Source organism: Denticeps clupeoides, chromosome 5 (assembly GCF_900700375.1).
Source record: "Denticeps clupeoides chromosome 5, fDenClu1.1, whole genome shotgun sequence".
In the NCBI taxonomy this organism is placed as follows: Eukaryota; Metazoa; Chordata; class Actinopteri; order Clupeiformes; family Denticipitidae; genus Denticeps; species Denticeps clupeoides.
The window spans coordinates 22,728,973-22,873,151 of NC_041711.1; the positions used below are offsets into that span (position 1 = coordinate 22,728,973).

The window sequence follows — 144,179 nt, forward strand, 5'->3', positions numbered from 1 at the left end:
AGTAAAGCTTTCTATAATGCATATTTGAAACTGACATAGAAAATTTGGGAAAGAGGCTCAGATGGGGAGATGATCTGCAGACTCTGATGGTAAATACAATTGAGTATGTTAGACAATTATTATTTTTATAAAGAGCACATTTAGATGATGTGGCCAAAAAGAGACATCCATATGCAGGCACGTCGTAGACACACCGCAAGTGCATTGCCAAATCATGGCAGCCATGTGTCTCCATTAGAACAGATTTTTTTCGTCTCCATTTTTAATATTTACATGCAAAGCATGCATCATCTGAATCCTAAAACTGCCTCAATGTCCATCTCCATCTTTATGTGGGAGTAGCCTCTGGCTAGGATGTATTCAGCATTAGTGTCCCAGGACAGACCCTCACGGGATGGAACTGTAGCTTGGTGCTAGTAACTACTGATTGTAAGTTGCTCTGGAGAAGGGCATCTGCAAAATGACATGAATGTAAATGCTGTAATTTAATGCATTGCATGTTCAGAAATGAATTGCAATGTCTATACCTCAAGAATTTAAATGATCTGAAGAACCTCTCATGCCTTTCCTGAAACTCTGGCCTATCTCTTTTTCTGCCAAGAGTCTTTGACAAAGTGAGGGAATATGGTTGCACCAGGTTGTCAAGCGTTTTTGAGATTAGTGTCATTTTCACTTGTAAATAAGGAAGGGTTTGTTGGAATATGAGCATATTTCTGTCTGGTAAGATAGCTGACAGCCATTTCCATGGTGTACTCTCAGTTTAAAGAAGGAGAGGCGAATGTCAAGGCAGCGCCTCCCACGGGAGAGAAACATCACATGACTTCTGACCGTAACACGTTTCTGACATTCATGACAGCAGCATTAACAAGACAAAATACCTGTCACAGATAACACTTCTGGTAACACATTGGACAGTTTCCACGGCAGCACTGCTGGTATCCAGAATCCCGTCCCACGTGACATAACATAAATTGTGCTGTCTGACTTACAGCCGCCTACCGCTTTTCCTGGAAGATAACATTTTTTTCCTTTCTCATCAGTTGTTCAAACTCCATCTCTGTGTGTTTAACATGACTTTAGCACAAGATGCTGCTTGAAGGGCATTCAGTCAAAATTGTTTCATGATCACAATCTGCACAAAGTCAGGTACAAAAAGGACTAATTCCTTCATGTTGGGAATACACATCAGGCATTGTGATACCAATAAGAAAACCATTAATGTACGGATTGCTGTAGTAATCTGTGTCCATGTATGGGCTAATTATCACATGAATCCTGAACTGCCAAGGCTGCTCCCCGGGCGCCTGTCATGGCTGCCCACTGCTCACCAAGGGTGATGGTTAAAAGCAGAGGACTCATTTCATTGTGTGCACCGTGTGCTGTGCTTGCTGTGTATCACGATGATAATCACTTTCACTTGTATGATGTCTGATGCATACACAAGCATGTAATGGATGAGATGTGCTGGACCAGGATGAAAACAAAGCTGTGCAGCAACAGAGACCTTCAGGAAATAAGTTTAAGATACCTTTTGCAAATGTTCAGAATATTTTTGACACCTGCTAGTATTCAACATTTATCTAGCACATATGATAACACACATAAAGTGATGAACATGAAATGTGTTATGTCTATGGATGAGAACTAATGAATTTAAGGATGAATTTGTGTTTTTTCATGCTGCTTTACTGGAAGTATGTGTGTTATAAATGCTCGTTCCATTTGTGCCAAAAACTTAGTTTAATGATCATGCTCAGACCTTGAGGGTGCAGATTTTACATGCCCTATTCGCATCAGTGTGTGTTTCCTCTGGGTTCTCCAGTTTCCTTATATGAGTGTTGGTTGTTTGCTTTGTTATCTTCAAAGGTAGGTAAGGATATAAACCTTAACAGACACCAAAACATTTCACACACCTACACACTTTATCCCTGAGCTGGGGCTCGTGTCTTTTCCATGTTCAGCTGGTGAAAGTTTTATAGAAAGATGTGTTTTGTGTACTGCAGCTTTGTTTCACTGGTTGGGTGTTTTTTCTGTGTACGAGAAAAGGGAATGTTGGATGAAAATCCAGCAGCACCTCTCCCTTGAGCACCGCCGAAAATCGTGACTTATGAACCCCCACTCACTGACCCTTCACAAACTCAGCAAAACCTGTCAGTACGTAGAGCGTGTCTTTCAATACTGACACAACAGAGGGCAAGTGCCTACAGAGCAGACAGCAGCACAGTGTGGGCCTCTTTTGCATCAATAAATCCCACGTTAATATTCTTAGTGCGTTACATATGATGATTATGATGGATGCGAAGTGACAGCTGAGGTCTGCGGTGTCGTATGTAATTGGCCATTGTGTAAGGATGTTTTTTTTGCTGCTGGATCCTACAAGAACACTAATCAGATACCAGAGGAATCATAATGATCAAGCCCACCTACAGCACAAAGAGTGCTTGAGAATTCGGTGACTTCCTATTCATCTGGCAGCAAGTCGCCTCTGAATCTTTGAATTCATTCGGCCCATCCTTGACTCTGCTGTAAAGCATATTAAATTTTAACACCAGGGAGTTGAAAATCGGATCTCAGGAATATATTAGAATAAACACTGCTGTAATCATATTAGGATAATGTCAACAGGAAAGGAGCACAATGAATCCATCTCAAAGTATAGCTTGACATATTTTGAACTATACACAATTGACAATTCCCACTGTAAAGTAATGTAATGTTCAGATGTGTATGATCATCCTTTTTTTTAAATGAATTAATCATGATTAAACACAAAAACAATGTGAACCATATCAGTTGATCATGTATGTTTTTAAAATGTTATCTGCTCTTGCATCTTTCTCTGCAAACCTAAAAATGTCCGGACACGCATACACCGCAAGAGTATTGCTCCGGTGATTGAACGCCTCAGCAGCCATGTGAATCTGCCCTAAAACTCACCGCCTGTCTCCATCTTTATTTAGGGATTGTCTAGGTTGAATTTAGCATCAGTCAGACCCACACAGGAAGTAAACAAATGCAGCTGTGCTAATATTTATCATTTTTACATGTCACATGTTAATCATTGCTTAACATATACTTATAAATATGTTAATTTTGACTGCCCTAGCCTTTATTCAAAAAGGAAACATATTATTTTGTCACACAGTGCAGGTGGCAGAGTATGGCCCAAGCCAGATATTTTGCGCTTATTTAGCATGCCGTTATCCACCAAATGTCCACCAGACACATGTAAACATGGCAGTAAAATTTTATTCTCATGGTGCAGTCAGTGTCTAGAAAAACTCTCCGATAATAATTTTTCATTTTTTTTTTCAGATGTAACATACTTGCTCAATGGGTCAAAAGTGGCAGTTTATTTTAAATAATTGATATAATTTGTATCTTTGTCATACATCTTGTGCGTAATACAAGAAAGTACCTGGAAGCCATGCTGTCCAATATGAAAATATAACACCGACCCATTCACCCATTCCTAAAAAAACTTTTTGCTTGGCACAGCAGAAAAAAGTATTAATACAGCATTACCCCATTTATTCCCAGTATGACTTAAATATCTTAAACTATAGTCTATTCAATAGTCTAAAAGGGTGGTAGTAGTCTAGTGTGTAACACACTTGCCTATAATCCAGAAGACCCAGGTTCAAACCCCACTTGCTGCTATTGTGTCACTGAGCGAGACACTTATCACACTGTTTGCATGGTGGATGCATTCTATCAGAGGTGACACTAAGAAAGTAAATGTAACTATTAGTTTTTTCATATGTCTGCATATGTATAACTTTTTGATTTAACTCCACTGTGTTCAGATATCTTACTTTATGCAAAGGAAATCTACAAATCTGTTCTTTTAAGTTGGCTTGACATATCTTCTCTACACTTTCTTGTCTTGTGATCCCCCCAGCAACACTTCCAGTATATTATCTTTTTTCTTACATGTATCCTGATTCTGCTGCTGATGTATTTATTTGCTGAGGCTGCAGTCTGTTGAATTAATCTGGGCTTTATTACAAATCCCAGTTCTCTGTGTTTGTATGTGTGCATAGGACATTTTAGAGGTCCAATATAATCCTGACATTTTCTTTAATTATAATAAGCACATTTATTCATTTAATGCTATTAAATGTCTATATATATATATGCTATTAAATGTAAATATATATATATAGAGTCTTATAGTCTTCAGTCGAAAAGGAGGACTTTTACTTTTACTGGAGTAAAAAGGATTGTGTGCATCGTTCACCACTGGTAACTGCAGTGGTATTCCTTGGCTCACTGCTTGGGGGGATGGTCCAACCAGCTTCTTAATCATTTTTCCCTGCAGTGCTGACTGAAGAATCTGGTCTTGTTTTCTCCCCCTATTGTGCTGATAAATTCCCTGTCCTCGTATGTATCCATTTAAGTTTCATTTGCGCCTACTCAGTACATTTTGGCATTGTATTACATGTCAGTGACGCTCATCTGCATAATACGACAAGAGTCCACTTGAACGCCAGTGCCCATGCAAGGCATAGATGAAAGCTTGGTGAAATTGCTGTGCTGAAAGGCACTCATGCAAAAAATGTATCTCCACACAGAAAGTGTAATAGATTAAAGGTGCCTCTCAGCAGGATGGCCTTCTTCCACACTGAGATCAATAGGACAATCAGGATTCAGGCAGAGGCTTTCCGAGTTCCTCTGATTAAAATGCTAGGGGGAGGGTGTCTGTGGTTTGCAGATGTGACTGGGCGTGACCTCAAAGACCCAGACATATGCTGGCCACATAAACCACCCCTCCGTGTATGATTCGGCGGGACACCACACATTTACATTTACAGCATTTATTAGACCTACAGTCAGTAGTTACAGGGACAGTCCCCCTGGAGCAACTCAGGGTTATGTGTCTTACTCAGTAGCACAATGGTAGTATGTGGGGTTTAAACCTGGATCGTCTGGTTCCTAAGCTCAGTGCACCACTTCATCAGTGTGTGTGTGTTTTCTTGGCGATTCAGTGGTAAATTAATTTGTGCATAATATAATCAAAGTTATCATTTATTCGCCTTTGTGCGTAAATAGCTTTTGCTGTGCAGAAAATCACCCTTATCACTACATGTTTCCATGCTACAAAGTGTTCAGGGGTTTCCAATGTTGGCAAAATATACATAATATATTGATGTATTTAAAGCATGTACTTTGTTTCTTCAGCCAATATTTTTCACACAATATTGTGTTATGTCTGCATTTGAGATGTAATTTAATGGCATAGTTTGACAATTTGAACATTTCTAGATTCTGCTGCAGATTCCTGCAGCATGCTGTATACATTTATGATGTTCTATTCAACATCATAGCATTGACTGTTCACACCTTCCTTTTTAGTTATTTTTAGAAATATGTGACAACCACACAAACCTCCCACAGGCTCGTCAATCTGAAATGTGTTTTCTGAAGTATGTTGAGCTAGGGGCAGGTATAAACTGCTATGTTTTGCAGGATGTCACATGATGTAGGGTGTTATTAGCCTAGTGGGTGAGACACTCGCCTATGAATCAGAAGACCCAGGTTCAAACCACACTTACTACCATTGTGTCCCTGAGTAAGACACTTAACCCTGAGTTGCTCCAGGGGGTGACTGACCCTGTTACTACTGATTGTAAGTCACTCTGGATAAGGGCGTCTGATAAATGCTATAAATGTGAAATGTAAAATGATGGGACGTGGAATGGCACGTGCCTGTAAAACCAGTTACTGGTGTTTGGAACCTATGATAAGTGGTTTTGTTTAAGCAGTGCAAGAGAAGGGGAATCCTTCAGTGTAATTCTTCTGCCTCTTTATTGTATCTATGTTGACTCCAAGTTTGGAGGCTCAGGATGTGTTGGGGGGATTCTGGGGGGACAAGTTATTTTCTATAAAGTGGCAGTCATGTGGCCACTGGGTGGCGTTGTGGCCTCTGTGACCTGAGCCAGGGTACTAAGAAGATTCTTTTGGAATTGAGACCTAACCCTTGATGACTTTGAAACATTTAAACTTGATACGGCCTCTTTCTTCAAACAACCATCATTCCAGGCAGGGTGATGGCGCCATTGCAGACAGAGGAGGCTTTGTGGTAAAAGTGTCCTGGGATCATTCTGCTCCTTTTGGAAATCCCCTCCATCTCCATGGCACAGTGAAATTGCCAGGATTATGACAGTAATGGAATCCTAAATGCCAGTGCCTCCACAGGAAGACTATATGAATCGAAGGGCTTTTCTTGATGACAACATTTTATCCTCTCTTTGTCTTGTTCTCTTTATCATCTCATAGATTTTATTCACACTGTTACATTCATCTCAAGTCTATTTTTCTAAGTTCTACGCACTTTTAATTGGTTTATGAAATGGACATGATTTTGAGGATTTGGGGTTTGTCAGGTTTTAAGTATACATCCAATTGAGACCCTTTTACTAAACAACTGGGTTTGTTTAAACATAAACTAAAAAGAAAATCAATATGCATTTACCTTACTGCTAAATGGTACTATGTTGCCTATAAGGGAAAATGCCTATAAGGGAAAATGTTCAAATCCATATTAAATTTCACTTAGCTTTAGCATTTTCTTTCACTTCAAAGGTATAATTTACAAAAATTCAGTATGAATTGTCCAATAAAATATTGGCCTCAATATACGTGCATGCATGAGAATCACAGATCAGTTTATTATGATCAGGGCTTGTGTCACGATTGGGTGAAGCTGGAGAAGCACCTGGCACCAGTCTGCATGACAGCAGGGCAGTTATAAGGAACTTCTGAGCAGCCAATCGAGGCTGCAACATTTAATGCGGACCGTACAACTTGTGTGTACAGTTGTTGAAGCATAACAGATTAGCCACCATTGTGCAATTACATCAAGCTGTGAGATCAAATCTCTCCATCAGATGACCTCATTTGTGTGAAAATCCTGAATAAATTAACCACCAAACTCAGACAAGTCATCAGTGCAATGGGTTTAGTGCGATGAGAAATGGGTTCATCTTTAAGTTGGGGTCATATTTTATTTACCAGATATTTCCCCAGGATATTGAATGTGTGTACGTGAGGAAATATAGAAAACTGAAATATCCTAAACACGGGAAAATAAGGATGACTAGAGCCATAAAAAGCCAGCAAACAGGAAATCAGGAACGACATGTTACAACCATGCCACGTCTGAAGAAGGGCGAAGCACAAACGTTGTGTGACGTAGGGTTTCCCCTGGTACGAAGACCATCAATGGAGTGTGACACAGACTAACACTTAAATGGTCCTAACCAGCAGAGTCTTAACAGGCATCACATGTAGGTAATTAAGACATCGAATGCTGCCGTCACGGTTATACGTCTGAATACAAGAGGGTAGTCATAGTAACCTGACAGAACAAGACAGAAGAAATGTATTATTCAAAACCTACGCTGTTTTCAAAACCACATGCTGTTACAAAAAAAAAAAGCCAACAACGTCATAAGTGAAAATATAAAATGTTATAAAATATAAAGGTGGACTGGTCTTTTAAGTTATGATGGTGACTTGGTGGGAGAAGATGGCAAGTCGGAGGAGGGAGTATGATGCCTTGGGCAATTTTCTCAGCCAGAACCTGAAGCTCCTGCATTCATGTGGATATTACTTTGACACGTACCACCTACCTGAAGATTTTTGCAGACCGCAGCAGCAACGATATTCCCTGATGGTGGTGACTTCTTATAGCACCCAAGCACATGGCAAAAAGGTCTTCTCAGCCTGATCTGTAGATTCTGTAGATAATATCCTGGAAAAACAAAAAAACAAATCAAGAGTGACCACAAGAATCCCAGGGCTGTCAGTCCACAGACAGGGATGACAATGACAATGGCAGTGTCTCACATGTACTCTTTTTTTTTTTTTTTTTTCTCTCACTCTCTTACAAACATGCGCACACATACACACACTCCAGTCTCTGCAGTGGTGGCCTAGTGGTTAAGGAAGCGGCCCCATAATCAGAAGGATGCCGGTTCGCCTGTCATGGCTGCCCACTGCTCACTCAGGGTGATGGGTTAAATGCAGAGGACAAATTTCACTGTGTGCACCGTGTGCTGTGCTGCTGTGTATCACATGTGACAATCACTTCACTTTATATTACTGTGGACATTCACTGAAGAAAATGTCCAGCACTGCTTTAAATAGAGTTACTAAACATAGTAAACCATAAATTCTTTTTTATCAAATATATCATTTATCAAGTAAATTTTATTGATAATATAGACAGCAACTAATGAAAATATTCCATCCTCACTTCAACAATCTGTGTGTGTGTGTGTGTGTGTGTGTGTTTATTGTAGGTGTGCTTCCAGGAACACTGTACCCTGTCAGTCCTTTAGAATCAGTGACGACGTTGGAAGAGATCAGCAGGGATCAGCAAGGATCAGACAGGGAGCTCTCTGGCTTAAACACACTTCAGCAAGATTTATGGGCCTCTTCGGCGATTAGCTGTGCGAGCTTTTCCTCTCATCCGCCATCTCAGGACCGCTGGGACACCTGCACACACAGAGTCTTTACATACTGTGGTCTTTATTTACACACAAAAATGCAGTTTTTAACAAAACTGCATTATTCAGGGTCTGTGCTCACCAGCAAATAGGTCCTGAGGTGGCAAAGTAAAATGCTCCAGGTATTGTCCTTGACAAAAGACAAAAGTCCTTTTTTACTCAAAAAAACTATTCCAAAAGGTGATGTACTGAAATTTAAAGACTCTGGGCACTATTTTCGACCTGACTGTATGAGCAATGCTGGGGCTTGTTTGCCAGTGTGAGGTCAATGGTGTCCTCAGAATTTAAACAAATAGACAAAACAAGAAAGTGTTTCGTAGTTATCTGGATCTTGAAGAAGAGAACTAACTACTATTTTTGTTGTTGTTTTAATTATGTCATTCACTTGCTTTGATCATGTGCATTACTTTTTCTGTTTGACTTAAATCCATCAATATGTCGCACACACAAATATCTTTAAATGTCAGGGCTGGATGCTGGGGCCGCATTCGCAGACATACAGTGCCCACATGATCATCGCGAGAGTTAAATAACAGCTGTAACTGTTACGTGGGGGGAGAGTCAGGGCCAGGCCCGAAATCGACAGTGCAGTCCGTTCAGATGTAGCCGTGCAGTGAGAGCAGTGGTCGGTAGTGGTCGGTAATCAAAAAAACCAATCCAGCAAACTGGGGTAATCCACAAAGCGAAGTCCGGAGATGACCAGGGTCATGAAAAAAAAGACAGCAGTAACAAAACTCCGCATTGGTAGTTTTTATTTACTCTTCCTATTGAGCTTATGGTTGCTCCCCCTGGCAGGCGTCCCCTGCTGAAGCGATGGAACAGCTGGCACAGTGACATTAAAGATTGTGATTCGTTATTGTTTTATCTATTTATGGGGCAGTGGTGGCCCAGCCAGTAAGGAAACGGACCGAAATGTTCAAATCCCGAAACTCCAAGGTGCACTGAGTTTTCATTGAGGAAGGTACGGTGCCTATGCACTGCTCCCGGGGCGCCTCTCATGGATGCCCGCTGCTGACATGGGGATGGAGTAATTGCAGAGCATCACAATGACAAAAAAAATAATCATTTTCACTTATTTATATAAATCTGAAGGATGACCATGACCTTACACTTATTGTAGAGTGCCAGTCTGAAAAACTGCCCTGTATTGTTGTTGATGCTGCAGGCTGGACCCTTTACATGCTTGAATTAACTGCCATAATATCACAGTTAAAGCATGCTGTGCAGTGGTGGCAGTTTCTTGCAGCTTGTCTCTTCATAGGAGATGATTCTGCCTGCAGGTCTTCTTGGCTGCACCTGCTTGCTGAAATATTCAGGAATGTCCTGATGAAACGTTTGAGGGCAGAAGTTGGAGTTTTAACCAGTGCGCTGGGCACCAGCTGGAAGAGCAGGGCGCGATGTGAGGGTGTGCAAGATTGCCTTTTGTTCTCCAGATAATGGGCTTGAATCTCAGCCTAGACCCCGAACACATAATTCGATTAACGGCCACTTTCCAATAATCAGCCATGGCAAAGAACAGCAGAGTGGTTTCCAGCCAGTAAACGACAGGATTCATAACTTTAGCACAGACATAGACAACAGCTTGCCAGGCCTGCATTATTATGGGTCTTAGATGGGCCTTTCCATTACCAACTACAAAAGGTAAAATTAAAGAATTATGAGTTAAATATTAAGAATTAATATTACAGCGTATGATGTGAAGCATAATAAGTGTTTGTAGGTTATTGTAAATTTAAACCGTCATTACAGGATTACACACATGCAGTGAAAAAATCTTTTAATATTGTTGACATTAAATATTTCCACACTGATTTATGAATCACCAGGGCTCGATGGATGGGATTATGGGGAATCAGGGATCTTCTTCTGTTGTGCTCACCATGTTTATCTGTGGATTGAGAAGTGGTCCAATCATTGCATCAGTTCCCTTGGTGATCTTTGAGCTGTCATATCAAGGCCATTTTATAAGAAATAGGGAACACATTTGTAGCATCGTTCAACATAATCACCAGTGGTCCATTTTTAGAAGTACCCATTACCACCTTGCGCCTCTTTTTTGTGACAAAATATGACACGATGGGACTTTTCTACCTCGGTGAATCAGCATAATATGCAGAGTCAATCCCTTTGCTTTAGTGACCTCCAGATTCTCTCTATGCATTCTTTAATTTCCTCAAGAGCACTTTGCTGCGTGATAAAGCTGTACCTCAGCCATTTGCCGTTGTTTTCTATTAACCAGACCCTCAGGGAAGGGAATTTAGCTGAGGCACACTCATTCTCTCTGGGGTCATGAACCTTTTGAGCCCTGCAGCCTCCATTTTTCGGCATAAGACAACAGAAGTGATCTTTCTACAGAGCATTTTGACCAGTTCTCCTGCAATAACTGAACTGAGTAATCCTTTATTTGTCCTATTAGCCCTAATTCTTTGTGTCCTGCAGATTTCATCTGGCCTTATGCTTAAAAACCCTTTACTTCAAACCCTGAAAGATGGAAATGTGCTGATATCAAGAGTTTCTGTTCAAACATTATTAATACAGTTTACCGCCATAGGTGTTAAAGTCAGTAATAAACATTGCTTCATCAACAAAGTTTGAATATATTGAATAGATTTCATCTCCCATTTTTTAAAGCTTAGGAATTTGTAAAATAGGGTTGTAGTAGCCTAGTGTGTAACAGACTCGCCTATGAACTAGGTTCAAACCCCATTTACTGCCATTCCCACTAAATATTAGACATCTTATGGATGAGCATATCATGACTATATTGCATCTGTCTCTTTTACACAATGTGAAAACTATTTTGATGTCTAAGGGTGGTTACAGCCTAGTGGATAACAGACTCGCCTAAAAGGACCCGGGTTCAAATCCCACTTACTACCATTGTGTCCCTGAGCAAGACTCTTAGCCCTAATTTGCTCCAGGGTCTGTCCCTGTAACTATGTATATATTGAAATATTGAATTACAAGTATTAAATTCAAATGTTATTCTGAATTCACTTAGCCATAAATGACAACATACAGAACAAGGTTAATTCTAACATTCTACATTTAATTTTGCATATTCTGTGATAAAACCATGAGTGTCTCCAGGGGGACAGTGTTGGCCTAGCAGGGCCGTGGTGGCCTAGCGGTTAAGGAAGCGGCCCTGTAATCAGAAGGTTGCCGGTTTGAATGCCGATCTGCCAATGTTCCACTGAGCAAAGCACTGTCCCCACACACTGCTCCCCGGGCGCCTGTCATGGCTGCCCACTGACAATCACTTTACTTTCTTCTTCTTTTTTTCTTTATTAATGCATGCAAATCTATTTGGAGGTTTGTGTTTAAAATCCCTCATCAGCAGGTTGTATTTCAATTAATTACAGAGATGCAGTTTTGACTAAACATCTGGCCAGGTGCTGAAGAGGTAAAGCTGGGAAGTGAATAGGCCTCATGTGATTGTTGTCTGTCCTTGGGCCATGTTTTATTCATGACCTTCTGCTCAATCATCCCACTTCTTCTGAACCATTAAAAAGGTTTATGGAGAGTTTTTGCATTTAATAAATAATCATGCTTACTTCACTGCAGCTGACCCATGCAACGTGTCATAACAATGATCAGAGATAAAGTACAGGTTGTCAGGTTTTGTTGTGCCACTCGACATGCTACGTATTGTCTTTGACCTGATCTGTTCATACTGGCCTTGATCAAGCCTAAATAAGTTATAGGTTGTCCTGATGTGCTGGCTCTCCTGAGATGTCTCCCCAGAATACTTTGCGCTGCCTTACAGGGAAGGGAATGTTACATGAAAATAACTTTGTTTAAAATTTCATGTGCATTAAGCCTGGACCAAATTATTAAAAACATGTCTGACAGGGCAGCCATGGAGAATTCTTTGATGCACCTTAACATCAGTGACAAGTACAAAGGCCAGGGCCCCATAAGATTAAAATCTACCTCAGATTGAGGGGAGCTGAAAAATATCGCTGTAAAACCAGCATCCCACTTCTGCCTTCCACATGGTCAACTTGATATATTATTCCCCACATACAGTTTTAAATATTAGGTTACAGACACATTAATTATATTTACAAATACAAGTAAAAAGCAATAAAATCATAACCTTTAATATGGCTATAGAGAGGAATGTTGAACCTAAAAGTTTAGAAACATGCAATATTCAACATTGATTGATTAATTATTGTAGACAGTTTTTATTTAACTACAAATCAGCTAGAAAAAAAAGGTCATAAATTGTATGGTAAGATGGGTAATAGATGCCATTAATCAGTGATTGGTCCCTGTGTTCTGATGGAAAATAATTTCTCATCTTCATAGTGCTTCACGAATTCCCCCTGCCTGCTCAAGGTCATGATACTGTGTTTACTTAATTGCCGATACACTTGATTATCTTCAAAATATTGAGTATGAAAATGCAGCATTCTGCCTTGCATTTTAAGAAGCCCGTCTTGTTTAGCATTCACATCAAGCTTGTGTGGTGGTGCTACCTTTTGTAAAGGTTACTGGTGTTTTTTTCCATTATTTTAGAGGAGCATTAGTATATATTCAGATGAAGCCACTTCCACATTATATTTCAAAATATGATTAAAAAAAATCTCTCAGAAGTAAACATATTTTTGCTCGGTTTTTATTTTGTCTTAGTTCACCTGCCAGTAACATATTTGCTTTTATCCTTGAGGGACAGTACTGTGGGCCAACATTTTCACCACAATTGTGCTATCTGGATAATTTGAATGATCAATTTGAAAAATGCTTTTGAGCAATATTTGCTGTGAAGCTATTGTTTGTAAAATGGTAAGCAGATCTCTAGTTGCCCACTATGAATATTTAAGATATTTGCTGTCACTTTCAATAAATGTACTCTGTGAACTCCAAAACACCACCCAATATTTATAAAGCTTGATCTGATCAAATAGAGACACACCCAAACAGCCTGACATTCAGACACAGACCTGACATTTCCGTCATCCCCTCAGAGCAAACACTTGAGTTAAGACAAAACCATGTGAGAAAATCAATTCTCTCTGGCTTTGAGAGATCAAATGAGAAAACAGATTTTTTTGTATAGTCAATTGTCCTGTATCTTCATTCAGTGTCCTTAAAAGTTTGTAGTCATTTTACTGAAATTGTGTTTCTATGGTTAAAACAACACCAGACGTCTACTAACTGTATGTCAGCTGAGGAATGATGAAACAGTTCAACATGGTTGTTTTTTAAATTATTGTAACTGAGCTATATGAGCTATGACACAGATTTGAAATTCATCCCAACCAGAGACTATTAGTAATTGTGCAATATATATACACAGGGTTGGTGTACCTATAATGTCACCTCAATAGGTTTCTCTTATTATTCAAACATGAATATATCATTCAATCATATCTCATGAAAAATGCCCATAGACTCCAGTCTCCCATGTTTCATTGTTTAATTTAAAGACACTGATACATTAGAATAGTGCTCATTATTAGCTAAAATATCTGCTATTGTCAGCATTTTTGATGTACCCATCCACTGATCTTCTGGGTTCTGTGATGCAGCTGCTGTATTTGTTCAGATGCCACAGTTCTTAGCTTTACTCTTACAGGTGAGCCGGTGGCTGTCAAGCTGAAATCCAGGGCCTTACACCAGAGTCTGTCAGCATATCCATCTTGTCCTCAGGGCGCAGAATGGCCCTCTGCTGTTCCAGTGCCTGCAGCACATGATGCACATTCTTCTTGAACATCAAAACCATCTGCACCGAGCCATATGGAGGCAGCAATAACTGTAAAAACGAAACATGCACAGGGGCACTTTTGAGAAAGAGAAGAAATAAAATGAGGGGAAACTCTTCAAAATCATATTACATCATGTTGAAATGTTGGAGAGGACTGTGGAGAAGTCTGGAAATTTTCTATTTCATTTGAAGTGATCTTTTATTACTGCTGTCCACCCCATGCTTTCCATCTCATCTGCAAGTGACACTGTTCAATTCAGTGAAACGCTCTACATGGCAGACAGTGGATTAACAAAGCTGCAGCGTAACACGTGACCCAGAGTGCGCTTCTTTAATTTATTCTCATGGTTGTGATCGTGACTTTAATTAGACTGGCCTGGCATAAGGCATAGCCTGGAAGCAAGTAGCGTACTAGTATCAGCTGGCAGCTGGCCACAGTCTTGCTAGTGCAGTTGGAAATGATTATCCAGCAGTGCTGTGCTGGCAGCCTAAACTCAACAAGCTACACAAAGCAGCGTACTTTCACTGCTGACCTAAAGGTTGCTGCGTTTGGAGTAATTTGTAGTTTAAGGTGGAAAGGAACCCCCCCCCCCCCCCCCTAAGACTGCTTAGCTGCCTGCCTGTATGACGCTGACCCCACATTTGTTTTGTGCAAAGTCTATCCATTATAAAATATAATGGCACTTATTGCAGACATCTGTGCGTAATGACATTTTAAAAGCATTACAAAAAGCTGCAGAGTGAGGGCATGAAGTAAACAAATGAATAAATTAAACTAAAAAAATGATATATATTTATAAAAATGTTAGGTTCTAGGTGCTGCTGGTACGTTCAGCTCGTTTTGTGCCGAAACAGAAAGTAACGGGAAGCGTGTGCCCTGTATTTCCCCACAGCCCTGTGCAGTGCGTGTGGGCTGGCTGATTAAGTCGAGCGCGTAGCCATCTGTTTTGGGCTGTGGCCAGTCACTTGGGCCCAGCAGCACAGTGTAGAGCAGATGTACGGGTCCTCCAGCATGGACCACCGACAGCTCAGAGCTTCAGACTGAAGAGAACGGAACAAAGGCATCTCCGTCAGAGGAGAGCATGTCGGCACCCAGGAAATGACTTATTGTGTCCAAATACCCTCACAGCTCGAGCAGCTTACCGTCTGGTTCCGTCTGCTTGAAGTCCTGATCTAAACAAAAGTGGTTAAGTAGGACAAGTTTAAAAATTCTTAACAAACACTCAGATATTCCCACTACTTATATAGACACTGATAGTGATACTTAGGCAAAAGCAAAGGCTTTGCTTTATGGATTTAAATCAATATCGCAAACGATCTGACCATGGTGGTCAGATTTTCTTTCTTTGTTTTATAAGATATTTGACAGACTTACATGCATTTGTTAGGAAACCGCATGAATAATTGATGGAAGAGTTAAGAGAAAGTGGGGACAAAAATGTGATTTTATTATTATTACAGCTACGTAGCTGTGTTAGTAGAAAACAAGGAGAATATTGTTGTGGAAAATAAGGATTTCCAAACTCTCAACTTGGTGATGCAGAATTTATTGAGGGTTATGCCATCGCCAAAGCCATTGCAAAATCCCTAGCAGGTGAACTGTATAGACTTTCTTTATACTGTTGTCTCCACTCAGCAGGATGAAGTGAAGCTGTTTATACTTTAAGCTGTTCATAGGACTCCTCAGGCTGAGAGTCACATCCCATGATTGAACTGTCAAGGACAAAATGTACAGAAAATAAGAACATGTGCTTCTCATAACTTTGCACATATATTTAATCTATCCAAAGAACACAAGCAAAGCACCGTCCTTTCATGGCTGCCCACTGCTCACTAAGGGTGATGGGTAAAAGCAGAGAAGACATTTTGTTGTGTGCACCGTGTGCTGTGCTGTGTATCACAATGACAACAACAACAATTGTTTCTTAAATTGGCCAAAATCACATACAGTAAGTCGCAATGGGCTTTGACAGGCCCTACAGTTCACTTGACCCTTCTGCACACAAGGAAAAACTCTAGGAGAGAGAAAAAAGAAAGGAAGAAACCTTGGGAAGGAGTGATACAGAGAGGGACGCCCTTCAAGGGTAGAGTGAGCCTGCAGGTGGTGTCAGTGCAGGTTTTGTGATGGTTTGTCCAATAAGAGAAAACTAACTAGGACAGCCTAACTAAGGTGAATTTAACACTGTCTGTGCTTAACAGGGTGACTGTGTGATAAAGTGGACTTAATAAGTGACACTGTGTCTGGGACTTTAACAGAAGACCAGAGAAAACAGATGTCTTTTTAGTTTATATTTAAACACTGAGACTGAGACGGAGTCTGAGTCCCGAACACTGACCGGTAAGCCATTCCACAACTGCGGAGCTCTATAGGAGAAGGATCTGCTCCCAGCTGTGACCCTAATCCTAACCCTGCTTTGGGTAACAGTAGTGACCCCGCACTCGTTGATCGCAGGGTGTCTGGCGGATGGTTAATAACTAAGAGTTCACTCAGGTAAGGTGGAGCAAGACCATTTAGAGCTTTATAGGTCAAAAGTAGGATAGTCAATCCTAAATTTGATGGGTAGCCAGTGCAGTGTTTGTAAGACTGGGGTGATGTGGTCAAATTTCCTAGTTCTAGTTAGAAATATATATTTCAAGACTGTATTTATTAAGGCTCCAGCAAACATTTCTTTACCAATTTTTTATATTTATGCAGATAATTATTTTTTAACACAGCAGCATTTTTATTTTGATAAACAATCAGTGAAATACTGCAACATTAACTTTAATGCAGGATTGTGGTTGGTCAAGTGCACTGTTCATTGCTACCTATGGGCGTTCAGAGGGGTGCAAGTATAAAACTGATATAAATCTGGAGCTGGACCTTCAAAGATGATAAGCAGACACTTTATTTCCACTCTATACACATACATAGAGGTTCAACAAAATAAACACAGAAAAGGAAGTTCTTCAATGCAGGTCTTTATTAGTGCACCTATGGAGTGTGGATGATGTCCTGTAACACTAGAGAGATAATACATATCTAAATGAATAAATAAGGCAACAAGTAATATTTTTAATTGGCAAATAAATGGATTTGTCACTGAGTTTATTTAAATGATCACTTTACATTTACTGCTTCAAATTTCCTTCAAATCGTACACACTGATAATTTTATGGCACTTGCTGTCCTGCATAGAGGCACCTTTAGGGAAAAAAAGAACATAGAAACTGACTATGCTGACAAATTTTTTCTTTCTTTTGTGTACTAACTCTTCAACCCATTCCATTTGCACCTGGCACATTCATCTATATGCATTTTCATAAAGATTTGGGATTTACATTCATCCCATTTAGCGGACACTCTCAACTGCTGTTTAACACAAAGGGATTTCTGAACTAGTGCATTTTCTAAAAGATTGGGGATTTTTGAATCAAGTGATTTAGATGAGGTGTTGTCATCACCTTGTGAATGGTTTGATGAGCTTCAACTGGGTGAATTTTGTGAAATTAATTCATAATTTTGAGGGACTAAATGACTAATATACAGCATGCAAAATTTAACACATCATCAATTGGTTTCAAATTGGTTTCTAATGGTGCTATTGAATCATCAGATGTCAGGAACAACCCATCCAATCCACATAAGCAAATAAATGAATCCATACATATTCATAAATTAAGTTATGTGTAATAACGATAATAATAATGGAACAACGCAGGGGGAAAAGTATTGAACACACTTACTGAAATGTATTTATTTTTTCCCCTACACAAACAGTCTTCAAATCCTGAAGGTTCCTTGGCTGTATGTTTTGGATCATTGTCTTGCTGAAATGTCCACTCTTATTTTATCTTTATCATTCTTTATCAAGAATGCCTATGTACATTTTTCCATTTATCCTTTCTTCACCATGCCACAATGTTCGCGCCTCTTTTAAGGGTGACATGCAGTGCCCCTTGACCTCCAAAAAGGGTTTTGCCTCTAAACAAGAGTCTTATCTGACCAGACTTTATTCTCCCAGTATTTCACAGGCATGTCAAACTGTTGTTCAGCAAACTTTAAATGTGCATGAGCCTGTTGATTCTTCAGTTAATGTGAAGTAATTGTCATTGTGAAACATTGCAGCGCAGCACACACAACGAAATGTGTCCTGCATTTAACCCGTCACCCTTGGTGAGCAGTGGGCAGCCATAAAAGGCATCCGGGTAGCAGAGTGTGGGGACAGTGCTTTGCTCAGTGGCACCTCGTGGTCCAGGATTTGAATTGGCAACCTTCCAATTACAGATCATGGCTCCAACAGTGCTTACTGGAACCTTCAGTGGTTTAGAAATTCTTCTTTTTTGAAACAATAAGAATGGGACACCATGATAATGAGACACATTAGTACAGGCCATCAGTGGGGACTGAGCCAGCTGATATTAATTTGCACTAAGTGGCTGGGTTGCTTTCTAATTATTCATAGATTTTGGATATATTGATAGATTTCGTTTTTTTCATGTGTTCTATACATTCCCCGTCATTCAATTTTATTACACATAACTTAATTTATGAACATCTATGTTTGATTTCTTTGCATGTTTAAATGTATTTTCAATAGCACAAAAATAGCATTGGAATATATTTACTTGGTGACTTGTTTTTTTCAATACTTATTTTACCTGCTGTATATTGTGAATTATTGAATTAGCAAGACTGATTCTACTGATTCGTTCTTAATCTGAATTAGGGGGTGAAACATGGAAAGATCTAATATAGGCAGGGCTGATGCCCTGCAGTACAAAGGTTGGTAGCCCTTGCACTAGAGGTTGCTGGTCTTTCGAGGAGACAGACCCGCAGAGTGCAGTTTGGTCAGTCAGCCAACAGTATGGTTTTACACAGAATCCTTGACTTGGTTAAATTGTGCTGTTGCAGATAATTGCACATCATCACACCTCAGCTTTTATATAAATAAACGGTCTGGTCAATAACATTAAGATGTCTGCTAGGAATAAAAACGGGGAGGTTGGGAAATGTTATTAATCAGCCTTAAGATTAGCTCTTTAGTCATATAGCAGGAATCTGTCACAAACCATTTTCTTACACATTAGCATAAAGGCCTATTAAGCAGCTTATTCTGCACAGAGCACTAATAACTAATGTGTTATGAATTTTTAAATGTTAAAAAATATGTCCAAGTATATCCGCATAGCTCCTCACTTCAAATACTCCTTGAAATGTACTATTTAAACAGATTTTTCTTTGCCTGAGCAGGGAGTTTATATATCACCATCACTGGAAACCTCACAGTCACAGTCAAATTCCACTGTCCTGTTGACGAGTCACACCATCATATCCAACACGGCCATATAAAGAAGAAACACAATGAAGCACAATATAAATTTCACACATATTTCAGACTGTTCATTTCAATTTCACATAATCACACAATTATTTTTTTACATGGGTTACTACAAGATTTGAAAAGCCCACCACTACTCTGTGCTTGAAAGGTTTAAACCTGTACATGTATCACCGTGCTGGTTTATACACACACTGGCTGAACTTTCCTGACAAGACGACTTTTAAACTAACTTTGAATTTGGAAAAAAAAAAATCTGTCTTTGCATTTAAAGGAGCTATGTGTAATACCACAATACCACAAACATATTTGGTCATTTTTTAAATCTCCTTGTCCTTGTGTACTCCACCCTCACTGTGCCTTTCCAGCTCATCTTGTTGGATTACAGAGATCACTACAGTGCCACAGTCTGCTATGAGACAACAAATAATGAAGCAAAATAATAAAGCAAATGTATTGACCATAACAAATGTATTGACCATAACACTGCTCCACTGAACAGAGGGTTTCATGTCTTGGGTCATGGATTTCTGAGCAAATGGAATGGAAAAAGAGCAGTGATCCTCAACTCCGGTCCTGGGCACCCACAGGTAATAGCTGCACAACACTCTTGTGTTGAGGCAGTGAAGAGTAAATCACTCAGAATGGATGTTGACTAACCTTGACTTACTTAACTTTTTTTTTACAATTCTAACCATCTTCAATGGTTTCATAATTGAGCAATGTTGCATACTGAGTTAACATAAATAAGAAGTAGCAACTGATTTGTGGAAACGTGACGTGACAAACAATGTACACACCACGTTAGAAAACCTCTCATGTGCAATCAATAATCCAGGGGCCTTTATTGGGGGCTGGTCCAAACCAGCCAGTAATGCTATTCTTTCATCTGCATGGGCTCCCAGTAAAACTACAGCTGCCTTTTTGTTTGAGACTGGCACTTAATGTGAATTTCCTCATGCCTTTTACAGCCAGTATTTTTATCTATTACTCTAAAAATGCATAGATGTTTCGTGCTGATTAGAGGTCAGATTGAACAATTATATGTACCATGTTTTTATCGTTCTGTTTAAGAATAGTCAGGCAGTCGTTCGCTTTTTGTGAAGATGTAAAAAGTACCTGTAGACATACAGACCTCAGACCTTCTTCTGCCACTCAGCAGAATTACAGATGTGAAGCAGTTCCAGTGATACATATAGCTCCATTAATGCAAAATGTTCTTTCCATATATTAGAGAATGAAAAGGAAGGTGATTATTATAAAGGATTGGTACATCTTTAAAGGATATTTACAATTAGACAGTATCACATCTTAGTAACAGAACCGTGTTAAATTACTGATATCTATGTACAAAATGTAAAAATTAAAAACAATAAAACAAAACATCAAATCGATTTTTCTTTTTGTCCTTCTCAATGCCACCTTCAAGAGCTGTGAAACAAGTACCCATTTCTGAGGGTTTAATGCATAATGCACCATGGCTCTTAAAGTCTCCAGGCTCAGGGAGGCATTGCTCTCGTCAGCGTCACTAGATAATTCCAGCTCACACGGGGGTCAGCGGTTGTCGGTCATATGAAATGCTCCTTTTGGCTTTCGCTCAGTACATAGTTGGGGTCGCTGTTGAAAGGGAACTCGGGACTTTCCTCAGGCTTACTTTCCTTCGGTTCCTGTGTTCCAAACGTCCCTTTCCGTCGATAGATAAATCTTCCTATTACGGCCAATGCAGACAGGATGACGAATATCACCACGGCGATGACACCTAGCAAAAATACATACCGTGCATTACAAAAGGGCTCTTTTGAGCAGATGAGATGAAACAATTTTCATCTCAAAAGTTCAAGTGATTGTCTCAATTGCATTTCTGCACTTTCCTTCAAATATGTCTGTGATACGTCTGTTATGGATGTAAGGATAAATACTGAGTGGTGTATAAATTTCCATTCTGCATCCAAGATAGTTTTGTCCTCTATCAGTGGCACATTTCATTACTAAGGCTAAAAAGAACAAACAGTTCTCCACTCAATTTAATGCCACATTACTCTGGTGTTTAAAAGGACAACGTATTTGGAAATTGCAGCAAACGTTTCGGAATCTGCAAATCTTTTCTTTAAACATTTAATTACTTTTGGTGTCCTTTTATGTGTGAGAACTTTTTTTTTTTTAACCAAAGAACTCTGAAGCGAGCCATTCATTTTTAAATGAATGGCGCCTTGCATTTTCACAAGAAGGTCGCAGAAAAGGGAAGGAACTACAACGGGGCAAGTCGAGAAGCAGGCATGCAGATGTGGAATGAAGAGGGAGAAGGTGATTAAGTTTGTGCGAGTGAATCAGCTGGTGAATGTGGCAAGGAAGGCTTTTCATTCCGTGGGTGTTTTACACCTGGGCTATTAAAAGGTGACACGACATGTTACGGACTCTGGTTTCCCTGTTTACCAATTAAAGCAAGTGTGACGAATCGGGAAAGTGAATTCGCTTCCTGTTACCTCCAATCAAAGCCGAGCCATTGCTGATTGTATTGACCATTGGCTCGCCAGTACCTACTGTGCCAGAGTGATCTAGAATAGAGAGAGGAAAGATGAAAAAGAAAGATAGGGAGAGAGTCTCAGTAAGAGCTGAAGAGCCAGTCACCCGGGATGAAGAGGTGACACTTTCTCAGCTCCATTGGCAGTCCGTGAAAATGCAATAATATGCAGAAGCGGAAAAGCCCAGGACAGAAGGATTATGCAAATACATCACTTCACACAGATTAATAAACTGATCTGCCACATTAGGATAATTAATTTAATTAATGAGAAGAGTGCCGCCTTTGATAAAGTTTTGCAACCGCTGCTCATGAATTATTCTTTCAGAAGAGTCTATTCATTTGGAGGAAATTCGAACAAAGAGGATAAATACGAAAACCAGACGTCTGTCTAGCGTTTCTTCAGAATGTTAGTGAAGCCGCATCACCTGTGAGGGAATGGGTGGTCTCAGAGGCATATGGATTGGTCGCTAATGACATGCCACAGTTGGACTCCTCGAGAGGACCGGAGACGATGACTGGACTGGACCCGGGATACAGGAGCGCGGCCTTCAGTGGGGCGATGGAGTTGAACTGGACCACAGACATGCAGCCAGTGAAGCCCAGAGAGTTGAGCCGGGCGATTTCAGGGTCCAGCTCACCAAACTCTATGTGTAAAGTCAGAGCACAAGTCTTTTAGAATGTGATTTTTTTTACCATTGTGCACCTCAAGAGGTGATAGTGAGCACTACTTTAGTTCTACATGGCACTGCACATGGTAGTCAGTGTTTACACTTTTATTTCTACAACAAAAAAATACCTTCATTCTTTTTTTTTTTTTTACTGCCCGCTTCGTAATCACTGTCTGATTTGATATTATAATGATGTTCTGCGGTTACTGTGGCTTTTTTTAGGTTAACAATGCCAAAGGAAGTAGGTCATGCAAGGCAAAGCAAAATATAAATGATACGGACAGCACGTGATATGATGCACAACGACTGTGTTTGCAAAAAACATAGCAGCCCGACTGCACTAACAACCTTTAGTCCCTCAGACATAATGATGCCGCACAGCATGAAGCAGAATGTAGACTAAAAGTCTCACTTATCATATTTTGTAGGCTGCACCATGCCATGTGCTTCTCAAGGCAGATTTAATATTTGTGTTTAATATAAAAATCTCTCTGTAGACAGTATATATGGAATATTTCTGCAACAAATACTCCAGCGAAGGGCTGAACCGCCCGCTAAAGGCTAAATCCTCACCCACCTTGAACTTTTCCAATCACCAGAGATTTGATGGCATTGAATTCGGTGTCGGACGTCACGTTGAAGTCCACGCTGTCGTGATGGTCAACCTGAGAGAGGCGGGACCAGTGGTTGAGGGCACACAGAGAGCTAAAAACACTGAAACTTTCATGTTTCAAATGATCACAGGCGCATTCTTCCGAGAAGCGTTTTAATTAAACCTCACCCATCAAAGTGTTTTAAACACATCATTGCTTTGCTCTTGACTCTTTGCATTCAGCTGGAATCCTAGCTGATTTCCTGGCTGAGCTGACGTGTTCCGCAAAAACCATGAAAGCCTGGACTAATTGGTGAGCTTTGCATCTCTACATTGGTCTAACAAAGGTTTGCCTGAGTTAAACAGAGAATGTTATCTGTTGCCAACATATTGTGACACGGGGCTGGTGACAATTTTCATACAGGGTCCTTTTCTTTTTGGATTTAAAGTTGCAAGCACACAACTCTGTCCATGAAATGTTCCCATTGTTGTGCCTGAATCCTTTATCCTTTTTTTTTTTTACCATTTCACAAACAACAGCAGTCAAACTAGCCAACAAGCAATATTCTGGATGCTGTCCCACATTTTCATTTCATGCCGAGGTACCCTCCTCCATCGCGTCTCCATGTAAGACATGGCCATTTCATTAAGCAGCACATTGTTTTAGTGCGCTGCTGCAAAACTGGGCATTGTGGTCACAGGCATCTTCTGCTTCCTTATCAGTGGCGAACACATGTGAATGTGAAACAGGGCTACCAGGCCCTTAAAGTGAAATGTTCTGGTGGGTGCTGGCAGAAGCTACCTGAACGTGGAGAGTCTCCGACGCTCTTCTGAGTGACACCCTGTGCAGCTGTCCATTGGCCAGGTTCCTGCTGCTACTCTTGAACACCTCAGCATCTTTGGCACTCTGAAGCTTGTATTTGATGTCCAGTTGTCCTTCAGGGAAACAAAGAGAGGTGAGCACAGCTACAAGAAGGGGAGAGGCAATTTTTACTTATGTAAAAATGCATTTGTTTACAAAGCTGCCTGAATAAATTACTGATCAAAATTATGCTCCTTTGGCATATTGAGTTTAGGGTAAGTTGATCATAGGTTTTAACATCAACAACTTTTCATTCGAAGTTTTGTTTTTATGACAAATAAACAATTATGTCCAAAGTGACAGAACAGTTTAATAACTCCTACTCAATTTTCCAATACAAGAGGTATTCCAGGGTATACATTTACATTTATGGCACCCTTATCCAGAGCATGATAATGCTTTCATGTTACCAGGGTTTCTGGGAAATCTGAACTGAAATTCAGACTGATTTACACAGTTTAATGTACCATAAAAGCATCAGCAACATCTACAGCATTATAGGATACATTTTGACAAAATTTGCTTAGGCATACCAGTCATTATATCTGACATGGATAACTTTGACAAGCATACAACAGCGATGCAACAAAATACATAACACTTCTCATGTATGCTTTTTTCCACACCAGCAATGATAAGTGTTTGACTAAACACACTCTCAGTTGCTATACCCTATGCAAGACTTCAGATTTTTGTGGGATGTACTTTTGGAATTGATAGTGGAGATGACTAATGTTTAATCACCTCATGAACAAAGACACGCCCCTGTCTGTGGACAACACAAAAATTCTCATTTATAAACAGATCTGAAACTATTGACTCTAGTTGAGCACTTGCCATCATGCACAAAGCAGCTGGCTGTCGAGGGAACACCACGGCTCAAGGACCTGTCACATGGGCTTCAGTACCTTTTAATTGGACCATTAGGCATTAGGACTCTGCACTGAAGATGAACAGCGCCATTCCCTGCTCATCAATCATAGAGCTGTCCACATTTGTTCTCCGCTCTGCTGTCCATTTTTAAGGCAAAAGTGACAGACCTTATCAAAATAAAGTGCCAATATAATGATTATTTAAGAGCCCCTTTCAGAGACTATGCATTTTTCATGCTTGGAAAATTTGTACTTAAATGCTTAAATGAATGGCGTTTTATCAAACCTGAAAATTTATATTTGCAATTTTACATATGCCAAGAACACATTTTTCACAAAGTGGTGGACAGTTAAGATGCACTTATACACTTACATATGGTACTTTCATAGTTTTGTGTTCATGTCCACTGCAGGAAAGTTCAACCCCTCTTTATACATTTAATGTTTCAAGTTTGGAGATGGGTTGAATGGTGCTGTGTTTAACCCATTGTGTTTAGAGTGCTGAAATATACATATAATGAAACTGGAAAAGGTGTTATTTTGGTGCAATTTCCATATAACTGCTTGTTGAGACTTAGTGGAGTTACCAACCATTCCGATTGAGCAGGATGGCGAGGTACTCTCTGTAGTAGGAGCTGATGTACAGTAGAAGAGCTGGGGCCTGTGTGGTTCTGAAGCTTAAGGTGATGTTCTCGTCTCTCAGTGTCAGGTCGGAGTGGATGGAGGAGACATGGGCACTGCTGTTCTTGCTCAGCTCAAACGGCTCCCTGAACGTGTAGGTGATGGATGTATCAGGTCGGAAAAAGGCAGAAACCTCTAAAGAGTATAATGGGCACAGTGAAAAGAATTGATTAGAGGTTTTTTACATATGTTATGTAATGTATTGTGTATTCCTTGTGTATGATTCTGATGAAGAAAAAAGTCATTTTGAGATCATGTTAAAGTGGAATAAATAAAAAAAAGACAGAAATTGTTGTATTTTTAATAATTTTCTCGCCGAAGGTTTTAGCCAATGCAAATTCACTGAACTGGCAGTCAAATGATAATTACCTAGAACTCATCATTTCAATTTGATGCAACCTTTCAGCTGTTTTTAAATTGTTGCTGTAGAATGACTGATATCTCTGCAGTCTCTGGACCTGGCAGCGATACCTTTCTGGCAGAACGCTCCGATGTAAGCCGATAAGCCGCAGTCACAGGAGAAGCCGTTGTATCTCTCCGCGCACCGCCCGTGGTTCTGGCACAGGGTGCCGTAACTGCTGCAGTGGCCTGGGCACCCGGGCCTCACCCCGGGGGTGATTTTAGCTCTCTCCTCCAGATCCAGCGTCTTCCCGTTCAGCTGCAGTGAGCGAATGCACCCCAGGAATCCCTTCTGCCTTGAGGCGGTGCCTCCTGAACACAACCGAAATGAGAAATGTGCGTTTATTGTTTCTTCGGGTTATATTGTTTTTTTTTTTTGTCCTCTGCTGTCTCCATCTCCCAGGATTTTTTATGCTTGTCACCAAGTCACCCTCTTGGAAGAACTTACAACTGTCAGCTATTTTAGAGACAGTGAAGGCATTTAAAAACAAGACAAAGGAAACAAAGTTGTGGGTGGGAAGACGCAAAGAACACTTTTATCAGACACCTGTCTCCCACCTTCGGCTATATCGGCCTCACCTCCCTGCTTTCCGCTGCGGTAAAGGTTTAGTGCTGCCAGGCTCAGATCGTGTTCCGGCGCTCCTTGCAGAACAAATGAACAATGCTGCTTTCCTCAACTCTTTCAAGCTGAATTCCCTGATGCTCTCGCAACAATCACAGACACGCAACGTTTTGGCCATTTTACTTGGAAAGTGAAGGAAAAAAGTGTTCCCTCTGTTAATTGTTAGCAGGATGTGTGACGACAGCCCCTGTGAACACTGCGCTGTCTAAGATTTGCATGAGGCCAACATCCTTACAGATGCAGATGAAACACCACAGTGTTCCTGGGAGCATCGGATTTCAAACCAGAAAGTGCTGCAGGGACTCTGACCTGGTTTCTCCTCCCACAATCTTGTTTGCTAAGAGTCATGTGATTGGTCTGTGTGAGACTGCAGAGCCCGGCTAAAGTATGTTTGGGGATGCATGATATTCAACCATCTCTGAAAAGACACAGGAGATACAGTATCCTGCTGCAGCGAGAAAATCCAAAATATTGGCCGAAATATAAACCACAAGGGTGAGTCCAACGCAGTAACTGGACACATCTAATGATGAGTGTCACTAAAGAGAAAAATTGGAAAAAAGTGATTGATCCAGGAATGGCATTTGAGACTGTTGCTTACAAAGATGTATACATATAGGTAAGAGAAGAGTGAATATATGATGGGGAAAAATCTGTATTTTGCTGGAAAATTTAGGATGTACCATTCCATTGGAGGGAAGGATTCGCTACGATCCTGCCAACTTCCAGAGGACTGAATCACTGAATGGCTGATATGAATATGACAGCAGTGTAAATCACATTATATTGACTTTAGCCACCAGCTTTCAACCCAACAAATCTCCTATGGGTGCTTCTGGAGTGACATCTTTGAGAGCACCAACATCCATTGAAGTACCAAAAAAGGGAAAATCGATTTGGCAGAATACTCTCCATCCCTTCATTAAAGTAACAAGGAGCAAAGCTATTCTAGTGGCTAAGAATGCACAACATATTGCAGAGAGGTTGTGTGGCAAAAATAATTACATGCCATCAAAAAGGGGCAGTGGTGGCCTAGCGGTTAAGGAAGCGGCCCCGTAATCAGAAGGTTGCCGGTTCGAATCCCGATCCGCCAAGGTACCACTGAGGTGCCACTGAGCAAAGCACCGTCCCCACACACTGCTCCCCGGGCGCCGGTCATGGCTGCCCACTGCTCACTCAGGGTGATGGGTTAAATGCAGAGGACAAATTTCACTGTGTGCACCGTGTGCTGTGCTGCTGTGTATCACATGTGACAATCACTTCACTTTATATATTATTATAAAAAGGGTAGTTAGTGTCTCTACTTCAAGACAGATAACATCCAAGCAGTTCTTTTTATTCCTGTAAATCTGGAGACAAGTATCTTTGACAAGCATATGTCATCATATTTGCTGTTATGTCCCTGGGAGTAGTAATGGGGATCTCTGCTTGCCATTCTGTGTGTTTGTGTGTGTGTCTGCCCATGGTGGCTAATCTGCGAGGCCAGAAACAGGAAGTCGACGGCTTAGGGCTTATGGGGGAGTTTGGAGAGGAGAGAGACAGATTGTTGGAGTTGGGGTTGATCATTGTTCTTGTATCTAGTGTTGCCTTCTATGTGTACCCTCCTCTGCCTGTGTGTGTGTATTTGTATGTGCATGGATTCCCTCTCTGTTTAAGTCTTTGGCTTGGTGCCAGTGTTGTATATAGTTGTGTGTGTTTGGTTTATGGTGGTGTACATAGCACTAATTGGTTTTGTTGTATATATCACGTCCCACACTGTTAATGGTTTGGCCCGTGTTATCCTCCTTGTCCCCATCCACCCCGGCTCCTTCCCCCTAGATGGGCACGTGATATGGCCAACAAAAAAGCAAAAAGTGAAGTGTATAAAAGGGAAACACAACGTGGACATATGGCAAACAATAGTGGACACAGGAACAGTGGCACTGTGCATTGCACTTGGGGTATTGTATGAAGTTGCAAATAATGTTAAAGTGGTGCAGGACATGTATGAGGGCATTGTGACAGTGCTGAGGTCAGCAGTAGGCGTGACAGATTTGTGGAGATGGGTTTACACCAAGATCAGCTCAGAGTCCTTTCTCGTTTGCTATGGACAGTAGCATAGTGAGACCTGGCAAAGATTCTTGGTTGATGTGAAGTTTAAAAGAGAGGGAGGAATGGGTGGGAGTGATTTGTGACAGATGGGTACCAGCAAGAGTGAAAGTGAAGGTTTACAAGACAGTAGAGAAACTCAAAATTTCTCCAAATTATACACTCCTCCAAAACTAATAAAAAAGAAAAATGCCAAGAGTCAAACAGCAACAGTCATTTTCAACATATGTCTGGAATATGGGGTAGGGTTGAAAACACAAAGAGTCAAGATGCTAAAGGGTGTGCACACTTACGCAACCAGATAGCCGTTATTTCTTTTCATGTTTTTTTTGTATTATTGCCCCATTATTGTGTTTTTTTTCAATTGTTTTGTACAGTTCTGAAATTATCACAAAAACCTGGCATTTTAACAGGAGTGTGTATACTTTTCATATCCACTGAATTAAATCTCACAACCCACAACATATCAACTACTGCAGAAATGAAGAGATAGAAGTACAGAAACAGACCATTTGTCATTTTTAATTATTTTGGAATGACATAAAATGCAATTCTTTTAGAATAGTTTAAGCAGTGAGGATCTCACAGGAGCATTAATTATGTCTCTCAGTTCCTACTTCCAATATGATTCTAGGCTCGGATTCTTCATTCTCAACTTCCCTTCATTCCCTCATTCTCAACTTCTAGACGATTTCTGTAAGTACATCTCACAACCATGTGTAGCACACCATCATATCATCTCTCTTTCATTCTTGTAACGCAACAAAATTTTGACTGCACTCGACTGTTTTCGTATCTGACCAAAGAGGAATAGACTCTATATTAAAAGGTTGAGTTGGAGCAGGGATGTCAACAAGGCAGATGTTAACATTACAGGAGAACAACCTTTTCAGCAGGAGCCACAGAGCCGTCCTGAACTCTGCCTCATCAATTCTTACGGTCAAAATCACCTGTTTTCAGTATGAATGTGAGAGGGGATGTCAAACAACAAAATGCACCGCAGTGCTGAGTCAAGCCTGCACATCCCCACAGGATGTCAAACAGAGATGGCTGCTGTCACAGACAGGATGAACAAGGAGTCTCTGCTGCCAAATAAACTCCCGCTAAGAAATAAAGACGATTATCTTTGAACGACCACTACAATACAACCGGTGTGCTCCAAGAAAGTCACTACACTTCAAAAAAGGTCATCTTAACCCAGAAAACATTCTGAATAACAGAACAGGAAATGAAGCTGAAAAAGCCATTATGTTCCATTATGTTCCCTCACCCTTCCAGTCGTCAGCATACTTTTAATGAAGCTTCATCAGACCCCGTCTGACCAGGGTAAATGTGGTGACTTTTTCTACAATTCCAGACTTTTAGACAGGAACTTCAGGCCAATTAGCAAGTTCTTTTAGCTTTAAAGCAGATATTCAACATGGTTCAGAGTATGAATGACAATCAACAAAGCACAAAACTTTTTACATGATCAAATATGGCAGTGGAAGAGAACCTACAGAAATACAGTAATGTGCAAATGTCTTGGGCACCAATACAAGCCAGTGAAGACAAAACCCCTGTTTATCCAAGTTTTATTAACATAATGAAAAACATTAATCAGAATTAATCAGTTAGGACCAATTCTTTATGCAGATATCTACATAGCTACAGTTTTTCTGAATCATATTTTAAGTAATTATTATTTATGTGTTTTACACTTTTAGATATTCCCCTCTTTCTGTTGGAGACATGGAAACCCTTACATTTGTTTCACTACTGCCTGAAATCTTTGCACAGCCTATATAAAATGAAACTAAAATAACATATTCTATTCTGAGACACAAAGGCATTTGGGAGATTCTGCTGGCATGACTGATTAAAGATTATTAATGTACAGGGTCCAGAGTTTTGTGCTAGATCCAGGCACAAAAAAATGTTAACAATACTTCCACCTCTGGTTATTTCATAATGTCACTAAAGGTAAGTAGGAAGGGAGAAACACCGGAGAGTATGGTAACCCTGAAGGTGAAGTGATTGTCATTGTGAAATGCAGCACAGCACACGGTGCACACAACAAAATGTGTGCTCTGCATTTAATCAATCACCCTTAGTGAGCAGTGGGCAGCCGTGAATGCTTGTGTGGGGACGGTACTTTGCTCAGGGGCACCTCCGTGGCACCTTGGTGGTTCGGGATTCGGCAACCTTTTGATTATACGGGCCTGTTCCCTTACCTGCTAGGCCAGCACTACCCCAGACACCAAAATTTTCCCTTTGTTCAAAATGAAGAGGAATGGAACTTCAGAGCTCCTCTGAATGATGGTCAGAGGATAACCTTGCTGTAGCCAATCGGAAGCACAGTTGCCTGGAGCAGATGACAGAGATAATGTGGGTTACATTTGGGCGAGCAATGATTCCTCTAAATCTGAGGGAAATTTCTCTAGGGAGCTCAATTACACCACTCATTCTGCTAAATCCTTAGCGAAATAACAGGGACTCAGAGGCGTTTAATAAGCTATCACATGGTGGTCATTCATTCTCAGGGCAATAATGATCCAGGATCTTCTGAGAACGGTTCATCAAATCAGCATTCATCCCTTCTCTCTCCGATATGACTGTGACCTTTGTCTTTTTACCAGCACAATTCATTTAAGTGCTGTGCTTAACAGATAGGCGTGATGCTTGCAGCCGTGCCTTTATCACATAGAGCTGATTTCCTGCGGCTTTATTTGCCTTTGTCTATACAAATGCTGACGTCTGCTGCAGAAGACAGGGAGGGGGACATGAAGATTGAGGCGTTTGCAGCAGACTAATGGAAATGTTGTAGAGAGAACAGGGCAGAGCAAGGGTATTATCCAAAGCCTGTCAAAAAACAATCTTCCACGCTGAAATTTATGCCTGAGGTAGAGGATAATGTAATGGAATATACACTACAGACTGGGACACATGAAGCCAAATCCATGTTCACAATGTAGAAAATATGAACGCGCACTCACTCCAGCCCTTCAGCCATTAATTTTGGTTGTCTGTTATTGTGCAGGTGTTTTGAAGAAGACCAGAAGAGGTTCATTACTGGAACAGGCTAAAGAAAACCAGAGTAATGACATTTAGCCGAAGAGTCATGGGCGGTTGCCCCCGATGTGCTGCACAGATTCAATCGGACTCTGGGGACGAGGATGTTTTAAAGCAATCAGAATGCTTCCTAAAATGTACTCAGAAGAAAAAGAAATCTCACACAATCAAACAAAATTGGACCGTATTCCACGAGGACTTGCCTATTTTAGGAAACATAGTTTGATTGAGCAATCCCAGTACAGATGAGTTATGCTCTTAAAATTGCTCTCCTCTCCTCCAGGAGCAGAGACATAAAGGGTGAAATCACAGCATTCACACAGCAGAAGAAAGACATTTATCCAGCACAGACTATGAACATCCCAGTGGTGTTAAGGTTAGATGGGAGATTGAAAGTATTGTAGCTTCTGCAGATTTCACAGTGCCAAGCACAAGGAACATTTTCCTACCGACAAATAACTGGCTGTTGAGCTGCAGGCGAACGTGTCCGTCAGGAGGAGCCTTGATAGAGACGGCGGGCAGCTGGTCCATGTGCAAGGAGGCCTCCTTCACGTTGCGCTCCGCCCGTACCTTGTGCCACCTATCATCGTTCAGCGGGGTTGGGGACACCACCCTCACCTCAGCTGGGCCGTTTCCAACGTCATATGAAAAGACCACCTCAAACGGGGCTGAAAGACAGTAGATCCTTTTTCTTAAGCAATCCCACATCCCACATGAAATATAATCTCATTTAACCCGAAAATCACAGCTTTGACTTTTTTCTATATTCAAAAATGAGAATAAATTCAGTAAAAGTGTTCAGGTTAATTTATTCATGTTTTCCAGTGTTATGATTTTTATTATTATAGCTGTCAACATTAACACATTAATCAGTGGGATTAATTTCTAACCATGTTAAAGTAAATTAATGAAGCTAACGTGAACCTTAACCCTATTATCTACAGCTTTCACAAGTTTGAAAGTACAGGATGTACATGGATTTACACATAGTAGTTTTACCCCAAGCTACAAGGCACTATATTAATATATATTCAATAATAATTCCCTGTCTTTCCATTCGGGGCTTTAGTTTGAATCATTGCAAATTGGAAGAGAATAGCTGTATAAGAAAAGTGGAGATTTTTAGGTTTGGAAATGGATTGGAAATGCAGTTGATTTCCAATCCAATTGATTTACAGTTGGAATTTGCTGGGTGTTTTTTTAAATACTAAAAATGACCAGATAATCACCCGTCACCCCTGCCTGAGCCTCTTGTGTCTGTCATATTTTAAAATATTTTAATGCAACTGTACATCATAGTTTTTAAAATGAAAATAAACAAATTGTAGAAAGTGTTAAATGTGTGGTTATTTTGTAATTTGACAATTTCACTTTGTGACATTATTTAACATCAACACAAGTCCCCCAAGTCTGTCTATGGTGCTGCAGTGATTAGTAATGGCAATAGGTGTAAAGAGTTTTGGCTATTCAACAGCTCAGATGGCCAGATCTGGAATTTGTCTCCTTATGTCATCACAATTCTAGAAAAACTGCAAAACTATGGAAAAACGCCATGACACAACTTCCTATCTGCACCAAACATTGTTGTTGGTGAATGGTGTTAATGAAGTCAGTTCCGTGAATGCCCCCACAAATTCTATAGGCCATTCTCCTCCTCGTCCCACCCCTGTCCTCCTCATTAGCATTTAAAGCTACAGACACCGAAACGGCGCTTCTCATTGTGTGGCTGGCTCAAAGTGTCAGTAATTCTACAGATAAAGTATTAGGGGACCACTAAGACCTATATAAACGCAAAAAAGATTACATGTTAAGGGACCTTTAATTAAATTGACTACATGATTATAGCTATATAATAATTATTATTTAATTTATATTGATTTTAGATTTGTATTAATTTTATATTCCATTACATATTAAATCTTACGTATTAAAACTACCATCAAGATATAATATAAACAGAAATAGTACCAAATGTACATATCACATTGAAGTAATCCAAAAGCATATCCCTTATTAAGCATATTCAAAAAAGCCTTGCTGTGCATTTGATAGCCTATCTGTGGCTGGAAACTTTACTAACAGTTAAAAGAAAATGACTTGTCTGACATGAAAGAGACTTCTGTTTTGAAATCACAGCTTGTGAAAAATGCTGATTGTGTGTTCTGATGGTATCAGCATTCAGAGTGTGCAGCCCCCAAACTTACAGGGGACAAGCAGAGGGATGGAAAACCCCACAGACTCCTTGCCATTCAGGTGCAGACAAGCAACATAAAGGAAGAAAAGATATACTAGTATTCATTAAGGGGTCTGCATGCTGCAGTGGTATTCTGATTTCTATGACAATGAATGGCAGAAAGTCATTAACCTCATTTTATGGAGATGGGATATTTAATCTCTGAGAGGTCAGGGATTGCCAGTAAATGCCAGTGACCATTCCACATCACAATGGTTTCTAAATTAAAAAAGAACACTTTCAAGCGTTTACAGAGTGCTGATACAGACCAGAACTAACTAGCATATCACAGGGGTTATGGGTGTCTGGACCGGTTGCCATGACACCAGCTGTATTTCAGTGACAGACGGCAGATGAAACAACATAAAAGAGATGAAAGTGTTTTGGAAATCAGACACAGCCCAGTAGAGCTGAAGTGGCCTTTGGAGCAGAGTGGAGCAGAACGGCACCACATCTATAATGATGTCGCTGTGCTAATATCCCCAGAAACCACATGGAAGAGTCATTTAAAGAGCCACTTCATCCGGCCTTTAAAAGGAATCTCCCGGAACCCAGGTTTCAAACTATTATAGGCAGTTAGTGACGTAGCCTCGCACCAAAGTTCTGAGTTACAATCCCGGCTCTGACATTGTATGCGCAGAGTTCGCAAGCTCTCCCCTTGTTAGTGTGAGTTATCTGGTTTCATCCCACAGTCCAAAGGCATGCGCACTAGGAGACTTGGCCACTTTGAATGTTTTCATTGGTGTGACTGTGTGAGTGAAAGGTGTGTGTGTGTGTGTGTGTGTCTGTGTGCAGGGCTGGTCTGGTACTGATTTGGTTGTCAAAAAAAGTAAATTAGTGCAATGGACACTATTTTCAAACTGGTGCTAAGCGCACTGCTATGTCCAGCAGAGATTGTGATATCTGCTGATAGCATCATATACAGGAGGTATTACCAGTGGCAGATTTAAGTATGAGCGTCAATGTGAAGTGTGAAGGGCTAGGAATGGCATGGGCGACTTTACTTCATCGGTTAATCTCTTGATTCTGAACATGACAATTCATTTATTGATTTACCTACATGATATATTCATATCAAAGTGCTGCTCAAAAAAATAAAGTCAGAATAGCATCATGAATGTGGAGTTATGCCCTTAGTGCTGTATAGTATGGTATATGGTAGAATATGTGTGGAGTTAATATGAGTGGAGCAATATAAAAAAAAGGAAAATATTAATTTACGTCTCCAACAGAACAGAACTAGAGAACTCTCCCTCTTACAGCAGGTGTGGAAAATCATATTCGAGTACATTCAACGTGCAAAATAATGGGATGATGGCACAAGGCTTGCATAAAAGCAGTCATTTAACAATCTGCAGTTTCATTTTAAATGTTTCACTGCAAATGTTCATACCAAAGCAATCTTATACTCACAGTTCAACTCAATTCTTATAAAATCCTTAATTCCAAGGTTTTCCAGAAACACCCCAGCGGAGCCGCTGGTTTTGAATAGGAATGAAATGTCTGCACTGAGTTCCCCATGGAACGTTGGGAAGTGCAGATATGATGTTTCCTTACTGAAATAGGCTGCATTCCAGAAGTTGGCTGTAAAAATTAAATATTTGCACAGGTTAAAAGACACACACATATTAATGCAGCCTATGATGCCTTGAGCTGATGAGCAATGAACATTGCCACGTTTTGTATTACCAGAAATGCACAAATTCAAGAGCCAGATGCCTGATTGTTATACTACAACCAGCTTCGGATAAGTGTTTTTCTTCAGATCTGCATGATTGCATGAGAACATATTGGGATTTGGAGGCTGTGTACGCACTGTCGCCGTAGCACTGCAGAGGACCCACTTGATAAGCCGCCTCAGAGCCCGGCCGGTTAACATCACCGATGGCGATCACTCTCACCGGTAAATGGTCCTTGTGTGAAAGGAGGCCGCTGTCATTAGCCCTGCGGTTATACAACAGAAGAGAGACTCACTCATTCAAGCACTGCAGAGCCCAGGAACTCTAGAAATACGGGATGAAGCAGGAAATAAAGTATTCGCTCTACGTAATAAAAAATTCAAAGGCAGGCCAATCACTGGCTGTAAAAATAGAAGCATTTCTCAGGCACTGAAAATGGGCAGAGTACCAGTCTTTGTGGTCGGCATCACAGTTGCAGAAGTGCTCTGGGTGGATGCAGTTTTCCTGTAGGCCACACCTACACTGCTGGCTCCCTGGTGTGGCTCCACCCCAGTAAGTGTGTACCTCTCCTGACCCTCCCACCCACCAGGTGAAAGGGGCTCCAACTGCAAATCAGACCAACAGAATAAAAATATTCATGGTCCATTATAGATACTGAGCAAAAAATGTATGCATTAACAGAAAATAATTCTTCTCAGAACACTGTAGGACTTCTCTCTGGCAATCACCTGATTGCTGAATCTTGTTTGGATGACGTGGGAGAGACTGGCAACATTGATTCTCTGTCTGCCAGCCTGCATTCGTACGTCTATACTTGTCTGTCTTGCTTTAATGCAAACAGGCATCAAACTGGCACTCATTATTCTTCATTTGGTATTTTCAGGCATTATTTATTTACATTTGACATTGCGTTCCTCTGTTCTCCGCAGGACTGGAATTAATGAGACACCTAATTGGCAGCAATTAAATAGTGAAGCTGTATGTTTCCCAGTTTCATGTTCTATTTTTTTTTTTTAGTTTAGGGTAAAACATTGTCATTAATGCTCCCTATCAAAGAGAATTATGGAACATAAACGTGCAACAAATGCCTGATACGTTAAACCAGAGTAACATTCACCATGCAGCCCAGTACAGTGAATTAGTTAAGCCATATCAGTTAATCACAAAGAGCATAATTATCAATTTATCTTGTCCGTTAAAGCATTGGAAAGTCATGGTGCTCATGCAGGATGGAGCCAGGATTTAACAAGCCCGACCTTTATGGGAGAGGGAATCAATATCCTTAATAAAAGGGCTTACCTGGTGTGTTTAAGAGGCGTGACTTTTTGCAGTGGTAGGACAGTTCCTGTTCGCAGTGCTCAGACTGGGTAATTATAGCCTGGAGCTGCTCTGCGTTGGCAGAATAGTTAAAGTAGGCTAAATGCTGATTTATCCCCAAGGACGCTTTTAATTTGGTTAGCTCTGTATTGTTGTGTTGAATCACCATCCATGTTTTTTCTGGAAAGGAGAGCATAGGAATGACAAAATTACTCAAACTCTCCCAAACATAGTGACAAAATGCACAATTGGGTGTTTCTAATAAAAAAAGATCCCTTCAGCCAGCATTAGGACAAAGTTAATGAGCTGAAGCGCCTGACACGTCTCTATCTGAGTTGTGCCGAGGGAAATCTTTTATAATGTACTGTGCACTTGGGACACGCTTCATTTAATTTTACTTTGGTATCTTAACCTATACAACAAGAATAAACTAAAAAAAAACAGCTTGGTCATGTCGCAGATAATTATCTAGAACGGGGTGGCCGAGTACAGTCTTGGAAAGGCGTCTGTCAGGAGGCTTCATTGGCTCATTAATAGTCATTTACATCACATTTCCAGGTACCAGGTGAAGGATTTTTCTAATTTTAGAGGGCTGGAAAATGTGGTCTGTGTCTTCCCACCACTGAATTTAGCCGGTACTGCTAAAAAGCAATAACGGCTTACAGCATGGGTTTCCACAATTATCCCGAAAGGACAATGGCGTATGAGAATTTTGGCAGAAACTCTGTAATGTGTTTACTAAATTAAATACCAGGGTGCAAAATGCTGAATACAAAAGACTGGATGTGGCTTTTTTAGGGAGTGTAATGTTTTTTTGTTAAAGTTATATGTAATGCTTACCTGTCATGTTGCAGTAGACACGGTGAGGAACGAGTGGGCCACTTCCATCTATGTCTATGTAATAATAGCCAGAGGTGTTTCCCTTGTGCTTATATGCTTCACAAGACTGATCATAAATGGCTGGTGAAAGAGCAATAAAATTGCGAAGGACAAGTATTATTAAAGATTCCATGGAATGCATGTAGTCAGCATTTTAATGACTCTGCTGATGCTTACATATAATGTATATGACACTGCCCACATGTAGTGTCACAATCGACAATTTACAAACCTATGATTTCGAGCCCTGAAACAAGCTGATTTAGCGTTTCTTTTATTGTACTGATTGGTTGAGTTCTCTTCCGTGGTCACAGCAGACCAAGATTTGATGCTGGACTGAATACTTGTTAGGTTTTTTTTTGGTAATATCCTTAAATTCAGTGGGATATTTCTTATGAAATTAGCTGTAGCATGAGCTCTCTTTATCCTGAGGGTACAGTGCGGGACGTAAATGTTAATGAGTCACGACTGTTACAAAACAGCTTAGATTTTGGATTCTCTTTGCCTATGTTGGATTTGCTAAAGAGACAACTATGTTTAAGACTCACAGAATTTTGTGTACCCAGCTTTTATGTAGTTATTTTGAATTGAATAGTTTTCCCTTCTATTGCACATTTGATGATTAGTAGAGATGATGCTGGTGTGTGGAGTGCATTTCTGCATTTTTGTACTCATGAGTCAGGCAATCTTTACAACTAATAATCTACTCATTGTTTACATAAGTTCTCTCGTCATCATTTTTATTGTTCTTTCATAGGTCAGTCTTTAACATATCATGGATGATTTTACAATTCACACGCAACAAAATCTGTGTCTTATTCTTTTAAACAAAGACACTTTTGGACAGGAAATAGGACAGAAAATAATCTTCAGAAAGTGTGGTTGCATATTGCTGAATCAGGCTGCACTGCTGTGTCTGTTCAGCAATGTACTGAGATTTTACATTTTCCAGATAATCAGAGACTGGGGTGCAGAATTAGTTGAATCAGATTCCTCTTAGAACCTTAAAGATAACTTTATCACATCAAAATTCTACCAATGGAGTCTCATGAGAGCTTCTCATCAACCATTTCGGGTTCTGTGAACGATCTCAAGAGATTTCTTATCATAGTGGCAGAGTGCTGGGTTGCACATTGAAGCACCTGCTGTCTTTATTTTTTCTATTTCATTTCCATTAAATTTCATAGCATGGGGTCCAGCCACTTCCTTCTGTTTCAAAGGCAATAAGGTCTCATCTTCTAGACACTGCAGCCAATTATTCTCTTAAATCTTCTACAGTAATTACATCCCTGACTTTGTTTAAAAAGAGAGTCCATTAGTGAAATCAAGTTTTGTGGAGGACAGACTGAAAAGCTGCAGTCATGCGAGGTTTGAGGGCCAGAACACAATTTAGCAAGAAATGTTCCCCCCATGTTTCCTACCAGTGTGAAGATGATCATCTTTAAGATGAAAAAAGCTGTTGTACCAGCGCTGGTTTTCAAGGCCAATGCAGGCCAGCTGAGTAAGCACATCTCTGAGCTAGGTTGCATTCAACACCATTGTCTAGTTCTGGAAGGTCAGCCAAAAAGAAAAGGAACCAATTCATGGAAAACTAGTTCATTTTTTTAAATATTAATTGTCTCTCAACGTTGGGAAGATGCCTGAGTTTATTTAATCAGGAATAACACTGCAATATCATCTTAATAACAAGATATTAATCATGATCTGTTAAAACAGTGGCTCTCAAACTATGGAGCCTTGCTTCTCCTCCAATCAATATTCAGACATTTCTGATCTTAGCGCTTAGGTCGTGTGTCATCAATCTGTGTCATCAGCCAAGCTATGCCAATAATAATAATAACAACGATAATAACAACAGAGTAGAGTAATATATCTGTCTATCTATTTATGCAGATGCACATGCATGCCTGCTTGGGGACAGTTGTTTATGCAGGACCCTGCAGCCCCAAAACCTGACATGACTGGTTTATAGGCTAAATAAGTTTGAGAAATGCTGTGTTAGAACATGCTTTTGTGTGTGGATTTTGCACCGCATGGTCCAGGAAGATTATATTTAGTCTCTCCTGTGAGCTGTACTGTGGCAGAGATGACAAGTTTTAAGCACTCCTTCAACAGAAACCTCCATCCCATCTCTTTTAACAAGGAATATTGTTTTCATTGGATGTACTTAATGCAAGAAGCACTTTAAAAACCTTTCAGAGGTTTTTTTTAAGGGAACCACAGCTTTGGGAGTTTTGGAGCACAATATGATTACATGATAGATTCAAACATATCCATTATGTAGACATTCTTGTGCAGCAGTGGGAGAACCTTGATTAAAACAAATTCACAGAAACCCTGAACCCGCTGCCAGTGGAAATACATGTTCATTGTCTATTTTTTTTGCAAAAGTATTTTGTGTTTTCAGAGATTACAGTGCTGACAGCATATTTGCGTCTTTTCATTTAACACCTCCTTTCCCTCCCTCCAGACTTTTCACTCCTCATTTACTCTTCCTTTCCAACTTTCCAATTTGACAAAACAAGTGCGTGAAAACTGAATGATATGCTAAACATAGATACATAGATCATTGTGCTGAATTTTTTTTCCCCATAACCAGACTAATACTCAATTCCTGCATAATTTAGATAATCACACATCTCCCCCACCAATTAAAAGCTCCTTGCATAAAAGAAATAGCAGGGCGTGCTTTGTAATATTCCCACTTTCAAGCCATTCAAGTGTGAAAGTGTTAAATGGTGAAGTGATTAGACTTGACTGGCAAGAGCTTCGTTTTCACGTGAACATGTTTCCGACAACTACTGATGAGAGGGGACTCAGACAGTCTTTCGCCCGTTAATAAAGACTCCCTCTTAATCCCCTTCAACTTTGAGGCTTTGTCAACTGGCTCTGCTCTGGCAGCTGTTGAAGAAACAAATGCTTGACCTTGAATCTATTTTTTCTTGGTGCCAGGCAGAAACACTTTTGTCTCAGTCTTCCTTTGTTGCAATTCATTTTGGACTGCTGAAAATTGAGTCTCCTGGTACTTACAGGTATGGCATGTTGCTCCTGTGTAGCCGGTGTGGGAACAGTTGCAGTGGAATGTAGCCCAGGACTGGGTGCACCTCCCTCCATGTTCGCAGTAACTGGATGAACATCTGATCACGAGAGATCCATCGTTATTAAATATTAAAAGAAGGTGAGCAAATGAAAAATGATGGTTCCTTTATGGTGATGACATAGGATGCGTCCTTTCCTTTTGAATCACATCATAACATCAGAGGAGAAGAACTAAATCAGATGGGTTTTGCACATTTCAATGAAATATGTGGGCTGTTTGCATTTCAGCATTAATTTAGCATTAAGAAAGATACACGGCTATCTTTACATACACCCACGGCACTTCAAAAGTGAAGTTTAATTACCGTGATATAATAAATTTGCTAGCATAGAACAAACTAAGTTCTGACAGTAAATGTCAGTACTGGCCACATATGGAAAAAGCTCAAATTTCCTTTTGAATTGATTAGATTTTATTTCCTCAAATAGTTATTAATAATACAAAGGACATGGAAATAGTTATATTACTTTACAAAGGTAGGCTGGACCCTTAACAGAGCATTATTCCAAATGCTCTAATAACTGCGAAACAGCAGGAAATACTGGCTCCTTTTAAACCCATGCCCATTTCATGAAGCCCTGGGCTGAGTTCTAAGGGTGACTATTAAACAGTTTCTGAGCAGATCTGAAACTGACGCTCAGAATGCAGGGTATGAATCATACATTTTTATCTGGATGTTGCCTTTGTTCATTTGATACAAGTGTCTTTCTTTTTAACAAACTCATCAGTTATTGAAAATGCACAGATCCATTTGTGTGGTGCAAGGGGAGTGATCACTTATGTCACAGAGAAAAAAATGGGAGGAGCAATCTGGGATGACTGACATCTTTCACCCACTCTACTCTACAAGCTCTACTCTCCTCACTAGGAGTCTTTTAATCTAATCTAAAATTATGACCAAAAGTCTGACCAGACAATAGGAAGAAATTATTGAAAGCCAAACATATTCACAATGAGCGTATGTGTCAGGATTGATGGCACCTGGACATGTCACCTGTGCCCAATCCGGACAGCCATTAAAAGCTTGTGACACCGCCCCTCTAGAGGCCATTGCACCTTGTTTATTTGTGTTTCTTGATAAAATCCCTTTCCCAGAATGTCCCGTCTCTGCGCTTCCTTCCCCCATCAGCTTGCAGTAGTGACAGTATGTCACTTACTGTTTTGCATATATTAAGCTTGCATATATTAAGTGTCCATAGTTGATTTAAAGATTGGGCGTCACCTTGAAGAAAAACCTTCTGTCTGGAGAGTGAATTGTGTCTGGGTCTTTAATTTAAACCCTCCACTGACAGAGGAGGTGTTCACAGAGACGCTGGGAAAATGAGTAAGAAAAGAACAGGAATGAGGTTGCATCTGAGTCATCCTGGTGTGCAGGAGCAGAATCTCAAATTCATAAATTCCTGGCCCAACAGGCTGAAGATATTCTGGAGAGGAGAGCTTCACTGCTGGCGCAGATTCCAGCTGATATGCTGAAGTACATCACGGGAAACAAGACCTGACTCACCACCCGTATAGAAACCTGCAGCTCAGACAGTGAGCACTCCTTTATGTTAATGTGCCTCCAGGGGTTGCACGTACTCTCTCTCTCTCTCTCTCTCTCTCTCTCTCTCTCTCTCACACACACACACACACACACACACTCTCACACTGTTCACCGCTGTAGAACTGAATGTGACTGGTGACGGTACTGGTCTAATGCTGATTGTGTGGGTACTGACAGAAGTCAGTCGTCATTGGGGAGTAAACATTAAGCAAATGTGGCAGTCACTGAGCTGGGTCTGCAGACAGGGCACGGAGTTTATATCATATTAAACCTTTTCAACTAACCCTGACAACGAACTTTCACGTAATACAGAAATCAAGTACCGTAGATGCTGCTTTAATGACACTGATGGAGCTGCGGGTTAACGATGTGACCAGGAGTGGTTCTAACAGCAGAAATGCCTTTATAGGAACCTGATGTGTACTGAAGGAATGAGTGCGGGCTAAACAGACTGCTTCATACAGACAACAGGGCTGCGCAAGGAATGCAGGACAGCTACACACACACGGACACACACACACACACACATAAATATAAATCCAGGTTAACAGCATGACAATACCTAAAAAAAACTTCATATCCAGTGTGTGGAGCGAAGCATGTGCACCTGTTCTCAGCACCCAGGCGGGGCTTGACAGCAGCCTGAGGTGAAGATGACAAGCTAGTGTCAGCGCTCCCCTACACCCCAGCAACCCTGGTGCACACACACCACCATTCTGTTGCCAAGCAGGCTGACCCCAATCACAGAGAGGTGACAGATATAGCTGCATCATGGCAGTACAGTCTTTGGCTGAGAGACAGCAGGTGAAGCCACAGCCTCATGGCTGCTTCTCCCTCTCCTCTTTATTTAGCAGTGCTGTCGGCAGGTTTGTTTGGAAGTGACACCGATCGGAAGGGAGAGATGTCCCCTTCTCCAGCTGGGAGATCAAAGGTGAATCGCTGGAAATAAAGGAAGGCAGCCCTGATGCCATAAGCAGGCCCTCGGTGAGGCCTTTACCAGGGCCAGGTGGCTTAGGGATGTGGAAAAGTCAAACGATGAGGTGCAACACTGAATACAGTAAAAAGCACAAACATCCTGTTCCATGATCAATATTCATGATCTGAAGCAAAAGGCAGCTCTACTACTTGCTTAGATTATTTGTTGCAATTTGTTGCATATGGTCTAGAATTTAGACCTTTTAGACCAATACGATAAATGGTTGATTTAGGTGCAGTCTTAGTACCAGCAACATCCTTTTTATGCAACACAGCGATGACTGCATGGGTTTCCTTGCAGGAAACCATAGTTAACAGTGGAAGATCAATGATTCCAAGCATCATCCTCCTTCAAGTGTCCAGTCTGCTATTCTAACTCAATCAGCATGACAGAATGATCTCCAGCCTTGTGCTTGTGAACACTCTCACTTGTGTGAACAAGAGGATCATTGAAATGATCTCAGCAGGGCTTAAATAAAGTGGGATTATGTTCATTTTCATGGCAAAGAGGGACTTTGCAATTCTTCTGACCACTCTTCATAACATTCTGGAGTATATGCAAGTTGCCATAATAAAAATGGCAGCACTACAAACTTCTGTGAACCTTAAAAATGGCCATGATTAAAAGGAATCCCTCAGGGCCTTATTCTACTGATATGAATTTCATGGTCTAAATCATATTCATATTAATACATCAGTTCACCTTGAATTTTTGATGAGGCCAAAAATCTGAAACTTTATTAATCCTGAAGGAAATTGCTCAAAATTGCCAATACAAGGTTCAAGGTGGCTTCCAAATTCTCCAGATCTCAATACCTTGAAAGGTAGTGCTTGGAAGTGCTTGGAAAACCAGTTTGATCCATGAATGCCCCAAGCTACCCAACAAATTATAAGATCTTTGGCAATGGAGTCCATGCACAGGAGTGTGAAATTAGAGCTAAAAATATCGACCCAAAAAAACAAAGACATACATCTTTTTAAGCGAGACTACACAACACTTAGCTTTTTCAAGTGTAAAGAAAGGTGTGAGCCGCGTGAGAAACATGAGGCAGCTGCCAGTCTGTAGGCAAAGTACACAACAGATAACTGCAGAAGGTGCATTGGGGGGGAGTGGAGAGACATAAGTGACACCATGTTCAGTCTTTTGTCTTTGTTACATGTATATGTGATAGCCTTGTGCACTATTTGTTATTCACTAAGGTATCCTGTGTATGAGTAAGGCGTCACCAAACATACACTTGGCCTAGTGGGTAAGGAATCTGACCCGTAATCAGAAGATTCGAATCCTGAGCCCCTGAGCAAAGCTCCCACTGCTCGCCAAGGATGATGGTTTAAAAGCAGAGTACATTTTTCATTGTATTCACCACATGCTGTGCTTGCTGTGCTTCACAATGAAAACCACTTCGCTTTCACTACTGAACAAGCCCCACACTTTTAACAAGATTGAAAATATTGGCCAATAACTAAAACACAAGGGTTTAGTTATGCAGAGATAAAGACATTAAGTGTGGACAGGAGTGTCCAGAGGAGTAAGCGGTTACAGGAACAGAAAGCAGAGGTTAAGTAATGTCCTGACTCCAATCAATAAGCATTAAAAATCAACTCCCCGTTCATTAGTTGAAACCTTCTCTGGCAGCTGCCACATTATGTTCACCACATCTGTCGCGTGTTGAGGTAATGGAGTGTGTGTGGGACCTGCCCTGTTGATCGTATTTCAAACACTCTGCCATTTACACACATCCATTCATCACAGGGAGTGTGTAGCCTGACATTGACATCTCACACAACTGAGACAATGCGAGCAAAAAGTCTCCCCTCCCTCTCTCTCCTGACACCTCCCCATGGGACAGAGGCCTTTAATGTATGACTTTCTTCATCATGTGTGACACCTACTGCACAACTCCAGCACAATAAATAAAAAAATATTATTTAGTCAGAAAGATTGACGTTACATAACCACCGGAAGACTTACATCCGCATAGATGTCTGAGATGGGAGAAAAATGAGCACCGTGCAGAATTCCTTTCCTCCTTCAGACTATTCACCTTCGCCATACCACACAGTCAGCAAAAATATTTGTCCACTGCTCACTTTTTCCAAGGAATGTAATGAATGTATGCATGCTTTAGAGCCTTTACATTAACCTTGGATATGAAATGTACTGGCATGTGAGCGTATTATCTTAAAGACAGCATACACGCAAATAAAAACATAAATCTGCTCTTTTCTCTTCCAGGTAAAGCGGGCACACTTATCTCACGCCTGGCATGTTATTGGCTGAGCGGGGCGAACACACGCGCGTCTCCGCCCGTTATTATGTATTTCAGGCGGGGGGATAAAAATGCGCTGCTTGATCAGATGTGCAGGTTTGATCAGCAGAAGGTTTATCTGCTGCGACAGGAATGCTCCCGGCTTTGTTATCAGTGCTGTTGTTACTCTGGCAGAATTGTGGCCGTCTCGGAGAGGTAATAACTCCCCCCCCCCATAGAATCATGGGTACTGCAGAGGGGGGAGGAGGGATACCTTCTTCAAATTTCAAACACACACCTGCAGACTCAATATCCTCCCCTGCTTTAATGGAGCCAGTAAGGAGATTTTCATCCTCATCCTTTTTGGGCTCTCAGAATGCAATAATGGCTGTGAAAAGTGAAACGCCTGCCTCTGGACTCAGCCTGATGGTCTAACGGCGCTTCTTCATTCCTCGGGTCAAAATGGTGATAGCAGCACAGACACCGGGAGGCTTTGCTGCGCTCAAAAGAAATTAACTCCTCTTACAAACATGCTGACGGCTGCACTGTTGCGCTGGGCCGCTACCCTGATTGCCCTTGCAGAGCGTGCCGGTGTCATTACCGCGTATTCATGAGATCAGGCGAAGAACACGAGGGCGCGGCGCGCGAGGCTGGATGGGCAACGCCGGTAAAGGGATTATTCATTAGCGCGCCGGCGAAGCTAAAAAAAACCTCATCTCTCCCCTGATTACACGCGAGGCCGTTTGCTGAGGCGGCGTATGGCCGGAGAAGTTGATAATTGTCAGATTAATTGTGCTTCTATCTGAGCGTGGAGGGGAGGCAGAAATCAATTTGTTTTGCAGCTCATGAGTGGAATTGACTGATGCACAATCACACTGACGGCGGTGAAACAAACACCGCCGATAATGGTGGTTATTTTAATAAGGACGAGGGAGACACAGGGCAACAGGGATTGTGCAGGGAATGTTGTGTTGATGCTATCCTAAAAGTATTCTGTCAATTATAATGATCAGGAGAAGAAGTTAGGACCCTAAAAGTTAAGGACAGACACCAGCTATTATACAGACTCTTGTTGAATGTCACTGTCAGAGTGGGCGAACAACATGGTGGCCCCACAGACCTGACAGGGAATGTTAAATTAGCCAGGAACTGAACGAAGCAACACAGCCACTGACAACTGGGACAACACGTGGAATAAATACAGTACATATAAATAAGTTCACACCGAAAGAATCCTGGTATCACCTATGCATTTTGATTCATTTGTTTGATGATGAGGGGTGGTAGTAGCCTAGTGGGCAGTACGGTCGCCTATAAACCAGAAGACCCCAGGTTCAAATCCCTCTTACTACTACTGTGCCCCTGAGCAAGACACTTGGTTCGGTCCCTGCTTGTACGTCGCTCTGGATAAGGGCAAATGACAAGTTTATAGCAATATTTATTTTTTACTCTTTTCTTTTTAATTATTGTGTAATAGTCTCATCCTTCTTTTCCCAGGCTGGGAAGGACTCTACTGATGAATCCACAGAGGTTCAAACTGTCTGGTAATTTAGAGTGATTCTTTTTTTCAGACCATGTCTGCTGCCGCAAAGGAAATGTTAGCTGAGGAAAACACTTAAAAATCATTTAGATAAGAGGGACTTAATGCTACAATAAATGCTCTGTAAATGCCCTTCATGATGCAACAGTTACATCTGAAGATGCTGTAATTATCCCTAGGCTACACAATCTTCTTAAATAGCATGCAGAGTCTGCAGCCTTCAAAAATGTGAATCTGCAAATGATTGAGACATAACCAGAAAGGCAGGCATGAAGTCCACCAACCAGAAAGGCAGAAATAACAGTTCTGCCTCAGTTCACAGGTCTAAATCTGACAGAAATGGTAGGATAGAATGCACAGGCATGATGCCCCATCCTACCAACACCTCCCTGTCATCCCCAACACCCACTGGCCTTCACCATCCTACACCTGCCTTCCAGTCACAAAGGCCCTACTGCACCATGTCCCACTCGCAGTCATTTTTTGATTCTGCCTACGGGATGCTTTGAAATGTGGTCCTTTCACACTGTTGCCCTGTGGCCTATGCTACACTTTATATACATGAGGTCTGGGTGTACCTGAATGTCAGAAGTAATGGCACAAGAGCATAATGTCCTTCTCAGACCTGACTTCACTGCACATATTCTATTTCATTAACCACAAAAAAGAAGCAATTCGATCCTAAATTACTTTATTCTTATGACAGTGACCATTTAAAATGTTATCACATTTTCATTATTATTACATCGCTAAAATGATCTCTAAATGTTGTCCTGTTCTTCACTATTCAAAAATTCTGTGCATATAAATCAGCACAATACACACCCCTATATATTTACATTTACATTTACAGCATTTATCAGACGCCCTTATCCAGAGCGACTTACAATCAGTAGTTACAGGGACAGTCCCCCCCTGGAGCAACTTAAGTGTCTGAAGTGTCTATCTCAGGGACACAATGGTAGTAAGTGGGTCTTCTGGTTCATAGGCGAGTGTGTTACCCACTAGGCTACTACCACCCAATATATTTTTCTTAAGTGACTTCCCACGCTGCAGCACATAACAGCGGCCCCTACAAAATAGCAGGATATTGACGACAGATAAAATATGCAAACTTAAAATTATTCAACAGCCTCAGAAGTCAGTAAATGAAGAAAGGTTCAAACACAGAGGGGGATCTAGACACTGCTGCACAGTGAAAAGCAGCAAAATCTAATTCTGCTGGGAGTGTCACAGCTGCCGGCTCCCAAATATGTCCTCCGTTGCACAATAAGTTCAAATTTTACAGACGACACAGAGGGCACCCGTAGCCGATTCTCACAATGAATGTCTTTACCAACGTCATCCGTTCTGCTCTAATCAGGACACATGGAAAACAAAGGCATACATCTTTACAGAAACAAATCTCTGCCTTAATAACGATGGAACAGAAAGCGTCTGTATACGCAGCCGGGTGACAGATCTGTGCTGCCACATTAGAGGAATGAGCGGCAGGCTGGCAGCCGAGTAAGTTCGGCTGAAATGGAGAGCCCGGTTGAAATTGAAATTGCATGTTCAATTTTAAAACCGGGCCAGCCAATAGTCTTTTTTTTATTGATTGACCCCAAAACTAATGTGTTTAATTAAGAATGGCCTGCTTTCTTCTGTGCTGGGTCCAAACTCATTGGATGCAGTTTTCAGTGAAACCCATTTTTCCACAGCAAAGACTGAAAATAATTTGGAGAGTCTGGACTGGGCTCACCTATCAGTAATTCCACAGACGTCCATCTGCAGGTCGCTGAAATTCCCCAGTGAGGTCTGCTGAACCATAACCAGGTCCACTTCACTGTTGTCGATGGATATGTGTCTCATGCATCCTTGGAAAACGTTGAATGGGTTCCTGCATCCATGACTGGCAGTGTTGTCTTTGTCTGGGCAACCTGTGGGCCAAAAGAGATGTTCTGTTTACTATGTCTATGAATACTCATGTGATGGGTATTATTAAACTAAATCAAAGTTACTTGTTGTTAAGTGCAAAGGGAGTCTGGATTTGAAAACCTAGATCATTTGCTTGATAGGCAAGTAAAGGTCAGGAAAGATTGACATTGAGGAGGCAATAGAGGAAAAAGTGACAGTAGAGCTTCCATGGCTGGTAATGGACAACATGAGACAATGAAAACAAAAAATCTCCAGAGACAAAGAGACCACATGCAAACTTTGCACACACAAGCCATGAAAATATTTGTGTATCATTTTGGAATTGTCAAACCAGTCAGTATTGTCAAAGAGTCTGACTAACCTCCAAAATACAGATGGTCATCAGGGACAACAGGGAATGAGGGACTGGCCTGTGCAGTGGACCTGTCCTCTTTATCCACCTGGACACTTAGGCGACCTCGCCTGGCATTCACGGCTACAGAATGCCACTGACCATCATTCAGACCAGATCCTGTCAACACAGTAGAAGCTTTGCCTGTTAATCCTTCTGAGTCCTTGTTTGACTTGAACGTTCAGCTGAAATCACCAGTGGCAAGGTCACCCGTGACAAAACAGCACATTGCGAAAGGGGGTGGGGAGGTTTACAGCCAGTGGAACTCTGACCTGCTGCAATGTCCACCAAGATCCTTCCAGATTTATGAATCTGAAGTCTGGCTTTTGATTCACTCAGGAAAAGCCACACGCTCCCAGCCTGCTGTTGCAGGTCGAAGGTCAGTAGCAGGCCTGCCTTGTTCCAAGTTCGAAACTGCAGACTGACTGACAGGCCATCTCTGTGCTCTGCCAGTGGGATCTGAAGGAAGCTCTCTGCACTGGCAAAAGTGACCGGGACATCAGCAGGCTCCATACAAACAAAAGTCAAATTTCCCTAAAGAGAGGGAAAATAAATGACACTCATAAAAATGGAATTTGAAAATGAGCCATGCGTATTAATCTAAAAAAAAAAAAGAAGTTGTCGCAATAACCATAAAATAATTGCATTTTTCCGTGGGTGCTATAAACTGTATGTGTGTGTGTGTGTGTGTGTGTGTGTGTGTGTGTGTGTGTGTATATATATATATATATATATATATATATATATACTAGGATATATATTCAAATAATTACTCTATATAACAACGCAGTAATTAGGAGAGTTTATATGTCCAATTACAAAGAATGAATTACCAGTGTTGCCTTGTACTCTATTAAACTGTGAGTTCTTTATGGGAACAACAAATTAGTTTCTTGCAATTAATGTATTAGGCGGAATTATGCTTCAGTAAATGACTGACATGATTGTCTTTTGGAGAGTAGTAATGAAGCTGTACAAGGCGTATGCACCTGTAACAGGGTACGGTAACACTACGCTGGGAAATGAAACACTCGAGTATGCCAGCGTGAACACAGTCGGTTTTCAGTCTGATGTGGTCAATAATTTGCCTTCATGTTTCCACCACTACTATTATATCAAAGAGCGGCCCTGATCTCCAGATGGATGCTCTTTGGCTCCGTGGTCTCGTGCGGTTTACACGCCACTCTGACATCACCACAAACCAAGTATGGCACTGATGAACGCAACGGTTAATTGCTTTAACCCCTATTTTACCCGAAGCACAGAATGACTAATCCTAAAGAGAAAAAGGCGTCTTGTATGACACTCACTGTTTTATCTCATCGGGATTTCATTACAGCTCACAGCATCTCACTGCTGTTGTGATGGTTATGGGATTGAAAAAGTAAACATCCAGGCATTTTGACTGAGAAAAATTCCTGATGTTTCCATGAAGCCCCTGTTTTTTTCACATGACAATTCTCCATTGACCAGAACCCTTTTAAATTGTGACTGATAGAACAGTTGCATCTGCTTCAGGCACTATATACAGTACATAATACGTTCATAGAGACAGATGCTTTATGGTGTGAGATACCTGGTCACAGACCATTCCAATAGTCAAAAGGTGGCCTGAAATCCTGCTGGTCAGAGGGCAACAAAAGGACAGCAGTAGTGAAACATCCCGAAAAAACAAATTTCAGATATGGAGGTTTATGAGAAAAAGGTATTAAAGCAGTGAAAGGGGGCTATTTCATAGCAGTACCACTTGAGGGTGATGAAAGTCTGGCGTTATAAAAGGTTAACAGTGTTGTGTGCTTTCTCTCGTCCCACCCCCTGTACTTTTTTATTGAGTTTCACCTTTGATTAACTTCTTCTGTTCTCTCTCTAGCCTTCATTCTTATTTGTTATGTTATATTCATATTGCAATTTTGCAATATTGTAGTTGTTCTTGCCATAATCACCTATAATTGCCATTATTAACTTTTATATTACATGTTTATGACCCTGCTGTCTCATAATTGGTCAGATAAGTATCCCTGGTGTCCTTGTTGCATTTACAGGCGTGCAGACTCCATCAAACCCACGAAAAACATTTTGTATCAGGCAAATGTGATCGTACCGTGATGGAGACTTGGCGGTTCTCTTTGGTGAGTGTGATGATGTTCACGTCGTTGTGAATAACGTTCTCCAGGCACCCATGAAAGTTCTTCTTGAAGAGACCTGACACACCACCGACATTAATCTTGTAAAAAATAAACATTGTTTACTGTTAAATTATCAAAATTTATCCTTTTATCCTTATGACTTTGAGTTAAAGTTAAGGATGAGACGACATGCAAATTCAGACAGACGTCAGCTCTTGTTAAAAAAAAACAGTCTATGAAATATTTATGAAAAAGCCTTTGGGTGAAATCAGTTATTAATTTGCAAAAGACATGTGCCCTTTAATTTGTTGCCATGGAGATATGATAATAATGACTTGTTGACTAAGAGAATCTGTCATTTCTGGCTGCTGGAGCTCAGAGGGAGACGTAGGGCTGACGTTGTGCTCGCTCGTCCCCTGTGGCGCACTGGTTGGAAAGGGGTAGAAATGAGAAATCGGCGCACCTCCTTAATGTCCGAGAGTCTCAGGTGGCTGGGGACCTGGATCTGCTGTGTGCTCTTGTCCACCGTGAGGTTAATGTTCTGCCCAATGTGCTCCACAGCAACCAGGTGCCAGTGCTGGTCATCCAGAAGACTTCCGAGGGACACAGAGGCACTGAACTCTGAAGACGTTCGCTTGCCTACAAAACACGCAGGTGTAGGTGAATGCATGGTTATTACAGATTAATAATTGTTTAAGCATCTCTGTTAAGTTATCTGCTGGTTTTAGCAGCAGATCGATACAAATAAATACCAGTGGACCTTTTCCAAAACAGCCAGTGGTTATTCAGAAAATGACTCATTTTGCTTGCAGTGGCTTTTTGGCTGTAAAACATTTCAAGACAGAAGCGGCACAAAAAGCCTTAGGGCAACATTAAAAGCATACATGAAAATCAAACCCAGTTCTCCTTACTGGAATTGAGTCAGAAGCAAAAATTGGCATTGAGTATTCGAATCACGACTTGTTTTTCATCAACTGGTTTATTTAATTCATTAGTGTCTATTAGTGGATTATACGAAATACAACCCTGTATATCTTCATGTAAAACAGCATAAATTTGAACAAACCCAATAACACAGAATTTCACAGTACACAATAGCAATCAGAATCACATTGAAAATGGAATACATCTAGAAGTCTCTATGGTCCAGGCACCCATTCCATGTCTTTGCTCTGTCTAGTGCATTACCAATATATAGATACTGAAAAATGAAAAAACCTGTGGTGCTGATTCCTGAAGTGTTGATGGACTCTTACTTTTTTATCAAAAGGGGAAAATGTTTCAGTGACATGACGAGTTGCATGAACCCAGAAGTCCATTCCTTTTAATGACTCAAAACTCATAAGTGTAAAGTGCACTGAACGCCACATTATTACCCCCCACCCACAGTGTTGAGTCATCTGTGAGATGAACTAATTTGTGCTTGTCGGTTTGTGACCCTCCCTGAATGGAAAGTGTGTGACTTTCACACACTTTCACATAGAGATTTCAGAATTAAGCTGTCGTGGATGTGTGGAGGTAAATCTGGCCAAAGTAAATATCACCATCCCCTTCTCTGCGGTACAATATAAGTGAGCGCATGGGGAGGGGGGGGGGGGGGGGGGGGGGGGGGGGGGGGGCGCAACCTTACCTATACACTCACACAGCGTGTGAAGCAATGACCATCTAAGCAACAATGCACATATAAATTGAGGGTAAGACCCAAAAGGGCAATGACATACCTTCAGCATTTGTGACGATTTATTATTAACTGGTATATTATCTGGTTATTATTATCTGGTGTGAGCAGGTTAAACTGTAGAACAATTAATTCTCATCATTAGAACAAATATAGGGGTTTAATCTCCTTGAGACTAATTCACTATTATTTATCTTGTCGAGAATCACCAACACAATGTCAGCTGACAAGCTGGAGACAACAGCTTTATAAAACACCATGATAATTTCACAATATTTGTCATGATATACGCTATTGTGCGAAATCGCTCTGCAGACACTGCAGCATAATTGCTGGTGGGAACCTTTCTGGGAATAATGAGCTAAACCGTTCCAACGAGTGACTGGTGTAATGGCCCTAAGGGCTCACTCTGGACTTCATTGATTGCAGGGACAATATATCAAAACTTTGCTTGCATTGTATGTACATACATGGTGTAACGGAATATTGTGAATGTAGAGTATAATATGGTAAAATATAGAATATACTGTGAATGTTTATAGCACAAAGAATGCATGTTTTAAGTGGATTACAAAGAATTGGTCTATAAGTTTTTGGTGTATACAAGAAACTTTGTCTACCAGCACACAGCCAAAGCCGCTCTCTTTTACTGTTTCGCTCTTTGACCCCCAAAAGTCAGCGTACTGCTGATTTTCAAAGAGGGGTCTGAGGGAAACATGCACGATTGTCTGTCCCACATTTAACGCCCACCACACTACGCTTTCAGCGCTAAAAGCAGAGACATTTGACATTTGAATGTTTTTGCATTTGACATTTGGATGTATGGAAGAGATGAGTTATATAGTTATAAAGGTTAGAAGAGAGATGTCGAAGCAGAGCAGGCTGTGAATTGATGATTCTGACACCTCAAGGAAGATTTACGTAACTAACTTGTAATAGTTCTAAAGTAAGATACTATAGAAGTACTAGTACTTAGAAGTACTAAGTACTATTGTTCATTTACGTTTTACTTGCCACCACAACAACAAAGCAGCCTGCTCATGTCTGTTTGCAGTTGTTTACGTCTGTATTGGCCCACTTTCTGGAATGCTTTGTAGCATGAGATCATGGTTAGAGAGGGAATTAGTAAGACTTCTTTGATCTTTAAGAAACTTGTCTCTTCTGAGTCCATGTGAAACGGGCATGATGGAAAACTCATTAGCACATCCATTAAAATCCAAAAAAATAGTCTGTCACATATAACATCTCACATTCAACACGCACAAGGCATTTAATGCAGGAAATTTCTGATGTAAGTGTCAGCCAAGCTGCTGCAAGATTTTTTTTATGTGACGAGTAACAGGTACAGAGGCAGCCCATTTCTGCTGATGTGAAAAGCACATTAATATTTGTCACGATGGAAATCAGAACACAGGAACAGCTAATAAAGTATGCAATGTGATGAAATTATTCGGATATATTTTGCCATTACATGCATCAGGAAGTAAGTCTATGATATGGTGATGGAACTCAGGGCATTATGCAGGAAATGCACAAGAGACATCTAACATTCCTGAACATTTTTTGCAATGCTTTCATTAAAATTTGAAACATAACTCTACATAATTAGATGTGAGCTTTTTATAAATATATCCTGTAATCTCCAATATAAATTTGGTAGGGGTGGGGGGGTGCTGGGGGGTTTGGTTGGTTATAAAACCCTAGGGTACAATTCAATTTGAAGTATTAGTGCAGTGTCCAAATAAATGTAGATCTGACAAGCTTTGCTGCCATGCACCGGCCTACATTCAGCAGGTCACAATCGCCAATGTACTGATCACCCACCTCACCCCCGGAGTCTCGCCCGTGCACCAATCGCCACAACCTCTCACCTTCACCAAGTCATTGTGTTTTCAGATTGGTCATTTGCAACTTTGCCTGTTATTCACACCAAACCTAATCTTGTTTATTGTGTTTTGTTAAATAATGATGGCATTGCTCTTCTGCACATGGGTCCTCCACTGCATCACGTATTAAACTTGAACTTAACAGATTTTTTGCAGTAAGATATTTTCTCTAATTGAATTAAGCTCCTCCTCTCCCAGCTCCTGCTCACCAGAAAATAACTCAGATGAACACAGGTTCATCCTGCTCTTTATTGCTAAGAGAAGCCCTCTCTGACACTTCAACTCATTATCTCATCTCACTGACGGTAATGGGAACATTCCAGATAGCAGCAGACAACAATTTCGCACAATCTTTCTTACCAGGTGTTTGCCTGGTGAAGCTTTAAATTGCTTCAGTTCTGAGTGCAGGGAGAAGAAATATCTACAGAAGGCATCATTACATTTTGCTGCATTTACACTCACATACAGGTGAATATTAAAAAAATGTTAACTGTATTCAGTGTATGCCATGTAGAAAATGTAGAAACTATGCATGCTAACCTTCTGTATGTGCAACATATGTGGGTGTGGTGTTGCACTGTAAAATCAAAGTATGACCCAATGTATTTTAAATACATCATTCATTAATATATCATTAATAGATATATGCTGATATTCATGCATATAAAAGTGAAAGTGACATGATTGTCATTGTGATACCCTGCAGGACAGCACACGGTGACACTCTGCCTTTATCCATCACCCTTGGTGAGCAGTGGGCAGCCATGACAGGCGCCCGAGGAGTTTGCATACTATCTGACTGCAGTGCTCATTTTAATGGCAAAAGTCTAATGACATCCTAATTATGCACAATTGATAATAAACAAGTCATTAAGTGCTGTAACGAAATTAATTACTCTCCTTTTTGTAGAATTGTGCCAATTACTCAAAGGTCATATAGATCAGATGACAGCTCAGCCAATACTTTAGTGTACCTGGGAACTCGGCAGGTAAAAACATACAGAACCTAATCTATCATTCAAAATGAATACATTTCTGCTTTTGTTGAACAGCAAACATTTTTTGGGGATTGTCTGATTTATTGGTGGTAAGTGACACATATGACACCGAACACAGAAATAGGCCAAAAATGTAACTCTGTCATAAAAGATAATGACTGCATGAGGACATGACACAACCAGGATATATTTATATGAACAGTTTACAACAATCAGGGTAATAAGACACAGCACAGGGTAACACGAAATGAAAGTACGAAGAAGGATTGAGACAGAATCCTCAGTGACCCCACCCCCACAGCAGCATGACCTCTGCATATTTGTAGCCCCTGAACGATACTGTGACAGTAAAGAATTGGGCCAAACTCTGAGTCACTGAGGCACAATACAAACAGACATTTTGATGAATGCAAACTACAGGAGAAATGAAATGGTTTTGTATTCCAGGCATAAATCTTCATGAAGCAGCGTGTTTAATTCATATTTTTTTGGCAGTACAATGGAGGTGACTCCCAACAATGAGCATCTGTCTGTAGTATGAATGTGAATTAAGGAGGAACAAGCAGTCTGGCCAATCCCTGTTTCCTCTGCTTTTTGAACACCATGCATTTTCTTCACCGTGGGTGAGATTTGTGGCCTTGTTTTTGTTTGCATTAATGGATTTCTTGATAAGAAAAAAATGAATTATTTTCATACATAAAATAAACAAAATCTAAACATCACTTGCCAAAAAAGTACTGTTACATTTCTCTCTGCCTCTGTCTGGTATTGCACATTTCTACGCAAGCAAGGTTAGCAGGGCAATGCCCATGTCACTATTTCTATGTATGAGTGTGTGTGTGTGCGTGTGTTTGTGTGTGTCAAAATCCTGAGGCATGGTGGAGAAAATCTTTGAAGTGCTGTTCCCTCAGCAGTGCTGTAAATCTCTGCCTTCCATATAGCTGTGTAACAGAGGAACAATGGACAACCCTCAGCGCCCCAGGAAACCCCTGATCTTTGCAGCAGGTGAAGATGCTGACACAGCGCAGCCAATGCTAAAAAGGCTTGGAGATGAGGGAATAAGTTCTAGTCATACCTCTAAATTCACCATCACTATATGAAATGCTGAAATGCTTAGAGGCAACAAACAGCATCTTGGTGAAAGAGTGGAAACTGCAACTTCGTTTCCATGAACTTTTAAGTAATTGTGAAATGCACACATGAATTTTTTTAATATACTGTGTGTACTTATATACTATTGAAATCAGTGTTTTGAGGAGATATTTGATTGTAGCTTTGTTTTACCTAAGTGAACAATATGAACAAGTACAATAAACATTAATTTTTTCAGAATTAAAAAAAAATTTACTTGTTGAATGCTAAAGTGATCTTTGCTCAGGGACACAATGATAGTAAGTGGGATTTGAACCTGGGTCTTCTGATTTATAGGCAAGTGTGTTACCTGCTAGGCGACTACCATTCTTGGCTGCCCACTGCTCACTAAGGGTGATAGGTTAAATGTGGAGGACACATTTTATTGTGTCACTGTGTGCTGTTTATTACAATGACAAAAACAATCCCTTTCATCACTTTCATTTTTAAAAGAAATGTTCTCATCATTCTCATCAGCTCATTATTCTTTTCACTATCATCTCAACATTTTGCAAATAACACTACCTTTAACCTTCAAACTATACACTCTAATCCTGCACAATTGTCCAGCCAAATCTGGAAACTGACCTCACAATAAACTGAAGCCTGGTGTGGAGTGGGAGAAAAGAAAATTTATATTTTTCATCCATCAGCAGATAAAAAATATGAGTTCAGTACTGATCAAACTGCATGTAAATACGCTTAAGCACGTTGGTTTGAGGTTTATTTTTGAGGTTTATTTGCCTTTCCAGACAGCAAATATTCCAACTAGGATTTTTCCATGAGACCATGAAAATCCCTTTTATAACCTTTTCAATTGAAAAGGTGGAAGCATGTTCAGGAGACTTTGGGTTGTACTATAGTTGTACTATAGAATCAGAAACACAACCTGCTCAGTGTCATAGAGTCAAATCATGACTGATTAAATCAGTGGGCAAGGGAGACACTCAGATGAATGGAGGGTGAAATGAGGTAAGAAATGACACGTGAGGGTATGAACTGGCCACTTTGATAGAGGCAATGGTGGCCTAGCGGTTAAGGAAGCGGCCCCGTAATCAGAAGGTTGCCGGTTCGAATCCCAATCTGCCAAGGTGCCACTGAGGTGCCACTGAGCAAAGCACCGTCCCCACACACTGCTCCCCGGGCGCCGGTCATGGCTGCCCACTGCTCACCAAGGGTGATGGGTTAAATGCAGAGGACAAATTTCACTGTGTGCACCGTGTGCTGTACTGCTGTGTATCCCAAGTGACAATCACTTCACTTTACCACTTTAGCTCTTTCAGCATTCATCCAATATCAGAATGAGCCAAACCGCAAACAATATCTCACCCATGTAAAGAAATGATAGTTTTAATTTTCCCCCAACAGGTTCTCAATTACTTTAATGGGAAATTGTCTTCAAAAGATAAGTGTCTGTGCCCATATGCAGTTGGTCTCAGCACAACAACGCTGCGGCCTCGTTATTTTTGGGGAACACAGTCGTAATGATGCAACCCAGCACACTGGTGAAGTTTCAAGGTTGTAATGGCGAGCGGGAACTACACCATTACCATTCTCCATCATTTTCAGAGTTCCATCACCAACAAAATGGCACAAATAAATAAAAGGACAAATAATCGCTGTCGTTTAGCCAGTATTTTCCCCATGCCAAGGTGTTCTCAGCTGTCTAAATGATGCCATTAGTATCATATCACATTTCCATCATGCCCTGACTGCTCAAAATCCATGATAAGCAGTGAGGAGCGCTCCCACGAGACAGAGCTGGCACAGGCTTCAGCCGGCAGCATGCCACTGCTGAGAGATGCAGTCATAAGCCTGCGCCTACAAGAGCCGAATCCCTGATGACACCTGAGCTTCCTCTCCCCACTCAATCCTGGCGCAGGCAAAGGCGAAGCTGCAGCTTCGCATCATTAACGCAGCAGATAATCCTGCACAGGCACTTCCCATGGCTCCGAGGCGCCTCCTAACCCACCCAGAGAGACCGTTCCTGCTGAAGACGTCATTATCAGGTCAGTAATATGAGGCGCCGTTAATTTAAAAGTGCTCCCCAAATCACTTGTTAATAACACAGTGCTCTATTTCTGATGTTAATTAACGAGCAAGCCGGGCCACGCCAGCGGTGGCGCGGCGCGGCGCTTTGTTAGATCAGCATGTGCCACCTGCATGACATTTCACACCGATCCTTCCCCTTCCCTGTCACCAGCCTCTCCGCAAATTAATGAATTATGGATAAATGTATGTGATTATGAAAATGAACATGCTCATTTCCCGTGTCGGTTTCAGCGTGTTAACTCGTTTTTTTCCCCCCCCCCACAGAAAAACAACATCCAGACTTCCAGCCCGGAGAGTTCCTACTTCCCTTCTGTGTAACTACAGAATACACGGTGCTGATCCCTGGTCTTAAAGGAGTTAGATAAGCTGAGCAGAAGACTGCTGCAATAAAATGCCAGGGTAATAAAAAGTACAGAAATAACTTCCTGCAGACACACTGGGATACGCCGAGAAAACAAGCACCACCTTGTTTCTCAGGTCTGAGGGCTTACAGTGGAGAAGTGGAAATCTGTGCCAAACTATATCTATGTCCATGACTATGTCTAACTAAACTCATCAGCCTAGGCTTAACCTTGCCGTATTCTCCTTTTGCTTTTATCGAATTGTACTTTATTTATTGTGACTTAATGAACTTCCATCCAGGGATTAATAAATGCATAAACTTGTCTGTATCTGTCTGACCTTTGAGTAGAAGGAACGCACATATAGACTTAAGGAGGGTTTTACCTCTCCGCACGTGAAACAGCATCTTCCCTTTGAACAGCTCCACTGACAGGCTTAGTCCGTGATCCCCCTCCATGTGGATCAGAGCTCCTGAGTTCTCTAGCGTCTTGAACTTCAGGTGCAGAACATCTTCCCCCGCTCGGCTCAAGTTGGGGTTTGGCCGGTACAGCAAGGAGCTGCGGCCATCGAAACTCAGCACATCAGACTCTGTAAAAGGAAAGAAAGACATCAGAGAGTCACACCTGGGTGAGTGGTGAAGCGAAATTAATTATTAGACTAATTTGCAGTGAAACATGCCATTTTTATGCGGTGTTAAAAGGTTAAGTGTTGTCTGCATATTTAAGGGTTTCCTTAAATATGAGTGTGTGTAAAACACAACATTATTCTATTAACAAGAACAGAGGAATGTCAAATGAAGAAAGGTAAAAGTACAGCATGGAGAATTACAGTAGAAAAGCACTGATGGCAGCCTGGTTGAACAGAAGGCAACCTCTCTCAAGTGGCTTCTAACAATGTCGGTTCCTCTCTTCGCTTCATGTAAAATTCATACAAGTCATAACTTTAACATTTCAAATTTCAATGAATCTACACAAACAGGCTTTTGAAATGCCAAAAAAACCGACAGCATGTCCATTTTAGATTCAGTTTGTTTTCATTGTCATTGGATGAGTGAGTCTCGAGTATCAGTGAGTTAAAGATTTCTTAGCGCAGAAGTGCTGCATCTAGAAACTGGTCAGACTTGCCCTGTTTAATTGTGCGTTAATCCCCGAAACAGAAATGTGCATAGATACAGAGCAGTGCGTGTCTGGAATGTTAATATCCCACTAGCACCATGTATTTACCATTCAGGGCCCAGCGCAACACATCATATCTGTCCCGTTCAATTTATCCTATCATGCATCTCCGTTTGCGGGAACCATTAAAAAAATAATTGTGTATTTGTGTAAAGCAATTCATAAATCATTCTAGCAGATTCTGGACATACCGGACTGAAGCGGGCCGAGTGTAGTTGGTTTATTTATTTATTTTTATAAATTTTTATTTCAAATTTTATTCTGAGACAAACTGGTTGACAGCTGCAAAAGTGCATCAGAGATGTGTAAATAATAGAAATTGCATGAGATTCTGATTGTACCAGACTAGGGCCTGCACTGTTCTTTTAGACACTTACTGACAGATTCATGTGGTCCAATTCTAACATATTTATCAGAATCAGAACCTAGAGGAGGAACATTTTTAAATAAACCTGCTGAAGGATTATAGTATAGTTGAAAGAGGACTTGGTCTGTTCCTCATGAACAGCAGGCATCCACCTCATATCCAGGTCACTTATTAAGACATATAAGAGTCTTATGGGCAAAGGAGACCTTTTGTCAACAAAGGAAATAAGATTTCAATTCTCCAAATAATGAGTGTTGTTTGTATAGCTCTTTTCAATGATGTCCCTCAGACTCTTTTTATCTGTAACCTTGGTTTGTAAATGGACTGATTTTATGATACTGATTTATTCAGTCAAAGCATTGCATGACTCCGTTGTCAGCAAAATTGTTTCATCCTAAAATCTGAAGCATTTAAGCCTTGTGCTAAGAATGCCAAACCCAGTAGAAATACTCACTGTACAGGCACCCGTAGGCCTCCAGTCTCAAGCCAACTCGTCCTTTAGGGTTCCAACTCATCGGCAGGATTCTGAGGAACCGTGCAAACACAGGCTGATGCAGCTTGAACAGGACCACGCTGTCTGCATTTGTGTTTCCGGACAACACCTACAATATGGACAACAGAGTAACAATTTTGGTGACTTAACTGAGCAACACTAAGAAAATGTGTTTCTTTCTTTCCTTGGCAGTCTTTCATTGCAGAGCCAGTGACCCCATTCCCTGAACCCTCAGAGCCCCCGCACATATTGTGTTCCGGTACGTTTGCTGATTATACATTATACCCTAACTTTTAAACACTAAAGCAAAAGTGACTGCATAGCAGTGGGGCTGCTGGTGTAGTTTGGTGAAGGAGACTATGCAGCGACTGGAAAGACTCAACTGCTGAATGCCGGTGGACAGAAATCAATAAGGCGGGCGCTTATTCAGAGCCTGACACAAGCCTTTCTCCCACGAACAGTGGGCCCTACATCCCCGATCACCTGACAGCTTTAAGTGAAATCAATATAGGTCCCTCTTACAGAGGAAAAAGTGGTGTGTGTGTGCGTGAGTGTGTGTATATACGCTAACATCACACACACCTTTTTTAAAATGATACATTAAAAGCAGGATGGAATACCAGGGATTTTTGGAAGTTTTCATTCATTTCTAACATCTATTAGGAGGGACTGCATAAAAAATGCTTTCTTAGTGTGGCATAATTTGATGTTGAGTGGCGTTCTTGGTACCTTTGAAGGGATCAGGGGTTTGCTGAAGTGAAGCATTAAGCCGTACAAATTGCACTGTTTCCTGCTGAGGAAGCCCAAGAAGTGCATCTCATTTGCTTTAAAGTGCCCTTTGAAATATGCCAGGAGTCAAGGTGCAAATCCGGCAACATTAGGCGTGACAGGTCCTCAGTCCGGGGCACAGGAGGGACACTCATCCCCCCTGAACTGGAAATACCCAAGTCGTGATGCAACAAAAGCCGAGTGGCTCATGAGTCATAAAACTGCTGCATTCACAAGCTCTGTTTGCTGAGAAGGAACGGATATGGTGACGGGTGTGTGTGTCTTGTGGTTCAACACGGTCCAAATTCACCTCTCTAATACACTGTTTTTTTATGGATTCCTGCTAGGTTGTGCCACGCCATTATTTGAATCCAGAAGCTTTAATACTTTCATCCTTGAGAGGATTATGACCAGAAATGGTTACTTTTTTTTTTAATACAGCGCGAGTCTGGATTTTGAATTTTTTTTTTAAACAAGATAGCTCTTCTTAAATTTAGAAGCGTTCATGTTTCGTTAATGGCGTGGTTTGTTTTTATCCCCAGTCAGCATTTCATGGTCAAGAGTCTTTAATCTCTCTTCAAATCTCCACCATTCGCACTACATTTACCAGGTCTGCAGTGGCCGGCGGAGTATACTCACTCCAATGCTGTCCTCCTGTCGGTACTGCTTCCAGTTGTGGCCTGTGTCACTGAACATGAGCAGGTAGCGGGCGACCCAGTCGGAGCTGCCGTACCTGCCTTGCGTGGCGATGGCTGTAATTTCGGTCCTCTCCCTCAGGTCAATCTCCAGCCACTGGTATTTATTGAACTCCAGAGGGGACCAGCCTCCAGCACCTTCACACAAATTGGTAGAGTAAAAAGAACTGAAGGGTACAAATGGCGGGAAGTTTGATCCGTCAGGCAGACTGAATTTAATGTGAGATTTGATCACCTTCACCTGACACATTCCGTTTTATTTGTAATTAAGATCTGAGTTTTTTTTTTTCTAGCAATGTTAGGAAAAAGGTATCTAGACATACAGTAGAACACACGCAGGATGGTGGAATTGATCATAAGCATGCACAGCTCCTCCCTCTCCAACAAAGTTCCACAGCAATTAAGGACCTCACGCCAATGACACTCTGACCAAGGATGCCCTTTCCCAAACAACTCTAATGGACCCAAGGATCGGAAACCATCTCCACTGACAAGAAAAAGCACAGATGGCAGTCAGGCTGCCCCAAACCCAGCATACCTCTGTGCATCAATAGTCTTTGAGCTAGCTGGTTGATGCAGGATAATTTTGTGCTTTTTATTACTCTGGTCTCCCTCCACAGCAAGTGGGCCGTACCCAAAAGGATTCAGACTGCTAAAATATTTGCAGGGTACACACACACACACACACAACAAATTCATTCAAACACTCACACCTGCCAATGTGAAGCTCTAATATGCTAATGTCAGTGTTACTTTCATGCTAATGCATAATTTTACAGAATGCATACGTTTGTGATGATGGATGATCATCTTTCTGCCAATATCCAGTTTTCACAATTATTGCCGTTTGCAGTTTATAGCGTGATTGCTTTAAGAAGGTCTAATATCCTTGTTTATGCTTGGAGGGCTTGGCGGGAAGACAGAACAAGGACAAGACACAGCAAGCATAAATTTATACTAATACTAACAGATCGGAGCAAACAAGGTAAATCGAGGAAACGCTAAACTCTGGTCAGGAATATGTTGTCAAAAGCGGCTGGATTTTTTTTTTACATAAGTGATGTCACGCAAACTCCACAGATTGTTATCTTTATGAAACATCATTGTTTTTATGTGTGTGATGAAATATTTCTTTTCAGAAACAACTCCTCTACCTTTCACCACCACACACAAAAGGGCCACATTACAGTGTGCCCAAGGCATAGTGATTAGTGTATCCATTGGGTAAGTGGCCCACTTAAATATTCATGAGAGCAGAGATTTCATTTAGCCAACCTCAGTTATTGGCCCCTGGTCCGTTGTCACCCTGGGTAATGTTTGATTGAAGTAAACTTTGTTTAATAAACTTTTCATCACAAACCCAGTATTAATGCCTGTTCATTGATGATGCAGAGCTCCACAGCTAATCTACAGTTACAGCTCAGTCTTGTGTACAACAATTACCTGCCATGGGACCTCTGTACGGGCTGGCACAGTTCAATTCAATCACACTGGAAATGCATGCATTTCTCGAATGGTTCGCACACACCTCCCTGGAAGCATTTTAATTGGACATTATTTTACAGAAAAAGGCCGTGTTACTACCTGATAAAGAATTTTTTTAGAATGCCATGTCTGAAAAAAATTCTGCCATCAGGGAACAAATCTATCTTTGCCCAATTGTGTGACATCTGGCCATTCATCCAACATAATGCTTTATCTGTTGTCAAAATGATAATAGAGTGTTGTTGCTACCAGAGACGACACATTTCAACGAGCATATGGCAATGAATTAGGCTTTATGAGAAGTTAATTCATTATTCACTTGGTGTTTTCTGCCCCTCACAAGGTGAAGGCAATAAGTAAAGACATCCCTTATTATGACATCGCATTGTAAGCGCAAGTGAGTGTTTCTCTTGTGAAACCAAATTTTTTTTTATTACAAAGCAGGCCAGCAGTGCACAAGTTTTATAACTTTATATTATTGATGTCGTAACTCTAAGGCATATGAAATGTGTTGTTTTCCAATGAGTTATCTGAAGCAGGAACCTCAAGGGCTATTTTCACCATGGAAAATGCAATGACCTACATGAGGAACTACAGCATCACATTTGGCAAAATCACAAGGGCGTGGCCAAGTTACACATGCTCCTTTCTTTTCAGGAACATTTATAAGGTTATATGCTCTAGAGGAATGTAAAATGTCAGATATCGTCAAAACGTACTGTCTTCTCATTTCACTTATTCTGAACTGGGCATGAATCACTTAATGACTTACACCAGATTTGTGTGGTATTGCATATGTAACTTTTTGGTTTTTCTTATCTTAATGTATGAAGCTTTTTAAAATGTATTTGTTTCTCTTAATGTTGCTATTCACTCTTCTAAAATAGTAAAATTCTAAATAGTAGTAATAGTAAAATAGTAAAAATAAAATGAAATACTATGATATAATTAGAAAAAATGTGTTATTTATTATTAAATGTTTTCTATTCACAGTGCATCACGTCTCGGCTGACAGGAGTGGTGAGTTCTGATCACCCCAGGTACCGACAGTTAGGAACTGGTGATGAAGACTCTTTATATTCAAAACCACCAAGACTCTTCCAAGAGCTGGCTAGCCACCTAAACTAAGCAATCAAGGGGAGAAGGACTCCAGAGGTCTTCTATGGACAGATGAGAAACTTCTAGAAGGACAATAATCTCTGTAGCAATACACCAATCAGGCCTGTATGGTAGAGTGGCCAGATGGAAGCCACTCATTAGTAATATGCAAATCGAATCTGAAGGACTCTCAGACTATGAGAAACAAAATGCTCTGGTCTGATGAGACAAAGATTGATCTCTTTGGTGAGAATGCCAGATGACCTGTGCCAGATGACCAGGGGTCAGGGTCTGAGCTGAGAGGGACTCGAGCAGGGCTTGGAGAAGAAGCAGGGTAACTGCAAGCTGCATGACATGGGCACTGGGAGAGTAGTCAGGATAGAGGGAAAGATGACTGCAGCAATGTACAGACACCTGCTCCATAGAGTCTTGAACGGTTCATCTGTCGGCAGGACAACAACTTAGAGTCCTTCAGTGGCCCAGCCAGGGCCCAGCCTTGAATCCAATTGAACATCTCTGGAGAGATCTCAAAATGGCTGCGCATGGACGCTTCCCATCCAACCTGATGGAGCTTGAGAGGTGCTGCAAAGAGGAATGAGCAAAACTGGCCAAAGTAAGGTGTGCCAAGATTGTAGCATCATATTCAAAAAGACTTGAAGCTGTAATTGCTGGCAAAGGTGCATCAAAGTATTGAGCAAAGGCTGTGAATACTTATGTACATGTCATTTATCAGTTTTTTATTTTTAAGAAGTTTGTTAAAACCAAGTAAACTTCAAAAGTTTGTTAAAGAAGTTTGTTAAAGCCAACTAAACTTCACATTGTAATGATGGGGTTGTGTGTAGAATACTAAGAAAAAATGCATTTAGTGTATTTTGAATACGTCTGTAACATAGCAAAATGTGGAAACAATTATGTTCTCTGAATACTTTTCTGAAATACTGTAAATACCCCTACCTTCTGCTGTGAGTACTAAATCTAATGGTGATCATCAGATGCCAGTAACTAAGCTATAGGTGGATGAAAGGTGCTCTCTGGACAAGAACCAGCATTTATTGTTTCCAATCTGGGTTCCTATAGAAACTTGTTGGCACAACCTGATGAATTTGGTGGGACATGAAATCACAATGATTTTCAAAACACAATTCTAAACACTAAATTCCATCTAATTCAATTCTACATGTGGTTAGGTAGGTTACTATATAATACATAGGTTACAGAATGTGAAGTAACATACACTGCATCACAGCACATGGTGCACACAATGAAATGTGCCCTTTGTATTTAACAATCACCCTTAGCGAACAGTGGACAGCCATGAAAGGCACCCGGGGAGCAGTGTGTGGGGACGGTACTTTGCTCAGTGGCACCTTGGCGGATCTGGAATTGAACCAGCAAACTTCTGATTAGGGGTCCGCTTCCTTAACTGCTAGGCCACCACTGCCACATTTATACATTTACATAACATTTTATTCTTTTTAAAAGTGGAAATAACGCTTCTAAATATAGACCAAAAAGCTTTGGTTGTGAATGGAGATAAGTCAACAGATTTAAATACAGGCATAGTGCAGTGACCTGGGAAATGGATTTAATAAAGCAATCCACTCAAATGTGCATTACCCTGTAGCAGGAATGAACAGAGAAAGTGCTGTTCTGTCAAGGTGGCATTGAAAAGCCCTGACACCATGGCAGAATGTGAGCTCTCTCTCTCTCTCTCTCTCTGTGTGTGTGTGTGTGTGTGTGTGTGCGTGTGCGTGTGCGTGTGCGTGTGCGTGTGCGGCAGAGGAAGTGAAAATGCTGAATCTGTCCAGTAAGACACCTCTGAGCCCAAACGCCATATGGCCAAAGCCGGTCAATCGACATGAATGGCGGAGACTCCAGCAGGGCAAACACAAAGAAGCACATATGGCTAAGCCCCACCTAACATGAATACAAATGCAGCCATTTGGAGCATGCCTCTGCAAAATGTGGAGCATAATAACTAAGCTCAGCCTTGAGAATCACATATTCAGTAAATCAGACAGTAAATCACTGATAACATTTCTCAACAAATACCGATTTTGTATGTTGCTCATGAGCTAAGCATCAACGCAAGGGTATTATCTGGGTCAGGTGACCCATGTGCAGTAATTGAGTTCATCTTATCGTGAGCAGTAAGGAACTGCTCTGCTGCACTCTTCCCCCTCCATTTGCTGCTCAAGCTCAAAATCCACGTGTCCCTTCCTGATCTGAGTCACCAAATCAATTACTTCTTAGTACAAAGATTCACTAAACGTAATTTCAGACGGCAGGAAAACAGTTTGAGACAGCAAGAAAGTTATGTATTATTATATAGTAACCTATGTACTAATAAGGTATGCATTAGTACATAGTAACACACTTTCCTTTACATTCCTGCCTAAACAGTATGTTCCAATTTAAAGTGTGCCGCATATAGAAACTGAACTGTTCTGTGTGAGCTTCACTTAGCGTAATTGGCAAATTGCTGATTGCTCTCACCCAAACTGCTAGTTAGCAGGAGCATAAGCAATGCCACATCAATATCAGCCTTGGAACAGAAATGTTTTTCACGGTCATTAAATTCCCTCATTATGTTCACCATTTTTTGAACAGGTGATTGTGAAAAGAACAGCTCTAAACATTATTAGAAGCAACTCTGCAAGGCATTAAAATGTACATTTTTAATGCACCATGCAGCTTACGCTGTCTGTTGACCATACCATACCGTATTTTATCAACCTGTTTATTCAAATGTCCATATGCCGCATGTTAATGAAATATTCATCAATCTTTCCTCTAACGTCTCATTGCGACCATTCTCCTCAATATATTGCCCTCATGTCTTCAGCTTCCTTTTTCCATCCAGCAAATCCTCCAGTAATAATGTCACAAATGTCACAGATGTACTGAGCATTTTGCTTCTTCATATTTTTCATAATATTTCATTTTGATTAATCTTCATCAATGGTGCCCTATGTTCATCATTAAGAAAATGCACTGATCAGCCACCTGACAGAGATTATGCATCATCGGCATGGTGACCAGTGCGGCGTGGACATGAACAATGCAATCACCTGACTTCTAAACACAGAAACAAGATTTATACGTTTAACCACATGTGCAAACACACAGGAATTTGGGGAACTCAGTTCACAGTGATCTCTGGTCTGGATGCAGATCTCTAGCACCGCACAATGCCAGTCCATGACCATCACGATTCTGAAATCATTCTCATTCAACTCTTCTTGAGGTCTGTGGAATTTGGGGAATAAGTCAGCCCTAAATAATTGCACATTGTGGCAGGACGCATTATTGTGCAGACAGACTCTACTGCCATCAGAGAATATTTTTGCCATAATGGTTTGTAGGTGGTCTGCAATGATTCCAATGATTCCTGTAAGGATTCTATCTCATACTAAATTGTGCTGCCATTGTAGGCAATTATTGTACATTTATGTGCCTCTGCAGCCTATGTGAAGTCTGACCTTTTACACAGTTATAAAGGTGAACCCAAAACACCTGCAGCCTTGGAGTGCAGCCTGGGTGTTGTGGGAGAACTAAGAGAAGACTACCAGGGAAAGTAAATGATGGGGACACATTCGGGGTGTCCCCAATAATGCCCAACTGTCACAGCTGGCTGAAGAACACCTGGTTGTGCACCGTTCGAAGAAAACCATCAGTAAAAACTGTGTCTCTTACCTCACCACACTGCCATGCAAGACAGGAGATCCTGTCTCCCTCTAGTTCTAGTTCAGGATCATTCCCTCATCATAAATCGTTTTCGAGCTATGAATGGCCAGCCATTATCTTTTGAGTTTGCAATTAAGTTTTTCTTCGAACAGTCCACAACCAGGTATTCTTCATCCAGCTCTGACAGTTGGACATCCCAAGCATCCCCATCATTTACTTTCCCACTTATTAGACTTTACTGTGCCCTGGAAGGTGGCTTGCAGAATCAGAGCAGACAGGGACTGAGAAGAAGAATTGTCAGGAGCCAAGCAAAAGTCCAAAAACTTCGGGGCCAACCATGAGACAAATAGGGCAAATCTAAAAGACTCGGCAAGAAAGAAAAGCAACTAGCAACACACCTAGGATGAGGAACTATTGTTTTGGCTGGAAGTTTATAGCAGTTGTCTTCTTCGTCCTCGTCTGCTTCCGGGTGGTCTGATCCCGGCATTGAACATGAATCTTAAGGCAAGCACATTTTAATTAGCCTTACAAATGGAACACACCATTCAGGTCCATATGTGTTGATGACACATGACCACAGATAAGAGCAATATATTAAAATGAAGGCCCATTTTGGTTCAGAGCAGTTCCGACGACTAGCTGGCTGTTCCTGGGACACCTTTAAAAAAGTACTGACCACTGCAAGTCAGGAACATTCCACAGACATCTAGAATCAATATTTGGCCCCATAAAATCACCCAGATCCCTTCCGAGCACCAATACAAAACATGTTGATATTGGTAGAAACCGTAATTCCCTCAAGGTCTTGTAAATGATGCAACCCATTCTTACAGAGGCAATTCTCTGAGATTGTCAGGACCCTGGGTTCAAAATTCAAAAGCTTAACAGCAACATTCGGGTGCCAGCATCCTTGTGTGGTGTGCCTTCTTCTTCATCTGGGTTTGGTTGCACCTTCTGTGTTTTTCAATGTGTTATGTCCCGTGGTCATGTGATGTGCTGTCTGTGTTCGCTGTCTTGTTTGTGTTTTCCTTTTTGTAGGAGGAGCCTGTAATTTACGTAACTCCTCCCATACCTGACTCTTATTTGCGCTCCCGTCGGACCTAGACCAGGACGTAACACAAAGGCTGTCGGCATTTGAGTGAAAGCATACATTTTTGCAATAATATCTATTCTAGATTATACACTTAACAAACACTCTTAAAACTGGTGGAAATTTTCGTATGTGATGTTTGCACAGTAGCAATTTAAAAGAAACACATTCTTGGAAAAATGAAAAAGTAAAAGTGGGGGAAAAAGGGATATTTTTATCATTTTAGGACATTTGCATTTACATGGAACCACCCTACATGATTTATTCACCACATAATTCACCTATTCAACTGCCCACCTGCCACACAATGTCCATTTTACACCTCAATACCATGGTTTTACCTTGGTTTTAAGGTCCAAGGCTTCCACATTTACTGGGTCTTCGTCTCTTTTCATTTCTCCATTCAAAGATGGAGAGTCATTTTCCAGCAAAGATGAACAGGGTAAGCTTTTATTCAGCAATTCCTGATCTATTTATTCTATTTTACAAATTTTGCATGTTAGGTATATTCATCATTGGATATTTATGTGGCCAATTATTAGAAAATCAGAGAACCTGACTGTCAATCTCCCTCTGTCTAGATCTCACCTTGTGGAGTGTCATAAAAAAAGTGTGGCGTAAGCTCAGCGACACATTATTAACAAACTATGCAATCATGGACAAAACCCCTGTTGCACCCACAAGGTCCCCCTGCTTAAGTACTTTCTTGTATGAACTCAACTTGCTGTGTTTGGAGGAAGAAGAAGGATGAGTACAATCCCAAAAGTACCATCCCAACCATGAAGCATGGGGGTGGAAACACTGAGGGGACAGGATGACTGCACCGTATAGACCAAAACACGGACCTAAAAAAGGTTACTTTTCGAGTTGCCTGACTGTGCGTTAATAAATGTTGTCGCTCAGCTCCTCCAGCCCAGCTCCAGTTACAACATTGCAAGAGTTTAATGGAATGTCTAATTAGCCTTTACGTGCTACTTGGGGGGATGGTAATTTTTTTGTGTCCGCAAGCGCAAAATTATTTTTTGTATTTATTTCTAAGCATTTAAGAAGAATGTCTAAGACAAAGCTATTGAGAATACCTACACTAGCAGTGGAATTTACTCTGATGCAATGGGGTGCCACCTAAAGTCTTGCTCAGGGCTCAAAATTTGTTAAGATGGGAAATTCCATAGCATTTTGTGCTTTTGTCTTTCATGAAGGTCCCCCACCTTTATCTTTGTCAAGCTGTGACACCCCCCAAACAGGAGGTGTCGGAGGCTTGAGGTATCACAACGAGAAAGACAATGCAGAGACTTCAAAGGACAATTCCTGATTGGACTGTGGGAACTTTTTGGGAGTAAAATGTATCAAAGAATTTTCTCTTGGGGGCTGAAGCTCTTCGCTTCTCTCTTCCCCCTCCATCGGGAGTTGGGGGTCCTTCCCCCAGTTTCTGAGTCTTGTTTTCTCTCCCTGTTTCTCGACAGCCAAGCTGCCGCTCTTCAGCTTATTTTCTGTCCTTTTTTCTCACTTCCTATATCCCTTTTAAATTTACAGCATTTATTTTACATTTACATTTACAGCATTTATCAGACGCCCTTATCCAGAGCGACTTACAATCAGTAGTTACAGGGACAGTCTCCCTGGAGCAACTTAGGGTTAAGTGTCTTGTTAAGTGTCTACCACCCATTATTTATCCCATTATTTATCAGACACCCTTATACAGAGCGACTTACAATCGGTAGTTACAGGGACAGTCCCCCCCTTGGAGCAACTTAGGGTTAAGTGTCTCAGGAACACAATGATAGTAAGTGGGATTTGAACCTGGGTCTTCTGGCGAGTGTGTTACCCCTAGGCTACTACCACCCGGTGGTAGAAATTACAAACTGTTCATTCTTTTACCATCTATTTTGCCATGCCTCTTTCATGCCAGGTAACATGAGATGAGTGTTTAATACAGAATGTGTGTCTCTCTATTTCTTTACATTAGGTGCCGGCCCAGGCTGCACACGTAGTGCATACCTGGTGTAAGATTACGCATTTAAGAACCTGTTCAAAATATGATGATCTTATGACAGAAGTGCCAAATAGTGAGCATCTGAATATAGAGAAACTTCTACTTTAATATATCCAAAAACGTTTCACAACACTGGTCAAGTCTGTTGTCTGACCTCTTTACCATTTAAGGTTTCTTTAGCAAATATTGTATTGTGTAAAGTATAATGATAAGTGGGTGGTAGTAGCCTAGTGGGAAACACACTGGCCTATGAACCAGAAGACCCAGGTATTTAAAAACCATACCATGTGTTTTTTTTACATTATGTCTCTCACAATTGAATATTACAGTTCTCTCCATTATTTGTAAGTGGGAAAAGTTTAAACATTTGCACTTTATAGGTCACTGTATTTGTCTGATAAAAAGTTTTTATTTATTTATTTGTTTATTTTTTAATTTACATAAATGCATCTCCACTAATGCAGTTGTCAAATTTTGCAAACAAATAACAAATCACTGCTTATTGTTGTTGCCTCCTCCGCACACCCTCCAGCACACCTTTCCTGGACAGCTTCCAGTCCTGTGCCACCATTAGCACCCCAGAGTCTGCTTATCTACTCGGCCATGATGAGCTTAATCAGACACACTACTGCTACACCAGCGGCCTGAAAGGCTTGAACCACTCCTCGAATGGCTTTTATCACTTCCGTCCTAATGTACAACAACCAGCTGCCAGTACACTCATTCTTGCTCCACTTGGCTCAGCCTGGAAGAGGAATTTGTCGTGCTGACAGCCCTTCAGAGTTCCTTCTGTCTATATAAAAAGTCAGTAATGTTTTTAAGCTGCAAGCTAGAAATAATAAATCACATTATATGTATAGAGAAGTCACAGGGAGAAATGCTTCTGATTTATCTAGCTCAAAAAAAAAAAAAAGAAAAATTAGAGAATTTATACAATATGGTATTCCATTCCTTTTTCCTTGCTTGAATGACATGACTTTAGTTGTTTGGACTCAATAATATTTTGCATATGTGGGTGTTTTTTTTATGGTGATAAACTATTGTCCTAACTCTGTAAATTACTAAATAATTAGTTTTTAATAAACAAACCAGAATGGATAATCACTATACCTTTAAAAGTTAGGGGTGCAAGATCTAAAGCAGATTGATATTATGATAGCGTTTACCTGAGAAAGCAGATCAGTTTTCAGCCGAGAAAACATACCTGCTCATGTCTGCAGTGAAAATGCATGAGCACATCATGCACAACTGTAAATTGGGGAATAAAGTAAACTTGCATATATAATTTTTATGTTTTTATAACAAAACATAAAATGCTCTGAAATAAATTTTGCCAAAATAAAGCCCACAGTTGCTCATGGTTTAAACTGTTGTTATTTACAGGACCATTACAGGGCTCTTGTAGCATCTAAGGAATGTGCAAAAAGCTGCAGTTCTGTCCACTTCCAGTTCTGACATAGCCATTGATGCTGCAATGGATGCCAGCAAACATATTGACCTTTGTTCATTACTTGGAGGCGAATCAAAGAGCAGCAAACAGCTGAAGAGAGAAGTCAGACAATGCACTTCATCCACGAATGGAAAAGCAGCACGCATGCAGAGTGGAGTGGGTGAATTAACAGGATCTGACTGGTCGTTTAGACATGGGCAAAATGCCCCTTCAGTGAGTTGGCACTGCATTCTGTATTGCAGTGTAGAACAGATGGATGCATGTCTAATGAAAAAAGCATTTTCTCATCAATAATTTACAGTTTTTCCACCTGCCAGTAACAAAGGGACCGCAGGCCATTTTAGCAGCAGGGATATCCAGCGTAATCAATATTTAAAAACTTGTACAGCATGCACATTTATCTGGACGAACTTAGGAGTGGTATGTAGCAATAATGCCAAAGTAATTTGCTCGAACACAGGGTTTGCTTTCATGTGATTGGTTTGATATATAACTCTTAAACAACGTTTTTTTTTTGTTTAATATTGTATAATTAACAGCACATTTTATTACTACTAATGTCAGGTAACATGCAATATAAAAAAAAATTCAAGAATTTTATAGAGAATGTTTGGACCATTAATGGTATTTATGTACAAATGGTACATAAATGGTACAACATTTTACCATTAATGTTTTATGATGTCACAAGTGTTTCTGAAAAAGTGCTTTAAAATATGTAACTCATGCAAATTCATTACTATTATGAAACAAACATGCAGTACAGTATTTTTCTTATAATAATAATAATGCATTTAGCAGCTTTGGCCATTATGTAAAATATGTAGTCCTAAGGCATTTCTGGGTGACATTTAGATAGAGAGTAAGAAATCTCCCCATAAACATCTTTTTTTTTTGTTGCATAAAACAACATACCATAGTTCCTGCGGATAAAAGCCCTGGCCTCCTCCCATAAGAACAATAAAATTTCAACCCCAAAGCCAGGCTACACAGCACTAAACAAAACGGGGTCCAAATTAATTCATACTGGTGCAGATCATTAATTATTTTACAGTTTAGGAGCTTTTGCATCCATTGTTTAGCTGTTCATTGTTTTTCTCCACAGTTCAAACATAAAACTTCCGGGGATTCTGTGTCGCAGCTGCACCATTTTTTTTTTTTGTTTCAGTGTGCTCATGTGGTTATATGTGCATTTAAGTGTTATGAATCTGTCCAACATCAAAAGAATGATCTGTAGTTTGCATCATTGTGATGTGTAATATGGGAAGATGACTATACTTCACATTTTCATCTTATAAATCTGGAAAAAAAAAATGACTAGTCACTATTACATACTTTTTTTTCCGAAGTGAAACTTGCATTAGGATGATTGGTTTTTGCATTTTATTTCTAAAAGATCCTGTCATGACACAGAAAGGGGGAAGAGGACCCAGGCACAGAGAGTTAACACTTTAATTTTACGCAGGACCAACCTACATATAGCTCTGTACTTTGAGAAAGGGGGAGTGGAAACAGGAAAAGGTTCACAATCTCATGGGGACACTACACACACACACATTATCTGAAAAGCAAACACAAGACCATCACGTACAATATCCCACTCATACACAAGACGGGAGTCTAACTGGCTCCACTCCTGACCATGACCCTGAACCAAAACCAAGACTGTGACCATAAATCCAAACAAACACCATGAAAATACCATGAAAAAATGAGTGGCTGAGAGCACACAGCTTCTCCTTTCACTCATCAACAGACATACATAAAAGAGGGTCATCTGGCTAGACTTCAGACCTCTCTATTGACCTCTTCCCTGGAGGTTAAGCCAGAGAGATGGCAATTAGACACTCTAGCACATCTGTCATGCATGCCATGGCCTGCAGGGAGCTGGCCTCATCGCTGAAGGTATTGGAAGGGCATGTGTGCGGAGCTGGTACTGGTGGCTGCTGGGAAAAGTGGACGCTCTCTGCAGTGGGCCCAGGCGCTGTTGCTGCGCTGCCGCCCTGCCGGGGAACGTACAGGCAGAGGATTGGTAAGTCCGCAACTGCAGCTTGAGAAGTGGGTGCAACTCTCTTCAGTCACTCTCTTCTGCCAGCTTACCCCCGCACAGTCTTCTTCCTCCTCCTTACTGTCCACCTCTCTCTCATTATACTCAAATGAATAAACAGGTCCAAATTTCCATGAGACGTAAAGTTCGGCTCTCATTCATGAATGCCAGGTTTGCTAGATTGTAAACTGGAATTCATGATTTAAATTCATGATTTAGCAGTGGTGACCTAGTGGTTAAGGAAACTGACTCGTAATCAGAAGGTTGCTGATTCGAATCCCTCACCGCCAAGGTGCCACTGGGCAAAGTACCATCCCCACACACTGCTCCCTGGGCACCTGTCATGGCTGCCCACTGCTCACTAAGGGTGATGGTTAAAAGCAGAGGACACATTTCGTTGTGTGCACGTGTGTAGTGTTTCGCAATGACAATCACTTCACTTTCATTTTGTTAAAGGCTATGAACCTGAAGGCATCTGAGAAGGAAAGAAAGACCTTACAAAGCCATTAGACTATAAGCATTTGAGAAGATGTTAATGACAAGATCCTTGATCCTTGGGTTAGTGAATAATGCGGCACATAAAAAGAATTTTCAGAATCCGGTCTGGAAGGGGATACTCCGGGATCAGGGTTCGTCCTGTGTTACTATGATTCCTGATTGTTTTCACCTCGGTATGCCTATATAAAGCTGCTCTGTTTGTGTTGGTTTGCCATTGGTTTGTTGTTGGATGATGTTTCCCCAATGTTTGTTTAATAAAACCGCTGTCATTGTGCTATGTGTCCTCTTTCCCTCGCCATGTCCGACAACCGTAACAAGATTCTATGTTTAGTTTTCACACTGCTGTGAACGAAAATGTTACCCAGATAAATAAGTCAGCCAGAGGTACAATTTTCTGCAAGGTTAATTTGCTAAAATGTGACTCATAATGGCAGACAATACATTACCATATTTTTGGATGGAGACAGTGTTGTTTGCATGTCATTAGCATAATTGGAATTGCTTATATTCGTCTTCTGCTCTGGGTTTCTATGTTGACTATCAGACACAAGTGATCTCACTGACTTCTATAAAATGAGTAATTGCTGGCAGTTTGACACTGGCAGTGGGACAGCTTGCACACATGAATTCTGCCCACATGGCATCCAAAGTGGCAAGAAAAGCAAAAGAATAAAAAGAAAAGTGAGTGTTTTTTCGTTCTCTTTTACAACATTACTGCTGTTGCCTGAAAAAAGGCATTACGGTTCATACACCACACTGAACTCAAACTGACTGCAAAATTTCAAGCCCTTATAATAACAAAATATATGAATAAATAAATAAAATCACACAAATTCTTAAACGGAAAAAAAAATTCCCAGTACTGAAACAAAAAAGCTTGTCAGATGACTTGTGTTGACAGTATGAAAACAAGGCAGGGCTCTTACCATCCCTCCTATTGAGTTTAGCGAAGCCTGGTCCATGGCTGTTGGACAGTTGGGATGAACTCCTGAATGCTGACTGGGGTAGCTGTGATACCAGGGGTGCGTCGCAAGTTTCTGTCAGAAACAGAGGGAACAACCTCAGTTAAAATGGACAGGGGTCTACACAAGTTCACCCTGAAGTGCATAAATATGCATAAAGAAACAGACATCACAGCGCGTGCACTATTCTCATTATTAAAAAGCAGGTACGTACTCACGCTGGGAAACTATTTTCTTTCTGTTCTAGCCTTTATCTTATCATCTGTAAATTCCTTTTATTGTTGTTTTTGCATTAGCAGTAGTGATTGAATAGTAGCCTTGATGGGAAGCTGGCGTGTATGAAGTATGAACCAATCAGCTTTTTGTATCTCACTGGTTAAAAAAATAAATAAATAAAACACACATCTCTCTCTAACTTATTAAGTACCTTCTCTACAAAAACCTAAATCCACAATGGGGTTTTTCCAGTGTTGCAAAAGACAAATAAATTCATTTTTCACTAGTCTAACAGGTGCTCATGATGATTTACCAAGGTAAAGACATTATGTCATGGTTGACTTCAAGTAAATTCAAATTATATTCAGCTTTTAGTAATTTGTGAAAATTACCACTATAAATTCAGGAACGTGATAGAGAATGTTTATTACAGCAGAAAAAGCAAAAATCAATGCAATTGCAAGGGTGTTGCTCAAACTTGAAGCTTCTGCCTAAAAAAATGAAACATTAAAATAAACACAGTACATTTTAATTCTTAGAAGATCACTTTTGGTTTGGGGATATGCAGCATCTAAACCATATAAGAGTTCAAAAAAGACCAAGGAAGAGGCAGGCTAATTTGCTAGCTCAAGCATACTAATTAAGATGTAATGTAGGTACAGAAATGAAATGAATTGAGAATCACACATGAAATTGCATAATTATACTCTCTGAATAAAGGTGACTAAAGCAATTGCCATCACAGTAAAACCGATCTTCCCATTACATATTTACCTACATTATCATACTGAGGATGAAAGGGCTTCATGCTCAGTCATGCCCAAGTCAGGAAGGGTAATGAACACATTAAGCACAAATGAGTCTTGGGGAAGGTCAATTTATGAATAAAATCTAAGACATCTGAGAGAAGCTAGCAATTGTCATAACGTAAGGGGCATTGTCATAACATTAGGGTTAGTCGTGGCCTAGCGGGTAAGGTGCCACTGAGCAAAGTACCGTCCCCACACATGGCTGCCTATGGCTGCCATGGCTGCCCACTGCTCACTGGGTGATGGCTAAAAGCAGAGGACACATTTCGTTGTGTCACTGTGTGCTGCGCTGTGTTTCACAATGACAATCACTTCGCTATCGACATACATTTTGTCCGTTTGCCCTGTCAGATGCCCATGTTAAAATATCTTAAAAATGGTTGTTCAATTGTTTTAGTAATATAGATTTCACTGCTCCAAGACTCATTATCCTCTAAAATAAATCACTTATCTCTCTTTACAAATCAATAGCTGTACAAGGACGTTTAAAAAAGCAAATTAAATGTAAGCTAATGTGCTCTCATGCAGGGATCAACTCATGGAAGTTGTTTCACCATTTTAAGAGTTTTATAAACTGATTGCATGCAAACTTTTTAAAAAAGCATTAAAAAAGTAACAAAAAAACGTCCAATATAGTCAAGATTGATAATTCAAACATCAACCACAGAATGGATAAGTTTGTCAACAGCACCTGCAGAGGATCCAAAGCGTACACATTACTGACATGATAACAGCATTTAGCGTTAAATGCAATTTAGCCTTAATGCATAATCCTAGATCAACGTTAAAAAGTGTTTAAAGGTGACCAGGTAGGCGCCACTGTGGATTATTTACACATGGTGGACTATGTTGAGTGCTTTTAAATGGGCCATTTAATGCACAATATGCAGAATAGACACACTGCCTGCAAAAAAAATTATCAACCAATAAATAAGAGTACCTGTTTTGGATGTGGGGGATAAGGCACCTAGGCACAAATTGTGTTTCTTTTTTTCTTATGCATAGTCATAATCTCTTTAGAACATTTAGAACATTTTATGGGGGTCACAGTGATTGAGGCATTCTAGTGCCTCCAATCTGCTGAATCTGGAGATGTATTTAGTATGTAACTTTTTAACTGTGAGACATTTTTGGTGTGTAAAAAGTGGTATTAATTATGCAGTGATTATTAATGCAATTTACACATATTGGATTTTCTACACCCCATTGGCCATCTTCTACACAGCACATTAAAAAACCATGGGAGTGTGTGCTAAAACAGGATCTCATGCAGGAAGTCTGCAAAAGAAAAAAAACTTGGTGCACATCTCAGAACCAAATGCAAGGCCTTCTAAGTCCTTCTTATCTCAAGAAGGGTTGTCTGTATATGCTAGTTTTGATGTATTTTAAGGACAATTCTAGCCAATTCATTTAGAATGTTTTAGAGTAGGGTAATGTGAACTTGCATTACCACTTGTGTAAAGTCACACTCATTCTAAAAGATCTAACATGTCATATTATGGTGATGAGTTTGTGACTTTCCAGATGGTGCCTCTTGTCTTCATGGCATCAAATCAATGATTCCATCTAAATTTCATATATTCCTGTTTTTGTGGTTATTTCTGTTCACTCACCATTTTCTCTCTGTAATCCTCTCAGATCTCCATATTCGCATTGTCTGTGTCCTAATCCAGTTCATAGCTATCACCTGCATTATCACCAAGTTCAGGGCAGTAGCGCTAATCTAGCCTATATTTCCCCATGTCAGAAAGGAGTCTATGCAGTTGAAGGGTTTGTTGACTCCCTTAGACAAGAACAGGCTGTGACTGTGTTGATTCCCCACTGAGTGAAATTTTGTGGAATCAACAATTCCATGTTCATTACTCAGGCCAGTGATGTTGAATTGACATAAATTTCTGTTGGTTTTGCAAAAAGATCTTCGGTTTAGTACTACAACACAATCTCGGCCACTTCAATTTTGAAAAGTTATGGCTGAGTGGGCCAAGTACCAGAAAAAAAAATATATAGATATTGATTTGCCAAGAGGAGATTCTTTATGGCATACTGCTCTCACTTTACATTATTACATGGTGATCGTTCACAGACTTATAACTGACATTACGGACTCTGGCTCCATACCAAAACGTGGCAGCTTCGTTAAATAAACCCCTCAATCATTCACAGGCGGTAGAATGGCCCGTAATGGTCTGATAGTGATAAGAGCTTCTGGGTCTAGACATTAGGCAGTGTAGTTTGCTCACTTCCTCAATTTTCTATCTGCAGTCACTGACAGGCTTGGAGTCCAAGTGACAGAAGGAGAAAATTAATACTAATGAAGATGGCTGATGACTGCTAACATATCACATGAGAGATGTTCCGAGTGTATTTCACAACATCTGAGCCAAAACCTTTCCCTACCAACAACCCATCAGGCAGTGTTTCTTTCATTTTGAGCCAAAATCACAAACAATCTCCGAACATGGCACCATTTAATCGTAGAAGACAGACCCCCACAGGAATCAGTACTTCACCCAGTCAGTCGGTCCTTACACCATAGAAGGAAACCGGAGTGCCCAGAGGAAACTTGTGTGATAATGACTGGGACTGAAGCCCAGATCTCCTTGTTGCAATTCAGCACCACTGTGCCACCATTGATTCATTGATTAATGTTCATTTGGGCACATTGGCTCACATGTCTGCAGTCACTTATTTGCCCGATACTGTAATACATTGGCTAAAACATTCAGCTAATGAAATCAAGATCAGCACAAACCAAAATGAGCTTTACCAAAATGAGCTTGAATCTGAACTGGTTCAATTATATTTGCTAATCAATAGTGCGGAGGCTGAAGGGCATTTTTTCAGAGATGTGTTGATTGGTTCTAGACCACTCATTGATGGTAGTTCATCACACCAAAATCAGAAGAGGTCTTGCAGTGGACGGAACTGTTAATGCATCACTGTTTTCACTTTTTTTTATTCAATTCATTTTATGAGAGTATTTTCTGTTGCAAATTAAACTATTTGTTTGTGACTACAACACATTAACAGTTTATGATTATTCCCTGTTTTTCATATGTTTTGTTTGGGGGGAAGGGGAGGGTTGTTTACAAGTCTCATGATATTTTATTCCCTGCACAGCTTATGAGACTCTGAAAATGAACCAAATAAAAGCATGCAAAATCGAGTCAACATCATTCAAACATAAATCAGGACTGAACCTGGGCTTCTGCGGTCTGGGGTATACAACAATTGTTAATCCTCTAAGAACACATTATTGTAAAAAATATGCTATTATAGTTGTGTATCATTATTCATTTCAAGTGTGTAATCACTAAAATATATATCATACACGAAGAAGCAAATTCTGCAATAAATGTAGTGCTGCAAACATGCTGTAGCTATATGAGGTAGATATGCAGGCCATGCTTTTGAATTGAAAGTGAAGTGATTGCCATTGTGAAACACTGCAGCACAGTACACGGTGCACACAACGAAATGGGTCTTCCGCTTTTAACTCACCCAGCAGTCTGTGCTCAGTGGCAACTCAGTTCAGGATTTGAACCCACAACCTTCTGATTACGGGTCTGCTCCCTTACCGGCTAGGCCACCACTGCCCCAGACAAATTGTCTGTGAGCTTTGAATGGTTTTCTTTTGTCATATCAGTCTCATTAATCTTGTTTCGTCTTTTTAAAGTCATGTGGTGCATGTCTGTGGTGCATGGTGTGTTGACTTCACTTGACATCAGTTCTCCTTGATTGTAATCCAAGTGAGCGTCTGCCAACTGCAGACTGGAAACACGCAACAAGAGCTGCGGTTTTGGAGATGCTGTCTGCCATCATAAGATGCCATCATAATTTGGTCCTCGTCCAAATCAGTCAAATATTTACACTCCCCAACATTTATGGGTGCGTAAACGGTTTTGAAGAATCACTTCATAAATATTACATTTCTATATATGACTATAAAAATAATGATTCCCATGCATGCCTTTTAATTGCGTCCAACAACGTATTTTAGTAGTAGTAAGACACATGCTCCTATTAAACTATTCCGCAGGGCCTTGTGTAAAAAAGCAGCCCCAGCTTCCTCTTATTTTGTCTGCTGGAGCCGAAAGTGCAGACCACACAGCATGTTGTCAAATTTAAGGTAAAGTGACTGCTTGTTTGCAAGCAGTCAAATGGCCAGTACCCCTGGCGTGGAAACAGAGATCAAAAAGAAAGACTTTAAATGCACTTATGACACACATTTGTGTCTTTGTCATGATCTGGGGTACTCCGGATCCACGTCTGGACCGGAGTTTACTGTGGACTGTCTTCCCTTTATTCCTGAATGTGTGCACCTGTTATCTGTATAAAACTACCCTGTTTGTGTCATGTCTTTGTCAGGTCATTGTATGCGGTATGTCTTGTCTTCTGTTGCTCTGCATTTTCTGGTCCATGTTTTGTGAATAAACCCCCCTTTTATGTACAAGTCGTGTGAATGCACCCTCAACCATTTTCGCCAGTGCCAGGTTTGTGACAGGTTTTGATTGATTCCTGTACTTCCGGTTGTAGTGTCTTCGTTATCAAGACAGCTATCAAATCATCTGACAACCTCTACAATGCTCCTATTTCTGAGATTCATGATGAGGCCTCTCGTCCAGCCTTCAGGGATTCGTCTCCCAGACATTTTGGAACAGATCTGCAGATGCATTTGCTGCAGTGTCAGGCTCAGCTGTTGGCTCTTTTAGCACAGATGCTGTCACCATTTGTCTCCATGAGAACCCTTTAGTGGTTTCTGTATACAGTACAGTATGTGTTGGTATAGAAGAATTGAAAATTGTTCCAGATGGAACTATAAAGATGCTTCTGGAATACAGATTCCTGAGTTCTGTTAAAAGTGCATTTTGCCATAATAACTACAGACAAGGATAGTTTCAAATCCCATTTTGAGTATGTGAAGGGCAAATAGTTTGACTCTAGCAGCATGATTTTAATGTACTGTCAGTGTCTCAGTGGGCTCTTGATTAGAGATGCTTTTAAGTGAAGGTTACTTCCTTTTACTTCTGCCTTGCAAACATGGATATGTTAACAGAATTTAGACTGATGAGCCCACGTTTAAACTGTGAAATGTCGATTAATCTATTAAGCCCCTAAAAACCAAGAATCAGCTCAACAGATATTGTTCATTAAATAGGTTTTATTCATAGTTATTTTTTTTACTCTTACTCACACAACCAGTTGCAATCAGTTCAATATTCAGCAACGATACATATGGTAATAATATTCATGTCATACCTACAACAGTAAAAAAAAATGAATCCATAAATTACAGGCCAAGTTACCATTACCCAGCTAAAAACATGAGCTAAGCATTTCTTAAAACTACTAAGGTATTTCTTTTTCAGCTCAAAATACCCCCTACTAAGTGGTTAGCGGTGTGGAAAGCCTCTACATTGTCTCTATAATGAATTAATGTGTTTGGGCTTGAGATATGAGTGCCCTACAGTGTTCTGTCAGTGTTTATGTTCTTGATATAGGAGCACTGCATAGCAAAACTATTTTCTGCAGATGATAAGCACTGTATGTGTTTCCATTTTCTGGTGTTTGCTGTGCTCTCTAAGGGGCCATAGGCCGAAGCCTTAAAAAAGATCCATCAACAGCAGAGCTCTTGACTGTGACAATGGAGCAGCATAAAACTAGTACGCATTCTTTTCTTAATCCACACTCACAACCTGTAAGAAGCATTAGAAGTTTTGCACACAGTACTTAAAAATATTATTCCTGCTTTTGCTTGTTAGAGCACGTCAGGTGACAATCGATTAGAATTAATTATATTTATTTACTCATGTCAACTATGATAACACTGAGGCCAATGACCACAGCTCTGAATCGTAACGGAAAAAAATTATTAACATATTACACTCCAGGGATCAGCACCATGGACAGCCCCTTTCATTATTCAGCAATGGTATTAATGAGGCAGCTATACTGAATAAATATCGGAAATCCTTCTGTTGCCAAGGTTAAAGCAAATGATCATTCAAATGACAAAACGTTTGAGGATTGATTATTTATTATATCAACTTCATTAGCCCATATTAGCTACAATAGGGTGGTTGTAGCCTAATGGGTAACACACTGATCTGGGACAGTGGTGGCCTACAGGGTAAGGAAGCAGACCAGAAGGTTGCCAGTTCAAATCCCAAACTGAGTGCCACTGAGCAAGGTAAGGTCCCCGGGCGCCTGTCATGGCTGCCCACTGCTCACCAAGGTGATAAATGTGTTCTGCAGTGTTTCACAATGACAACCACATCACTTTTTCACTTCACAATCATCTATGAACCAGAAGACACAGATTCAAACCCACTCGTGTCCCTGATCAAGTTAATACAGAGGGACTGTCCCGGTAAATACTGATTGTAATTTGCTCTGGAGAAGATAAATGCTGCCAATGTAAATATACAATCCACCTTAATGTATGTGGGGGCTTAGGTCATGTATTGAGTGTATTTTTCCAGTGTATATGCATGTCAGTTTATATCTTCTGGGACATTTTGAGTGCTCATATTACATCTGTATTGGGTGACAGTTTACAGCCGAGGCATTTTAATTTATGAAGTATGATGCCTGTCTCCTTTTCATAGAATTGTGTTTTTTTAGTCCTGCAGTAGGATATTAAAATATCCAGTGCTGGTATAGACACAAATCTAAATGTATTCTGTCAGTCAGGAAAAATTAGCCTGTGTCACTGTCACAGTCCTGCACTGTTACCAGAGCGGCAAAAGCCGAAATGACTCACAGAGAAAATAAATAAAAATAAAAACATATTTCTATATAATTATTCCATTTATGAAATGTTGTTACTGAATAATAAATAGGAGTTGTCTATAGTGATGATTCCTGACGCCTGAGGGGTAAAACTAATAATAATAAATTGGATTTGTACAACGAGTATGTGCAATAAGAAAATTAACTGACGCCGACAACAGAAAATAAAAAGATTCAGCACACACAGTGCGTGAATGTCTGAAGTGTCCAGTCTGTTCGTACAGCATACAGGAGTAATAAGGAGACATTATTAAGCCGCACTCTGTTCCAGCGACGTCCATCTCATCAGCACACCCTCAGTTTGTTCCTTCAATTTCTCAGCCAATTTGCTCAGCTGCCCTCTGCAGTACAGAACACTGAGACGAAGGCTTCGCTACAGTAATGCAGAAATATTAAATGCGATTCTGCGGGAATTGACTGCGGCAGTGAACGAGCACATCTCTGCATGCCTTTCAAATGTACCCTTTGTAGCAAATTCTAGCAAAAACATAGAAAAATTCCTTAAGTACGCAGACTGGGCAGAGAGTCTACCTGGTTGATGGATCTGGAACTCGACAGTGCAGTGGCAGCGCACAGAAAAAGCTATAAACACACATCGTGAACGGTGTTGGGCTAACCACTGCACCCGGAATGAAGCCGAAAAGCAGGTCTCAGGAGTCATTAAGAACCAGACTGTCCAATTTAGTGGCAATTAACAGTTTGTTTCATCTGCTTAAGCAGCAAGCTTAATAAGGACAACTTTCTCATTAAAAGGCCTTTGCGAGCATGAAAACCTGCGACCTCGTGTTATGAAAGCTGACTATTGCACTAACAAAAGCAATATGGAAGCCCCACGGGAATCCTGGCCTAGGAGCACGACCTGGGGTCTATAAGCCAAAAGCCACTAAACCCATTTAGTGCGGGCTTGTAGTAATAAGCATCAGCTCGGTGTTGATTATTCTCAAAAGTGGACATGCTGTAATGCGCCAGAGGGCCGACTTGGAAAACTCCTGCCAACTCCCACCTGACCCAGTTTGGTACCTGGTCACTCGGCGTACCTGACCTCCCCACAGGCAAACCCACTGGAGAGTGAAATGGGTTACGAGTCCTGAATACCACAGCGTGTCTGAGCGCGGCTGCAGCTCCGGCTCTGGCCACATCTGATTTCTGGCCCAGCGCCGTCGGACACGGGCTCGGCGTCGCCTGGCAGCGTGCTGTTATTCCGCGGTGATGCAGTCATGCGCTTGTGAGACTTGTGAATGGACTAATACTGACCCAGGAAAATCGGGTAAAGCTCCGCTGACTGGACCTGGGCTTTGCAGCCGTGAACGAATTAAACTTTCAGAGCGAACTTTCAGGTTAATGGAATCAGTTCCTGCCCTAAACGGCTCGTGCAAATCAATCCACAATAAAAAAAAAAAACCCACAGCAGTTTATATCGGCAGCAGCCTGTTGAAGTCCCGTTTTCTTGGGTATCCGATTGAAAAACAACGCACGTTTGGCCACCTATTCGCATGCATGATGATTCTCGTGAGGCATTTTCACAACAGTAATAGATATTCCAGGCAGAATATCCATCCAGGAGATGAATTCACGTCCCACTAACACCTATCTCGGGTGGCACAGGCGCAAGACAAATGTGTCTGTTCTTGGGCGCTGAGATCTTTTGAAGAGTTTGGCCTTGAGCACACACAGGGCCGTGTGAGTCACTGACAGATGGAGTGTCATTTTCGGACAGTTTTACGCTTAAACACTCCGGTCCACATTAATGGGCCGAGATTCAAGTCTCATGATGACATTTTTTTTTTTTTTTTTTAACCTTGACGTTGAAAATACTCCAGGTCCTGCTTCGCTTTTTAATAAAAGGCAAAGAAAGACATATGAGGGGGAGCTATTACACTGCATTCCTCTCCCCTGGTCCCAGCAATTTATGATGCTATTTTCTCATGAATCATAATTGGGAAGGTCATTTACAGGCGTATAAATACACATTTGTAATATACTGAATGCTGGCTTTCTGTAGGCTTGATGAGGCCTAAAATGCCTCGATTTAGTGAACGTGAAAGTGAAAATCGTATAGGGTATTAGTAGCCTAACGTAGGGTGGTAGTAGCCTAGTGGGTAAGACACTCGCCTATGAACCAGAAGACCAAGGTTAAAATCCCACTTACTACCATTGTGTCCCTGAGCAGGACACTTAACCCTAAATTGCTCCGGGGGGGACTGTCCCTGTAACTACTGATTGTAAGTCGCTCTGGATAAGGGCGTCTGATAAATGCTGTAAATGTAAATGTATTGTCCGTCTCTTTCTTTCTGTATAATTTACTAAAAGGCGACTTGTTGCCGTGAGGATATAAACAGTGTATTTAAGCGCTTTGCTGTTAAATGTCAGACATTCATGTCACACATGTGGCTGCCACCTCTGTGTGAACATGCATGCAGTGCCGTTCGGTTTATACTGAATTCAGGGTGGCTGCTTACATGTACCAAAATCGTGAAATCCCAGACCGACATGTTCCTTCCTGCACATTTATCAAAGCAAGGATCAGGCACAAGAAACTGCTTACTATTCCGTTCAGCGGAGGGTAACTTTATTTTGTCTCTTGCGCACACAAGAGACTCAAATATGATGCTAATTTAACACGGAAACCAGCAATCCACACCTAATTAATCCGGATTTCTGCAAACTAACTAGCGTCCCACTGAGGCATCCATCTGAGAACTTAAGTTCTGCTCGGCAGCGGCGACCCCAGCCTTCTCTTCCGGAGGATCGGGCAGAATGCAGAGCGGCTTTGATGTGCAGCTCTCTACCCCGACCCTCTGCGGATGACTGCTACAGAGCTGCAGTACTTCAACATCGTCCACGCGATGTCCACGTGGGCGTCCGTCGCACAGAGGATCCGATCCGGTCACAGTTGACAGGTTAGAGGAGGGTCAGGCTCGGCGTCTGTACGCTGAATTACTGAGTCGAACTAATGACGGCCCCAATTGCCCCTCGTGGATGGACGTGAAATCACTCAGCAACGACATTTGGATCATTATAGACGGCGTGCCTTCTATAATTTTTTTACGGTGACTGAGCTTCAGGCTGGAGGGATCTTCGACTGACGATGACTGGGGGTGACTTCTGTTCGCCACGGGGCCAGGGGGCCACGCCGAGTTCAGGTCCATCTGCTTCAATTACAACCCAGATGCATCTCATTAACAGCCCAGCCCACCCGGACCAGGGAGGTCACATTTAGACACCTTACTCATGGCTCTCTGCTCATGACATCTGCAAACGGCTGGTGCAAAATAGCAGCGTTTGAGTTGAGCGCTGCATTCAGCGTAGCTGGGGAAATCAGGGAAGAGGGGGGTGGGGGATCATTTAAAGTCCATATGGGATCAGGGTCTGTCGCATCTGTGCAGACCACCAGGCCAATTTCAGCGCAGCCCCGTAAAAAAAAAAGGGTCACGGGCTTCCAGGAGAAATCCTGCGCGTAACGAGACACGCACCCAAGGCGCCGTGCATTACGCACGAAACAGCGGACAGTATCGACACGAGTCCCAATCGAATGAAATAAAACACACACACACACACACACACACACGACGCCACTTGCCAGGACCGCTTTGCTATAAATAATTCGGGATAAAAACTGGGGAGGCGAAGAGCGCGTGTCTTCCGGCCGAGGACACGACGAACCGCGGCGGGGAATCGTTGCAACGACCCTCACTAGCGGCGGAACTTTTAAGGGAACTTAGGACGATGTTCTGCGGGGAAACACGCGAACGACACGCGAACGACACTTTACTACATAATGGGGCTGATAATGGCATTTCAAAAGTGCGCAGAGGGACCGGGTCCTCCCGCCCTCACCTTTGCTTGCTGTCCCGCGGACGCAGCAGAAGAGCAGGAGCGGCAGCAGGAGCGTCCTGGAGCCCAGAGCCATGGCGGGGAAGGCGGGAGACTCCACCGATTCCAGCGGGAATTCTGCCGAAACCCCTTCCAGACCCACGCACACACTCACACACTCACACACACTCACACACACACACACACCAGGTGTCCAAAGTCGCGCGCTCGGTCCACAAAACTAGAATCCCAAAGCGTCCAGGGACGAAGCCCGGTGTCTGCGGCGTGCTCGGTCCTCTGCTGAGATGCAGGGGGGTGTGTAGAGATCGCAGGCGAATAGAACGGCCTGGACACACACACACACACACACACACACACACTCTCTCTCTCTCTCTCTCTCTCTCTCTCTCTCTCTCTGGCTCTCTCTCTCTCATCCTGTCGTGCACCTGTGTGTATTGTAAAGGATATGGCCATCTTAGTTCTGGATCTGTAACTCTCTGTGTGTGTGTAAGTGTGTGTGTTTAGTAACCAGGCATTCACGTGAGGAAAACAGCACCACAGAAGATTAATTACCAGAATAGGCGACATTATCGATGTATTAATGGTTTGATCCGCAACGGCACTATTTCAGTGCAGTCTCAAATCTCAGGTTTATTTCCTCCAAGGCTTAAAGGTTCAATTCTTTTTTTTCTTTTTTTTTGTTAAAAGTTTTGTTTCGTCAGATTCATATTTTTTTTTTTACATGACTTGCTGAGGACAGCCATGTACAAATGCAAGATCTAGAGAAAGTACAGTCCACACAATGTGTGTGACACCTTTGTTCAACGTTACAGCCAGAACGGATACTTGTTTATAGCAGGAGATGATCCAGACCCTGTGCACGGCCACATAACACGTACGGCGTATCATAAAAAAAAAAAAACACATAATGAATCTGGTGTGCTACTAAACCTGAAATATGTCATGCAATGCATCGCTCTGGTCTTCCTGCTGAGGAACAGGTAGGCGGGATGGTAGCAGATCGCCGATGTTGTGGGTCTGCTCTGCTGCTGCTGCGCCCTGTGGCCCTTATTAAGATCAGTGGCATCATGAAGTCTCTGGACGTTTCAGACAGACCCCTGCTTGCTCCTGCCATGGGCCTGCAGCCTAGATGCTGCTGGACCTCCCTGCATGACAACATCCGCAGAAGCTCCCTGAGACCGTTAATGAGTGTCTGCCTCGGCCATCAGACCTGAAGTCAGGACTCTAGATGGCAGCCCAAGAAAATCAGCCAAAGCATTATGGAGCTTTAAAAATAATCTCTTAAGTGTCGTCTAATGCACATGGAGATTCAGCTATAGTTCTCTTGCCTTAATAATTGAACATGAGCTTTTATGAACACAAGGTAAAATTAACAGCATTTATTATCAGCACGGTTACAAAGGCTTGTGGAAGCAGACGAACAGTCAATCAGAACTGAAGCATGGAGCACTGGAACAAAGAAATCCTCATGAATCTCAAATTATTATAGATCCTGTGAGCATGTGTGTTTAATAAAAACCGTGTATTGTTTAATGAGGGAAGTGGGGGCTCCCAGATGCACTATGGGAAAAGGGGAGCCAGGAAATCAATGTTCTGCTGGGGAACCTTGAGTCTTGGCATTCCTGCGTACGTATAACACCTGCAGATTAGAAACAGAATCCGATTTCCTCCTCGCGGCATCCGCAAGCTCTTTCAGCAGGAATATTTGCCCTAGCATGCTGCATAAATTGTTCATGAATGGTTTCAGGAACACGACAAGGAGGTCCGCAGGTCTGTGGGAAGTCTGATCCATGAAGTCCCCACCTAGCAACTTGCAGGACTCACGGTGTCTGCTGCTAATGTATTGCTTCCAGACACAGCAGGATACCTTCAGAGGCCTTTAACAGATCAGACCTACTTTGGTGGCACCAGGACCACCAACACATTGTACGTCTGGCATTGGTAAACACAGTCATTTTCCAATCTGCACGCTGTAAAAAAAAACTTTGTTTATCCCTGAAGTGAAAAAAGATCCGATTGCAAAACGATCCAATTTCAGTGAAGTCATTGGCAAGAAAAACAGCCACGGAGAAACTACTAATACGTAGACTGGCCCCACACACAGCTTCCAGGTACACGACCTGTATACTTGCTGCTCTCGCCACCGTTACGCCGGTCGATACGAGGCAAGACAAAAAAATCACAATCACAAAAAGCCTCAGTGTTGATGAAACACAAACATTTTTATTCTGACACATGGCAAGAGAATCATCGTAGGTCATGATAGGATTTGCAGAAGACAAGACTGTTGAAGAGCAACACAAGATTCACGAAGAACACATTTAAAAAGAAATAAATATATACGTATAAATATATAAACAAATGGAATTATTGTCCAAGTGTATTGGGTTGCCAGAGCTGTCAAGGTGATACCCAGGTTTAAGTACTCAAGCACACAATGTTCTGGGGTCTTAAGTACAACTTTATTTTATTTGTCATATGCAGCTTAGGCTGGTCATCGAAACCCAGGGAAATGCATGAACAGATGGGAATCGTCAGCAGCTTTCTACTGTTGCCTCTTTCCGGGTCGGTGGGATTTCACACGCTCCCCTACCCTCCACACTCCGCTGCCTACTGACAGCCTGCACTTACTGGAACCACTGGATGGGTTAATGGACGTATCAAATGTCCTCGCAGGCCACCCTGCTTTCCCCAATAAAACAAAGAAGAATTTGAATGGCAGATGTAAAGTGTGCGTAAACACGCACTCACATGAATGGCCTACATTTTGAAGTTTCTGGTTGAGGCTGTGGCATGAATAAAAAAAAAAGACTCTGCGTTGATCTGCCAGTCCTATAATGAAATAATTACAGCCTTATGAAACGTTTTCAGACAGTATTCTAAACTTAAACAGAATCCTAAGTGCACATCAGTGTTTACTGAATCCCATCACTGACAGTGATGGCATTGCTAAGTCAACTCACATATAAATCCAAGCTTATACCCCCTTTAGAGAAAGCAACAACTTGGGGAAATGGAGCGAGTTAAGTTCTCGTCACATTGGAGAAAAGCTGTTCTAAGATGCCTTGATAAGCCTCCTCTCTGTGCACACACTGCTGCCTGATGGACATGCAGCCTGCATGATGGAAAAGAAAATTGCTTGTATGTCTACCAGGTTTTAAGGTGCACCTGGTTCCTTTGGTTGGGCCTCAAGATTCAGCAAAAACAAAAGAGTCATGTTGGATTTGCACATAATAGTATTTTCCTTTGATCTTTTTTCTCTTTGTGTGTTGATGTGAACTTGAAGTTGAGTTTTCAGGATATCAGTGCATCATTTGACAGAGTGACAGGAATGAAAGCCAGCAGGAAAAGGCACATATTTTTTTTATCAGTTTATAACCAGCCCTGCTGCATGTAAAAACTGTGTTTGCCCGGGTAATATTATCAATACACTGAAGCATGTGTTCCTTCAGACCACAGTTATGGGTCATTTGTTGCCTTTTATCAAAAAATGTATTATTTTTTTATATATTGTTTATTTTCAATTTGTTAGTGTTGCCAGATTAGGCAAATGTACCATATTCTTTACTCTATTTTGGGTAGAATCTATTTTTTAGACAGATGTTTAGGCAGATTTAATAAACTACATATGCGACATGCTGCAGTTTTGAAGACTAAGAAAATGAGGTGATGAGTCAGGGACTGAACCTTGCAATCCTTTCCCACACCCTTTTTACTTGCCCATTGAGACAAACTGTATGTGATTTTGGGCTATATACACACAATCTTAATCTTTACAATCTTTACGGCTTTTATGCATCGTCAGAATAGGCCACAGGTGATGAGCCCAGCTGCAGTCCATCCTGACACGTTACAGGAATCACTGCTGTTGTTTTCTCTTTCAGACGACTATTTCCCATGGTAACATCCTATCCTACAAAAAAAAAAAGAGCTGGTGGAAAGATTTTTAAATCAACTACAATAAATAACAGAAACGTGATGGGAAATGACGATGAGCAGGGAGGGGAAAGGTAAGGCATTAGTCCATTGGATAATCCCCAGTCTGCTTTAAAACCATGAGCTGTAGGTGCCTGTGCAGTGGACAGGGGGCTGCAGGGCACACACCGCAACAGAGATAAGTAAATCGGAAGAGAAGCGGCATGCTATACCTCAAAAACGGAATATGCATATTTTCTCTTCTTTTCTGCACCTACTACTGACAACCTCGTTTGAATTTCAGACACTCGGATAATAGCACAGCATCGGGCACAGCGTCCATATCAGTATGAAAAAATTAGCCACTCCCTCCCGACTTCTTTTAAGCCCTCCATCATGCCTTTCACTTTAAATTCACGTCACCACTGGTATCACAGAGTAATCATGGGGAGGCCTGCATTGTGCCAATATGACAATTCATGCACAGCACAGCTCCAGGGAACCATTTTATCTTTTCTCCAACCCACAATTCGTTTTACTTTTTTTGACTGAGCCATATTCTTCCGATATACCCTACTTACATTTAGCCACTCATATCCATCAGTTTTTTTGGAATTCTGCACTCTATTGAGAAGAGACAAAATTCACAGTGCTGAAGGTGGCTGTGTTGTTGGAGACAGAGCTGAGATGAGAATATGGACATCTGCCATGTCATAGGGGATGAATGACCTAGGTGTCTTGACTTGCTGATGACAAGTACCATTTGATGCAGGGATGTCACAGGCATAGCCTTCCACAAAGAACTAATGCGGTCTTCCATGAACACTTGGACATGACAGTTGGTGTTCTTGCCTCTTGTGGCATTGAGAAGGACAGTAGCCCCCACAGGACAGTAGCCCCCATTAACTTTAGCACCTAGTTCAGGTATTTTTCTTCCACCTTGTTTTCATATTCGGTTTGAATAGACATACCTCATTTAGACTCCATCTTTTTCTTTGTTGCATTTTTCATGTTTGGGGACATGAAGTCACACGTTCATGTCATACTTCATTCAAGAATATGAGTCAAAAAACAGGTTAAATCAAACCATTCAGTTTATATTTAAACTCAACAAACACAAGTGGTTAGAAGGCCAGACCTTTTCTTACATTCTTCAGGTTGTCTCAGACTTAAATGTCAAAAGTCTTAAACCCGCATCATCCTGCTCATCAAAATCCATTAATCTCTTTCTCTGTTATCATTTCTTTTAATCTCTCCTTCCCCCATTTATCTTCATTTCAGAGACTTCCTACAGCTAGTCTGCAGCATTATGGACAATTATCACATCTTTTAAATTCTATCAATTAGTTGAGCTTTTTATGCATTGTTCTTTTATGCTTTGCTTTTCTTGTATCATTCAATAAAAAAAAAATAATTATCCCAATCTGTGACGACAACATTCAGCATTTTTTTGCTTTGTTCTCATTAATGAAACAGAGCTACTATTGATTACTAGTCCTGTAACATTATCATGCTGAACAACACAGAGGGACACAGGCAAGAGCTTCCACCATCAGCAATGTGGGTGTTTTATTTCATGTCTAACTTCCCATTACCCTCCTGTAACAAACCCTGCACACGGTGTGTTGAGAGCATCATGTAAAACTGGCTTAATCTTCCCTTGCTAGGCATCACAAATCGTCTTGGTTGTAGACTGAACCTCTGTTTTCTCTCTGCGATTTTACATACAGTGCATTTAAATTTCTGGCATTTATCAGACGCGCTTATCGAAAGTGACCTTCGAACAGTAGTTACAGGGACAGTTCCCCTGGAGGAACTCAGGGCTAAGGGTCTTACTCGGGGGTAGTAAGTGGGGTTTGAACCTGTGACTTTGTGGTCTTCTGGCTTGTAGGTGAGAGTGTTACGTCCCAGCTGCTACTGCCACCCCGAAGTACAGTGGTTAATAGTCTGTACATGGAATTTTATTTTATTATGTTTGATTGAATGTGTGCCAACTTGCTGCCACTTAAATAGCTATTTATCTTCTCCTGCACACTGAAACGTAAGACAGGACACAAGCATGACCTCTGGGTAGACAAGTGAAAGGCGTAACACAGACCCATGTCAAGGGTATTAAAGTATTTATCTCCATGCTATCTCGGTCTATTTCAGAATTAAATAATAATAAAAAAAAACCCTGCTGATATCTTTTTTCTTTCCTTTCCTAGCTCCTCCCATTTTAAAAACGTATCATAAAATATGTTTTATAAAAAGATAGTGTTCTGGGTGACAGAAATAACAATACACCAACAAAAATGGTATTTAACTTCTGTTCTTTAAAATACAGGTAACTACCAAGCTTATCTTATTGTTTCACTTTAGCACATAATGCCAGTTTCTAAACAGAACCCCTTACATTGTACAGTTCTATAATCTGCAATAACAAATGTAAATGTAATGTACAACATACAATACAGTTAAATGCATTCGATAATAAAAAAAAATAACAAAACCTTTTGGAATGCAAATTACAGTGCTGGTTGTAGCTGAGATGCAAGTGTTGCTCAGTGGTTTAGGTTCACAGTGTTTTTTTGAGCCCCTGAGAGATGGCACTCAGTGTGCTGGCCCACAGGTTTATTTTAAAAGGGGGACAGAGATCAAGGTGTTTCCAGACACTGGCTGCGTGTGAAACAATGGAGAGTAAATCACAGTGCCGAAAGAGGGACGATTGTGAAGCAGCCCTGTAAATTAGCTCCTTCACTGTAGCACAGAGGCCACCGCACTCTGACATGACACTAGGGCTGAGAACCATAAAATGCACAGCATGCTAAATTTGTAGACCAACTCAGTGTGTCCTTTCACAGTCTTAATAAATTCATGGGTCACAATTTACAGAATATGGGTAGGGAGCATAAAGCATGGAGGCCTGGTGTTTAATTTATTGACTCACCATTCCACTCAAGGATAGAGAGGGTGAGAAAACTCCCACGTTGCTGAGACTAAAAGAAGATGCTAATGACCGCTAAAAGTTAATAAGAACAATGCTTTAAATGAAATTCTACCAATAGACAAAGCAAGGAATTGAGTGACATTTAAATTCAATAAATTCCATCAGTGAATTTATTTATACTTGACCTTTATGCCACAATGTCCTCCTTACTTGCATAAACACACTGGATCTCCATGTTACAGTTATGCAGATTAAAATCATGATGTAAATCGACCAACAGGATAATAGGGCTGGGTTGTGACCTTCACTCAAAAAGCATTCATTTTACTGAATATGTTTTATTATGAAATTTTTTTCAGCATTGAACAAATAATGTCATCCACCCTCCTTTTCCCTTACCATGAGCGGGTTTTAAAATTGCTGTTTAAAAATGGAATGAAACATTATTACATTGCTGCAGAATTAGGTCTGATTTTAAGATGCTTTCACTGCCACGGGATAAAAGAGTGTGGGGTGGAGAGTATCGTGCATAATTTATACACTCCCGCTATTAAAAGGTGCCCATACATGCAATGCAGAATAACACAAGGCATCGGGACACAGACTGAAAAGTTATTTTTATCATTATAATGCAATTTACCAATTTAACAACAGATTCCTGTGACCCCTGACTCAACAGCAATGAACCATGGGAGACAAGAGACAGGACACCCAAGACAGGGAGTTATAATGCAGTAAATACTGTGCTTTTTTAATTAAAGCCATTTAAAAAAAAATAAATAAGAAGCTATTGTTGGAGCTGTCCAATGCTCAGGAAATAAAAAAAAAAAAGAACAGACGCTCACACCCCCCACCCGTTAACCGGTACAGACTGTGCCTGCACGAGGTTGTGCTTCAGCCTGATGTTCAGTTAAACGACAGGCTGCCATTAATCTCATTACCCGCCTGGCCCCGTCGCAATTATAACTGTGCCGGTGTATCTAACAACACACCTAATGTCATCTCGGGGAAGGAAACATTTCTACAGCCTTGCACTTGTTTGTGTAATGAAAACAGAGCGCCCCGCACCCGCCGCCAGCGAGGCGTCATCGCCAGCGCGGCTATCAGCCGACGGGGGGGGGCGCGTGCTTGACTCTTTGTTGTAATTTTTTGCAGTAAATGGGCCCAGGACATTAAGCGCTGTTCATGTGTGATTTGTGAGTTAAATAGATCAGTCATGATCAAACACTAAATGAGAAAGGGGTTTGCCACCCTGGAGATTGTCCCTGCCACAGTCACTCAAGCGTTTCACTTCTGGAATTGTCTGCTGTCACAGTGGGACTAAAATTTGGAAATAAAAACAAACTGAGCTCTTCACATCTAAAATGGGTACATGGTCAGGGGAGTGATTTTTTTTTTTAACACTGAAGGTCTGTAAAGGTGAACTGAAGTGAAGTGATTGTCATTGTGAAACACTGCAGCACGGCATGGGGATTTTAACCATCACCCTGAGTGAGCAGTGGGCAGCCATGACAGGCCCCCGGGGAGCAGTGTGTGGGGACGGTGCTTTGCTCAGTGGCACCTCAGTGGCACCTTGGCAGATCGGGATTCAAACCGGCAACCTTCTGATTACGGGGCCGCTTCCTTAACCGCTAGGCCACCACAGCCCTAAAGTAGATTTATTAGATGAAAATAACAGATATTATGTATTTTGCCAAGCAATGTCATGTGACAAAGAAAATGTAAGCAAAATGAGGAAGAAGAGGACAGCAACAGAATTAAATCCAGAGGGAAAATGGAAAGAAAGTATTGAACACACAAAACTTTCAATTTTTATATCTCCAGTCTCATTATTACAGAACAAAATAGGCAAAGACTTCATGGTCTCTGTGGGATGGCTGGAGGACGGTATTCATGAACTGTGGGTGTGTTACACTCATATTCGAACATTAAACACATTCTTATTAACTAGTCACTTTATCAGTTGAGTTGTTACTATATGAGTAACACTAAAAGAACCACTAACGGAAGAGATTAAATAATAAAATATGAGGTGAAATGTTGATTTTGGCATTTATGTCCTGTGGTAGCATGACACAGGGCCAAAGGTTAAGAGGCCTAAATAAACCCTTGGTGCCAGAAATGTCACAGTATTGAGTGTATAATTGTGATAACACCAAACATTACTCTCTATTTATTATATTGGTTAATGTCTGGTGCGTTCTTCTGGATGTCTCCACAGAGCTACATATCTCATCTAATTTATACTTGTTCTCCCAGGAACATTTTCATGTTCCCTACTGTGCCGCATTACTACAGGTATTTAAAAACTAATTTGCTGAAAGACATGTTAATTCATATTCATCCCCAGATTCATTAGCAATGTGATTCTCACTTTCAATTTGCAGAGTAATTAATTGCTTGGCTTTGGCAGATGGAAAATGACAGTTAACATTCATTTTCTGAATTATTTATAAAGTTGAACTACACAGATGAGAAAGATATTTTTTAATTTCAACTGCAGATAAAAACATTACTGAAAATGTGACCAAAAAGGAAAACAATAAAATTGTTGAAATTGGAAAATTAATTGTCATGACACACCCCACTGTATACAAAACTCTGACACTCAAGATTCTAGATTCAAAACCAGCACAGCCATACCTCCCTAAAAACCTTTTTTACAAAACTATGTAATGCTTACCATCAATATGTAATATTTTCTGTTTATTACTCATGAATAAAGGGTATTCTTTTCATTCCCACAATAGACTCAAAGCTTTCCATGAAGAAACAAAGAAAGCAAACCTAGAAACCCACTGGATACAAGCGGAGCAGATATGATTATATGCCTGTGAGGATATCCTGGGGAGGTTGCAGGAACAACAGAAGGAGTGGGAGTGTCTTTGAAGAACACTCAGGCAGTAAAGGAACTAAAACCCGACCTAAACAAACAGAGGAACTGAGCAGAAAGCAGCAGCAGAGAACATCTCTGCAGAGTCAGGGTGAGGAGCAGAAGCCCAGCCGGCAATAAGGGATCTGCAAACTACTTTAGAAACAGAAGAAGAGGCAGCAGTGACAAAGAGGAACATGAAACGGCTCTACAACATCACACAGATACTAGCTGGGAAGCTTCAGCCACACAAGAAACCAATTAGAGATAAAGGTAAAAAAATATATAAATAAAGCTACACAGGGCATTCGGCTGAAACAAGGAGCACAGCGGGAACTCCTGTTACCCCAGACTGCACACCACTTCCTCACAGAAGATGCACACCTACAGGTGAACAGCAAGGGAGGCGTCAAAACTATTTCTGAGTCGTAAACGTCCCCACCCAGAAGAGACCTGAAGCTGAAACTCTACCATACCTTTTAAAATTATACAGCTAGATGGGGACAAAAATTTATGGAAAATGGAAATGAACAATAGCAACAATCCAAAGCCAGACTGGAAGTAACGTGTCTATGAAAAACAATACCGGTTTGAATGGAAAGAAAAGAACTTGATGTCTTACGCTGCCCCGAGTGCAAATAATTAATGAGTTTTTTTTCCAACGAGGCTGCATTGTTGCCTGTAAATTGCGTCCATCAACCTGATCAGCAATGCTTGTTAATGTTATTCCACAGTTAGTGGTGCTTTACTAACCTGAAAATAATCTCCCAGTATCAGCATTTTCACCAGTAATTATTTGACATGGCTTATGACTGTTGATTATTCATGAATAAAAACTGCTATCACATTCCTAATGCCGCTTTGGTGTTGTTAGCACGGCATGTGCAATGTTACAATAAAACAATGAACCCATGTAAAGTAATATGTGTTTCGATTCCAAGCCGCCATGATACATAAAATGCGTGGGTGATTTATGTCCTCAGGACTTAAATCAATACATCATTGCTAGTTATCTGTACCTTGAACACAAGATACTAACAACCATTTTTGGGGGTAATTATTTATGCCACTCAACTCAACAAAGTTTAGAAATAGGAGAAGGCCATGCTGATGATTGACAGCTCTGATGCACCCTACTTTCTCATTCAGGGTGATTTAACACGGGCAGTGTTTCCATATACCTGACTGTTTCAGCCCAAATTGTCCAATTTCAGCCAAAATATATCAAGACACTCACAAAATGACTGAACGTATATGAGAAGCATTTAATCTCCATAACTACATAAAATCCTTTTTTGGTTTCCAAACAAAACAAAATAATAAAAAGCCGCCCAAATCTGGCAACATCAACCTCAAGATCCTGCCTTCTCTGTTTTACCTCCATTTTCAGTTCTCATGCTTAAATATCCTCAATGGTAGCTGGTCAATCTGATATTGTGATGTCTTAAATAACACCTTGAAAATATCTGAATTTTTATTCTGAACTGAATCTTCTGTGGCCTAATGGTTTACAAGCATTAGGCCACAGGACACTCAGATGCCCACTGATGAGTGCACTGGGGCTTTGTAGTGTGTTGATTAGAGTGTTGACAGGTGTGTTGGGTGCAGTGGGTGTGGCGAGAGATTATTGAGTGATCAGAACTTGTGAGATTGTGATCGTGTGTGAGTGGTTCTAAGGTCTGCAGCAGCAGTGCAATTGCCATCACCTATTATATATTACTATTTATTTTCAGTGTTTAATATTTAAGGTGAAACCTGTCAAATATTAAGAGGATGTTCTATTCCTAACATGAGAATAAAATGTGGTAAATGCGTGAATATTATCTCCGTAAAAAGTGAAGATGTAAGGTACACTGCCCAGTTCTCACACAGCACTGAAGCAGATGCAGGGTGAGACCGCTTTACTGCTGATTTGCTGTTTGAAATTGAGCTGTGCTGTAAACTATACCGAACTGAACTGGGATTTTTCTTTTCCCAAAATGAAGAGAATGAAACATCAAAAATACAGCTGACCTCAGACCCTTCCAGGCCAGAAGACATTTCTGATGCATCCAAGTAATATGAAACTGAATCTTTGCACTTTTTACTTTACTGCTTTTTTTTTATGGCTCTTTTCTTTAAACATTGTGTTTCACTCATTTGCACGCCTTCACCCTACCAGTTACACATATTTTATGTAAAAGACGTAAAAGTGTAATATTTGGTTATGTTTGCAATATTTGCATATTGGTTGATTGTATACTTGCAGCATTTGCAATACTGTGGTCTGTAACAGTCGCAAAAAGCATTTCACTGCATATCATACCGTGTATGACTGTGTATGTGACAAATAAAATTTGAATTTGAATTTGATTTGAAGATTTCATAAAGTCCCAGAAACCCAGATTGGATGTTTTCAAATGGGGGACAGGTTCAGTAACAAAAAACAACCATCCTTGTGCTAAATACACGTTTGTCAGTGATCGACCACTCTGTGTGTGTGTGTGTGTGTGTGTGTGTTTATGTACGTAGGTTAATTTAAATGAGACAATCAGAACTGTTTTTTTTTTTTATTGTGCCTTTCATGTTTCTAGAATTCACTTTATCTGGACTCCTGTGTTCCGCAGTTTAGCACATGTGAAAGTCTGGCTTTTGTTCTGTAAGTGTCTGGGAGAAAGCAGAATTGGAGATTACACCACCTGAAAGCATTATGAATGCCTCAGTTCGCATCAGTGTACTCGCTGAGCTCCGCTTCCTGGCCAATTATTTCAGGACATTTACAGACAGCCTTTTATTTCCTTAAAGAGACAAAATCCCTGGACTGACTCGGACTCAAAATGCAAATCCTTCTACCCTTGCTTTGGATGACAAATCATTAACAAATGTCCTATTTTTACCTCTCCCAATTGTGATTTGTGATAAGATATCTACATCCGTAATTAGACACTTGGTTAGCGGTGCCGCAGGCCCGTAATTCAGCAGAGCCTGTCGCTGCTCGGCGGGAAAGCGCTCAGGGAATTTGGATGCTGTGCAGCGGCTGGTCCCACTGATGGGACGGTAGCCCATGCAAACACAAAAGTCTCCTCGGCGCCCAACCAAGTATGCCCGGCACAAAAGAGTCAATGTGCTTCGGCTGCTTGGAGAGTGAGGGGGAGAAAGAAAAAAAAAAAAACGCATTTCAAGTGCTATTAATTCCACTCAGGCAGAATATCGCTTTAGCAAAGAGGAGAAAGGAGCCTTTCAGGCTCTGTACGGATATAATGTTTCATTAGCCCAGAACTGGCAACCTCCAGAAGTGGACATATAGCTTAATCCTGGTTTACCACTCAGCGCTGAGATTAAAGGCTGCGTTTGTGATTTGGGGGATGTCGCTGTCAGCTTCAGCGCTGGCCTGCTGGTCAGCCCTGTTTGCCGCTGCTTCACAACACGGCAGTGTTCGCATTGTGAATGTCCTGCAAGTGGCTCGCAGAAATAAAAGGGAAATGAGGTTTCACATTTTAGCAGGAGGTCAATACGCTGTGGCTGCACACTCTTGGTGGTTATTCACTGCATGAATGGTAGCCTTCAGGGATTTTTTAGCCACATAATCCAGAGTGACTCCTCCATTCTTCTTGCCTGATAAGCGAAAAGGCCAGGTTGAAAATGCCCTTTGTGTTTGCTCTCAAAGAGCCTGATAGCAGTGGGAATACGGGCACATATCAGAGATACTGTATATCTGACAAGCCATCTCTGCAATCACCCTAACAAGGTAATTAGACTGAATTCCAATGGAGGAACTCAAATGGGAAATCTCATTTCATAAATAAGATGTTTATATTTGATATGAATTAATAAATATTTGCATGCTACACAGTTGATCTGGAAAGGAATGTGATCATTCAGTAATTACAGTCAGTCCAAAATATGAATTTGAAATATTACATTTGAATGTAGCTGTTTTTGAAAGGGTAACAGGTGTCCATAGCAAAGGCACTGCAGCAGGAAGATACATCAACATATAGCTGTATACCAGATAAAACGATATCTGGGCAATTCTACTGAAAGTGGACTTTGTCACACCCATAGGGCCAATGAAATACCAGGTATTTGTATGATCTGAGTAATTATATAAAACGTTAGGATTTTCTGTATTCAGCTGTAGGGTTTACTTTAAAAATAGCCAGAAAATATTTAAATAACACTATGTTTGTTCATATTTTATCATGCAGTCCTTCCAGGGTTTTATTCTGTGATTGCACAGGGCACCAAACAGGCTAGGACCGGCCTGGTCATTTCCATGCACACTGTCTGTACCCAATCTCTCAATTGATTTTGTGCATGTGGTAGTCCGGATTTGGCACCAGCACACACGCTGCACTTAGCGAAAGGTAAATGCATAGCGACCGACGAGTTTCTGACAAGCCGAAGGCTTGTTTTCATTTCATTTATTCTATTTTATAAACCTTTAATCTCGAAACTTAACAATTACTAGTCATTTTAAATTATATTTAAGACCTTTCAGGGTTTTTTTGGAAACTCAAATTTAGGACTTTTTAAAGATTTGAGGAAACCCTGCCATGTGCTCTGTGCTCTCACCCAAATCTAACTTTTTATGTTGTAAGTAGGTGTGGTTTCGCACAAGGCTATTGCACCTATTGGCCTATTGGTAACAACACTGTGACCTCTAGTACAATGCAGTCAAGGATGAAAATGTTAAAAAAATAATTTTAGTAAGCAGACCATTACGTGTATTCTTGTACTTTTCTAAATTTGTCACTTGTTATGTTTCTCCATGTTTCTTGGACACGTTGAAATTCTAAACAGGGGCATTTGGTACCTGGCCCAGCTTTTAAATATTTCTTCTTTTTTCACTCAACCTTTACTTTTTTCTCGATCTTTTTTCTTCTTTAATCAAAACCCCAGAAAAATACATACAAATACATGATTATTCCTCAGCATGAAATTGATGTTTATCTGGCCTTTGAAGAAGACCGCTGATTTCATCTCCCCCGTTTCTGAGGAAATGTGTGATTTGGGAGAATAACAACCCCAGCACACCCCATCATCTACTGTCCATCAGTTAAAGAGAATTACTGAATGCTTTGCATTATATCTTCTCAACATCTTGACAACTTGACAAGTCAAAAGAGATGTTTCGAATTGAGTAAGCTATTTGTCTACTGCCACATGGGACCGGAGGTGCACCACTGCAGTGGAGCTGATGAGCTGCTCTTCACCATTTGACTTTAAGCATGTGGAGGTAAAGACATTTGATATTCTTCCTGAGGGGTTTAGCTCAGTTTTGTCATTTTTAGGTCATGAGAAAAGGGGTCTTTGATGTGCTCCCTGATTCCTGGTGCATTTATGGCATTGCTGACCTTTCCTCTGAGTGTACTTTTTAAGGATGAAAATAATTATGAAATAAGGTGTAGAAAGAGAGACAGAAACAAAAAGCATGAACCCCCCCCTTTCTCCACTCAAGGACCACCTACCTCTCACAGTGACATCAGGAGACAAGTCTGTTGAGATGAAGTCACAGTTCTTCCAGTTTGAAAAGCAATGAGGGACTGCTTGAAGCCATTGTGAGATAAACAATCAGTGACCCCCAAATTGGTGTTTTTCAGACCTATGTGGATTGAAAGCTAACATGTGGCTCTTACTCAAACTTAAAGATAAAGCAGACATATTTAATCCAAACCGAGCCCAGTGGACATTTATTGGTGGAAATTCAATTTCATAGTGCTGTCACGTCTCAGGGTTGGATGGAGGCACAAAAGTGGGACCTTTTAGGAACAAAAAGATTTTATTTTAAACAGAAAAAGAAAAAAATGGCACGAGAGCCCAAAAGGAAGTAGAAAAGGAGTAAAGTGCAGGGATCTTCATGTTCCTTAGAGAAAATTAAAAGAAACCATTTTGTGTAATGTTTACTAGGAAGGAGAAAATAATAATAATATAAATAAAAATAATAAGATGAAGTTGTGTTATTATCTTCAACTTTTTGCAGTGTAAGAAGGTTTCTGCTCTGTCCTTTATGCTCTGATTAACTCACACTCATATCTATTCATTCATTCATTCAAATTTTATTTGTCATGTACAAAGTCATACACAGTATGACATGCAGTGAAATGCTTGTGTGACTGCTGTTGACCTCAATATTAGTATTATGTATATTAAGTATTGCAAATATTACAAACATAAACAGATATTGCAAATGTATGTTTTAAACATAAATAAGATGTAATGAGTAAGAAATATTTTTAGTATAGTGAAGATTTGCAAATGTGTAAAGTGAAGCTGTGTAGATGACTTCAAAATTTAGTGGTCTGAAGAGGTGCAAATGTTCTATATGTGAGGCCAGAAGTTGTTTGAAAGTGCAGGAGTGTATTAGTGTTCTGCGCTATGTAGTGTTGTGTAGAGAAGCTGCCGGGCCTTTTTCACCCCAGTGTTGCTGTGAGATCTGGGTGGAGTCTTTGGAGATTTCTACAATCTGTTGCTTTTTTCAGAAATAATAATCCAGAACTATCAAGGAATGGGAATTATGCTATCTCATTTTAGAGGTGGCAGTAGCCAAGTGAGCTCTTGTTAATATTTATGTTATATTGTTTATATTTATGTTAAATGCCATAAATATAAATGTGAAAACAAATTCTAACCATGTTTTCAATGAACTATAACAGAAAAAGTGCTTGAGTAATACTAATGTCATATTAAGTATGACATCATGAAGGAATAAGATTTACAGTTTTACATTACTTTTACAGCATTTTGCAGATGCTTTACATACTCAGCCTTCTTTATTTGTGTGCCATTATTTGCGTAAAAGAGATGATTAAGGAAATGAATGATGTTGTTAAAAACAACACAAACTTGTTATAAAGTGTAAATTGGGAGATGCCCATAGTGATGACTGACAGATAGCAAACAATCTGCAAGCAAAAGTATTTAACTGCAGCAACTATATAAGAATTGTATGACTTAAAACCTATTCTTTACAAACCAGGTTTCCTGAAATATTTTACATTTAACCATGTCCACCAGCAACATTAGCAGCACTATTGTGATTGTCAATAGTTAATTATAGGTTATGTGAATGTCCCTAAAGCCCTACGTCATACATATCATGGTCTACCTCTATGCACCATACGACCCCTACAACTATGCAGCAGCACGACTCTTCTTCAACCTTCCCAAATTCTCCCACACCGCCCCTCTGCTACGCTCCCTCCACTGGGTCCCAGTAGCTGCACGCATCAGGTTCAAAATACTGATGCTGGCCTACAAAGCAAAACATGGAGCAGCACCATCCTACCTCACAGCCCTTATTACACCTCGCACTGCACCTCATATACTCCGAGCCTCCAGTACTGCTCGCCTGGTCCCTCCATCGCTAAAGGTAAAAGGAAGACATTAATCTAGACTCTTCTCTGGCATGGCCCCTCTGTGGTGGAATGAACTTCTCCTTGAGGTCAGAACAGCTCAGTCACTGAGCACTTTCAAACGGCATCTCAAGACCTTCCTCTTTAGAGAATATTTAGATTAATTGTAACTTTCTTATTTTCTGATTTATGTATAGAAACTACAACATAGTGAATAAAAAGATTGTATTCACAGTTGGGGGTCCTAGTGATCCAGAATTGATCACTTCATTGATTGTAACATGAAAGCACGTTACAATCAATGAAGTCAGGATAAGGGCGTCTGCCAAATGCCTTAAATGTAAATGTAAATATCATGACAAAAATATGGCCCTGAATGAGATTCTGTGGAAGGAAAATTTAGTAGGCCCAGACACTCCATGAAATTTAGTAGGCCCGAACACTCCACGAAATTTAGTAGGCCCGAACACTCCACATGTTTCACCTTTGGTCATACAACTGTGTATTTTAGGTGTTCTCTTGTGGGTCCCCCCGTGCGCGATAGAATAAACTTGGATAATCAATTCAGTGGACTTCCTTTATTGCAGCTCCCCAGACAGCACATGTTTAGACAGTTTAATTCCTTACTTAAATATACAGTCCCTCTTTGTGGACAGTAGGTGGCTGGTTTTAATAGGTGGGACAGAATGTCACTGTTAACTTATCCTGTTGTATTAGCATCCACCTTCTTGTACACTCAGTGACATCAGCACATCAGAAGCACTGTCCTCACATGTTTTAGAGAAACTCAAGCAGGAACGTGCAGCTTCTAAGTGTGCTTATCTATTATTAATGTTTACCATAAATTCTGGACTATAGAGCACTCCTACATGTAGGCTGTACCTACTATTTTTTTTAAGAAAAATGAAACTGTACATAAAGCTGCAGGTGTCCCCATTGAAACATGCAGAAAAACAGGAACCTACCCACAAAAAGCATTGATCACCATCATCCTCCAGTGCACTCAAGCTTACATTCTGCTGCTGTATTTCCTTCTTCTGATCTGAGCCAGCCAGATGTCTTTTAACTTGAAAGTTGCATTAAATACTTAAAATATGTTGGTGGCAGGAAGCTAGTTAGCCTATAAAAATTCATAAAGTACACACATCATTGTAAAAGCCGAAATTCTCAAAGCGTGTGAAAAAAGTGGCGTTTTATATGCTGTAATTTACGGTAATTGCTTGTTTGAATTCAGGAGTATGGCAGTATTCAGGTCCTGGTCCATTTGTTGCAATTACAGCCTTGTGTTAAGGCTTTACCGTCAACACTGCATGGCAGCCCGCTCTGTTGAATATGCGGTCACGCCAGTGGGAATAAGAATAAATCTCATCCTTGGCAGAAACTAGATTAGACCAGACAAACAGAAGAGAGAAAGATAGAGAGAAAAAATATTTGCCTCAAAGTGTCTAGCGGCCAGATATATCTGCAACAAATAAAGGCTGGTAATTTCTCACTCGCTCTCTCACTCTCTCCATCTGTTTTTTTTCTTTGAAAGCCAACACTGCCTCGAGAGAAACTCTCACCTCATACACACATGGATCACTAGTCGTGAATTAGGCCGCAGGATTACGCTGCCTCACTCGGTATCATTGTTTGCTACTTATGTAAAGGTGAACAGACATTTGCAGCGCCACAGTTCTGACTGCCTCAAGGCAGTGCACCAAAAAAAAACCCCACTGCATTACTTCTTGTCTTATTACCAATTCGACAAAGTGGCCGAAGAGCTGCCTGCCGTAGAACATCTCGATTTTACAAATAAGGGGGGGGTGGGGGGGGTTTGGTGCGGATTGGTGCTTGTTGGGTTGATGCCTGCAGCCTGATTTACTGTAAATGAGTGGAGGTGAGGGGAAGACGAGAGATGTGGGATGACGAAAGGGTGGATTGTAACTACTTCATTCAGCATGATGATTGATGGATAAGGTGGGGTCTTTAGAATAATTCATTCGAGGCTGAGGAGAAGTTAGACTTTTTGGGGGTGTTTGAGGGTGTGTGTGTGTGTGTGTGGGTGGGGGGGTGCAGTCTTACTCAAAATGCACCATCAGCTCTGTGCAGGGAGTGTCTGATGCTTTGTTCAACCTCTGGCGCTCTGGCTTCTTGGACTCATTGTATTCTGCAGCAGATTTCACAGAGAAATGGTGAAAAATCTGAGCTGCCCCTCTGATTATGTGAGATTAATGAAGGAGCTGAAAGCAAAGGACTTTAAAAAAAAAAAAACTGGAAACAGCAACTCCAATTGCCACTTCAGTGACATTGTACCCAGCCCACAAGTGATTTATGGCACTCGCTCCTGTATTTTATTTAACCAGAGCTGTATAATTTACAGCGACTTCCACAGAAGCTATTATACTCATGGCTGAATCAGAACAGTATCTGTCAGGAAGGTGGAACTGCACAACGTGAAGGTGGACCATGGTCCACCACACCTAGAGATGGATCTTACAGGTGCCCTGATAAAAAATGAATTTGTTTCTGGTCATATTTTCTAGTGACCAAAGGAAGGATGACATTTAGCCTAAACCGGAAAAACTTATTTTGTCCTTATGCTGTTTCCATAGAAACTGAGAGCTTTGCGCAGTTATGAATGCATAAATCCTTGTGGTGCCAGGACAAAATGAGTGATAATGACCTTAGCACTAGGCATTGTTGGTCTGTGGTGACATGTGTACACATTGGGATAATGGGTCTGTGCCAAAATAGCACCATACTTTCACCGCCAAGACAGATCCGATATCCTTAGAATGAGCCTAGCTGGAGCGATTATGTTATTTGTGAATATAAACAGCAAAATAAACCATTGTGCTTTTTTGTGCCATATGCACAAAAAGGATCATCAAGGTCATTGCAATAATAAAAACCTAACACACATGCGAATGCCAAGAATATCACCCTGTCTAATTACCATTTTTACTTATTGCATTCTCACTGGCTCTGTTCGAAAACCATCTGTTTGGACTAGGTGGCTGTCCTCTGGCTCGTCACATTTTTGCTTGCGCAAACCCAGCACTTTGAGGGGCTTTTTATGACCCCCCTTCTCATTTTCAAATGTGTCCTCAGACATCAGACGGGCTGCGGAATTACCATAATTCCCCGAATCCGAATGCTATGCAAATAAGTGTTAAAAGTAGATATACTGTCACTGTTAGCATGCGTCTTGATGCAAGTTCAAGGTAATCTATATGCACTAATGCATATTCAGTACATTATCAGGTTTATGCAACACAGATTTATCCACATATTGGCTGAACTTGTCTACTTAATTGAATTTATTACACTGATATGATATTTTGTGATATGTCAGTTCATTTTTGGTGAGCACAAGCACTGGCCTAATTATAAATATGCAATGAAAAAGGTTCCTATTCATATTCACCTTTCGTTTTGAAATCAATAAGAATCCATTGTACTCATATAGTGCTGTTTACAATGGCACTGGCACAAAGCAGCTTGTCAGAGAAACAGCAACCTGGGGAGCAAATGTACAGCAGCACTGAGTCCTGACTGGCAGGGCCGGGCCAATTTTATCCCTATCCAGCTGCCAGTGTGAGGCTGGGCCCTCTGTCCTTTCTGATGATAGCAACAAAGCTGTTTCACTTCCAAATGTGTGTATGGGTTTGTCCATGAATACAAATATGATTCAAGGGCACTGAACTGTTGTTAATTTGGAGTGTTGCGTATTTAGATGTTAAAAAGAGAAGTTTAGTGTACTTAATTAACAACAGAGAGAGAGTGAAGTGATTTTATTGAATTTCACTTGTGTGAATGAAATAAATTAGAGAGCGATTTAATTCTGCTCTACAACAGTTCAGCTGATATGAGTTGCTTTGTATCTCCCCAACAATGCCATCAGAAGACTAGGTCAGAAATGTAAGGTTTATGGACATTCCAGGATAAAGAGCAACATTGGAATTACAAAATGTACATACCAATTCTGAACGAATTCCTTGGAATATAAACTGTAGTTTACAGGGACAGTCCCCCTGGAGCAACTTAGGGTTAAGTGTCTTGCTCAGGGACACAATGGTAGTAAGTGGGATTTGAACCCGGGTCTTCTGGTTCATAGGTGAGTGTGTTACCCACTAGGCTACTACCACCCAGAGAGGAGCATCAGACACAGTCTCATTATTTAAATCTATGCTTTTCTATTTTTTCTATTCTTTTTCTTTTTAATTAACACTCCCTTCACCATTAGCAGAGCTGCATTAATTAGTGCCACCAGAAATATAGTGCCTCACCTAATGTCTTTTTATGTGCGTTTGTTCTCTCATTAGCCTCTTGCTTTATATTCTATCACACACCAGTCACTCCCATGTGGATGATGAATTTTACCCCAAGAACATCCTAGTGTGGACTGACCAGGCAACATCACAGAATCTTCCTGTTTACAAATCATGGTCTCTCAAGTCATATGCTTATAGCAGCGTAGAATTCTCTCATTTACTACCTCAGTGAAGTTTTAAACTGGACACTGCTACCTTTTCCTTGATGCAAAAATCATCACTTGATGATCTAGTCACTTTTATTTAATAAAAATGTGGGCAAGCAAATTACAGTCGTGGCGAAAAGTTTTGTGATTGAGAAAAATGCTGGTTTTCACAAAGTTTGCTGTTTCTGTTTTTGCTCAGGAATGGCAGCAGGCAGGTGTGAGGGCATCTGCATGGACAGTGAGGTGAAGACTTTTGGAGGATGGCCTGGTGTCAAGATGGGCAATAAAGAAGACAGTTCTCTCCAAGAAAAACATCAAGCACAGATATTCTGCTAAACGGTACAGGGATTGGACTGCTGAGGACTGGGGTAAAGTCATTTTCTCTGATGAAGCCCATTTCTGATTGTCCGAAGATGAAGAGTGCTACCATCAGTCCTGTCTCGTGCCAGCAGTAAAGCATCCTGAGACTATTTAAGTGTGGGGCTGCTTCTAATTCAAGGGAGTCTAGGAACCAGCCATGAATAAAGAATGGGACCAAAACATCCTCCGAGAGCAACTTGTTTTTTTTTTTTAAAACAAAGCCTTATCCAGCAAACAAACTCCATGCACTGATTATGAAGGAATGGGTTGCCATCATTCAGGATTTGGCCCAGAAGTTGATTGACAGCATGTCAGGGCAAATTGCAGAGGTCTTGAAAAAAAGGGCCAAAACTACAAATAACGTCTCTTTGCATAAGCTTGACATTAATTGTAAACTGTAAATGTAAACTGAATGTAGTTGTAAATAACTTGTAGTTATACTTCAATACACCATAGAAACAACTGTAAAAAAAAACATCTAAAAACACTGAGTCAGCAATCTTTGTGAAAACCAGTAATTGTGACACTCAAAACTTGTCCACAACTGTACTTTGGTTTTCTCAGTTGAGTAATCAGACAACTGTTATGACCAGCATGCTGTCACTAATCATGGACAGATGCCGCTGATAAGGCGTCCATGATTAGGGCCCTGTTAAAAGGCAGCATACTGCAGCAGGACAACACTGCTGCATTAATGTGGACCTGAGTTCCTTGGTTTATGTTCCTGACCTTATGCCACATGTCCTTGGGTTGTTTCTGAGCTCTTTCCATTTGTGCTCCTTTTTTGGCCCACATGCCTTGTTTATTTGTCTTTATTAAACTCCTTTTATGATCCAAGATGCCTCTCTTCTGTGCCTTCTTCCTCCTCCAGCCCTCAGTCATGACACATGCATTTCATATCCATGTCATAGGTCAGTCCCCACACAGGAAATATACAGAACACAGCTGTATTTATTGGTTTTAACAGATTAAATACATTAGCTGCATCAATTAAAGCAATCATTTCCCTAACCCTAAAACATGCAATTTGTTGTTCTTTTGATAATTTTTCAGTGAATGTAGCCAGCATTGAGCTCTCATCACACCCCCCAGGGCTGTGTTTTGAGCCCCCTGCTGTACTCCCTGTACACCCATGACTGTACAGCCACTACTAGCTCCACCACCATCATCAAGTTTGCTGACGACACTGTCGTGGTGGGCCTGATCTCTGAGACGGCCTACCTGGAGGAGGTTGGAAATCTGGCGAACTGGTGCCAGAGGAACAATCTCCACCTGAACGTCAGCAAGACAAAGGAGTTAATAGTGGACTTCAGTACAAAGCAGGAGAGGACCTACCACACCCCTGTCATCAACAGGAGCCCAGTGAGAGTGGACAGCTTCCGTTACCTCGGTGTTAACATCACGCAGGACCTGTCATGGTCCTGTCACATCAACACCGTGGTGAAAAAGGCCCGGCAGCGTCTCTACCACCTCAGACGCCTGAAAGACTTCAGACTGCCCTCCAAGGTGCTCAGGAACTTCTACTCCTGCACCATAGAGAGCATCCTGACGGGAAATATCTCAACCTGGTTCGGGAACAGCACCATGAAGGACAGGCGAGCCCTACAGAGGGTGGTTCGATCAGCCGAGCGAATCATCTGTACCAAGCTCCCTGACCTTCAATCTATCTACAGCAAATGGTGCTGCACCAGGGCCAGGAATAAAGTGAAGGACCTCACCCACTCCAACAATGGACTCTTCTCTCTGCTGCGATCAGGGAAGCGCTTTCGCTCCCTGAAGTCCAACACAGAGAGAATGAGGAGGAGCTTCTTCCCGCAGGCTGTCCAAGCTCTCAACAACAGTACATAGAACTCATGCACTTTCACCTCCAATCACTCCGGACTCTTTTGCACAAAACCACTTTGCACAAAACCACTTTGCACACAATGACTCTGCGCTTTTTAGGTCCTTACTGCTCTTTCTTTTATGGCTCTTTCTTCTTTCTTAAACATTGTAAAAAACTGTAACTCATTTGCACACCTTCACCCTACCAGTTACACATATTTTATGTTAAAGACGTAAAAGTGTAATACTTGGTTATGTTTGCAATATTTGCATATTGGTTCACTGTTTACTTGCAACATTTGCAATACTGTGGTCTGTAGCAGTTGCAGAAAGCATTTCACTGCACATCATACCGTGTATGACTGTGTATGTGACAAATAAAATTTGAATTTGAATTTGAATCAGTACTTCTCAATAGGTTTTGAAGCAGTTTTATGTACCAGAAATGATGTACCAATTATGATTAGTCATTTTATTCTGATTAAGAACGCACCACTTCCTTAGTGGTAGCGACAAAGAGGCATTAAAGCTTTGAGAATTTGTTCTAAAATTCTATTTTAGAACAAATACAAGTCATACATGACTTACAGTTGTGAATCACACTTAAACAATCACATAGCCCACGCACGCTCTAAATAATTAATGTTCGACTTCTGCTCACTGAACTTCCTGAGGGCAATTCACTAATCTTACACCAATCAAGCGACTGAACAGTACAATTTTCTCTGAATGGCGTCGTCTTCCACACTCACATGTCACATGCATATTCTCAGGTTGAAATGTGCTTCAAAGCTGCAAACAAACAAATGAAAATGAATCTTTTAGAGCAATTCTTTGTGCTGAGACCCGCAAGCCACAAGCCACGAGCTTCCAGTCAAAGATATCTCACATGCCCTCCACCCCCCTGAATACTTTATGCTAATGTTTTTTCCACATTTAAATGATTTGACGACCATGTTTTAGCCAAGATGTAAAGAAATTGTACTTCTGGCAAAATCCTCCCTTTGCAGGAGTAAGCTGAAACTTCACAGTCGACCGCCTGCCAATTGAATCCAGTCAAGATTCACTCTCATCCAGGGCTTTATCAGCACTGAGCAGAAAGCAAACAGCACAATCAAAAGCAAAATGTTCGCTTTAAAGGCCATAATGCAGAAATTTACATAACTGAGAGTGTCCTTGTTTTTCGCAATGCCAATGGATGCTTATTTAAAAAAAGCTCTTCTGTGGTGCTCTCCTCTGGAAATAGAACACATTTGTCTTAATGTAAATATGTTTGACTTGCCTAAGGAATGACAAACATTTTCCGTTCAGAGAGATTATTTTCTGTGCCACACGGTGGCGCAGCATTTAGCGATGTGGCCTCAAACTTCCAAGGCTGTGAGTTAGAATTCTGGCTTGTGCAAAGTTTGTGCATGCTCTCCCTGTTTTGGCATGGTTTTTCTCCAGGTTCTCCAGTTTCCTCCTGCCACCCAAAGGCATGCCCACTAGGTGAACTGTCTGAATTGTCTGTACAGTTGTGGCCAATAACAAGTGGTCATATCTATCGTACAAGTGTGACACCTATGTTGTTGTGCCTTACTACTGGGTTGTTCTCAGTCATTGCACTCTGACCCCTGCGAATTCCCCAAATGTGAGAATCTCGACTGCATCATTTTTGACTTGCCTAAGGAATGACAAACATTTTCCGTTCAGAGAGATTATTTTCTGTGCCACACGGTGGCGCAGCATTTAGCGATGTGGCCTCAAACTTCCAAGGCTGTGAGTTAGAATCCTGGCTTGTGCAAAGTTTGTGCATGCTCTCCCTGTTTTGGCATGGTTTTTCTCCAGGTTCTCCAGTTTCCTCCTGCCACCCAAAGGCATGCCCACTAGGTGAACTGTCTGAATTGTCTGTACAGTTGTGGCCAATAACAAGTGGTCATATCTATCGTACAAGTGTGACACCTATGTTGTTGTGCCTTACTACTGGGTTGTTCTCAGTCATTGCACTCTGACCCCTGCGAATTCCCCAAATGTGAGAATCTCGACTGCATCATTCCTGATAGTGGGGCCTGCGTTCATGCTCTCCCCTGATTTTTTATTGGGCCAGTGGTAGCCTAGGGGTTAAGGAAGCGCCCCCGTAATCAGATAGGGCCCCACACACTTCTCCCCAGGCGCCTGTCATGGGCTTGCCATTTTGTTGTGTCACTGTGTGCTGTGCTGCAGTGTTTCACAATTACTTTCACTTCACTTCATTATGGGTGTCCAAACTGTGCCACACTTCAAATAATGTTTATGTTTTGCCAATATATGCAACTAAAATGACCACGGGACATGAAGCACTGGACAACACTATCACTTAAAATGTGAGCACTGCCATCAGTCCTGTCCTACCCTGAATTCAGCACAGAAAGAAATGTTTGGCTTTTAGCTCAGGTTCAGGTGAGCTCTGTGGAGGGAACAACATGACAACATGGAAGAAGAACGCAAATGCAGGGATAGCATCAGAAACTCTTGCTTTTCCATCAGAGAGAGAGAGAAACAGAAGAAGAAGAAAATACAATTCTCATGGATCCACTTCAGTAAACACTTTCATTGACAAGGTTAAAGAAATCGGCTCAAATTAAGTGTTCTTATTCTGTGACTGTACTTTTCACCCGATGAAGCTGATTGAGAGAATGCCAAGATTGGACAAAGCTGTTAAAACACATGTGGAGTTATGTACTTAACAAAAAGTGGAGACCTGGCCTCCAGTCACTGGACCTGAACCCAATTGAGATGGTTTGGGGTGAGCTGGACCGCAGAGTGAAGGCAAAGGGGTCAACAAGTGCTAAACACCTCTGGGAACTCCTTCAAGACTGTTGGAAAACCATTTCAGGTGACGACCTCTTGAAGCTCATCGAGAGAATGCCAAGAGTGTTCAAAGCAGTAATCAGAGCAAAGGGTGGATATTTTGAAGAAACTAGAATATAAAACATGTTTTCAGTTATTTCACCTTTTTTTGTTAAGTAAATAACTCCACATGTGTTCATTCATAGTTTTGATGCCTACCAAGCAGGAGAGGAACTACCAGACCCTGTCATCAACAGGAACCCAGTGGAGAGAGTGGACAGCTTCTGATACTTCACATCATGCACGTCCTGTCTCATCAACACCGTGGTGAAAAAGGCCCAGCAGCGTCTCTACCACCTCAGACTCCTGAGAGTCTTTAGACTGCCCTCCAAGGTGCTTAGGAACTTCTACTCCTGCACCATAGAGAGCATCCTGACGGAAACATCTCAACCTGGTTCTGGAACAGCACCACGCAGGACAAGCGAGCCCTACAGAGGGTGGTTCGATCAGCTGAACACATCATCTGTACCAAGCTCCTTGACCTTCAATCGATCTACAGCAAGCGGTGCTGGACCAGGGCCAGGAAGACAGGGAAGGACCTCAGCCACCACAACAATGGACTGTTCTCTCTGCTGCGATCAGGGAAGTGGTTCCGCTCTCTGAAGTCCAACACAGAGAGAATGAGGAGGACCTTTTTCCCACAGGCTATACGAGCTCTCAACAACAAGAACACTACATAGGAGAGAACACTAACACACTCCAGCACTTTCCCTTTCAATCCCCAGAATACTTGCACAAATGTCTTACTCTTGTATTTTATGTTAAAACATAAAAGTGTAATATTTGGTTATGTTTGCAATATTTGCATATAGGTTTATTGTATACTTGCAATATTTGCAATACTGTGGTCTATAGCAGTCTGTCATGATCCGGACCGGCAGGGGTTGACTCCGGATCCGGGGTCCGGACCGGAGTTTCATGTTCGTCTCGTGTAATGTTCCCTGATCGTGTTCACCTGCTTTCTATTTATATAATTGAATAAAGCTATACTGTTCGTGTCTGTTCGCGGTCGGGTCATTGTGCGTGTTAATGTTCCCTTGTCTCGTGTGTAGTTTGTATTAAACCCCTGTCCTGTGATCGTGCGAATGCGTCCTCCTTCATGCCATGTCCAGCCCACCCGTGACACAGTCACTAAAGTATTTTGCTGCATATCATACCGTGTATGGCTGTGTATGTGACAAATAAAATTTGAATTTGAACCTGATGGAGCAAAGGGAAATGGGCAAAACTAGCCATGGATAGGTGTGGCAAGCTTGTAGAATCACATTCAAAAAGACTTGAGGCTGTAATTGCTGCCAAAGGTGCATCGACTAAGGCTGCAAATACTCCCATTTGTCCCACTTGTGACTGTCATTGGGAAGCACAGCAAGCACAGCACACAGTGTACACAACAAATGTGTCCTTTGCATTTAACTCATCACCCTTGGTTGATGAGTTAAATGCAGGCTGCCCTTTTTTGGGGGGGGGGAAACAATGCACAGCACACAGTCGCACAACAAAATGTGTCCCCTGCTTTATTGATCCATCACCCTTGATGAGCAGTGGGCAGCCTTGACATGGACAGGGAACCTTGCTCAATAGCACCTTGGTGGCTCGGTATTCAAACCAGCAATCTTTTGGTTACGGGTCCTCTTCCTTACCAGCTACGCCACCACTGCCCCATTTCTGAGCCTTTAATTCTGACTGACCTAGCTTCAAGTCGACTGCTTTGTTCACTGCTTTTTTCCCAACCATGCTCTTTAGAGTTCCCTTTCGTATCTCATTGCTCCTTTATGTTGCTGAACGCCTGCTCTGTTCCTGATTACAATTTTGTCTCTGACTATGACACGGCATCTGCTCCTGGTGACCCATGCTTCTGTCCAACATGTCTACAGCCTGCTGTGTTCCCCTATCATGTCTATGGTCCTGCATTGGCTATATGTGGAGTGCTTTGACCATTTTATTTTCAGAGGGTTCAGAGAGTGGCAGCTGAGATGGTCGATTTGGAATTTGTTCCCTTACTGTATGTTGTCATAAGGGGAAAGGTTACTTTTCATATCTCACACTTTTTCTGCCCATTGAATTTCCAACCCCTCCCCTAAAACATTATGTCCACTGACTGTCGTGGCTTGAAAACATGCACAGTATTGCAGTTGCTTGGTGATTGAATGTAAAAATGAGCACATGTATTTTTCTAGTTCCACCACACAAAACAATGGGTTCATTAAATTTTTTCTAGAAAAATGCTACCATGATTTCCTGTCTATGCCAAACATTGGGGTTAGTGAATGGTTTAATTTCCACGAAAGCCCTCTCAACTTCTATAGGCCATTCTCCTCCTCATTAGCATTTAAAGCAACACACATTGTGCTTCACAAAGTCTCTGTACAGTATCAGACACAGTATTGAAAATTAAATGAAATAGATACTAGTGTAAAAAGACCATGTGGTGGGGTGAGAGAGCAGAATGTAAAAAACTCTTTCTCCCTCCACACAAAAGCACTGTATTTAAACCACTCCAACTTGATGTTACCTGGCAGAAAGAGGCATGGCACAATAAAGGTTATGAACAGTGAACAGTTTCTAATTTATTAACACCGGTAAATAATTATTGCAGTTACATGTGAATATTGTATGTAAAAAGGTACCAAGGATACAGAGAAAACAAAAAGGAGAAGAAAGAGAAAAGAAAGAGGGAGAGAGAAGAGAAGCCATGAGAAAAAATGAGAGGATAGGGCAGACTTGAAAACCAGAAGATCCGGTTTCGATGGAAAGACAGCTGGGCAAGAAAAGCCCCTTCCTCACATGTGAACAGACCTTTATACCACTGGCCTACAGGAAGTTGTCATAGACCAATCAGAACCTGATGTTTCTGATGTCACGCCCCCGGTACCTCCCATCTGGGGAAGACAAAGAGAGTGGGCGGTCCTGACGGCCAACACCTCGCACGTTTGGCTCAGGGGCCTCCCGTCTGGGCAAGACAAAGAGGGTAGGCGGTCCTGACAGCCAACACCTCACACGTTTAGCTCGGGGGGTGTTGGAATGCAATTTGACAAAGGGATGCAAAAACGGAGGTGTTGAATCTCTATGCACAACAAAGACACAGGAATGTCATGTCTACAAGATGTCCCATCTTACACTAGGAAATATTTAAAGTGTACCTTGTAATATATACAAAAAAAAAATTAAAAATCTAATATATATACAAAAATCTTCAATGACTATGGTTCTCATTTTGTGAATTCTGAGGAGCTGAAGATTGATTCCTTCAAATTGGAAATGGGTGGATTCATTAGTAAAGATGCTTAAAAAGATTCAAAGAGTAGATTCAAGTACTAGAATGAAACAACTGACTCTGAGAGCAGAATCCCTCTGTTTGAATTGCTGGTGTAATAAGGGAATAATGGGTTCTGCATATTGCGTTATAATGAGTGTAATTTTGTGAAATGTTACGTACACACTATGGTCTAGGCTAGCAATAAAAGTCTCTACATGCATTGACTGATTTTTAGAGCTGCTCTTCTAAAAGTGAATAGAAAATACCAGACGCATGACTTCATCTGGGCTAATGCGTTCTGAAAATGTTCTCGGCCTTGTTTTAAAATCAAGGATGGCAGAAAACTGCACCTCTGGCTCTCTTCCTGAGTAATAAGTGTTATGAGTATTTCAGCAACATAGAGATGTTTCACAAGGCAAGGCATTAGCTGGCATTTAACCTCAGGACAAGTTATGTATAAACTATGTTTGCCCCCCATATTTGAATGCAAAAAGTATGTAAAATCACTGGTAAGACAAAAACGGATCCTGTGTCTGGAGACTTGTCTCACTCAGGAACCTTTTTCTCATAAGCTGACATTTGAACTCATAAGCCTCTGCAATTATGCCCTATGGGTGATATAATGTAAATGGGTGGCACAGGTGGACACCGTTGCTTGGCTATGGGTGGCAGGAAAGAGGGGTAGCATAAATGTATCGTCGTAACAAAACAGGCAGGCAAACTCAAGGTCAAGGACAGGGTGTTTGCATTTCTTGCCTTGTATCTCACCTTGTTTTTCTGCTGGGACTGTGTACCCAAGGAATAAACTTTGCAACTGTGGATGGGTGAATGGTTAGACATCAACCATGGCAGCAATGGGAGTTTTTTTTTGCTGAAAATTCTTTACTTTACTTTATTTTATTTTGCAGACACTTTTATCCAAAGCGACTTACAAGAGGAAGACACCAGCAATTCTCGTTCGATTTCTATAGAATTTTGAGTTTACAAACTAAGAGCCCTGATAAAGCCTAACTTGTCAGCAAAGAGCATGCTCGGAGATTGTTCAGTGCTAGACGAAGAAAAATTATAATATATATATATATATATTTTTGTATTGTTTTCTGCAATGTGTACGCATGTGCGTGTGCAAGTGTTAGATTTGTCTGAAATACTTTTTGAATAAGAGGGTCTTCACCTGCTTCTTAAAAGTGGTGGTAGTCTCGGCTAGTTGTTCCACCAGCCAGGGACAACAACAGAGAACAGAGTTCTCATTTCTCACAATGCACCACCAAGTCTATGGTATTAACATATAATATTTGTAATAAAACAAAGGGCTCTGGTCAAGAGGCTGTGAAGGGTTTAATTTGATTGAATACTAATTGGGAAAGTCAAGTTGTATGTGTAGAGTGTTACTTTTGTGTATTCCCAATTATGCAACAGATTGACTGAGAATCAATTATGTTGCTACCGATAATGAGCCTATTAAGATCCAATTTTAATTTTCTGGACTGCAATTCTATTACAAATTAATTATGACAATATGAGAAATAATTTACTTCCAAGCCTTTGAATCAAGTCTGTAGATTACATGAAAAACAAACAACTTGCAGAGCACAGTGCAGTAAGACAAACTGCAACTGTTTCTAAAGTTCAGCTCATACTGTTAGCTCACACAGTACAACTTAATGCCTAGATCGGGTTAGAAGGAGCTGTCTGGAAATTCAAGAAAACTGGAACTGCAGTATAACAGGAAACATTGTTGAAGCTCAAGTTGGATAGTGTTTCAAACAAGGAACACAAAAACTGAAAAAACGTGGGTTACTCTGTATAGTAATGTATCATTGATGAGCCATTCCCATGTGTTAAATCTATATGTACAGTAGTAGGTTGTGCATGGGAGCTCAGTTCTGTGGGTCAGACTGACCATTCAGAATGGAGGAGGCTTGTCAGGTTTCAGACATCCTCTAGCAGAGTTCTGTATGATTTCTCTCCCAATTAAAAGGCTGCAGGAAAATGTTTGATGATGAATCAGCATGTTGAGATGTGACATGCTGAACATTCTGACTAATGACAGGATGCTCTTTCTACTCTGTGAGTGTCTAGTGAGGCTGTCAAATGGAATTACTTATTTACATAATATCTGAACAGCTTATTCTCAGCATTGTAAAATAGAAACTCTGTTCATGTTCGACAGTGCAAATCAACACAATATGCCATTTTATTAATGGCTCCTCTGAGCTCTTTTGGGAGCTTTGGGTGTGGACATCAGTTTTATATAAGCCAGTCATTAAGGCGGCAAATATGTATTTGTATGATAAACAGCTAATTTAACCTTTAAAATTTTGCCTTTATACACATTTGCAAAACAGATGAAGTTTTAAATCAGGCACCCTTGGTCAGCCAAACGCAAAAAGTGGACCCCATGGTCAAATCATGAAAAGGATGAAGTGATAAAATTATTAGGTGGATGGATAGATGGGTGAGTGGGAGGGTGAATGAATGGATGGGTGGATAGATGGGTGGGTGAATGGAAATATGGATGAATAGATGGATAGATGTATGAGTGGATGATGGATGCATGGGTGGGTGAATGAATGGATGGCTGGGTGAATGGATAAATGGATACAATTTCACGACTTTGCATGTTAATGCATTAAAAATAGATTCAGTCGAATGAACCATCAAACCACAGAGTTCCTTTTTTTTTATTACCATACCACGCTCTTGAGTAAACACTGGACTGCGCTGCTGTGCTGTATATCTCCTCTGCTGACTGTCAGGTGGAAGTTCATTATTAATATTCCTATTCTCATCTCATCTTCAAAATTCTACTGCCACTCAGTGAGCTCAGTTCAATGCTTCGTCAATCATAGTGACCATGTTACAAATTCGTAATAAAGGAATCTCAGTCATTCGTTCTGCAAAAACGAAAAATAGCAGAAATCCAAACATCCGTGAGCTTCCATCTTAAGGACCGTGTTTGGGAATGACAGATCTGCAGAACACTATGCGCTTGAAATATGCCTCAAACAATTATTAATGTGGTTGTTGTTGTTAATTGCTCAGATGTGTGATAGAAAAGATTTGATAAATGGCACAGACAATTCAATACAACTACCTTGCCTATGGAGAGAGAGATGATTATAATGTGAGACTATGTCAGTCATCCAGTAACAATGAAATATGACATCTTGGTCTGAACAGATGTTGTCAATGAACAGGCTGTAAAAATGTTTAGGTTTGAGACATTGAGCATTGAAAACTGATGCTGATTATCTTGGTAATATTCTCTAAAGGCAGTCATGTTGTCATTGTTTGTGTCAAATTCTAAATTTTTTGAATTTGTTGAAACATTGAAACACAAGATGAAAACGCACTCTGCTTAGCTTGAAGTGATGCTTAGAGCTGCTTTTGGATTTTTGGAAGATTTTGATTTTTACAAGTAGCAGAATCATAGAATCATGCAAAGAATTCCAGGGTGCCTTTTCATTGGTAGCTGAGTTTTATTTTACCCAGATACAATACTACTATTTTTGTTTGGCTATTATGTAGGCCCTTTCTTTCTTTGACTGGATGTTGAGTGACAGGCTCTAGGACCCGAGTGGAGATGTGCTTGTTTCATAGTGAGGCAGGCGCTACTGTGTCTGAGAATATTGGGTACATATTGTGACATATTAGCCAACAGATAATTTTCCATGTGAGAAATACAATGTGTGGAGGGAGACCATTTGCGTTAAAAAAAAGAGTGACTCATGCTCAATGCCTGAGATTTGAGAGCCCTGTAGATGGAGGAGGGGGGTGGCGACGGCCTCATAGGAAAGTTACATTTCATTGTTATTATTACTACTACCACTTAACAGACTTTGCTAATCAAGTAAATTCATGTTGTTCTTTTCATATTAAGACACAGTAATACCAACTAGTTTTAGGAATACCGAAATGTTTTTTCTTCTTCCTCCACTTGTCGCGCCCCCTGGATGGCTGGCATCCGTATCATTTGCCTAAACTGCCTATTCCATGGCTGGTCCTGGGACCAGGCCTGCTTACAGTTGTATGATATAACTGAATTAACATGTACACTAACAATGTATAACAATGAGACTCATATACACTCATATATGAAAGTATTTATGTTAGAGACCAAAAGGCTCCACATATTGTCTACATCAATTTAGTTTTGTACAGTTATTCAACTTTGATTCTATCACATTACATAAATGGTAGACTCTGAGGCATTTTTATGAGTATGATACATGTAGAAGTTTAGAAGATAGACCGAGATACATTGACTCGCACACAACACCACTTTAAGTCCACCCAGGTCTCCCAGGCAATACTCCAGGCAGAATTCCACATGCTTCCTTGCCTCCCACTACACTATTTTCAGCAGGAGGCATGAGCTGAATGTGCAATCATTTGGTGAGTCAGAAGACAACAGTCATTGAAATCGCTGTGAAGTTGCAGGATTATCATAATATAAAAACAGAAATAATCCCTTCTTTGTGTGCCCTACCAAGATTTAAGACATTGTCTCATGCATCTGTAATAACTTTATTAAAAAGAATGTTAAGTCATCTAAATTAATATTTGAGTTCAAAGCTATTTTTCTTACATAAACAGAGGAAAATTAATTCTTGTTGTCCATCTCAACAGCAGGGTCTCCGCAAATGGTGTTTCTACAGCTGCCCTCTGTATTCTTTGGAATTATGAATCTTTTTTAATGGAGCATCTTTCATGTTCTGTGATTATTAATGTTAATCTATGTAGATTAACAATCTTAACATCAATTTCTATTTTTTTTTTCATGACATTGACTGATGTATTTAGTTTTATTTCCAGAAAACTGATCCAGTCTCACCTTTTTCTCTGCGTAGTCTCACAATTTGGTAACAATCATTCGATCTTTCATTGACCACCTCACTGCAGGTCACTGTCATTGAGTGTCTGTCTCAGGAGGTTTATCTCCTGTTCCTCAGCGCCTGCATGAGGCGGCTTCCGGGTGCCGTGCGCACAAAACGGTGGTGGCCGGGCCGGCAGCATGCCGGAGCCAAGCCTGGTGCTTCCCAAGTGCTGGAATTGGGTGGATGTCAGCGGTGAGGCTCTTTTCACCACCTTGTCTTTTATTTTTGAAATACAGCAAAGCCGTTACCCTTCATCCTGTTCCCAGCTCGCCCTGCTAGTCTCCCTGCTGACCGGACAAGCCACTGAGTGGGCGGCAGTGCGTTTGTTGACCTACACTGCAGACTCTCTCACCTACCAGACCTTTGTAGAGGAACTACAAAGCCACCTTCTGCCATCCGGACAGAGTGGAGAACATATCCTCCCAGTTGTACCATGGCCCCCTGGATCTGCAACGAGATGGTTAGCAGGGAGATGCCATTCACCTTTGCAGATTGCCCTGCGGATCAACCGCCCTCTGCCGGTGCAACCCAGGACTGCCAGTTTCCTCATCCACTCTCGTCCCCACCAAGAAGCTACACCAACTACCCTGACAACCCGGGGGAACCCATGCAGCTTGGACAGACCTCGCTGAATGCTACCGAACAGAAGCAACGTTACCATGAAGGCTTCTGCACGTACTGCGCTTCCGCCATGCACCATTAAGTCCTAAGTCCTCTCCGGGAAAAGCAACCCTCAGCTGATCATCATGGCATGGTTGGCTGGCCCCCCAAGTCACAGCACCCATCACCTCACCATCCCGTCTAACTCTGCCCACTTTTTTGAAAAGGGGGACACGAACAAAAACATCACCGTCTTTATGGACTACGGAGCATTGGGTAGCTTCATGCACTCCAACATGCACAACAGCACCACGTCTCCCTTGAATGCCAACACAACCTGGTCACCATCACCTCCATGGATGGCCAGCCAGTGGTGTCCGGCCCCACCGCTTATCGCACCAGGCCTGTGCATCTTCAGATGGATGCCCACAGTGAGACCCTCAGCTTCCTCATCACACCCATCGTCACCTGTCCTGTTACCGTGACCTGACTGCCATATTCAGTACCACCATGGCAGCTCAGCTCCCTCTGCACCGACCAGGGGACATAGCCATTGACCTGCTCCCAGGCACCACACTACAACAGGGTCACCTCTCTCACTGTCACTCACTCTACCAATCCAAACACCAGGCCATGGAATAGTTTGTGTCAGAGGCTCAACAAAATGGTTCCATCCGCCTGTCAATGTCTTCAGCTGCCACCTGGTTCTTCTTCATGGCTAAGAAGGATGGTGTTTTGAGGCAGTTATTGACTACCATGGGCACAACAAAATCAGTGAAGTACTTCAACACTCTCTCAGTTGCCAAAGTATACACCAAACTGGACCTCAGATCAATGATTGAAAAACTGCCTTCAGCACCCCTATTTTTTGAGAGACTCGTCATCCCATTTGGCCATTTGTAATGCACCCGCCATCTTCCAGCAGTTCATCAACAACGTTCTGCACAACATGCTGGGACGGTGAGTGTATGCCTATCTGGACAACATATTCATCTACTCATCATTGCTAGAGACTCACGTCCAGCATGTGAGAGCAGTCATCAAGAGATTGCTCACCCACAAGCTGTATTGTAAGTTGGAGAAATGTGCTTTCCACCAGAACTCCACCATATTCCTGGGCTTTGTTATCTCAAACCAGGGTGTGACCATGGAGCTCAAGAAGCTGGAGGCAGCTGCAACAGTTCCTTGGGTTTTCAAACTTCTGTCAATGCTTCATTCATGGATAAAGTACAGTCCTGGCACCCCTCACTGCTCTCACAAAGCCATCACCACGCCTTTTTCCACATGACCCCTGCCAACATTCAAGCTTTCAAAGAACTCTGACACCAGTTCACCTCAGCTCCTGTCCTGCGGCATCCTGATCCTTCGAGGTAGATGCTTCAGAAGTGGGAGCTGACGGCATCCTGTCAAAAAGCAGTCCAGCCTTCTTTCGTCCATTAAAAGAATGGCAATCTTTCAGGACATTGTGTCTGACCCAGTATGTCCCAGCTGTCTGGAAGGCATTCTGCCATCTCATTGGTACCACCTGCAGTCCCTCCTCTAGCTATTACCCCCAGTCCAACAGCCAGGCAGAGAAAGCCAACCAGAAACTGGAACGTTTCCTGTGGTGCTTTGTCTCCAGCTACCAGCAGCTACGCATCCTGTTGTGTCCGGAACTCGCCAACATCCTGCAGGTCTCCTCTTCCATTGGCAGAAGTCCTTTCGAGGTCTGCTGTTGCTACCAGCCCAATATATGGTATTACAGCCTAAGGACGTAACAATAACATCAACAAGATCTTTACTGAAGACTTGAGGCACAACAGTGCATTTTTCTGCCTAAACTACATGATTTAACTCAGTAACTTTCTTAATATTAAAAGAACCAGAACATAATCAACTCAAAAAACATTGCACTACACAGTCCTTTTCCTGTATGTTTATTAAGTTGCAAGATGTGCCAACAAGGTGGCATCTTGTCAGGGGCAGCGTGGACAAAAAAAGACACCGGCAATTATACAATCAGTTTTCTGTGGGTCAGAGTGGGTGCCTTTCTAGTTTCTAAATGGTCTTCAGCTTAAGATCTCACATCTTCTGTTATTTGAGATGGTCAAATATGGATTGACCAGTGTAATAACTTACTTTAATCTGGTCCACTATCTTAACCAGTTTAACTCTAACAGACACATGAATTGCCCTTACCATTTCAGCAATCATTTTCATCAGTGCAGTACTTCAGCTATAAAACCTCATAAACTGGTGTGAAGCCCCAAATTTCTACATGGATTACCTGAGTAGAGCAGTAAAGGCCTCATCAAAAAGCTATTATGCTTTCTGTGTGTGTGTGTGTGTGTGTGTGTGTGTGTGTGTGTGTGTGTGTGAATGCTCAGACATGTTGTTAGGTGGGGATGCACGTGACTGTATTTCTTGGTGCCGGTCTGATGATGTCAGATGATGCAGCCGGCATAGAACTTTTCCTATGTCAATTGTGTGAACAGCCAGACCAATTGATTCGCTGTGGTGATCCCTAACGGGAGCAGCTGAAGAAAGGGAAAGAAGACAAATGGCAGAGTTTGTGCATGTAAATATTCCTTGTGTGGTTGCAAGATATGAATCCCAATCATATTCATCTTTTCTATTTCCAATAGTATTCTCACATTCTGTCAAACGCAATAAATGTTCCATCCGGAGGATGGGCAGGATCAAAGGGCAGGTCCACTGCTTGGTCAGAGTCAGTAGTCACAGAATGAGGGTTCCTGAGGGTAGGCGATGACACCTTCTTGAGCCGGTTTGGTACCATCAGCCAGGTGTAAGGTGTCCAAGCCCAGCCGCCCTGTGATCTGTGCAGACTCAGACCAAAATTAAAGCAGCTTGTTGTCCTGGTGAGGCCATCAAACCCTGAACCAATCGGGGTCTGACAGACAAGGAGCTGTCAAAATACTGCTTCATCCGGCACTGAGAGGTCGAAAACCTGTGGCACTGGACCACTGCAGCAGGCGGAGCAGGCTACGGTAGCAGGAAGTTGCAGCTGCCTACCCAGCATGAGGAGAGCTGGAGAGACACCAGTGGTGGAATGGAGAGAGGGTGTGCTGCAGAGAAAAAGGCCAAGCCATCGACCAGGTGAGCCCAGACACCGTTCTTTAAGGTGTCCATTGTCCATTTTAATGGTGTAGTGAAGGCCCCACCTTGAGAACACACTGTTGAGGAACTCCATGGCCACCTGAGATGTGACCAAGCCTGTAGAGGAGATCTTGGGCCATTTTGAGTAAAGGTAATAGGTAACCACTAGAAAACGCTGATGATATGGGTTGCCCTGGAATGGACCACAGATAACTAGCAGAACGTGCTGCCATGGATGTAGATAAGTTTACACAATCCTCCAGCTCTGCACCCATTTTGGCTACTATACTATTCAAATGTGAACGTCCACGGATGTTGAAGTTCATGTGAAAAAGACAATACAACAACTTATTGCTCCCAGTCACATAGAATTGAAGTGATTGTCACTTGTGATACACAGCAGTACAGAACACAGTGCACACAGTGAAATTTGTCCTCTGCATTTAACCCATCACCCTGAGTGAGCAGTGGGCAGCCATGACAGGCACCCGGGGAGCAGTGTGTGGGGACGGTGCTTTGCTCACTGGCACCTCAGTGGCACCTTGGCACATCAGGATTCGAACCGGCAACCTTCTAATTACGGGGAAGCTTCCTTAACTGCTAGGCCACCACTGCCCCTATACTGTACTATAGTACTTTAGTTCTACATCTATTAACAATAAAAAATTCAACATTTCTACCTTTTCTTTCTTTTATCATACGTCTCTTTTTCTGAATTTATTGCCAAAAAGGGAGCTGTCACAGGAAGTTTCTAATTTATACCGAGCATGCAGTACGTAGAGTATGTGTCAGAGGGGAGAACCACTGGGAAAATCATGCTCACCACCCCTTTAAAGTGTTCAGTGATGAAAGTCCTTCCCAATACCTTTCACACACCGTTAGCACTTTTCAGGCTACAATTCTTGCATCAGCCACTCTGAGATATTTCTACACCTCTATGATCTCCTTGCATCTCTCCATCTCTTTGGAGGTTAAATTAAAGTTGCATTTGCTGAAAGATCTCATTCACATCAGAGGCCAGAGTGCCATGCCCCAGTGCTGCGATGCAACCCAAAGGTCCCAGGCACTGCTGCACTGTCACCCTTTAGAAAGCAAACGCAGGGAACAGGAACAAGCAGTCAGGCTCCCAAACAGCAGTACGTGTCTCCCATTAATCACAAGCGAACTCAAGAGAACTGGAGGACATTACCCACCTGACACCATCTTCTCCCAGTCTAATATATTTACCGGGGGAATTGACAAGAAACTAAATTCTAATTATAAAGGCTCCTGGTCCATCTTGTTGCAGAACAGGAAACATGCATCCTGAGGTTGCAGAATAAAAATTTTATCCATGAAAAACGATGAGAGAAATAATTGCATAACATGGCTGCATGGTGGTTTCACACCTCCAAGGTTGTGAGTTCGAATAATGACTCAAAGTTTGCATGCTCTCCCTTTGTTGGTGTGGGTTTCCTCCATGCACACTAGATGAATTGGTGTGTGTGTGTGCGTGTGTGTGTGGGGGGTTATTCCTAATTCCCAGTGTGGGATCTGGCAGCCACAAAGCTTAGTGAGAGGACTATGTGGTTATGAAAAGTGAGTGAGTGAGACATTTCAGTAACATATAATGTGTAGGTTGCTTTAATGTTAGCTGGTCTGGGGAGGGGGTACTAGGTAACTTGCTGTAAATTTTTTATTTTATTTAAAAGGTTTACTCCAAATGCACTAGAAGATCCCTTTTCCATTTAACCCCAAAATGTGTTTAATATTTATGGAAATAACATAATTACAATGTGAATTGTGTGAAAACAAATGATGAAATTTACATTTTAGCTCAGTGCATTTATTCTTTCTTATGACAAAGCTCCATAATGAGGCATAAAAAAAATAAGATGGCTTGAATCATTTTACTCTTCATCTAAATGCAGACAAACGGTTAATTGGGAATGCCCAATGAAACAGAAAATTAATAGGATAAGAATAATAATAAAAATCTTGTTCCATTTTCTTGCTAATTTAAAATGCAATAGGCAAATGCAACACTGAAGCTCAAAAAGCACCAGAGGCAAAGGTTATTATTTTAACTGGAATTGCTAATTTTGTTTGCTTATGTTTAACCACAGAGAAGACCATAGAGTCTTGAATTCAAACCCCACCATTGTGTCCCTTTGCAAGACACGAAACCCTGAAGGGGACTGTCACTGTAACTATCTATTGTAAGGGAGTCTGATATGTACTAAAAATGTAAATGTAAAATGTTGCGGTTTTTGTTAAATATAACATTAATCTGTGTAACTACTGAGCTATAGTTCGATGGATGTTTTTAAGCATCATTGGTTTTCATTCCGGTCACTGATTGTTTTCAATAGATAACAACGCTGATGTTCTGATAAGAACTGCTGCCTTGTGTGGTGTGTGTGTGTGTGTGTGTGTGTGTGTGTGTGTGTGTGTGTGTGTGTATGTGTGTGTGTGTGTGTGTGAACTGATGTTTAGCACCCTTGTTCATGCCTTGCACTCAAATTTCACCTGGATAACTGGGTTTTGAAAATGGATGAATGAACATTGATAAAATGAAATAGAGGATTTTTGAAAAGAGACATTCCTAGTGCTGTCCTCAGTCCCACAAGCCTGTCCAATACAAATATATGAAAAACAGACAAGAAAATTACGCTGGCCAGTTGGCCCTGACTGCTCACATGACCACAAAACAAACTGCACAAACTTTAAAAACCTTTTAAAATCTATGTAGAGATCTATGTACAGTATCTTGTGCTGTAATGTCATAATCTGCCAACAAACATATACAGCAGGGGTTTAGGGTATTTGGTTTTGCCATATTTTAGAGTTTGAAATGAACTTGAAAAAAGTCCAACTTTGGTGAAGACGATAACTTTTACCAAGTCAGTCTTATCACTGAGGCCAGACTGGTTAAGAAATGAAAGTGCTGATGGAATAAAGGAGTGTGTTCATGTTCACAATAGCCTTGTCAACAGGCCTTTTATACTTTACATCATTTTGACTCTGCAGCTTTCGTTCTCACTAGTAATCTGAGATGGACTTATTTCCACTTCTGTAAAATATCCAATTCAGACTAATGCATTTAGGAATTCAGAGAAATGTATGATCTCCCAGCATTGCCCCCTCTGATGTGCAAATATATCAGCTCTGTGGTACCTTCTTTTTCTGCTGAACTTTTTTTGATGAAAGGGTGTGCGTCAGCCCCTTTTCAGACCTGCTGCACTCGTTCCAGACTCTTCCATTCCCCATATTGTGGTCCTGTTGGCTCCATGCCAAAATAGACAAATTGAAAACACATCTAGCGTGGCGTGTTCACCGCACAGGCAAAATACGGAGGTGATATTTCAGCAGCATTTGTTGTTAGCATGGTAACAGAATTTGACATGGGTGTTCATGAACCCAAAAAGGAGATTACCCTCTGCACGGATAAGTATTGACTGCTGAACCGTTCCAACTGTCCTTGACACATGACATGATTTATTCACACAAAGTCACGTCACATCAGCTTCCTGTCACATTACTGTCTGGGCTTTAACCCCAAACTGCCATGGTGATAGCACACTTTGGTTAATTAAACTTACAGGTATTTGGATGTTCGCCTGGGTTCATTTCAAGTTTCAAAGCTGTAATAATATTTCTTGTTTAAAACAAAAGGCTGGATTTAAAAGTGAGTAAATAGTGAGTAAATAAAATACTTTTCTTAGTTTTTCATTCACTGAAATGAACAAGATTTGAGACATCATGCAATTTTAAACAATCATCCTCTACACTGTCTCAAAACTCAAATGAGTTGAAATAATGCATATTTTAAAAAAAGAAATCCCAAACAAGTCCAACTGGAAAACCACCAAAACTGACAACACTGCTCTGAACAGAAAGGCTTTCAGCAGATCAATAATCACAGTCAAGAGTCAGATCCCAGGTCCTGTAAAATAATATTCTTTGTTCCTGCACGATATTGTGACTGGAAGCATGAGCACCATGCTTTTTTTTTATTACTTCAGAATGGTCACTCTGAAGCTGCACAGTCCAGCAAGCAGCCATTTTCAGCCGTTTGTGCTAGAGAACCGTTTCTCAGACCTGACAGTTAGCCTTTTGCTCCCCAGACACATGAATGACCTTTGGCGTCCATAACAATATTGGCGGTCTAATCCTTGTCTTTCTGCCAAAAATAATCATTGTTTTTCACTTCGCCAGTCACTGGTTCTGATGTTAATTAACAATATTTGGTTGGTTTTGTTTTGATTTATTCAGACAAATTTAGTGCTGCGTAGCTGCTATGTGATTTTTTTATTTCAGATCTAGAACAGAGTAGTAGTGTTGTTGGCACAACCTGCAGGGGCTTAGGAGAGCCGTGGTTCATTATCATACAATCAAAGGCTTATTTTAAAGGCGTGTTTCTACCAAGTGAGGATGGGAGACACCTTAAATTCCATGAAATTCCTTAGGGAACTGAGTTCAACCGGGATAAATTTGGGTATAATGTCACTGTCAAATAAGACAGCTAAGAACTGGAAAGTCTGCACATCTCTCCATCTCTGTGAGGAACTAAAAACATGTCTTACACTTGATCTGTGTGCATTAGTGTACCCAGAATGCACTATACATGCAAGGGGTTAGTCTACAAACAGCAACTTTACCGCACGATCAGTGAGGAGAAGACACTGCTTGGAGCTTGTGGAAATGCACACAGCATCGTGTATTTAGCAAAAACGCACTCACATATAGTAATCAACAACTAAACATTTTATTTTGTTGCCAGTGAAAGAGTCTCATCTAACTGCTTATCTTAAAGTCCCAATTAAATTAATCCAAATAAACAGCAATATTGATTGTTCATGCCATTTGCCTAGCAGAGATATGGCAGAATAAATTGCTATTTGCGTTATTGTTATTATGAGCCTACAACGTAGATGATCAGATCACGTTTGAGGCACCCTTCCTGCAGAGTGATTTGATTAAATTAAAACAGTTATCTCAGTTACGCAGCTTTTCGAACACACACAATTTCAGTCCTCTTCTCCTTGGACTCTGGGGCTATGTGGAATGGTGTTGTTTGAAAGGGGTCCAGACAGAACTGTGGGACAAAGTGACATAGATGCATGATGGCGGCGGGCCAGAGCTCGAACAGGTGCAGGAACGGGAGAGGGGATAGCATCTGCTCCTCTGTCTCTGCCTGGGAATGCAGATCTTATCATTTCTGTCCCACTACTCTCAAGCCTTCTCTTAAACCCAAAAGGCTGAGTTGCTTACGATCTCTTCCTCAACCTAATGTGCCTCTCAACGGCTTGGCATCACACACGCCGCTGAGAACGAAACGCATATCTGGCTAAGGCGTAAATAATAACTGTTTACGCTGAACCGGTAATGACTACGAGCGTGAAATAAGTGCGTAATCCTGCTGCAGAGCTGATGACGTGTTATAGTCTCCGATACAAGCACAGTACCTGCAGGCGGCGACGGCCATGGAGATGTAATGAGCCAGTAAACGTGAGAAGCAGGGCCGGATCGCCTAAACACAAACGGTAGGCTGTATGTCGACTAACTGTGCATCAGACCGTGTGAGGTCGACCCTATCGTAGACTTGGCATTAAGCTGCACTTAGTTCTTTACATTTACATTTACGGCATTTGGCAGACGCCCTTATCCAGAGCGACTTGCAACGTGCTTTCAAGTTACCATCGATGAAGAGATCAATTCCGGTTCACTAGGACCCCAACTATGAATACATCTTTTTATTCACTCTGTTGTAGATTCTGTACACAAGTTCGACAATAAGAAAAGTTACAAGTTAATCTAAATATTCTTTAAAGAGGAAGGTCTTGAGCTGTCGTTTGAAGGTGCTCAGTGGATTCTGTCATCAAGCATTTATGTTGTTTAGATTGCAATATTCTGTGTGAGCACCTGTGGATGTGTTGTTGTCATATTGCTATCATGAGGCAATAAAAAATTGACTTGGTAGCAGTATTTTACTCTTTCACTCTATTTAATATAGTTATTTAGTTCATATATTTTATTTCATTTGTAATTAATTTCAAATTGTATTACAAAGTATTTTAATTATTATCATTGTTTTAATGCATGTCATACTAGTTACTCAGTAGAATTTACAATCACATTTACAGCATTTATCAGACACCCAGATGACTTACATTCAGCAGTACCCCTGGAGACTGCTCAGTGGGGTTTGAACCAGTGACTTTGTGGTCTTCTGGTATATGGGTGAGTGCGTTACCCACTAGACTACTGGCACCCATTAAGAATTAGATACTGTTAATAATAAATGTATTTAATCCCATTGCATATTACAAATTTTTCTCCAAATTATTTAACTGGACCATTATTTGTACATTATAAAGTTCTGGTCACACACATCCAAGGTGCCCGTTTCTTCCCATGCATGCACATTATAAAAAATATATATATATAAGGCATGCACATTATATTTTTTTCATCCCATTCTTATGACATCATTTGGCATTTCTTCAACCAATCTGATGATGCCAAGTTGATGAAAAGTACACTTTGCCTTTGTGAGAGCTGCCTGAGTGTCAGGGCCAGCCTCCATCCCTGACGCACCGAGGGTAGACAGCTCCTCATTTTTCTGAAGTATTCTTCTGTTAAGAGTTTATGGGCATGGTTTGGAGTGGGTGATTAGAATCACCCACATATGTCAGACTGTGGGCAGATTGTAGGGTGGTGTGCATTCTTTGTGCATAGTTTGATTGTTTTTGTTCCGTTTTTGTAATCGGTTTTCAGGCCACCATGGTGTTGTTTTATTTCTCTGTTTATTAAAATATCACATTTTCTTTTGTGTGTTTGCAGCTCCTCACTTTTACACACACGTGACATTACGGACATCATGTTGCCATAATATCCATTATGCAGAATGACATTAACACAAACTGGATTCTCTGCTTCTCAGCAGGGGAAGTAAAGCTTCATTAATATTGCTTCATTAGGCCTTATACCCACCACATTACATGTTGCAATTGGCTGTCCAATTACAGCCAAGTACATCAGACACCTGAACACTCAGGGACTTTCCTATTTGTAGTGACACAGACCTACATTTAGAAAATATTATCTATTACAGAAGGGAGGGGTATTAATTTTGCACAGGGGTATTTGCAAAATGTTTCTTTGTATCCTCATTACTTATTTCACTGCAGGTTGGTTTATAGTGTTCCCCTTTTTGGTTTTCTGTGTTAATAAAATCCCTTTCACAGAATGTCCCGTCTCTGCGCTTCCTTCCCCGTCAGCTCGCAGACGTGACAGTACCATTTAACATGTATGAGATGACAATAAAGCTCCTTTGACACTTGAAAATGTCCACACAATTGGCCTGGTGTTGCACCGGATGCCCTTCCAAACACAACCTGTAACATTATGTGAGCAAAGGCTTGTGAAAGACTCATGGGTGCTGCTCCCATTTGTCATAAGTATGGCCCAAAAAATGGATAATTGCCTTTGCAATTTAAACAATGTGTCGGATGACACAGGTTCATAAAGAATTAAGTGTGGTTTTGCACCAGGTCCCTACTATTGTGTCCCTCTAGGGGAACTGGATAAGGCGTCTGATAAATGCTGTAAATGTAAATGAGTCATGGCCACAGGAACTGAATACAAGCATTTGTTTGATCCTGACTGTCATAGGCATTGACTATGCAGGTTGATGTCCCAATCAAACAGAGTAAGAAAAATACAACATATGAACAGGGGAGATCAGACTTGGGTTGAGTTAAAACCCCACTTTTATGCCCAAGACCATTCAACATCATTAGTATTCATGTGACTGGCCATTTGAAGATACCTGAGAAATTGGAGCATATCAAAGGGCTAAAATTGCTGTGTTGAGATAAATATTAACGCTGATGCAGAATTCAAAAGCCTGTTGCTGTGAAATCAGTCAAGCAAAAGTTTGCCACTACTAACTGCTGCTATGAATATAAATGAGAACAAGGTCTTTGTAAAAACCTAACACTGCTGAGGACATATGTCTGAGGACTGTGATTTCCAGTGCAGAGAGGAAACAACCAGGGATTTAATATTAAAATCAAATTATAAATAAATTAAAATAAATGCACATTCTGCTATTTGTCGGTGGTTGCCTCGATTCGAGCCATATCAAGTTTTATTTCAAGCTCTGAAAAATTCTAATTGCACATTTTGACAGATTGGTGTTTCTGAACCATTCCTTGCATGTGTGTGTGTGTGTTTGTGTGTGGTGGGGGTTGATCTGTGACAACAGTAGATGCAGGGACAATGTAACTGACCGCCCAGAAGTATTATTCATTTCTTGTCATGCCAGAACATCTAACAACTGAGATTAATTACAACACATATATAAACACTATTTGCAGATTAAAGTAATCTGGCATCTGGCTGCGCAGCAAGGAAAAATAGTCAAATAAATCAATGTTATCATTGACAAAGCTTCTTTCAGCTGATCCACAAAAAAATAGACTTAATCTGCTGAGAATCTTATCACAATATTTTTTTTTAATGCAGGATTACAGGAGCACGCGTCTTGCCTGTCTGGGATTCCAGCAGGTCTACAGTAGTTCTGTACAGATCTTTACTTGAAACGCCACACACATTATACCGTCAGCAACATATTTTCATTCATTAAGATGCCACTGAAGTTAGGATAGGTTGTACCAATGGCGGCATATGATGAGTCTTGTGACGATAGCTGTATAACACATGGCCGCTCCATGTCTCCCCCCACATGTCAACGGCCCTGTATCTGAAACTAATGCCATTTTAAATCAGGCCCTTACAGTCGTATTTACCTGAGGGGCCTAACCCGTCTACAGATGTCACAAATGACAATGTCATCTTACAGCAGGACTGTCCTGTCCAGCATCTACCCAATCATAAAATTTCATTTTGCGAGTTTATTTAACATTAACACAAGTTCCAATAGACTGTCTTTGGTCTTGTTGTACGTATAAAGAATGCTTTGGTCATTCTGTTTCACCATTTAGAGAGCAGAAGCTCAGACAGTCGGATCCGGAATTTGTACCTGTATGTCCTCATTAGCATTTAAAGCTACACACACCGAAACGGCGTGTCCTGGGGAAATCTCATTGTGGGACGGGCTAAAAGTGGCTGTAATTCTGCACCAAGCCTGAATTTTTGGAACGAGGCATCCATCTATTTAACTTCAATCCTCTTAAAAAAACTGGAGACTCTACATAGACTAACAATAAGTGCGAGGCACAGTTATGCACTGCCACCAATGGCTATGTGCTGCTTTCCAAGTGAAGTAGACGATCAACACAAGGGTGTGGGGATTATTTTTCATGTTCTCAGACATTTAAAGAGCTGCCCTGAGTGAATGGGCTGAGGGGGTGTTGAACACAGCCACAGCTCTGGATTGCCAAGAGCACTTCACGGCTGATTTGGCCAACACTGTTCCCCACCCAGGCTTTGAATTGATTTTTTTTTTATGTTGTAATGTTGGTTCATGATTCTTATAGTTTTATTGCTATTATTACTGATGAGTTCTGTGTAATGAAAAAAATGATCTCTATTAAATAAGGAGGTATTAACCTTTTGTTGTTGAGGTACATCAGTAGGCTTCCTTGTGTTGTCCTCAGTTTCAACATCTTGGTCTTGGTTTAGGTAATTGTAATTATCCTTGTTTCTTCAGTCTAATTACATTCATGTTGCATTTATGAGCAACATTCTCTACATACAGTTCTCTACAAATATTTAAATTCTCAGACAGTCTAAATGGCAAATGCTTCACTCCTTGAGTCTTATATTTTCATGCTCAGAAGCACATGTAAGCAATCTAAAAGTATAATATATTCCAAAATGTGTTGTTTTCCATCTTCCTAAGGATTAAGGTTCAGCAAATGGCACATCTAAGACAAATATCAACTGCCTCTGTGTAATATACAGTACTGCGTTTCCAAAAATGATGTATTAACATCATAATAAACTGGTGTGTAGTTGTACAGTACATGGCTCAGCATCTGTGTTCAGAGTTCAGTATTTAATAGTTCATGCTGAAAATAATAAAAAAAAACATATAGCACTTTATTGTTTGGAATAGATGCAAGGATGAGTTCATGTATTATGAATTTCCAGTTTAACTATGAACAATTTACAACAGAGATTGTCTGTTACATGGCAAATGCTCCTAAACTGAAGAAATAATAATGGGGTGGTAGTAGCCTGGTGGTAACACACTCGCCTGTGAACCAGAAGACCCAGGTTCAAATCCCACTTACCATTGTGTCCCTGAGCAAGACACTTAACTCTAAGTCTCTCCAGGGGGACTGTCCCTCTAACTACTGATTGTAAGTCGCTCTGGATAAGGGCATATGATAAATGCTGTAAATGTAAGAAGGGGAAATAAAAAAGCTACTTAATTCTAGACATGTATTTGTCAACAACTGAACAGTTTAATTCACATTTCATTAAATGCAGTTAAATGTCATGAATAGCTGTCATTAAAACATATCACTAAAACCATATGTTATTTTGGAGCAGTACGTCTATGGGGAGTGATGATTAATGAAGTCGTTATTCTTCCTTCAAATTGGCTTTGCAAATAAATCTTTTGGACAAAAAAAGATAAATAAAGATGCATGTTCTTCATCTTGTAGGAACTGAACTTATTAACACTTCCACCTCTACTACATGAAGCTGCACAGAAAGGGTTGCAGCCCTCTCCATACTGGTCAGCAAGTGATCTCCTAATGGACTGAGTGGCACTCCATTAGAAGCCGGTCAGCCTGATCTTCCTCCCCCCCCTCGGCTCTGTAATCCAGATTGTCCTCTTCCCATTAGGACTAATGAGGAGGACGTAGGTTTATTGTGGCTTACTTTGGCTTTGGGCCTAGAGAGTTGTTAGAATTGGCAGTTCCTCTCCTGTCCACAGAGAGACGCTCTGAACATCCTCATGAGACATTGGTTACCGAACTGCAGGGAAGAAGAGACATTTCATGGGAATTTCCGTTAATTGGCAAAACAAGCCCACATAGAAATAGTGCGTCCCTGGTACCTCTATCAACAGTCCCACTGTTGAAAAGGTGATCCTGATCTTAGCATATGAAAACCCCAGTGAAGACTTTCTTACTTTCTTACTTTCATAGCTCCCACCCTCCAGAATCCCCATGCAAAAGACCCCACAAAATCAGTTCCCTGCAGCTTGACACATTCATTTATCAACGGCATCAAGGGTTTATGGGAATGCAAATCCCCAGGCCATTTGTCTTTAGTACATGTGTGTCTGCTCGCGTTCCTCTGTGATAAGAGGATGGACCCGGCAACTCCGAACAACACAGTTTGGTACTGAAATCAATCCGAACTCATGAATGGCAAATTAGAGCTTGTTGTTTAATACATCCAGAAAGAATCATTCAGCCACTGTGATGGTCTACTTTACATTTTCTGTGATGTGTTTCTATTCCTTGACATTTTGGAAACACATAACATGTATCTCTTTGCCCAGCATTCCTCTTATCTCCCTGCAGAAGCTGAGCTTTTTTTACAGCGTGCGACTCACTCTTTTCTGCCCATTGTCACGATAAGTGGGTGTCTGCAGAAGTGCTTATTAAAAAAACACAACTCCACTAACACACATATGAGAGAGACGCACACACACGCCAACATGAAAGCAGCAAATATGTTAAGGGCACCGATATATTTGTTCCTGCGGACCCTCGGTTTTATTTGTTAAATAAATTTATGTTAGAGCATGAGAGGGGTGGTGTCACACTCTGAGCGGTTTATTGCCCATATGCAAAGCTTAAAAGGACCTGATGATGTTTACAGATGGAACAAGTTCTTTACCAATTCATTTTTTGTCTTCTAAATGATACTCTAATGAGATTGGATGACAAGAATGACGCGAAGAAAGGTTACAGTCCACAAACAGAGTCCTGACAAAGACTTTGGTAAACAGCAAACCATAGCCTGGGCTGAAGGAGGCGAACAAAACAACCCGGTTCTTTCCATTGATTCTATTTCAACAAGCCACTTCCATCATTTCTGCTTCCATAAACCACCATTTATTTAATTCCATGAATTTTACGCATTTTTATGCATCTCAGGAAGTTCTAACTGGCTTCAAGAAGACACTGAGGCAATGACCATGCTCTCCTGAGAACTACAACCTTGGTGCACGAACAATCTAACTTGTGTAGCTGCTCTCCATTATCCCACAGCGGATACAGAGAGGAGATAAGGAGAAGAGGGTGAGGACCCTCTGCTTATCTGTTACTCTGGTAAGCAATCCATCCACAGTGTGTGGAACAATGCCGGTGATTTGATCTAATGTAAAACAAATGCCAATAACCCTCACCCTTCAGTCATCATGTTAACAGTTCCCTCATGCATTTATTCACTCATTCCTGCTTTCTTGGCAAAGATAGAGAAGTGTGCAGAAAGCCTCCAGATTCGCTATAAGAAATTTATTCCACTGTCCTGTGAAGAAATTGAAAAGGTTTCTGAAGGGGATTCATTCTCTGCTTTGATGCTGACTGTCTGATCTGAGAACAGCTGTGCACTCGGATCGGTTCTGTTCTGTTCGCTGATCAACTTGTATTTGCCTCCAGGCTATTTAAAAGACAAAACTGTGTTTAGTTTAGACTTCTGTTCAAAAGAGACTCCAGTCAAATACAAATCTCTTCACTGACCTCCTTTTCCAGTGCTAGGATACAGTGTAGTCATGGCCAAAAGTTTTGAGAATGACACAAATACTGGTTTGTGTGCTGCTTCCATTTTCAGCCTGGTAATTAGCATATACTGCAGAATGTTATGTAAGAATGGACATCGCAGGAGCCTGTTTTTGCATTGCATAACAGATGTCTGCAGGGGGAAGTGTAACATTCCTGTGTCGATGGTTGTGGGTGAAGATTCGACACCCCGGTTTTTACATGTCTTTTGTCCGACATCAACGTGCGAAGTATCAGCCGTCAGGACCGCCCACCCTCTTTGTCTTCACCAAATGGGAGGCACCGGGGGCGTGACATCAGAAACAACAGGTTCTGATTGGCCAGTGACAACTTCCTGTAGGCCAGTGACAACTTCCTGTAGGCCAGTGACAACTTCCTGTAGGCCAGGGGTATAAAAGCCTGCGCACATGTGAAAAATGGGGCTCTGGGCTCTCTTGCTCAGAGGTTTTTTCCATCGGAAACCGGAAGGTTTCTGAGTCTTTCTCTCCTCCTCTTTTTCACTTCTCCCTCTTTACTCTTTCTTCTCATTTTTACTTTCTCTGTAACCTTGGTACCTTTTTACATTCAATATTCACATGTAACTACAATAATTATTTACCGGTGTTAATAAATTAGAAACTGTTCATTTTTAACCTCTGTTGTGCCATGCCTCTTTCTGCCAGGTAACATCAAATTGGAGTGGTTGAATACAGTGCTTTGTGTGGAGGGAGAAAGAGTTTTTTCTACACACTCTATTCTCTTCTCCAACACCACATGGTCTTCATGTGTGGTTTTTTACAGTTATGAAGAGTGATCAGATAAATTGCAAAGTCCCTCTTTGCCATGAAAATGAATTTAATCTAAAAAAACACATTTTCACTGCATTTCAGCCCTTCCACAAAAGGCCCTGTTGTGATCATTTCAGCGATCCTCTTGTTAACACAAGTGAGAGTTTAAAGGAGCACAAGGCTGGAGATCATTCTGTCGTGCTGAATGAGTTAGAATAGCAGACTGGATGCTTTAAAAGGTGGATGATGCTTGAAATCATTGCTCTTTCTCTGTCAACAATGGTTACCTGCAAGGAAACACCTGCAGTCATCATTGTGTTGCACAAAAATGAATTCACATGCAATGATACTGCTGCACCTAAATCAACCAATTATCAGATCAGATTGATATTCTGAAAAAGGTAGAGGGATTGGACTGCTGAGGACTGGGGTAAAGTCATTTTCTCTAATGGAGTCCCCTGAATTTGTGGTCCATACTCAAGAGGCAGGTGGACAAACAAAAACCCACAAATTCTGACAGTCCAAGCACTGATTATGAAGGAATGGGTTGCCATCAGTCAGGGTTTGGCCCAGAAGTTGACAGTATGCCGTGGCGAACGGCAGAGGTCTTGGGGGAAAAAAAGGACCCAATACTGCAATTATTCTTTGCATAAACTTAAATAAAAGCCTTTGAAACGTACTTGTAATTATACTTCAATACACCACAGAAACAACTGACTAAACTTTTGTCCATGACTGTATATATGTACATTTGAGAACATAGAATTAGTTAAAATGTAACAATGAGTCGATGAGTAGAGAGCTGACAGAACTCCATCACCGAGGGCATTTACGCAATGACTAAACATGCGTTTAACAAGCAAATCGACAAGTTTATTCTGCGGCTTGTAATAATCATGCTAACGCTGACCTACTTGTCCTCTATCTGATTATTACACATGAGCATCAGGCTGGAAGCCCTGGGCGGAGGAAAGTTTCTGTCATGACAGATGCGCCTCTTTATACTGTATAACTAAGAAGCCTGATCCTCGCTGTCAGATCCCAGGGGGGAGGGGGAAATCAACAGATTACCGGAGCTGCCAACCCACGGCATGGATTTTCGCTGGAGGCATGAACCACATTCAGCGCTCAGCCTGGCCTGGAAAACAGCGTCGTTCAGGTGATCAAACTGTGGCATTCCCCTCTTGCCCCTGGCAGGAGATACTCCTTCAGGTACGAATCCCTCAGGCCAGACATTCAAATCATCTAAAGAATTGTTCTAATTGCTGTTTTTTGTATCTTCCGTGTAGTGAGTATATTTTTGGGACATGCTGCACAGAAAGGGCTCCTTGTCACCACTTAACAGCATTCAGGAGAAATGTAGTAAATCTTTGCTGAAAGGTTTCCTTTCCATTTCAAAAAGTTACTAATTTAAAAAAATAATTCTCTCTAAATAACCATAATTTAAGCAAGGGTCAAGAGCTGCTTCATAAAAAGAATTATGTTTGGTACTGTGGTAATGGCAATAGACACAACTATTAATTAAATGCTTTATTATATCCAGCATGTCCATAGTTTACAGAAGCAATTAACCTAAAGACTCTCTACCAGGTTAGTTAGCTGGATTTAAATCAAGGCTAAAGATACATCTTTTTAGCCAAGCATTCCTTTAGTTAACAGTTAAAACTCACAAATGCTATGATGCTCATCTCACCTAGGCTGTCCTAGATAGTCAACCATGGCCATTGTTGCACCCAACATCTACCTTAACTACTCAGCCACCCAAGTTTAAAGGTTCGCCTTTATGAATATTTAACTTTGTGATGTTATTTAACATTATTACTAGACCAGTAACATTATAATGGACATGCAGTGTAACCTCAAGACTGGACTACTTCAACTCCCTTCTAGCTGGTCTACCTCTAAGTACCATCCGACCTCTACAACTCATACAAAATGCAGCAGCACGACTGATCTTCAACCTTCCCAAATTCTCCCACACCACCCCTCAGAATCTACAGAGGAGTGGGTAGAAGGATTGTATTCATGGTTAGGGGTCCTAGTGAACCAGAATCTCTTTATCGATGGTAACTTGAAAGCACGTTGTAAGTCGCTCTGGATAAGGGCGTCTGCCAAATGCCTTAAATGTAAATGTAAATGTAACCATGACACTGGACTAAAACCTGTCCAGTACCTCCAAATATGGACAGATATTCTATACTACACTTTGGACTTTCCTACAACTACACCTTTTGAACTATTTTTTTCTAGGACAAATCATCACCAACCCTGCACAGACTCTCTGTATCTCTCCTTCCTAAGGTTTCCTCCTTTTTTTTTTCTCTCCTTTGAGTTTTTGTGAGAAGGGTCAAGTGTGGGGGTGTCAACTGTAGAGCCTGTCAAACCCATTGAGACATACTGTATGTCATTATGGGCTATATAAGAAATGTTTGTTGTTGTTGGTGGTGGTGTTGTTACTGCACACCATATTCATCTCTCTGAAGGTTTTACTCGAGAAAGCACACCAAAATATATCAAATCCTCCCAAAAGATCATATCAAAGAATCTTCAAAGAATGTGAAATAGCATCATTGTTTTCTCATCTAATCAAAAATCTTTGTGATTATGGATTTGTCTGGGTCAGTTTGCAGTTTCACCCTATGCCACTTGCTGATTTGCATTAATTATGTTGGGGTGTATTGCCTCTACCCAGTAAATAGAATGCAGAGAACCGTGAACGGTGGAAGTGAAGGATTTTTTTTTTATTTATTTTGAATGAAGAAGCAATGAATTGCATAGGCTCCTGTTTTTTAATTTGATGAAGGAAATCAGAGACAACCCAGAAACTACAACTGTGGTCCATTCCAAACCTGCCTCCCTCCTCACCAGATCAGCCATTACATGTATTACATTTGCAATAAATTATTTGCATTTCAGATGT

General features: G+C 41.1%; 1 protein-coding gene and 1 pseudogene across 1 annotated transcript; one reads left to right on the forward strand and one right to left on the reverse strand.

The window, feature by feature from the left end:
* Window positions 1–19,583: 19,583 nt before the first annotated feature.
* On the reverse strand, window positions 19,584–89,721 carry cntnap3 (contactin associated protein family member 3). Its single transcript, XM_028979495.1, has 24 exons — window positions 89,405–89,721; window positions 77,715–77,825; window positions 63,385–63,578; window positions 61,939–62,086; window positions 60,327–60,530; window positions 52,319–52,494; window positions 51,831–51,953; window positions 50,002–50,263; window positions 49,700–49,849; window positions 49,163–49,340; window positions 41,045–41,151; window positions 37,976–38,095; window positions 37,118–37,315; window positions 36,267–36,423; window positions 35,956–36,083; window positions 35,553–35,723; window positions 32,356–32,574; window positions 26,218–26,457; window positions 25,657–25,881; window positions 24,134–24,267; window positions 23,317–23,404; window positions 22,497–22,715; window positions 22,031–22,102; window positions 19,584–21,306 (listed from the first exon to the last, which is right to left on the reverse strand). Exons 1-24 carry the CDS (start codon window positions 89,475–89,477, stop codon window positions 21,116–21,118), a joined length of 3,888 nt encoding a protein of 1,295 aa, XP_028835328.1. The 5' UTR covers window positions 89,478–89,721; the 3' UTR covers window positions 19,584–21,115.
* Window positions 89,722–115,034: 25,313 nt separating this feature from the next.
* On the forward strand, window positions 115,035–115,166 carry LOC114791368 (uncharacterized; annotated as a pseudogene).
* The last annotated feature ends 29,013 nt before the right edge of the window (window positions 115,167–144,179 follow it).

What these genes read in the sequence shown, in the direction of transcription:
- cntnap3 (XM_028979495.1), bottom strand. Translation starts at nt 89,477, where the DNA reads ATGGCTCTGGGCTCCAGGACGCTCCTGCTGCCGCTCCTGCTCTTCTGC. An exon ending in GACTCTCGGACATTAAGGAG is followed by an intron (nt 51,954 to 52,318) that starts GTGCGCCGATTT and finishes ATTTTTTACAAG; the next exon opens with ATTAATGTCGGTGGTGTGTC. An exon ending in TATAAGAATTGAGTTGAACT is followed by an intron (nt 32,575 to 35,552) that starts GTGAGTATAAGA and finishes ACTGTCTTTCAG; the next exon opens with CCCCGTTTGAGGTGGTCTTT.